Raw genomic sequence first — 144,179 nt, forward strand, 5'->3', positions numbered from 1 at the left:
GAACTCACCCTAATATGGGAGAGAAGGCGTCTCGCAAAATGAATACTGTATATCGGAAAAAGCTATCTGACGCATACATGTAGATTTCATTTGATTTTTACCCTCGGTGCCCTATTTGATATGGTAGTATGTAAAAGTTGAAACGACCCAAAATGAAACAAGCCAAACTAAATGAACCGAATGAACATTCCAAACATGAAATTGAAGATCAGGTTTAGATGTAATACGGATTGCAAGCGTTAGGTTGATATTTGAATGAAATGAAAATGCACTTTTATTTATTTAGGCCCACTTAATAATTTGGCTCGTTTCAACTTTTAAACAAGCCAAAATAAACGAGTAAATGAAACGTTCCATGGTGCACCATTTAAAAATGTCATAAACCTACTTGACCGAATCCTGCAATGAATATTACATGTAAACGTTATCTTTCATTACAGATCTAAAACGATCATTTGGCTTGTTCCGATACTTACATACTACCATTTGATAAGGCCTTGCCGACGGCCATAAGGCACCATCCCAAAATAGGCCGAAGCCAAACGAAACAATATTTTAGATTTCTATGTTGACTCTCCTCCCGGCTTCAAAAAGTTGACAGCCATTACCAGTATTTGACAGTGCATTGCTCCGCTCAGCAGATGCATGCTAAAAGTAAAATCAACCAGAAGACTCTGTGCGTTGGTTTACCAAGAACACGAAATGTCCACATCGAAAACAAAATTCCTTCCCCCCAAACAAAAGAAATTAATTTCTGCTTGCTTCAATCTATTTTGAAATGATCCTTGAAATGCTTGGACACATTCGATCAAGTGGTGTTTGTAGTTGGCTGATCTATATCTGACAATGCTGACCTGCCGGATAATCTATGTCACACCATGATCCACCCAAAAGATACAATCATAGGAACATAATTACAAGCTGACCACAATGGGGATTAATGTTATCATTGAGGGAATGACAAGCTTACACTTTTACAAGATGATGTTCATATCCGACCGATCTACCAATCTCACGCAAAGCTACTTAGAAGGCTAAGGATCCTCCGAAAGCTTACTGGGGCTCACACCACTCAGCGTTACTTGATGGCCCTTCTTTGGGCGGCCATTTAAAAGACGAATTCAGGTTTCGATCAAGGCATCGCCGCAAACATAGTTTGCTGGAGCTACTTCACATCATATGAAGTACGTTTTCGTCCAATACCTGTGGAAGAAATAGCATAGTGCTGAGACACACGAGTGGGCGCGCAACGCGTCGCAAAGTTCCTTAATAGCGCGCTCTTGCTGTAAGTATGGTCGGGTTTGGTCTTATTTGAGTAAATGAAGACCTCTCTGCCAATAATGTTTAAATCTGCTCGTAAGAGCTAGGACAATTCCCTCGTGAAGTATGCCGGCTGTGTATAAGTGGGCAAAACCGAATAAAAGGCTACCAACTTTACCATGTCATTCGATGTCCTTTTCCGGCCCTTGAAGAGACCTGTTGGCCAAATCACACTCTAATCCCGCTTGATGACCCTTCGAAGGATTCAATTAAGATGTTCACCACGACAAGGGTTCACTATTTCAACTGGACATGATACAAAGATGATGCGAGTGCTGGAAGTTGGTGGTAAAATTAAGCAAGACACGGATTCCTTTAACTGTATCAACGACATAATAAAATAAAAACAACATTTTTCACTAGGCCTGATAGGAAAGATCTTTCATTTTGTTGAATGCGGATAAGTTGTGCGTAGATAGTAAACGGATAACTCTGGTGAAATGAAGCAAATATGACCCAGATTTGTAAACCAAGCCATTTCATTACTGGCCTGCAAAATCGTATTGGAACATGATATAATAAGACATCACTTTTAAGGCAAAAATCACCAAGTGTACAGCGGAAAAATTGCATTTACTCCGACCTACCAAATGCCCAGGCGTGGATTTATTGGCTTGTATCTGAACTCTACTTAACCATCATCGCTGTTTTGCTGTTTTGATGACTGGTGGGACGACACAGACGAAACGAAAAAGAAACATAGAGTAAAAAAGCAAGATAGAGATTGCCATTTGACACAGAGGGAAGTTATCTTATGCATAAAAAGCTGGGAGATATTTCATATTTCTTTGTAATGCATTCAACAAAATATTTTTTCTGCGAATCTGAATGCCTATGTATTCAGATTAGTGTTAAATACATTATTATCAAGAACTTGCAGAGGCATTGTTGTGCCCAAAAATACCTTTTTTGCATATGGCCGCAGAAGTTATCTAACCAAACACTAAACAAGCACAGAACCTAACCTTTTTGGTCGCGCTTCCTTTCACAATAAGGATGCACCCACAGACAGACAACAAATCAGATAGTCATACATGGCTTCTTTCGAGCAATTCCCTGGCCGCCTTCGCACCTGAAAGATCTTTCAAGAGCCTCATCTCTGGTGCCTCAATTTTCGCCTCAGTCCCTAAGGGCGCTTTTTGCCAGACTCAAGTGGCCGACTGGCGTCTCTTTTCCAAATACTTAACGAGATGTTGTTAGATCTAAACGTTTATTTGATTACTGCTGTTGGAAGGGTGCGATGCCAAAACGATTGCTTCATTACTAAAAAAATTGGGACGTAGGTCACATCGAATTTTCTTTTCTCAATCAATGCGGCATTGCTGACAATGTGGCAAAAAGGCACTGCCACATTCCTACTAAAACTTTAAGGAATCGAACCAAGGAATCGAACCAAAGACTAAGTAAACAACTATACGATGTTCCGACCCGTTCATTGTTTTCGTTTGTCGGGGGCTTGAATATAAAATATTCTTATTTTTGATAGTATTTATCGGACAAAAACAAGATAAAATTGCATAAAGATATTTTCTTCCAAAAAATAAAAAAAACAATTGAAAAATTGTAATACTCTATATTTGTGTATAAATTTGTTTAAACCGCACTGAAAATTTATATTTCAAATTCATTGTACACTGTAGATATTCTCACTGTTTCTAGGCTGTTTCTGCCCGGTTTTCGCAGATTCTGCAGTTTCCGTGGATTTCGCTTAATCGCCATGGCAAATAATATGGTGGACGTATGCTCATCTCAAGAAACATGAGAAAGAAAACATAAAAAAAAGATATGTGTCATTTTGATCTTATGTAATGCATCTGTTGTCTATTGTGACAGATTCTCTCAATGGAACCTCATGCATGACTTTTATGAAAATCCTAATATCTAATAATTCATTCATCGGACTCCTGGTACGCGTTTCAAAACCAGAGTCTTTATTGAAAGAACCCTGACGATACAAATTTAGTAAGCCGGATATACACCGAGACGATTCAGTCAAACCAGAGATGTGTGGATAATTCAACCTATCATTCGTCAGTCCTCCGGCACTTCTGTAACCTAACAAATAAAGCTACAGCGAATTGATACGATTTAAACTGCTACGTGGTACACAACAAAGGTTCCAACTGTATTAGCTTGGGATAATTCACGCTCATTTAAAACCTTCTTGAGTTAACTGTAGCAGTTTGATTGTTCGTATGCCGGGGTTCAAAAGGCGGTGTTCAAATGCCCACATCGCTCGTCGAGACGGAAAGCCCATGACCCAAACAACAATTCGAGTCTGAGGGACGACGTCAATAACTTAAGCATGCCTCGTTTACGATTCAGTATCAAGGCAGTCCTGTGTCGTTTTCATTGCCCGAGTTCAAAGCTGTTTGTTTTTAAATGCCTTTCGGGTCATGGATAATTTAAATAGGGATCAAATAGCATGATTTTAATTTGTTCCGTGAAATTGCCTGGGTTTCAAGGGGTGACGGTTTAAGGAGTTTCAATAAGCTCATGGCAAGCGATGGGCACCTACTCATAGTAAATTTACACCCACTGCTCGAGGGTTCATGACAGACATTACAGATTTGAGCAATGCAAAATGGGCTTTCAAAGATCTTAGCGGCTCGCACAGTAACCAAATAGGTCGTTTTTGGGGTAAAGATAATGTTTGGAAATAACTATATGAACTCATTGATGTTTCTGAGACAATATTTTTGCTCCTTGAATTAAGTGTTACTATACAGCATTAAGCCAGAATTGACGGCCTCTTTTGTGTTGCAAGGTTCGGTCCCCCTGTGACCAAGTCGCGAATCAGATTGGACCAAAATTCGGCGTCAGGACGGCGATATCTTACTTGAGGCGGTGGTGGTTGTGGTATGGGGTCGTGGTCCTGTGTAAAGTTTCAAGTCCATAGCCCTAGCAACCTTGCACACCAGGGTCAGTTGCATCCTCCTCCCTTCGTTCGCATTACTTAGGCTCATTTAAAGGCTTCACTCCAGCAATTTTGCCATTTTCTGCTGTAAGACGATTTCAAAAGTGTACCTAACACTTTATACAATACAGAAAACCCAATGCAATTAGCTCCATCCATTTTGAAGATATAGCAATTTATGTGTTTGACAACTTGATTACCTAATCAGGCTAGCAACTGGCTTGTTAGAGCCAGGCGGCGGGTTCAGCAAAAGTTGTGATGTAGATCAGGCTATTGCCCTACTTGGGAGGACAAATATCAATGAATGCTCTTAAAATTGATATATGAAGTCTGTTAGTCTGTATTTCTAATTCTAACCTTCGATATACCCTATAATAAGGTAATACAGACAAATTTATACCATTATAGTAAGAAATCAAACATCAGTCTGATCTATGTCAGTATACTTGCCGCCTGACTTCACTTAGAAACCTAACCAAGGCTGTTACATAACATGTAAACAAAACAGTTAATCTTGCTTTGTCTCTGGACTGGGTGCTTCAATTTTGATCAAACTTGATTTAATGCGGAGCTTTAAGTCTACTCTTTGAGGATCTGTACATGTCATGCAATCATAAAAGCAGGAGTCGTGGCCTTTAAGCGCCGAAAGGAAGGCCATTCACCTCAGGTTATAGTCCTAGTGGTTATGAAACGAGCCCATGTTTCGGCCCCACATGGCCATTGAGCCCCCGTTGGGCCAAAATGACATATTCAGACGAGTTCGTATGCAACTTCGCATCTAAATGGCGATCGGGGGCATAAAGTGCACTATCTTTATGACTGCTGAATGACAAAATGTTACCGTTTTACAAGTCGAATATCAGCTATCGAATATCAGCAATATAAGGAAGTGACAGCAGGTACCCTTTGAGAGTTTTATAAGAGAAAATCTCAAAGTTCCATTCTGATTGACAAGTCGTATTGTCCGGAGTCGGACATGGACAGTTTCTTTACAATGTAACAGAACGTGGAGGCATACAATGCGTGAAGCGTTTGGGGAAAAAAACGTTCTATGGTTAGCATTCATGCAGTCGAAGTTGCTTTTGTGCTTAAAGAAAATATCATTCAGGTACAACTCCACGGGATGCGGAGGAAGCTGTAAATGACATTCAGACTATTGGGATGACGCCTTTTACCCAGCGTCAGCTGGTTAACAGTTTTGAGAACTCACAATATATCACACCCAGTAAATGAAAAAAGTATTTCTCAATCATTTGTTCTGTGAGATAACTGCAATGTGACACAGATTTCTCCTGTCTTCTTTCAGTTCGTGAAACAAAACAATCATGTACCGCCACACGGGGTGGGGTGCCTTGACTATGTCTTTCGACCGTGTCTTACAGTCTTCTAAGAAAAAATGCCAAATGTAGCTTAATTGTCAGAAAAATCATTATTTAACCCAACATTTTAAAGTTGAGTCAAATTGAATAAGTTGCGTATTATGTTCAAAGTAAACTGACTCTTTAATATAAATTAAACTGGTTCTTAAATAGATTGACGATCCTATTTCAGTTATTCAGTCATTTTGCACTCGTTAAATATATGTTTCTTGAGATGTGCTGTCAAATGATAACAGACGTGGCAATTGATCCAGCTGAGCTATCTTAAATACAACCTTGCCAGCCCATGAGATGTGTCGACGAGAGCTGTTTGGAACACCAAAGTACGTGTCGTTTCATCCGTAGGCTTGCCATAGCCTCAAGTGATCAAACAAAAATACGATCGCAACTCACTGAGTGGAGGCCAGGCCCGTCATTGATTTGCTCGTCGAGATATATAGCGGGATGACGAAATGCCGTCCTCGGGTGTACTCGCGGGCGGTGCAAAATGTTTCTCGTACCAGGATCCCGTTGTGCGCTTTCTACTATCAAAAATATTTGAAAAACGTCAAACAATTTCTTAAAAAACTAGTTTACTAAATAAATGAAACTAGAAAAGACCAAACATATTGAGGTTCTAGTTCATCTACTCCTTGTAAAATATTAGTTCTGAATCGAATGGGCACAACGAACTTGTATCAAGTAACCATCTACAGCTGCAGCCATGGCAGTGTGGCATGGCGATTGTTTCTACTCATCTCTCATTGGAGTACACCGCTGGTCACTTGAGACAACTCCGTTTAATTCAGCGTTGTGAACCTCAATAGTTTAATCAATCTTTCCTTGAACGGGGCGTGCTCATGCTCAGCCATGTGATACTTTAACTTCCAAATGCTTTGTCATAACTGCATCCACTAATGAAATAGTCTTCTAACAATTGACGAATTCACTCACTTGATCCATTAAGAGAATGGTCGGTTAACATAGACATTTCCTTTCCGGGTGTTTCTTTCAAACTTTCATTTTTACTAATGGAGGACGTTTTACGCTGATGGTTTTATTGTGATAGATACCCAGATGGGTAGATCTGAATAGAAAACCATCTGAAAAAAAGATATACTGTGTATTAGAAGTGATGAAAGCACTTTCAAAACGTTATCAACAACCAAGCTGGCCAATCTATCAGGATATGGAATCTGAACACCTTGGCGTTTTCGACTCCGCGGGTCGACGAATGGTATAATTGATCTGGGGACTTAGTATTCAGAGGAATAAAAGTGCATGACCCCTCAAATAAACTCTGACACTCTCTCGTTAATCCTTATCAATTTTTGGTTCACGTAATGGTAGAATACGTTTACTGGACGAACTGACATACGTTTTACAGCGATCAGCCGGTGCAAATCCCAGAAGTTCGATGTATTCGTAACAATGCAATCCAGTTAGCGTTTCATGAGATAATGAATACAGGCAGGAAGATACCTAGAATAATGCTGCCACAGTTATCTCGTCTTTGTCATCAAAGCACTAAACCCGCGGCAGATATCAGCCCAAAAGGCATAGGAGATGACAATTCCACGTATATTAGTTCCAGTTGACGGCCTTGCCCAGCTAAATAAAGCGACGCTGGCCGCTGCCCGAGGAGCGGCGGTCCTGGAGTACCTACTTGGAGGGGATTATACTCGAATCCTTTGAAATTCACCAATATTTACGGAAATCAGCTAAAATGTTCCCGCGGAGTAGGATCGAGAATTGCTGAATTTCTAACAAATCTTCAAGAGTCGTGGATTGTGAATCAAACATGAGCCTCATTTCGATCAAATATTAAGATTACAATGTACTGATCGGATATACGTAGCCAGTAACATTTTGATCGTCGGATAATTCGTTTGGAAATTGTCGCCGTTGTCGCCGCTCAGCGGGGAGGGGCGCAGCAAACCACTTCTGTCCGTTTTTTGGCGAAATATGCAATAAACCTTCAATAAATATACATTTCGCAATCACAATTGTTGTTTTGTTACCGAAATTATCCAGCCTATAAGTGCCGTTCAAAATTTGTTTCGGCATAATTTCGGCAAAACTGCATAATGTGATACTAGTATTGGGAGTAGTTAAGATTATGTCATATTTCAATCACTGAATAAGTACATTATACGATTGTATGTATACATACACATATTACTGGCATTTACCTAACAAAGGAGCTAGACTACTTGATGAAGTGAACCTCATTTCGCTTTTGACTTTAAAATAGCACAGTTAGAGGTAAAAAGTGCAGGTGTTCGTAATCATATACATGTGTTGCACTAGTATTGAACAGAGACAAAAAAATCTTGATATATTTTCGCCAATCGCCTTTTGTTAATCGGTCAACAAGCTTAACTTTATCTCGTCAACTGTTTCGGCCACTGGACCCTAGTTCGTAACTTTTGAAACGGATACATCTCAATTCGTGTTCCATCCGTATCAATTTCCTTTTCGAAGTTATGAATGGGCGGCATAATTCAGCTACATTCATGGTGGAATGTGCAGCGTCTAATCCATCCGGATTAAGTCCGCTATCTGCGGAATAGATAGCGGGTTCCCGTATCACCATCGCTTGTGTACCGCGATTCCCTTGGGAAACAGTGGTGACAAAGGTATAGGGAGAGAACTTCAAGAATATCCAAGCAATCATTATGAAATATCAACTATGAACAAAAATAGGACTCAATAATTAGTAAATAAATTGATGAATTAACTAGTGATCGACCAACGGTAACTCCTTAACTACCAATTTTGAAACCACAGTCTAGTTTTGTCTCCAATTTAAAGAACAAAATATTATAATATTCAGTTCATATGCCAATTCCCTTGTATTTCGTAATTACCTAACTAATGACATTGCTATCCACTTTTCTTTTGCCTTTATGAACTTATGCAACAGCTTGTTACTTAAGATGTGTATTCAGATGTCGAAATACTCAACTCAGTAAATGCCTACTCAATACGTGAACGCTAAAACATCTCATTGGTCATGGGGGACGCCTTGTGTACTATTGCGAAACGTTTACGTAAATCCAACCCTAAAGCAGAACGTGAGTAATTAAACTGTGCAGCTAGGTCTTAACGAGTTTGACCAAACCAGGCCAGTTTCTCCAGTGTTGAGGTCAGTTTTGCATGGTGGATAAATGGGGATCAAGTGATACTTTAGTAGTACCTGTAACCTAGGGTCGTCGTGTTATCGTCGTGAGGTCAGCGGGCTGAGAACATGTCCTCGGACCTTCAATCAGGACAGCATAAAATAAACTAGAGACTTAAATCTGTTTCCCGGCATAAGATGCCAGCGGGGAAACTCGTGAAAACAGTCCCTCGCTTTTCCCAAGCGAATCGCTTCAACTACCATACAATTCTTAAATCACGGCTCCATAAAACTTTTGTATCGGCTTTCATAGTGTCCGCAAACTAGCGATTTTTGTTGCTGCGACCTGCGATCATGATTGCACGCAACATTATTCTCCCGTTTGCGATATAACTGCAGGTGGCTGTGACAAGAATCGGTAATTGCTGAGTCCAGCGATCACCATCAAAGCCAGTTTTAACTACAGATGAGCGATCTTTTCACCGCTCATCGCAGCGTCAATTGTCGCGTGTCGCAGCGACAAATATCGCTCGTTTGTGGGACGCTCTATCCCCGGGAAATTCGCCAAATCCAAGTCCATGCGTTCCCTGGGACAGGTTCTTAATCGAAGGAGTTAACTGATGCGGATCATGAGTTCCGAGATCAACATCCATCCAGTTCAACTGCCGATTAAAACACCAAATATTAATTGGATGTCGATTTGGCAGCGGATTTGTCACCCTTGGGACCAAGTTTGAAGATTTTATCATGAAAATGACATCCATCTCTATACACCATTCATTATTCTAACGTGGCTTTATGACCGGTAATTAATTAATGCGGCACTGAACAAGCACAACCATATGGCAGGCAAACCGTGCCGGAAATAGGTCTCATCATTAAATTTAATGTCGTAAATCCAACATGGATGCCGGGATTATGAAATTTGAATTAATCCACTTATTGCAATCAAAGCGTAGCCAAAATGAACTGCAGTACACTTCGATAATGATGCTGCAGTCTGCAAATAGCTTGATTTAATTTTTTTGTCGAATCATTACACGTAGTTTCAACAGGAAATTAAACACTTTTAGAATGAGAGCTCATTTCGCGGGAAACAAATTAATTATGAATCATGTAGTATTCCGTGAAAATGGGTTATGAATCAATCGATTGATCAAGTATTAGCCTTTTTGGGATTTTGCCGGTGAGTTTCGAGTCTGCTATATTATGCATTTGCAAAAATTTCTTCTGATTTCAAAAAATCCCTAAATATATTTTTTTAACACAATTCTCGATAAGAAACCTGCAGACGAATGAGGCGGTCCACTATACATTCTTTTCTCCTCCAGACACATGAATGTTCACACGGTTATGTTATCTCAAAATACACTTCTGCAAAATAACAACCATATTCTTGTATTCACTGACCAATTTATATGTTCGTGAGTCCCCTGGCCTGTCACATACAACCGTCCACCTACATTGGCTTTTAAAGATATTAAGGTTCTTGAGCTTTTGAAGAAAAAAATCTGCTAGCCTTCTTTTTTTTCGACCAACACAAATACTATGCTCACCGAAGAGCAGGTTTCAGGGAAATGTGTTTATAGGTTTTTTTTTAACTCATTGACAAACCTCTAGGGGTACATATTTGTGCTGGCTAAAAAATCCTAAAAACTTTCCAAAACCTCAATAATATTTGTTGATGAGTTTAACATGACTATCTCAGCATGTTGTGATTAACATCATTTCCTGCGAGAGGTTGGCGAGACCAGCATTGAAATACGCCCAGCACGACCCTTCTTCTTCCCCACTTGAGTGGAAGCGATTCACTTCTCTCGGTTTTCAAGTTAGTTGCGTATCGCTACATTGAACAACTTATGATGGCTGGAGGGTGTGTACTATAGCTTGCCGCCCATGCAAAGATGGAACTGCCCTTAGGGTGGGACGTGTTTTGTCAAAGTGAAATAGGGTATTATTCGGGTGCTGTTACCTTTTTTTATTTGACTACTGCATAGTTTATATCAAAGTTTTGATTAATGTTCGATGGCGTCATATGTGTTGGCGATGGCGATGTACTGTTGCTTTCATTTTGTTTTATATTCAATCAGACTGGATCAACATTAAGGCAATTTGGCTGGTTTTATATGAAACAACAACTTCCTGGCATGTCAGCACTGATTTCAGGGGTCCAGATAAAAAAACAAGACTAAACTTATTCCAACCAGACATACAATTGTAATTTGTAGACCTATATAGATATAGATGCTTTGAAATATATAAGGGTTGACAAGGACATGTTACGTTTTTTGTCTCTCAACTCGCAGTTAAAAGAATTCAGGTCTTGCAGATTACACGGTTTATTGTCTTTAAACAAAACCCGCTCGCACCGAGGCCTAAATTCCCTTTGTTCTACTGACTTTTTAAAGAGTTATCAGAAAAAAATCTTAATAAAATCGACCACCACGAAACAGATTTTATGGGGGTCAAAACCGGCAAGGTTAATTAAGCGTAATGCAGAGCAAATTACCATTTGACTCCGAAGCGAGCAGAACATGATGAAGCCTCCGTCACCTATTTCACAAGGATCAAAAATGATCATCGACCAATGCTTTTGCACCATGAGAACAGACTGGAAATGTATGTGGGACACTCAGCATGCAGGATCAACTGACTTCCGGACGATGACCGAGTACAACATCCGACGAACAGAGCTGACTCTCTAAGGAGCGAACGCGAAAAAGAACGCAAATATCAGGCTACAGCTTCTTTTTTTCCTCTAAATTTTTGCTCAGAAAATCCTCCATAACTGTTTCGTGAGACCATGAGTTCATTGCTCCATGCATGGGACCATTGCGCGTACTACTCACGTACAGGTAAAGTCAGTCCGTTCATTTCCGGATCAAATTTTGTATAATACAAACGCAAGTTCCCGAGCCAGACACGGCAGGTCTATAAGCGTCACTATTGTCAGATTTCGTTTTTTTGGAACTACGTGTAGTTTGCTGGGGAGGGGGCGCTTTATGGCTTTCGATTACTTGGGCATGAATAGATAACTCAAGATATGGATTATTTTTTCAGCGATTTTGTTCTCTCGTTGTCGTATGCACGTTCGTCTGTTTAATTTCGCGCAAATTATTTCCGCCATTGACTATGATATAATCTGCACGTACGCCCTGATTTAGGCTTTACAAGTGGCACCATATTGCGATCCAATCGTTCTTAAAGAAACCTTATTGCGCGATCTATCATGGATCTTTAAACCTTAAGTGTTGGATGAAATGCAGATTATGGTGCACGGAAGGGCCCGGGTTCGAAATAATCAATTAATCCAAAAGTGTCGTGTTGGGATTTTCTCGCAACCGGCCAACATCCAGTGTGTGAAAATCATTGAAATCGACTCCGTGATTCTTGTGTCGTTAGGAGATTAAGTTAGGAGTTGCGGGTCGGTGCTGAACAATGCCAGGTCGACCATGAATGGGCTCGGCACCCAGTCTCCATATGGTCTCGATTGGAAACCCGAGGGCTGGGCGGGGTAATTACTAAAATTATGGAGAAATGATCCTGGACACTGATCAAGAGCAGATGGATGGAGATCAACGTAACAAAAGGCCAACCAAAGAGGAAACGGCGTCATCCAAGTGATTTTTAGCCGTCGATAAACATTTGGTGACAGCGGGCACGAAGCGGTGGCTATTGTCACGCGGCGCGCTCTACCATGTCAAGGCTGTCGTGTGGCAATCTTTATGATTAAGAATAAACATGTCGCTCATTTAAGCAAAGCTTTCCTATCTGCTAATGGCCGACTACAAACACGAGCCGGATATTACTTCCCGATTCCAGGAGAGTTATTAATCAAATTGACCACTTTTTTATTTGCCTCCAAATCCCTATGGACCCGCTTTACTGCGATACCTCTATTTACATACGATGTTCACACCATAAATACTACAGATCGGCCTGATGTCCCACTAATAAACGATCTGATACTCAACAATCAAACCGATGACAGTTTCCCTATGTCCTAATTGCAACATATTAATTTGGTCTTCTCAGTGATGATTTCGACTTAATCCTCTCCATCTGGTTCGGTCTTGTGCAGTGGTCAATGCAGATCATGTACCCCCCCCCCTCCCCCGACAAATTCAGGTGATCCACTATTAGCTTCTTTCAGGATTGCATACTTAATACTCTTCCTGGACTTGAAATGAGATTGTAAGATATTTAAGATTGTAAGATCTCATCCAATTTAATTCCGTGTATTTGTACTTGACAATATTTTAGTTGGGTAGGATTCTTACAAGATTGTATTTGATCAAGTATGTACAAAACTGATAACGATATTAAGTTCTTACATGTATACAACGCTTTATTATGTACAACATTCTCAAACAAACGCTTTCATTTATTCTCCAGTCTAAGATGAAACCTTTTAGTAGAACTCAGATGTGCTGCTCACCAATCCTCAGCGCTACAACCTGAGCATTTCGGACTGCTACCCATTCAAAGACGTTCGATTCCCACTGACTGTCGGTGTGAAACTCTCATAAGAGACATTAGTCTGGTTTAGCACCATCCTGACTCCCACTCCGACTGAAATCCCGAATAGTAGCTGCCTGTGAGTACTGAGTAATTTATTAAGTGATGTTATGGGCGCTTGCCACTGATGAAACACTGTCATATGCGAGAGAATGATTTGGCGCCACAAATCAAGTGCACGCATACATCGTGAATATATTGAAGTCGTGTTCCTATTCTTTACAACTTGAAATACAATTTCAATATTCACGATAGGTAAGCACAATATATTAAAAGGACGCCGAATCTGTCTACCAAGTTTCACGAGTGAAAGTGTCCATCAAATTATTGAATCATGGTTGCCCAGATGCGCCTATAACGTTACTATTCGGTCTCGAAGTTTCAGTCGGAGTGGGAGTCGGAATGGTGCTAAACCGCGCTAATAATTATCTTTTAAGAACTTTAGAGTATCTGGATTTTCGACCCGGGTTCGGTAATCACACCTTATTTACCCAACATTGTTCACTGACTAAGTAACCTTCTAGTAAAATAACAAAGCGGTCGGCAGCTATTCGACAATACATGTACCTAATTTTCGTATGAATAGGGATTCCTCGTCTAGAAAAAGATGTTCGCCAACGGAGTGAGACCATCCCCCATCCATTTGACGTCGACGCCGGAGTAGCAGGGGAAGTGGTTTTCATTGACTGCTGCATTGTCCATATGACTCCAGAAATCACGAACCCCATGTTCATTTCCTGATTAATTCCCCTTTATGATTTTATCGCAAATTTATCATGTTTGCTGAGGCTTCGGGCCGAATCGTCTAATACCGTTTAGCGCAGTAATTATGGTATAAGGTCGAGACATTTGATCTATCTAACAAATTGCATTCGGAATCATCGGTCTTTGATCTAAGCCAAAAAGTGCCTTTTGTTTTTTTGCGGAATAAACAAACGGAAGCTTTGATCATTTAATTAATACTATCAAGGCATCAATATTTTTCCAGCCATCTGTACATGCACGAAGTGAGCACATAGATTTTCTTTAATAACAACTGCCTCATTCAAAAAACAGTCATCGTGATATCTGTTGCTGTGATCATACCAGGAAAAGGCTTCAGAATCAAACAAAAATATGTATCTAAGCATGTTTCTAGAGTCATATTAGTTGGTGTAAATAAAGAAAAGTAAATGCTTCTGTTGCACACAATGTTTGGGCTTTTTCTGTTATGTTTCCAAATCGATGAGATGTACCGAGTAAAACTGACATTGCTGGCCATGTGTCTCGAAGTATCATAAACATGGAGAACATTTGACGTGTGGCTGGTTGGAATAGATGATACGTCATTGTCATGTCTTCCTTTGTTGCTTTTTACCAGGCAAGGGCAGGCAGATTAAGGAATATATCTCAATCCATGCTGTTTTCAATTAAACTTTTCATCACTTAATTATAGTGAATTCAGCTTATTTTATGTTTTTTATTATCAAAGGACATATTGGTTAAGTGAAAGTTCATGATCTAGGCGGTGCTGGCTAGCAATGTATGTTTGACTGGAGGCTTTTTCCGACATTGAATATTTGGCCTGATTAATATTATTTTTGACTTAATGACTTTGTTGTTTAGGTTACATATAATTTACACCATCAACAGACAATATACTTTTCTGTATTATAGAGTATGTTTAAGTCAAGAAGAGTTCACTCTCTTTGAGAATGCTGTTTAAACTTTGGATGGTCTTTTTTATCCACCCTATGTAAACATTATAATATTACACCCAAATTAAAAGAAGTTACAAGTCTTCTCCTCCCAATCTCATCGGGAAGTAACTAAAACGTGAAGTATTTAAATATGAGTGGTTATGAAAAAAAGGAAATTTTTGAGCTGCCAGTTATCTCTAATTTAACCTTGTCCATAGTCATGATAGTAACGCAATGAATTGGCTAGTTGTAACAGGCCTTCACAAATTTCATAAAATAACCCCTCATTTCGAGCAGGAGTGGTTAAGGGGTACAATAATTCACCAATTATTAGATAATTTCCCACACTTTATTCTCAGTTCTCAAGGCTGCGAGGTTCATTAAATTTGAAGGATCAAATTCCTCCAAACGACATGTAGGGTTCTTTTGAGTGTATTCAACGTTGCCCTTTTGGATAACAAGTCTTTGATAACTTCGCACGAAATCATTTATAATCAAGGAATTTTGATAATATACTCCACAATAGAATTCGTGCGGTAAAAGGTGTTGAGCACTTGGTTGGTGAAAGATTATTCGACTGTGATGCAGGGGTCCTCGCAATAATAACCTAGCGATGATTTGAAGGGCATCCTTTTTATGCTGGATAAAGAACATGATGGCTCTTTCCGATACATAATGATAACTCATTCTTGCGAGACAAATGATTTGACAGCAACATGGTAGTTGAGGGAGGTACTCGAAGAGACTTCGTTATGTGTTTTGTGCATGCAGTACCAGTACCAGCATAAAATGAGTCAGGAACCAAGTTATTTTAAGCCTGTGATTTTTGATAGGCCTGCGTCACAAACTGAGATAACCAGGGTGACCTTGTGTGTTTTAGTCTTAAGTGTTTCAAATTCAGATTGACGTTAGGCCAAAATGTGCAAAATGTCTATACCGCATACATGTACGAGCACTAAAACCCCCTTGTAGGGGTATTGCGGTGTTACTTGTTGTTGTTAGTGTAACTCATACATATGCATGATTCAAAGATGAGAATAGTTGTAAAAGTAGGACTGAACGCCTCAAAAGTTGCGAGAGATTAACGGATGGTTTCGCTAACTGGTTTTATTTTCTTTCGGTTCGCGGACGATGTTTCCTTGAAATATTGCATTTCTAAGACTGAATAAATTTGGCCCAGTACTAGTACTACAGAAATACGAGTTACACCGTCAAAGAGTTTCTTGGCGCAGTGCCAACGAAGCTCCCGCCTTGAAAATGCGCTTTAATTTCCACTCATGTCAGTCATGACAGGGGCGATACAGTCATGTATTGCGCTCCGACGCGCCATGACGTCGATGTTGTCAAAGACACGCCACAGTCCAATCAGCTTTGAGAATGCAGGGGGAGCCTGCAGGTACGAGGGGGGGGGGGGGGGGGCTGGACGCTACGTACGGGTCAAAAGCTCTCCTATGAGCGTGTTATGTTGACAAAAAAGACGTTGCCGCAATGTCTCGAGCGTTCGTACCAATAAGTTAATGACTTATGATGGTTGTGCATATTCAACTGTATTGCAGAAATATTTTAAGTATAACAAAATAAGTGATTTTCAAAGTCTTCTAAAGAGGACATTTTACTCTCATGCTAAAAAGGCCATATCGACATTCTGAATTGACACCAGCCTTAATGTCTCTATTCAACCCGTTTAAAGCGTAGACATATCAGAGTAGTTTACAATATTCAATGTGCACGATGTTGTCCAATGAAAACTGCCTGAAACAAGTAGCTTCGACTTGATCTCATGGATCCCCATCTCTGTCTCAACTTGTTGACCTTCTCCCGTCCTTTCGTGACAGCTTCAACAACGGATTGTATAGTTTTCGCTTCCCCTACCGACACGGAGAGTTCATGCCTTGAGATCCGTCCCACAGTCAGCGGGAGGCCGGCCAATATAAGAGGGTCGAATTTCTTGAACCCTTGTCGAATATGACACTGTGCGAACTATCACATTGTGTCAAGGACGCAGTTATGCACCGGTTGAACTCGTAGACAACTGAAGCTGACCTTATGCATCGGTCAATGTAAACCCTGTCACGCCATTACCACCCTGGTCAGAGGGAACCACTAATTTAGTGTCGATAGTGTCTTAATGAATACTTTTTTCCACCAGACAACTTTTTGTCGAATAGTGAGGTTTCGAAACCACCCGGTTAGGCCCTACGACGACGTTTATCTATTGTTCGGGTGAACTCACACAATAGATAAACGTCGTCGAAAGGCCTAACCGGGTGGTTGCGAAACCTCACTAATGTTGAATACCTGTCGACTACATGTAGGCCTACTTCATCATTCTCAATAGAACGTTACTCAAAATCAGTGAAAAAATGTGTGGGAGATGTGATAAACTACTGACGACTTTTCAAGTCTTGGGTGAAATATTGTAAGGACTTTTCGTGAAACGCCAACGTAAATGCCTATACCATTGTTCAACTTCCTGATTACGATGCCGAACCGTGCGATAGGCGTTCGCGTTGGCGTTTCGGGGGCTTTGCGAAAACTAGCTATTTTCAAATCAGGACACGAGAGATCTTTAGAAGCATGCCAATTATCGACTAAAGTGTCGGCCACCTTACAGAGGTGGAATTTCAGGGTTTACATTGACAATTGCATTAGGGCTTAAGCCAGATTCATTACGGTAGTTGATAAAGCTTGGAATCAGTGAAACCATGTAACCAGTGATAAACATTGGAATAGTCAGTACCAAACCGTGGAATCACTGTGCAAGTACCGCGTGAAATCGGGCGCGTTCCTTCCACGATTTATACCCTCCCAACTGCCAATCTCGTCCCAGCTGACTTTATTGATAGCAATTTGCCAGTAGTTCCAGAATCAACCTTTTTGTGGAGGATGACGTCATCATTGAATGCATTGGAAATGTGTTGTTGTCGTTAAAAAATAAACTTATATTCATGACGGGCCGCCATTTGCATATATCTAATTATTGCTCTTCGATGAAAGCAAAAGTAAGCTTTTGTGATTGTTTTGTATTCCATATACTAAAATAAAACGTTTTTATTAGAAGAATCATTTGTATAATGCTCTGATAAAGCTCAGTAGATATGACAAACATGCACACGGGAATCACTAAAAAATGTGTCCGCTTAGAACTGGTTACATCACGAAAATATCTCTACATCCCTTGATGTGTACATGAATATGTACAAAATCCCTCACAGCGAAGGAATTTATTCACATTTTTCATCTCCAAACCCGGCTAAAACCTTCGGTAATAAACCTTCATCTACGTTTCTACGGATAAGTGCCAGCCGGTACTTCATGATGTAGTCAATCTCTGTGTCACCCTGTATGATCACACCGCTCCGTAGTTCAAATAGGCCCCGTGTGGTGGCGTAGTAAGCGGAGCGCTGATTGGTCCATATTATGGGTGTGTGGTGGGCGTGTCGTGACGTGCATGCCTATATTTGGGAGATCAGTTATGTACACTGAAGGCGAGGTATGACTGGGTTGTGCTAAAAAAGATTATTGACTGAATCGGATATGCGACTGATTTCTAAACTACCGTCAAATTCCGACCTGATCATGTAAAAATAAGCTCCAAATATTGATTCGTAACCACCTTAGGTTCAAATGGCATTATTTCATGTTTTTATGCATTTTTAGGACTGATTCCAAGGTTTATCACTGGTTTCAAGGTTTCACTGGTTCCAAGCTTTATAACCTACCGATTCATTACACCTTGTCATGGTTGTGATCACGTAATAAGCTGTTTCCCGTTCTATTTCCCTGATTAGTCTACATACATGTAGTTATTAGTTATGCAAGAGCAAAATTGTCTACGAATTAAAAACAATCTTGAATGGGGACCGTGTCTAGTGTCAACCAAATTTGAGAAACAGACAGCTTACTCAATCTCTAATATAATATCAATGAAAAGACCCACTGGTTTTTAGAATCTATGACCGTGTCTTAATCAGTGTTATTTATTACGGCAGTGGTGGTTCAATGCTATTCAGAAATGACACGCTATGGATAGGCGACATCATGGTGTCCGATGGTCATGATACCGCCATGCTCCGATAGAGCCTTGCGAGATCGGTGAGACCTTATTGTCTTAGATCGGTGAGATTACGTTATGCCTTCCTTTAATAACGACACTTCTGACACTAAGTTCTGTAGTATCTTTTCGAATGGATATTGTAAAATTGCCCAAAATTCTTACCGCATACTGCAGCCAGTCTGATTGTTTTACTTCGATCGAGGACTGGCAAGCCAATGTTTGATTCCACGATAGATTCTAACTCCTGTTGTCTCACCACTGCACTGTTTTTAAATAGCTACATTTGTATACCTGAGATTTTGGTGAAGTAGCCCAAATGTAAAAAGTTTTAGAATATTCTGTTTTATCACTCAGTTGATTTTTTGTTGATGTGGTTTGAAATGAAAGGGGTTTTGTAGGGTTTCAAATGACCGATAACATATATAAAGAAACAACATTATTTCACATACTGCCATGTTTGTTTGTCAAACAACAAAATGTATGATGATATTCTGAAAGCGACATTGAATTTAGTACAATTGTGAGATATCGAATGAAGTAAGTGTTGATAATAATATGCGCTATCCAGATTGTACATCATACCAGTGCATCCTGATGTTTTTGAGAAATCCGGATAAAACATTCAAGCACCGTGAAGCAGATGATTGAGGTGCCATATTTTAAGGCACGAAAAGCACTCGAAACTGTCTGGTCTGACGAATAATTATTCAATGTGACAACCATAAACTGAGCATGCCAAATTCTCAAAATACCTAATTGACACACATTAGAATGAGTTTAATTGTATCTCTTTTTTGGTTACAATAGGGGTAGAAGTGTGGTAAAGATTCGATGATTGACAGGCCACAGTGACAGGTAACACAGCGGGATAGTCCAGGCTGTCATCAATGACATGTGTTGACAGAATGGGCCAAGAGAGGGGCGCATTCACGCCGGAGTTGTCCGTGAAAGAAAACTGTACCCAACAACACGGAACCAAGTTGGTATCGGATTCTTTAGACAATCCGTTGGAGATAATACTAAACGATTTATCAAGGGGGTTTTATGTATGGCCACGACTGTCAAAAGAGGTAACAAATGCTATGCTTCATTACGAGGACAATCACAAATGACACGGGAGAATGATGTACAATAATTCACAATAATTTTATTCTGAGGGTCGTACTATGCTCCTGCATTATCTTTATGGTCAATCGCCATGTTGTGACAGTTTACTCGCGTTAAAAGGCTTCGCGCTGAGCAGGCCAGGACGGCAGTGTCATTGCATCGATGCGAGGCAAAAGGCCCACACAGTAGACACAGTTGCCTTGCATGTCTGTGAGAAAATGGCAAGCATGCTACGGGTTCGTCGGGTACAGTTTTCCTCAAATGGCTTTATGTCCTTTTGTCGTTTAGCTCAGCAAGACTTCTATGTTGGTTGACAGAACTTTGTTACTGGCCCATAAACGAACAAATTTGAACTGTGAAAGAAGTGCACAGTCCTGGTATGCAAGTCGCCTAATTGGCATTTTGAGAATTGAGCATTTTCAATGAAGTCTTTTGCGCATCTTCAGAGAGAAAATATCGTCTGGATCTGAAAGGTGAACATCACCTGCATGATGTTTAAGCGCCAATACTATATTTTGTTACGGAATTGGTATAGCCAGGGGCGAAGCTAGCTTTTTTTGTCGGAGGGGGAGGGCAAAGGGCTCTCGGGGGAAATCTTATTAACTTTTTCGTCGAAAATCATACTATTCAAAAACATCTTCTTTGTGGCTTCTGGGGTGCGTTTGCCCCCTGGCTTCCCCCCCCCCGCGCTAGCTACACCACTGAAAGAGTCGCGCAAACGAGGTATTCAGGCGCTACGAGCTGCGACGGAGCCATGCCAACAACAAATACGATGTTGCCGATTAATCAATTCCAATCAGCGTGAAAGTTTAAGGAATAGCAGCAAGCAAACTGATTTTTTCCATTATATTTGTTATTTGTTGGTACAGTCTAAAAAATGATGTCACCACACGGCCCATAACAGAGCATAGTAAGTAATGCACACGGTTAGTGCTGTAGGAGGTTTTCTGTTACAAGTTTTAGTTAGAATGATAGTTGGAAAAAAAGGAGGTAGAGCAACCTTAGTTGTAAACCATAGTATGCTGTCGACTTCTAAAGTGTAGGCACAGCATGTAAAGATTAATTATCTTTTGCGGGTGAGGTCGCGGGCGTGGGTGAGGGTGAGGGTGATTTTGTTTGCTGGCAAGAAATAACTCTAATATTTTTTTCTAACTTCTGATTGGTATTGGGCCTTCGGCGAAAGCTTCATGTTCCCTTCCCTTGTGGTGAAATTCACACAAAATGCTTTGCCGAATGGGCCCAAGATGAACATGTCGACCATAGATGCGATACGTGTAAGGTAAATGGGGTAATTGTAGCCCTTTTTTCACCTATAACTTTGGTTACACAAGAGATTTCCAGGCAGATTCACCAAAACTGGCCAGCATCTTGCAGTGGCACCTCTTCCAATTTTACAGCCTGCAATTTAGGGCACTTTATCTAAAACAATGCCTCTGAGAGACAATACAAGACCCGTGGTTAGGGGCTACAAATACCCCGTGGCCTTCCCTGACTAAAATTTGAAATTGCATATCTTTTTATGTATGAGAACATTTTTTTTCACGGGTTTATGGTCTTTATTAGTAGTAAAGCTCTCAATATTATGCCAATCTCGGTTGACGACGAGATTTTGCTGGTATCCAACGATATTTATTGAACACATTAAGGGATGTTCGATGCAATCACTCACCAACAATTTAAACAATATCGTCGTAAATCAGACTGATTTTAAACTGGTGTAAAAAAACAAAGTTCTATTTATCATCTCTGTTGTACATTACACCTTGTGTCAGACAAAATCTTGTGACATTCTGAATTGACTGATGGTCTTGTCGTGCGCCATTAAAAACTGTATTTTCAGTTATGCGTCATGTATCAACCCCAACTATATGCTGGCACCACTTAATGGTAATGCAATGTACCATGAGAAATGCGAGTGTGGAAAATTCAGACCTGTAAAATGTTCGATCCCAGCTTTTTTGAGCATTTGTCTTATTTGTTTACTTCTTATAGCCAAAGCTCTTACATAACATTTTGCATAATCCAAACTATTTATTTTGTGATACTCAAGAGTCACCTCTTTCATATCCATGCTTGGGTAGGCTGAATAATTCAATGGTTACCGGAATATGAATCAAAAACATTGCCTGGGGCTACATTTAGACCGGGGCTACAAATACCCCATTTTACCTTACATGGTGTTAATTGTGTACTGTAGATGTCCAAAACACGCTGAATAGTCACAAATGCAGTGCTGCCCTCTAGCCAAAGATGTTTCAACCAGTAAACAGGTTTGCCTGTGTGTGATGCTCATAAGCTTAGTAGTGCCCTCTGGTCATAGCTTTAAACCAGTAAATTTAATGGGTTTTGTTTATGCGTGATACCCCTATAAAAGGCCAATCCAAAATTATCGCATAGGGTCACTGCGACCCAAGATTTTCGCCGGAAACGAGCGATTTGTGTATCAAACTAATTTGATATATTCAACGCACGTCGCTGCGACGACCGATTTTCGTTTCAGGTGTCTGTAACGTAAGGTAAGATAAGACTGTACAAAATAATTTATTCAATCCAAATATGCAACGATTTAAATTAAAGACACGCATTGGAAATGATACAATTGAATACAACCATAGAAATTGAAACGGGGACACTAAAACTAATTCCTCAAGCATCCCTAAATTTAACGCCGCTTTGTGAATATACATAGCCACATACATGCATATTGAAATATAGCTTTCTTCAAGTTAAGTTCAACCAAATGAATTAGTTTTTGAAAGATAATTTAGTGTGCGAGGTTGGAATATGAGTGTCTGGGAAAAGAAAAAAAAGATGAAATACCGAAAATTGTGGAGCCTGACACACATCAACACGAAATGAGCTTCATCTTCGATACCTTCTGATGAGTGATCGCCGGCCACAATGATACAAATTTCTCGTTTGTGGTGCGCCTAACCTTCTCTCGCCATTGGGAACAAAAGGACATGCATTGTAACATTTGAATATATATATTTTTTGCCAGAGTATGTGTCGATCAAAATGGTAAGTAAGTGAGTAAGTAAGTTATGAAAACATTTCAGCACTGCCACCTGGCTAAAGCTTTATGAACCATCGCAAGTCAGTTATTGTCCCATTCGGATTTATAATTATTAGGGAGGTTTCGCAAGTCCCCCGAAACGTCCACGTGAACGCCTATCCCATTTTTCGCCTTCGTTATCGGGAGGTCAAACAATGACATAAAGGCATTCAATGCGGATGGATAATATACACAAATTTTGAAATTAGAGTTTACCGTCGTTAAATCGAATCTCGACTGAAGTGACATAATGAAGACTCATTAAATATTACTGAATGGTGCTCCATAACTAATAGCAAGCTCCTCCAAAGAAGTTCCTGTATCTACACTGCAGTTACCTCTGAGAGAGTTTGTCTGAACTATTTTCAAAGGTGTCTGGAAGGGGTTGATTTCCAGCTGGCTTACCTAGTTACTGTGTTTTCGCTTGACTCTGTCATTATATTTCTATTCCACTTTTCTGTCCATAAAGGAGATGAGATGAGCGAAATTAGCATTGTTATGGATATGTGAATCCTTATCTTGATATTTAGTTGCAGACTCAGCCGTCCCTTTCGTGTACATCAAAGCACGATACGCAATCCAGGGGGAGCCCCCCCCCCCCCCCACCATCCTTATATCATCCTATCTTTTGATACATGTACTATTATATTGCCAAGACCCTCCTGCAAAAATTGCACTAACACAGGAAAAAGGCAATATTCTTCGGTGACCATCTATATATCTTACCAAAAGTGCACGGAGTTATGCCTGTAGCTACTGGATGGGCTTGGATGCTTAAAGGGGGACTATAGGCAGGAGCTGAGGGGTTAATTTGGCTATCTTCAGGTGACTTATGTACACAGTGAGGGCCCTGGGTCATGTCAGATTCAGCACGAAATATATTCCTCGTACAAGTGTGAATCATTTCGACCTACTGTGAGATGTGAGAAACCCCTATTGGCGACTTTGTGGAACTTTATTTTTCCGGCCTAGCTGCTGCCTATATTGTTCCTTTAAAATGGGACCTTTTTGCTCACCCGTTACACATTATGCCCTTTACGTGCCGTACTTCCAAAGCGTGGCTGCCTTTCCCACTCCGCTGTAATTACTTGACCCACAATGTCACCCAACCCTCGCACAAACCGCATTATGGTGGCCTTTAACCACCAGCAACGTTGCTAACACGCAAAATGTTCGTCAAAGCAACTGTCAAGTCTGCCCTCGGGGATCTACTGGGAACATGAATGATCATTTGGAATCAGGTTTGCAATAGATAATTTCCCATAGGTGGGCCTTTTAGAGCAATGTCGTCTTATCAAGTAATTATTTGCTGGTGGCTGATTATACCTGGGTGACTCAAGGACCCGTTAACACAAATGGCACGGATTTCGACATGTACCAAGTAATCTGCTTTTTCTTCGAGATTTTAAATTGCTCGGCATAATGGTGTCAAATCAAACAGAATTGGCAACTAAATATCTGGTTATTTAGGAAAAAAACCGTCTCATCCTTAAACTTGTATATCCTGCAACCCCGCTCCACTCTCTGTCTGTTGTTATTGTTGTTGAGATAGAGAACCATGCTGATCGGTTCCCGGCCGTGACTGATATTTTCACAGAGCCAAGGCACTTTGACGACTTTTGATCCTATCCAGTGTTGTGAACATGCGCATATCCATCGACACTTTTACTAGTGGTATACACTAAATAAACTTTGATCAAGCTATTTCAAGGTAGGTTTTAAATCATAATCACATTCTATGTACATGTATATAAAACAAAGTGCTGTTAAAAAAGTGCATGTTGGTGAACCTTCGAAATTAAGTCAACTCTCCACATGGCCGGGTCTATGGTAGTAGAGCGCCTCAAAATCGGCTCGATTTAAATCCTTTGGCGGATTAGTTACCAGGATCAGGTACTCTCCCAAAAATAAAAATAACTATCTTCTAATTTTACCTGCAAGATATCCTTGGAAAAAATTCCATGATCGGACTGGTGTTCTCTGCCCCGCCCCCACCCCCCGCCCCCCACCCCAAACACAAACCCTTCCTAATCTTAACCTTGATCCTCCACTGATGTCAACGTTTGAAATCAACAGCATGTCGCTTTCAGCACCCGATGACATGTTGAAAACACTTCGCAAAATCAGGCTTAAAGTTTTGTAAATCGATTGCATGCCTTGCGCTGTGTCGTTTAGGCGCCAGATGCTCGACGCCAACAAGAGCATCGGATCGGCTGAAATGTTCATAGAGTTGGCATAAGTGGGTTTATTGCGGTTACTGCATAAACTGTGTGAAATTATATTGAGTGTTGATTGATCAGTTTTGCTGCTTTTGTTTATTTATTTAGTCAAAGGATTCTTGCACATTGGGACTATTCATTGGGATGGCCTATTCATTGGGATTACCTTGACCATTCTAACTTTTGTACAAGCTAATCTGGCGTACAGGTAGAGCGAACTGCATACGAGCAATACTATACCCTTACCGCGCCTAAGTCGGTATCAAACTAATTGATTCATCATCAAGTCATGCGTGAGTTTCTGAATGGAACCCTATAGGCCCTATCGTCCACAGGTTCATGAGGCAGCTAACTGATCTCCGCCGGAGTTACGAGACGGTTCATTTTCACTGCTGGAGAAAGTGAAAAGAGGGGCCGATACATTGGTCGTGCGAAATCCCATCCGAAGAAGGCAACTTGTCCCTTCTTGACATTTGAAAATGGAATTACTGCGGTGCGGCGTTAAAGTAGGCCTGACCTAATTCCAGTGTTGGCCGTCAGTGCGGGACCGCAAAATGAAACCCGGTTTCGAACCTGGCGCGATGTAGTGCTCGACTTTTACTCTCGACAACCGAGTCATGCCTAAGTCCCCTCCCTACGATGTAGGCCTACATCATCTACAATGTATATGACATCCGACACCAACAGCTTGGTGCTTATCACCATCACGTGAAGTGTTGGAATATTTCCATTTTCACAACCAAACCGATCATAAAGTTGGGTGTTTTGTAGTCTAAATTTGATCTGGTAAAGCCACATACAATATTCAATGATAGTATTATACAGACACCATGGCAAAAAATCGGACGGAAGATATCGTGATTTCTGATTGCCGACCAGCGCCGTGGCAACATTTTCTTAACCTCGAACTTAAGGAAGTTCCAATTATCCGGAACCTTTTTCCATTGCAGTGCCTAGTTTCATTCCATACCAAAATGTGTCGCTAGAAGTTGTAAACAGTCCAGTGTTGCAAACAATTCGGCGAGTCGATAAAACAGAAAACATGTTGCGCAAAAGTCCAGTGCGCATTCCCAGTCCAATCGTTTGGTTGTAAATTGCTCTCATTCTCTTCAGTCAACATTTACGCTATTCGCTGGAAAGCCAATGGAAAGGCAAGAACGCCAGACGGCTCATTGTACTACAAAATCGAACAATGGGATTCGAAGTAGTAATTGAGGTACTCGACGCGCGTCGACAGCTCCTCTGAAGCCACTCTATGGCGCCAGAGAGTACTCGAAAAGGGAAACATAAACTCTGCCAGACAGCGGTATCGAAGCTATGTGTTGTATTCAAATCGTGTGTACGTTCCACATTTCCCTGATTTTAAGTGCTGTTCATTTAAAGCGATTCAAGTCCATGAACAAATAAAAATGTCTAACTGCAAACGATTACATGTTATACATGTATATGTATATGTGGGGGGTACGGCATCGATCCTGTATTAAAACGCGGGATTTTGAAACGTCCTGTTGATAGTTTGAATTTTATTTGTTTATGTGAACGCTAAAACATGATTTGTAGGATTCATTTTGTCATCTTCGCATCAAAACCATTGAAAATTTAGCCGCAAAGCGGGCAATTTTCCTAATGGAACGAATAATGAATATCGTACTATTGCAAAATGGGGGAATATAGTCCAGGGTACATATCATGTAGGAATGCGAGCAGTTAGTTTACCTTACAGCATCATCATAAGGCTGTCACTGGCGAGTTGTGACCTGCGAGCGCCCCGATGATCTTTGAGCTCCCCTCCGCCTGAAACGAACTTATTGATATCAACGTCATTAATTTCTATTGGCATATGCCACTACCACTTCAATGCCTACTCTCTCTATTCAAAAATTATTCATTATACTTATTTTTGAAAAAATCCACTTGTGTATATCCGTACTGAATATAAATTGAAACAATGGCCCTCAACGCTTTTCAACACATACAACCATGTACTATTAATCCCAAATGAAAGCGAATTTGCGTGCATAATAACTGGACCACCGCAATGATTAGTATATCAACAAGAGTCAGTGGAAAATACATTCAAAAAATGACGGACGTGGTTCGCCCGTAATAGAACCAAAAGGTAGATTTATCACCAGTGACGAATGACGAACGACAAAAGTCCAAGTCGTTATACGTACTTCTTGGTACAGACAGGTTTCGCAATCCCTACGAAAGACGAGTTCTCACAGCAGATGGCACAACCAATGGCAAGCATGGATGAAAAAGTGATATCGAAACGCACCAATATTCAGACTGGTATTTCTCTTATTTCCCGCACAGTGTTTTACTCCCGTTATGATAAAAAAACACACGGTATTAGCTTTGAAAGGTACTTAAAATGCAGAAATTTTGGCCATTGACGGATATAAATGAATTCGTCATGTTGTGTTTTTCAAGAACCCCTCACTTCGATTTTCGAACATCGAACGACGAGCCTGGCGTAATCAAATTTGCGCTCAAATCGACGACATGGTTCGCAATTCGCCGCTCGCTCGATCGCCACCTAATACTAACGTATTATGGTACGCGAAAGAGGAGTCTGAATGATCTAACATCTTTTCACGAGAGGGAGTCAGTGTTCATTACTGCTCCGCCGGTAATGGTTGGGACAACTAAGGATTGAGCTATTTTAACCGTTATCACACATTAAGTCAATAATCTTGATTTTATCTCTAAATCACATAAAAATTTCATGTGAATTGCCAATATAATATAAACACTTAATTTCATGCAAGTTTCAATGACATACATTCGCCAAGACTTTCTTCAGCAGTTACATACATCATTACTTTAAATCTCAATTTGATTATCGTCTCGCCATAGTTTCAAGTTTTGGCAAAGTACAAGGTGATCACCTGTTTTTCGCTCTTAATCGTTTTTTGAAATCATTTCTTCCATTTCTGTTGATATTTGGAAAATGAAATGCCACTCTTCGGTGCTGATTTTGTAAATGAAGTTTGAATCGTACCATCTCTCTCTGCATGCTTTTACTCGGGAAAAACGTTATGTAATTTCTGTGAAAACTACTGATTCCAACGAATTTGCTAAAGCAGGAATATCTTTTTTACGTTAAAGATACTACTTCCTAACAATTTGCGAACATCAATGAATCAAATTTGGCATGGTTTCGAATGGTTAATAATGAAGCTTTTTACATAGCGCTGTCCATGGTCTCCATGAATGCGCTTCACAAGCAAATGTCACCATCAGATTTTCACAGAGGTGCTCTTGGGTGTCAAGTGACTGCCGTCATTTGAACGGTTACTTTTGATTCTGCTAGGACTTATTAAAATTGATGGATGATACTCTCTAATTTCAAACAATTTCGCCGCACCAGATACATCACATGGATACTACACATTTGGATGATGAATTTATTTCGTTCTAACAGAATCGTCCAATATAGTCATTTGTTCTAAAAATGTATCAAGTATTCAACTCAGTTTTGTAGCTAAATTCAGGGCTTCAACTCATTGGCTCCACTAATTTCCCGAGACAGCTGTGGGATCAATTGAAACTTGCCGGTGTATGAGAGTCTGTCTTGATTGAAAGATTATATTTAAACGCAATAAATTAAGAAACGTTTTGACAACACCTTTCAATCAGAGCAAATGCAATGACGTGTGAGTATTCAGAACAGGTGACGTTAAGTCGTTAGTAGCAATTAATAGACATGACGGGCTTATTATTAACCACGAGATGTGGAATGCGAAATCGCGAGATGCCAAACTCGGTGAGAGTACCATGCGCCACAGGATGTATTGCAAATATGGAACCTGAAAAGGCGAACATTCATGAGACCGAGGCTATAGTAGGGAGTTATCGTTGTTTTGGTTGGCCCTTGAAATAGACTCCGCTGTGCGATGTGTGGAATTTAACCTAATTTATAGCCTAGTTTCGATTGTCAGACTATCCCGCGCTATTTCTAGGGATGAACAGACGTTCACCAGGTGCATGCTCTGTGTTATCGGTCAATCTTGTGTATGGTGTCTAGTGCCGCCAGTCGTAACGTGAAAATAATCATGATACATGCAGCATCCTGAACCTCGTTGTATTATACTCACAGTATATCTTGATAAGTTGCAAAAGCCTTTGTGGTTAAGATGAACATGCAGTTGCATGTAACCTTTGTCTTGTCTTCGACCCTAATATCATTGAATGGAGAAGTGGACAGCAGCGTTAGAAATGGTGATTGCCATAGTCCAGGGAAGTAGAAAATAATGTGGCGGAAAATAATGATTTCTCATCTCGTGATTTCGCGGTTTACAATAAGCCAACACGACGCTATTGGTTGATTAAACCTGACATTTGCTTGATAGGCCATAAGGACCCCGAACCTCTTTGCATAAAAGGAAGAAACGTTTCAAGCCTGTTAAGGTCTCTAATGAACTGATGCTAATAAGGTAGGAGCATATGTTTTACATAATCGTTCACGAGTATTCTGATCTTCGGCATTTACAAGAAACCCACAAGTATCGTTGACTCATACAATTTAACTCCGGTGAATTTTATCGGCGGTAAAGGAGGATACTCTACGACTGCGAACCATAGAGCCAATAAATCGGCACGAGTTGTTGGCTGAATCGTGCCCAATGAAAGTAAAGTTCCTTCCGGGGACTAGGGATAAGTATGGAGTTTTCGCAAAGCCCCCGAAACATCAACGCGAACACAGTTATCAATAGGTCGAACAATGGGATAGGTGTTGGCTTTCGAGGGCTTCGCGAAAACTCCCTAAAACTCCTTAATGTTTTGGGGGATTTGCGAAAACTCCCTAGTTTTTAGCGTGTACGTATGTCATTGCCAATTACAGGACGAATGAACAGTCATTGATGGTGGTCTGGATTTACCCTCATGAGACTTCAGGGAAAGAACATTTTAAAAGAAATAATGCACCTTTTTTATCAGCTCAATCACAACATTCTACAGGGTGGCCTAGAAAGGTTTTCCCTTGCACAATAGAATTTTATTGTGTATCCATTGTGTGAGGGAAAATAATTCTAGGCCACCCTGTATATTCATCACAATAAAATGGTTACGTGCATTTCGACGACGCGTAGATCTGATAATAAATATGGCATACAAATTCCAATTTCAAATATGAAATGTATGTGCACATTCTATTGTAAATTATGTTACAGAATCTAACACATTCCATGAAATCATTTGTTTTAATGACATTATGTATATCAGGAACGGAATATCCCAGTTCATAGAGTGGATGTCTTTTCACCACCAGGCAGCGAAGGGTGGGTTTCCTCATTAATGTCGTCACTCTATAGTGCCGTGTGGAAGGTTCTGTAAGCAGATCCATTAACTAATAATCGTGTCCGACCAGGAAGATGTGGTAAAGGGGCAATTTTTGGCCGTGGGTCTATGCATGATTGAAGGATATCAACCCGGATCGCATCCATGTGCTGGCACAGGTACCGTCATACTGAGCTGATCAATAGATGATTTTCGCTTTGGTCTTCAGGGTAATTTCAGGTAGGCCAGTGGGTACATTCCGTGATATGGTGCACTTGTTATTGCAGCTTGGTGAGTTTCCAAATCATGTTTTGAGAAGTCACGGTCCTTTTATTTTTAGCAGCCATTTATCATGAAAAACCAAAGTATCATACGCCCTATTTTTCACTTGAAATCTTCCTGGTGCGATAACACGATGAAACAAGTCATGATTGAACAAGAGTGCCCGGCACTACATGTAAGTATTCTGACGCATTATGCCATGTTTATATGTCTTTAAAGAGGCAATGGCCGTCAATAGCTCAGAGATTTTATCACTGAGCTATTGACGCCCATGGCCTCTATAGAGGCATAAAGAATGATTAATTGCCCGGGCATTCTACCCTTCGGCACATTTCAAACTGCTACATTGGCTAGGGCCACACAAGGATGGGTTGCAGAAGCTAACTCTTAACACCAAAACAAAACAAGAATATAAAAAAGTTAAGTTTTCAGATAAAGGTAACACATTATACTATCATGAAGGTCTGCTGATCTGAGATATTATCAAGTTCGTTTATAGATGTTGTTTCTTGATCACCGATTGAATTCGTTCAATTTCTTCCCACGCCGAGTCATTGTACATGTTGTACAAGGACTCATATACTCGAGTTTGGCTTACTGGACTTTGCGCAATATTTCGCCAAAAAAGCATTCTACGCCACGGTCCTTAGGTGACTTTTCCTATTCATAATACACAGCCTGTCCATCCTCGATCGTGGTTACATGGGGAGTAATCGTTGTAAAATCAGGCCAAACGCAAAGACAGTTAACCCGGGTACCACTATGTTTACGATGCGAACAAGCCGTGTAAGTCATTATCAGCATTTTGTTCATTGAACATTTGCGGGTACAGCGTCACAGGGAGCAGCGTTGAACGGTAAACAGGTTCACATCATATTCAGACAACGGCTTGTAACGGCCATACAGGAAATGATTCGTATCATAAACCGACGATCAAAACCATTCGCTTGCTGAGAGTATACATTACGCGCATACATTACATTCTGACATTTGAGCTTCCAAGCTTTGAGAAATAACAGGTCATGTGCGAATTTGGCATGTAATTTTGGTGATTTACGTGTGTACATTTTCAACCCCGAAAAGTGTGAAGTGAAGTTATGCTTTTATTTAGTAAAAATCGGTAGGCATGTCCAACAAGGCATGTGTCTCAGCTGCCTGGGTGGATGTGGGTCATCACTCACTGGTGACTGACACCATGTATCGAACTTGACGTACCGGGGTAAAACATAATGGTCGCTCCCCCATTTCGCTCGTTTCGTTTCGTTGCGCAAAGTCCAGTAAGCCCTCGAGTTTCGCACGCCTAACGTCCACTACAGTAAGGCAGTGTTTGTACGTATACATTGTGGTAGGTCAACGACGGGAGTAAGTTTCTTTCATGATTGACCAGCAGCGCCAATGGCAATAGTCACTTGAATAGAAGACCTAACATTTCCCCATTTATGGACCTAGAAATGTTCACTATGCAAAGATCTGGCTGGACGTTAGACGTGAGAAAGTAGAGTTATATGTCATGATTATCAAAAGAATGTCAACTTGATTTGGCATGTGCGTCAATGGAATTGTCACACTTTAACAAGTATTTTGAGTGGCGTGTGTACCGCGCCAATACGGACCGGATTTCAATACTACCGACCGGATATACGCCAATACTACGCGCGGCCAAGGCATGTGTGAAACCTATTCAAGAATGTCTAACTAAAATCCTTCTCATACGCTTTTTTTCTCATCTTAGAAGAACAGTTTGATTTGAGTTAGTTTTTAGACATTCTATACTCTCCAAACAAAATAAATTGATAAATAGTTCCCGCGCACGACCCTGTTTCAATTTTAGGGTTAATTGTGAAATGAGGTATTGTAAAACTGATGGTCGTTGAAGTCTTAGAGTGCTGTCTGTTGTGATGATTTACAGCTAGGGTTTTCTATACATCTATAATCAATCTCTTTCATGTGGAATCTGTTTCTTAAAGACAATAGACTGTGTATTCGGCGAGGCCTGAATTTGAATAACTGCGAGTTAAGGGGGAAAATACGTGACGGGTGTTATCAACGAGTTGCACCATGTTATTTATATTTTTATTTCTCATCCGGCCTTTTACAAGAGAACGCGTTTTCGAAATGACGATAGTTCTCAATATAACAGTGTTTGATTGGGGGATGATTGAATGGTTTATGCCTGTTTCGCCTATTCCTGTTTCGCCTATTCCTGTTTCGCCTACAAAATTCCTGTTTCGCCTATTCCTGATTCGCCTATTCCTGTTCCGCCTATTCCTGTTCCGCCTATTCCTTTTTCGCCTATTTCCTGTTTGGCCTATTTCCTGTTTGGCCTATTTCCTGTTTGGCCTATTTCCTGTTTGGCCTATTCCTGTTTCGCCTACTTTCCAGTACCCCTACAATAAATCGACTCTCCCACGGGGAACCTTAGGGATGCATGTCCATTTTATGGGGAAAATGTGAGGGGACAATTGGATGATGTTAACGATGTGGTGACAATTTGACTAATCAAATGCCATCAACTTTGTTAACAAACCATGCCATGACCGTTTTGAAAGAGTCACCTTGAAAGCGGGGACAGTCCGGGACTTATTTGACCATAGGACCATAGGACCATACTGACACACAGTAAAAACTAATATATTAAGTAGAGTAAAGCAGTCGTTTATTTAATGAAAACTGAATTCATGAGTTTTTGATAAAAATACATAATATTGTACATTCTCATAATTATTTGATCAAAATCAGCTGTAAAACCCATGTCATAATATACATGTAGGTACAGCACATATAAAGTCAAACAAGGTGGAAAATACATATCATGATATTATGTCAGACAAGGTAACTGATGGCGTCAACGTAACTCATTATGTCCCTCACTCCATTGACGTATTGTTCTTTGAGGCGTAACATGCGTTCGACAATGCGTACATATGTGGCTCTCCTCGGGTTTGGTCGGTCAGTAAGGGACGGTTCATATTCCTACGTCTGTGGGGAGGTTAGCAATACATTTGAATAGGCGAAACAGGAATAGGCTAAACAGGAATTAGGCGAAACAGGAATAGGCGAAACAGGAATTAGGCGAAACAGGAATAGGCGAAACAGGAATTAGGCGAAACATGAATTAGGCGAAACAGGAATAGGCGAAACAGGAATAGGCGGAACAGGAATAGGCGAAACAGGAATACACCGATTGAATGATGATGATACGAGATACACGGTATGGGATAAGATTGAATAATGATGATACGGAAGATACCGAAATTAACACTTCTGATTAGGTCATACGACAGGAAGTTTCCCATCGATTGTTTCTGGAAATCTCATTCTCCTGAGCATATCCGTAACAAGAATTATTCATGATGTGACTCACAAGATGGAAAACCTTACCTTTGCAAAACTTTTCGACATAAATAAAATTTAAGTCTTCTTTGTCATATTGACAGGAAGAAAATTTATGTTTTTGTGTGAGGATTTTTCGATTCATTCCACTAAAGAGGCAAGCAACACCAACATCGAGCTTGTACCAGTCAACAGCCAGACTGAGGCATTGGTCTAATTTGTTCCCGCCAACTCGTCTGCGCTGTTTGTCCAAATTAACATAAAACTCAACGGAACGGCATTTAAAGCGCCTATGATGTCGACGACGAAGATAAAGTATGTTGTTACGACACATTTGTAGACAGTACTTTAAACTCTCATCATGAATTTTGTAATCGTTGTAACCTGATATTCCGGCACCTTTAACACATCGGAATCGAATGTCTCTTTTAGGACACCCAAGAGCTGTAAATAGAGTCCCAAGTACATTCAGAATGAGTGTATAAATGTTGAGATCGTTTCCTCTGTGAGGGGGTTCCTGGGAACCTAACTAAAGCGGCTATCACGGCTGTGATTTGACCATTAAGACATATTGTGGTATTGCGCAATCAGTCAACCATCCATGACACCTGCAGTTGCTTTTTCACGCAGCTGACATTACAAAACTCGTAGTCCGCTCCTTAATAAGAAAGACCGGACGTCGTATTGACGGGCGATCCTCGAGATCGCATCGATCGCATATCGCATCGAAATGTTATGAAACGATTTCTAGCCGCCGGGCGGGGGGGGGGGGGGGAAAATGCTACGACTCTAGCCATCTCTCAAAAAAAGCTTTTAGTGTACATAGAGAGTTTGGATCAAATGTGATTTTTGAGCCTGACAATCTCTTCAGGGGCCAAAACTTGCTTTAAATCACCATCTACACGAACACACCGAACCACACTGCCATTTTCCACACTCTTCAAAAATAGTGCGTATAAAAACACCAAAAAAACTCATTCTTTTAGGACAAGGATTACACTTTGACCACCTTTTTCAAATTTATGCAATAAAAAAGCCCAATGTGTCCATGGCCAGGAGTCCGTTGATGAGCGACCTTAGCACATTCGGATTCAATGGTGGCCAATTCAAGCAGTTACTGCATAGGACTGCCTCATCACGTTATGTGCCGGAGTATGAGGCACATTGCTTAATTTGATTAGTAAATGCAATTTTGTGAAACGTGGCAGATCAACCAAATAACATGTTGACGCTGGTGTATCTGCCAACGTCCACACCCTTACAAATTTCATGACAGGTAGTAAACAGACCAGTTGACGTGGTCCACTTGACTACGGATTTATACATCCGTGACTTGACTAAGAATATTTAAGGTTGGTCATGTGACCAATCGACTAGGTCAACGTAACGCTCCAATTTGTGCATACCCGCGCCACTGACCAATTGGCGTGGGTTCATGGATTGCAATATTTCAAATATAGGGGTTTACACTGTCACATACTTATACCTATACGCATACAAAACGGTTTTTTTCCCTTCGGAGATTTTAACATCTGATTCGTCGCAAACTTAAGCAACAGCGGTGCCACCTGCACGTCTCCCGGTCGCTCTGATATCACCTGCGGAAAGGGCTAGCCGTAATCACAATAATCTTGTGATTGACTCCTAGCGCTTCTCTTGGGTGGCCTTGACCAATGTTCGAACCCACGGATGATCCCGTGACCTTTGAAATCACTTGATCCAAAATGAGAGCGCCTCACGTCATGCGGTGCTGCTTTGCCCGAGTCAATCAAAAATGTCCATTGCAGAAATGTCAATCAAGTCGGCTCGAAATGGAGGATCGTATTTTGTGTTGTCATCACAATTAATGAATAACTCAAAGTATGTACCTGTACTGTGAATAATCCGTACGACGAGTACTCAATACATTTAATTTGATTCACAGATGTGGAGGAGAGGATGGGGATGTAAACATTCACTTCCATTGTGACTGGACGAGAAACGCGATGATATATTTTCGAGCGGGACGCGGAAGGCCTGAAGTGCTTGTGTTTGATTCAGCAACCCGGTATACATGTATAATCCGCCACAACCCAGCTGCTTACCTTTGTCTATTTCCAGCAGGTAGTGAGGGGAGAGGAAGAGCACCAGCTCCACGAGATAGTAGAAATAGTTTCGCCAATCCATCACTGGTTATCGAATTCTCAACCGGATCATTTGAAGGACTTAAATCAGTGAAGCATTTGCTTTTATTCCGTAAATAACGTGATTGATCATCTCCCGAAAGATTCCAGGGGCCTGGATCCACAGCTTACGCCTATACTTTCTTTGAAAGAGCACTATGTATATGTTTATAAAGGATTCTACAAATACGCTCATTAGAATGGGTCATAAGCATGCACGTCCCGGTAAAGAACGAATCATCCACGTTTGCACAAAATATACTGTTGTTGAGAATACGTACAGGAAAGTTGTATTAAAGATGGCGTTTTCCCTGTGTGTGCATCTTCATTTGAACCGTGTCATGATGAATGTGCTACAGAACCTCTCTAATATGGACACCCTAGCTATTCTGTGTTGATTAGAAAGGTGTCTTTATTATCAAAGATTTCTTTTCCGCTCTCAATGATAAGCTTCGCCTGTTGGGATTTTGTTCCACAGGGCGCCTCCCGGTACTCGTAAGAATTGTACGGTAAATCGTCTAGGATACTTATCCAACAAAAGTTCCAAGAAAGAGCACCAGCTCCACGAGATAGTAGACATAGTTTCGCCAATCCATCACTGGTTATCGAATTCTCAGCAGGATCATTTGAAGGACTTAAATCAGTGAAGCATTTGCTTTTATGGCGTAAATAACGTGATTGATCATCTCCCGAAAGATACCAGGGGCCTGGATCCACAGCTAACGCCTATCCTTTCTTTGAAAGAGCACTATGTACATGTTTATAAAGGATTCTACAAATACGCTCATTAGAAGTCATAAGCATGCACGTCCCGGCGAAGAACGAATCATCCACTTTTGCACAAAATATCTGTTGTTGAGAATACGTACAGGAAAGTTGTATTGAAGATGGCGTTTACCCTGTGTGTGCATCTTCATTTGAACCGTGTCATGATGAATGTGCTACAGAACCTCTCTAATATTGACACCCCAGCTATTCTGTGTTGATTAGAAAGGTGTCTTTATTATCAAAGATTTCTTTTCCGCTCTCAATGATAAGCTTCGCCTGTTGGGATTTTGTTCCACAGGGCGCCTCCCGGTACTCGTAAGAATTGTACGGTAAATCGTCGAGGATACTAATCCAACAAAAGTTCCGAGAGGGCACCAGTTTCGTGCATTCAAGGACAAACTGTAGAAATATATTAGCAAGTTACTATATAAATTCAGTTGATATAGTATGAACAAAATAGCCCGGCTTGTTCTGAATCACGCCCTGATTTTCCAGTATCATGTCCTGATCACACTGATCAGGCCAATTTTGTTCTTTCATCAGCCACTGATATTTTTGTATCGAATAAACTTGCCTGTGCTGTCGTTAGAATGGGCGATATGGATAGCGTGTTTGGACACTAAATATATTCCTCATATATACAAGTGTGAATAGTTTTGTCTATTATGGGATTGAAGAGACTCCTATTGGCAACTTTGTGCAATTTTAACTAGCCTACCTGGCTGCTGCCTATAATGTCCCTTTAGAAAGAAATGTGCCATGCAAATAAAAATTTTCTCCGATAAAGCTGACATTTTCGGAATACATTTCCAAGAGTACTATCAACGAGGTCTGAAGTCGGAAAGTCATATCAAAAAGGCAGTTTCAGGGCTATCACGGCTAGAAAAGCCCGTAAAACGCGATTTCCCAAGAATTAGGCCCGGCTGTGCCAACCGTGGGGACTAATGATTTAAGGCCATACATAAGCCATACGATTTATCAAATTCCCGATGCTGTCGATGATACTAATCATTGGGAATTACCAGAGTAGCCCCACAGGTCCACGTTCAGGCCGCTGATATTTAGCGTTTTAACAATTTTACAGGCCTGATCGAGGCGCATTCGTCGCCTTATACAGGGAATTCTAAGACAATTCGCTCTCCGGCCTGCCAACTTGGGGACTTACGCGGGATTAAGAACCTGATCGAAATAGATTTATATGGCTCAAAATTAACAAGATCAAACTCAGAAGAAGAACTGAGGAGGAAAGGATATTCCTTACAAAATGTAATCTCGGTACGAGATCCCAGGCGCGTCAATTTTCTGATGAAGGATTTGAATCAAAATTAAAACTAAATTGCGATTCAGATGGATATTTAATGCAAGTAATGAATTAAAATTTTAAAATTACCTCGGCCAATATCAAGATTAGGAAAAATCGGAGAGTGCAAAGCATACAATATGGACCTTTCACGTCGTATAATAAAGTCACCCGAATGTTTGTGCACTTGTCAGTTTTTTTCGCGTAGATTTTTATTCTCCGCTCCTGTTAGTGCATATTTTGTCTGATTCTAATGCAACACAAAATATAGAAGATTTTAACGGTAAAATAGACGCACGCACAACTAAATACGTAGTTGCTTCATCACTACAACATTCAATTCATATAGGAAAATGACAATTTATTGTAGCTATTTTAAAGACTGAAATCAATCAATTAATAAACCATTATATCGACATGACAACCATTCATGAATATCATGATATTGTCAACACCTTAATCAATAAATCTGATTTGCGTATTTCTGGTTTTAGATAGAGAAATAATGTACTCGAGCTTGACGCACATAATTATTGTTAGTGGACAGGGCATGAACTAGTGAACAAATTCCTTTCCGTTGCAAACAAAATCAAAATCCTGTGTCAAATCCACGTTGTTCAGGGTTATCTCGTATTCCTCAATTCCGAGGCTTTCTAAAAATCAGCGCTGCGCTTGCCTTGCTGGTCACAATAGAGTTCAAATCTAACTTGCGCATTCGGATCTGTGGATCTTAATTAGGGAACAAGATGATTGAAGTTTAACATGAAATGGGAAGACACGTTCACAAACAATAACTTTAATGATGGCTATATTAATTAGACCTCCCTGACCTTCAAATAAGCTCCAATTAATTGCTTTTTGAAAAGTCGCCCACTTAATCCTTTCGTCTCATATCACCCGCTAGGCGCCGAACTATTTTTGCCCATAACTACCTTAAATGGTGAACGACTCGAAAAATTTGCTGCATACGGATTTTTGCCCCCTTTATTTCCAGGCCGTGGCACCAATATCTCCCTAGCCGGTCTCATTCGAGGACCATTATGATCACTACGGCTCTTCAACGTAGGGTCTGACTCGGCGTTCCGTTTTGGAAAATGATTGCAACTTTTAAGTTCTATAACGCAAAAAATATTATATCCATTTCATACGTCTATAAAAAAAATCCTTTTCATACTTTTTGTTGTCTTCGCTGTTTACTGGTGTAAAGTTTGCCGCATCAGGACGTCAGGCTTTGTCGAAAAGATGAACTCCGCAACATTGGCGGCTTTCATTCCCCGAAATGCTTGCTCATCCATCAGTCCATTTGTTATTCCAATCAATAAATCAGTCAGGATAAGCCAGGGCTTACTAGCAAAGGTAACCATCTGGAGAGCCTCACCTGCCAAAACACCTACTTGGCTCGCTGAACACCTTCTTCGCTTCTGTTCTAAACTTCTTGCCCCCACCGAGGACATAAAGAAAGAAGTTTACTGCGTGGTTTGCTTGGGTGAAAAAGGATGTCAAAATGAATATAGAGCCTTCTCGTAGCGTCCAATAAGGCTGATCGACCATTCCGATAAATTTCTTTAACCATTCGTATTTTAAACACAATTTCAGATTACGCATGTGGCGCACACAATATGATAAAAGCAAGCGAAACCAACATTAACATTCGCGTCAGGTTCTTACCGTCCGCCTCTTCGGATTGTTCAGCACTACGACGTTTGCGCCGTTCTTTTGCCGCTTGCCTAAGGCTCTGTAGAATCAGAACGTTTGATATGAGAACAACTGAGAAAGGAATGACAGTGGTTACTGCTGACTGATAAACCAAAATCATGGCTTCCACCCATGGGTACTCGTTAACGCTGATATAGATACTAAAGAAACTTTCACCGAGTAGTTGAACTTCGTATGTAAAGAAAATTTTGGTGTTAATGATTATAGGAATAGTTATTAAAGAAATCACGACCTTCCACGCCTTTGATACTGTGACTGCCAGAGCTTCAGATCTTTACTTCAAAACGCAAATGCCAAGGTCAGGAAACGAGGACATGACAACGCAACTTCTACATAACATATGGCTCTTATTATTTCTTTTTAATTCTCACGGACACAAATGCAGATGCTACGCGTAAAATCTGGAAAGATACAATGAACAAATAGACATAAGTTCACTTACTTTTGAATAGTATACAATATAGTGGCGCCATCTATCGTTTTGAGACAACAACACAAATGCATGCAGGCTACTGCACAACCACATGGCCGCAAATGACAGCTCAGAACAACCGCACTAAAAACGACCTTTTACTTAGTTATGGGCAAGTGATGTCATATTAAGACAATCTGAGATAGGGAGGGTGTTCTTATACATCGTTTTATCCTTGTTTTAGGATATTTACCTCTTTGGTTTCCCTTAATTTTGCTTTTTGTAAACATTTGAAATATGACATTTGTCTTTTTACGCAAAGAAACTCTTAACAGTCCTGAGCATGCGCAGATGACTTTCTATTTCCGTATCCGGAATAAAGGCGCGAAAATTAATAACAATTATTATAAACTAATTTGACTGAACTTCATGCGCATTTACAGATACTCTGCACAGTGTTTTGGCCTTCATCGGAAACATCACAACGTATGCGCGATCTACAGCCATTGCGGCCAGAGACAGCCTTGACGCATTTGTTTCATTACAGTAAAATGAAAAGGTCACAGCTCTGGAGGAGAAAAGGTAAACAATCAATTAGCTATTGTAGAGCTTCCCTATTGAATGCCCAGTCACCAATTAGATTGCATTTAGTGCGCGGGGCAATCAACACGGTGGCTCCTCGGAGCGCAGTTTGTCGATCCCCAATGAGGGGTAAAGCTTCGCTCCTCAAACGTGATGCCTATAACCGAGACTGTTCTAGGCAGAAATAGCGAAACATACGACAGTTCAGAACTTTGGTCCCGGACAGAACCAGCCAATGATGTAAATCTTGCATGATCAGGTGTGCAACGCCATTTGCTGGCTCTATTAGCTATTTGGTCAGTTATGCGCAAACCGCACCATCGTCTTATCCCGGACCGTATTTAGGAAGTGTCGTATCGTGTGATAAAAAACAAAGTGCATGAAAAGATGGCTTGTCTATTTTCAATCTATGTCTGGAACAAAGTATAGATGTAAGAACCTATAGACTACGCTCTATTGTAAGGCTATATTCTACTCCCTTTTTAGAGCTTCTCTAATTAAATGAGTCGAACACATGTAATCGCAGGGCTGTTCTTCCTCCGAAATCTCGCACCACCTCTGCGGTCCGTGGTGTGAAAAGAACAGACTGGGAACAAACATGACGAACAAGTGTAACTTCTTTGACATTTCTAAATGATCCTAGTTTCAAAGAATGCCGTACGCATTTTGACGAAACCTTTTGCAAAAAAAACGAAGAGAAAGTTTTCAGAAAATTCAACATTTGCAGGTAAAAAGTGGCCTTCAAATTCCCCGCCATGGCGTATCTCGGCCTGCCCAACCAGTAACAGAGAACACTGCCTTTGCGTTCGAGACTGAAGATCGCGTTCATGTATACATGATATTTGGAAACGAGGAGTCAAATACAGTGACAGCGTGATGTTCGACACTCGGAAGGTCTGGTTAAGAGCATTTGAGCCGAAAAGTGATTCCCGCTCTGCATTTTCCGAATAGGGCAGAACCTGGCTGGATGCCGTTATAATCTCAACTCGCCGAATGCGCATGAATATGCATGAATACGCATGAATAGTATGAATTTCACGAGGTTTGGTGAAATATCTCTGCAAGTTACCCATACTTGAATGCCAGTCCAAAAGCTAGACATCACACGTATATATGGCTGCCTGCGTGGAAGCATTCAATTCAAAGTTTTAATGAAAGGGTGTGCATTTTCCCGAAATTTAGGCCTTGGACTATTCGTACAATAGAATTCCTTGTTTTATCTTGGCACTTTGTCTTCGATATTTATTGCTGTCATGGTAAACCCCTCTGTTCTCCCGCCCCTTCCATCATTCCCATTGTTTGCTTAAAACACAAGTCTGGTTAGTAGTCGCCAGGCCTCAAATAAACTGAAGATGGCGATCTGGTAGCGATAACATCCACTCTAATGTGTGTTGACAATAAATGGACATGTTTGATGATACATTTGCATTTTTTATGACCGTGACACCACGTGGTTACTGCAACAAAATGCCCTTCTTACCTTATTACTTCTTCATAATGCGGGATTGTCAAGCCGAAGAAAAACGGGACATAGGCCCAATACCCAAGCAGAAACATCGTGTCCAACGCTACCAGTGCATACATATACGTGCATGTACTGGTGTGTCGACACTCTTTCTTGGTCGTTATGACAAATGATACGACATTTCCGAAAATTCCAATGGACGACAGAACTATAGGAGCGTACATGCCACTAATTCGAAGGGCCAATAACAAATGTGGATAAGAGGCTTTTGTCTGTTATTATGTCTGTAAGCTTGGTTGGCGATGCCCGCAGCTGGTTATCATCATCACTGAAGTTCATCATTCTGTTTCTCCGAGTAAAGGCGGACACAGACTACACACTGTTTAAAGTTCTAGGTCACCAACTATTCAAGGCAGATGTGGCCAAGTTGCTCAAATAGCTAAACAGTGCACAGACAGACTAACTCTCTAACATCTAACTCTCTATTTTAATTGAATCCATGCATCTGCGGTGGGCTACCCAAGAATAAAATCCCCTTGACCTTGATGATTCTGGAGGGAAAATACAAAGATAGCTACTGTTGATATGCTGACAGTGCTTGTCCAGAGGTAGAGAAGGGCAATTTCGATTTTTATTTAGAGATTTAATATGCCTGTTCTTGTATTCTTTTGACGTGACATCCCATATCCCTGGTCAATCCTGTATCAGCTCTATGAATTTGAAGGTTTCCGCCGTAGATATGTTACAAGTATCTGCCAGAGCTCCTCTTCTATTCAGTATACAGGATGCTACTGACCAAATGCCCACTACACAGATCTCAAGCATCTTCAGACACAGGAATGCAATCTGGTATCACTCAAAACACCAGAAATAGACCTATTTTGAGGTCATTACCATTGACCAACTCAGTCAACAACAGGGCAAGATAAACAAATTGCTTGGCAAGAATAGAGCAATCTCCCTCAGCGGCCAACACTTGGCAGAGTACCTCCCCGGTATCAAATTACTTTGCAAAGAAAAGTTTGTGGACCAGACACACTGCCATGGAAGTTACCTGAAGGGATGGTATCAATTAAAACACTTTAGATAGATGGTAGTCTGTGTCCGCCTTAACGAAGTTTCTGTAGGGAGAGATATTATGCAGAGTGTGGCAATAAAAACGTTAATCAGCAATAACAATCATAGCTTTGGCAATATTATTATAGTTGCTGGAGTTGGGTGCCCAACCACCCACACCCCCACACGCACTCAAAATCCAATTCTCTACATACTCCATCTTTTTTTGCTAAACATTATTTCCACTGTTATTGACTGTACAGCAGATCCCCAACTGCAGATCCTTACAGCCTTCCTCTATCACTGCAAACTATCACTGCAAACTTTACCATAGTGGAAAAGCCCATAGCACACTAGCTGCCAACTTCGGCGTTCACAAGCGTTTTTTGCCGTAAGAGTCCTGAACGCCTGAAAAATCCCTAGTCTGCTACGAACGGCGTCGGCGAACGCGACTTGCCGCCACTTGCCGCAACTAAACGCCAAATATCTAACATGTTTAATTTTTGACGCCTGTCGCTGCGTTTGAACGCAAGAAGAAGCCAGGTGTGCTACGGATTACCGCGCAGTATGCGTCTTGATGTCACATGATTTCAAAATGGCAGCCTAAAGTGGCGGAAAAGACGCTACTGGACGCCGATTCTGGGCAGGTGTGCTCTGACCGGGATCCACTGGCCGCCAACTTCGGCGTCGAGATGCGTCAGCTGAACGCTTCTTGTCGCCAAAGTTGGCGGCTAGTGTGCTGCGGGCTAAAGAGCCGACAGCACCCAGGAAATTCACTTGCTGCTCGTTATGCAAAGTTATGCAAACAAGTTGCCTTATATGGAACTAGTGACGTCACACAGTAGTTGATAATTTCGCTTCAAATGTCACTACTGGTTAGATATCTTTAACATGGCATAGTTTTTGGCCCCCTTGACGAACCCTAGGACCCTTAAGGAAGGGTCGTCAACTTAAGTGCAGTTGCATCTCACAACAGGCATACATGTGTTTATGCAGACCGAGTGGGTCAAAGTGAAGTCTGGAGTCGGTCAGGGGATATCGCCGATCCTTTTCTTCGTTCTTATCGACTGGAATATGCAACAAACTACATCTGAACGGACCTAGAGATATCCATCCAGTGGACATCCTTCTTGAAAACCTCGACTCTGTCATCTCACTTGTGCTCTTATCTATAGATCTCAGAATAACCACTTAACAACTGAGACTGTTGTTCGGTATTTTATTATGAGAATGTAATGTGCAGAGCGACAAAAAGGTATCTCGTCTGCGGGTAAAACCAATTGTTGTGGCCATCGCATAAGATTGATCATACCCGCTGGTCGCAGCAATTTAGGATATAATGCTCGTTCGCGGGGGCGGGGTGCTTCAGCATCCAAAGGACCGATCGGCGATTTTTTCTTGTTGGGAAAGTATCGGGAACGTGACGACCTTGTAGGCCGGGACATGATCGAATAGAATTGAATTGAATTGAATTGAATTGAATAATTTATTGAATTGTAAGCCCCTCGGGGCAAATTACATTTTTTCAATTCGTTATCAGTTCATGATTCTGATTGGAATGATACAGAGAAAAAATGATTAGATATATCACCTACATGATATATATTGCTCTGTCAGACAAACCTTTGATTTCTACCTGCCTCTTCATTATTAGATCACGATATTCAAACATCACTATATACATTTTGACAGTAATATATAGCTTACACAAATAATACACAAATCTCATGCAAATCTCAGATGCTTTGTCAGTTGTCTGGCCGAGATGCAGAAGAGACGGCAATAGTGTATAACTCGTTTATTTGGCCATTATCCCCTTGTCTGTCACGTGCAGACTCAACAGTGGCAGCTTTAGCGCCACCAGGTGGGGCCTAATGGTATACAGCTAATTGTTATCACCAAGAAATCCCCCCCCCCCAACTATCATTCGTGCGCCCGATGTAACAGACTTCCAGGCTGTACTGATAAAACATTACCAAGAATCCATGTGCCAGCATCCTGACCTTCCGGCGACTTCAAAATTGGAAGTAACCAAAGACCTTTATGAGCATATACACACCGTAAGACCCTGTAGCAAACTCATCAAGCAAAGTCGCCGAGGTGGTAATTAAGGACACCAACTATAAAGTATTGACAAACGGCACCTGCCCGACAAGCCTTTGCAATGAGTTCACCAGGACGTCAAAAAGACCGAAATTCAAACCCACGTGGAGGCAGTTAAGAGAGGACATTGGGATGACTTTTCGATTTTAAAACACATGGCAGTTGTGGTCGCAATGATAGGGCGCCCTGAAGAGATCTAATTTCAGACATGCGCAATCTCAACACCTGATGGAATGCAAAACCGGGTACAAAAGACTGGAACTTGTTCTAACCTCTCCCGATCGTGATCTTTCTCCTCTTTGGGAACGGAGAACGATTTTAGGGTCCAAGTGGTTGCGTCAGAATTATTAAGATGTGTTCCGCTGAATCGGAACTAAGGGGATGGATTTGATACGTACTCTGTGATGTGTATGTTCACATTGTTAACAAAGGCCTATGATGCGTGCAGCCATGTGGAATACGGATTCACGACCAGATGGACTCATAGGTCTTGTACACAGATAAAAGAAATCGTAACCACTGGAATGCACAATGTGCGTTTCACGAGGTAAGTTGTCCATGTTACAAACACTGTCGTCGACAAAAATGTTACGATTGTCGCACACAACTCGGCGGCTCATAGAGGCAGTTCCATGAATTGTTTGAACAGTCCATCGATATCTTTGTTCAAGTTTCGAACTTTTTCAACTGCTTGCTGGATTTCAATGTCATTCATCTTGCCCTGGTCCTTCTCGTTGCGGAGGAAGCGGGCTGCGAAGTAAAACTTCCAAATCTCATCTACAAATCTGTACTCCTTCTTCCCCAGTCCATCTACGTATATCGTGATTGGTTCGAGAACACCGATATTCACAAGTACCTCTGCGCCCCCATCTAACTCGGTGCACTGAAGGTTCTCTGCAGGAATTGACGACCTGTTGTCAATAATCAGTTGCCACCCCAGCCTGCCAAGGACAAGTACCTCTGTCGCAAAGGTGTTGCCCATGGTTTGGTTGATACGGGATGAAAACCCTTCTTCGTGACATTCATACTTCTTGAAAATGTTCTTCAACACCATCTGGTAAATGTCTGACAGATCCAGACAGAACCTTTTTTTCTTACTTTCATTATTTTCTTCCCAAAGATCCTGCCACACATTGACAACGATTACAAGCATGAATGGAGTAGTGAGCCAGGACAGTTTTACAGTATTACCATCATGAAATGCCTCGCCCTCAATATTGCCAAGACCTAAGTTTTGAACTAGGGCTTTGCCCATTTCCCCCATACGTTTGCATTCAAAGTAATCAATAATATGTCCCTGGATTGTGCGGGGATGGTGCCTCGCAATCCGAAGGGAAGTGTACAAGTTGGAATTATCGAGAATTTTTGTGGGGACTTGGTTCGTTCTGCAGGTTAGGATAACCGTGCTGTCTGGCATGGTTTTTCGGAGGAATAGTTTGTTTAAACTATGTGGCAACGAGTTCTTATAGTTGTTGTCAATGATGAAGAGAACCTTGTCTTGCTTGTCTTCAATTTGGGACCAAAGGTCGTCAGGATGACTGCAACTCTTCATGCTCTGCTCGCTAAAAAAATGAGAGTTCTTTGTGACGTAGTCACTAATCAGGAGGTGTTCATTTGGTGTTTCTTCTTTCTTTTCGAAATCTATGAAGTCATCGGTGTTGATCAAGAACACAAACTCGAAGACACTCAGATTTTCATGATCTGTCGCCCACATGTACGCTAATTTCTTCGAGAATGATGTCTTCCCATATCCTGCTGGTGCCTCTAAGACATACCTGAAAGAAAAAGTATACAATCAACTATTAAATTTGTTTTTCTAAATACTGCTTGGTACAGCACATCGTAAATGAAAAAGCCAAGGCCCACTGTGTTCACCGTATAGATATTTGGTGGTTAGGAATTCATACTGGTTAATGCTATAGTATATCCAAATGGAAATGTTATGCAATCTAACCTAGTCTGCTATAGTATATCCAAATGGAAATGTTATGCAATCTAACCTAGTCTGTGACCTCAAAATGTTGGTAAAGTCAAAAACCCATGGGTCACAAATTGGTGACAATCGGGCAAGTAGTAATAATTAAGCAATTATCATATTTTTAAGGTTTTCAGATTTGGCCCCTGGTCTGACCAGGAAGCGAATCAGTTCGAACCGTTTTTCGGTCCCTGGGATCACCTGAATATAGGGTACCGTACATGTTTACCAAATGTGAGATCAATGGCCAATGCAGTTCTAAGAAATGTGGCCTAGTTAAAGCCCATCAACTCAAAAATGCCATTTGACCTCTGTGACCTTGAAAGGTAGGTCAAATCGAAATCGATATAACATGTTACGTATCCTTGCTTGGAGTAGCTACCATAACATACTATCGAAAACAAGTCACTGATAAGCGATAATATTGCACGTTTTACCTTTTCAGTTTTAGCCTCTTGGTGGCCAAGACGAGAATCAGATTGGGCCAATATTCGGTATCAGATGTTAACTGACCTAGAGAGTCATACATACCAAGTTTCAAACTTGGTGTCCGAGGTTATCTGGTGTAGGGGGTCGTGTGTACAAAGTTCCTAGTTAACCGCTTTAGCGGTCAAGAAACGTGCCATAGTTATAATCAAACGGCAAATTTACGACAATTGTCCTCGGTGACCTAGAAAAGTAGGTTACATCAAAAACCTACAGATGCTAGGAGTACCCACCATTAAAATACTGAAAACAAGTCCCTTAAATAAGCGAGATATTACACTTTTTACTTTTCAGTTTTGGCCCCTTGTTGCCCAGTCGAGAATGTGATAGGACCAACATTCGGCATCAGTGATTATCATACGTCGGGGGTCACGCGTACCACGTTTCAAGCTCATAGCGGAACGAAATTTGATGTCGGAGGTCACCTGGAGGTCAAAGCCCAAGTGGTTAAGAAACTTGCCACAGTTTTTGAAATGGGACAGAGACGACGACGACGACAACAACGACGGACACGGCAGTATTATATAGACTCCCCTACAGTGAGCAAAAGCCTAGAAATGCCGGTCAACCAAGCAATCTCACGGCCGCTTTTTCTTCTTGCCGAAGATTTTGGTATAGTGTGTCACAACGGTGGGGAGCTAATGTGTTTGTTGATGGTTGGGATGGGCGGAGCTGTGTGTGCGTGTATGTGCATTGTGTGTCTGTCTGGATTCGGTGCCACACATTATAACTCTGCCCCTGTGGCAGTCACAGACTTCAAAGGCGACCTACATGTACCCGTAGTGATGTTTTTTGGAAGCAAACCAATATCTAAATAAAATAATTCTCTTCAGACGATCATTCTTACATGAAACTCATGGCCTGGAAACAAAATCTGGATAGGTTATATGAAGAGGTCTCTTTCAGATTATGTAATGACATTGAAAAGGGCCAATGTCAAGGTCAATGCTTCACAACTTTAAACTATTAAATTCAGAAACAATCGACATCGTAGCGATGTCATCTTCATGTTGGCCTTGTCACTGGATTCGACTTCAACAAAATTTCACCGTAGCGGTTTATAGCGACCAATATGTACGGTTCAGCGAACTTCCATTTTGCTAAGATTTTCAAGGTAGCACCCATTTTAAAAAGTTTTCGGTAAGTTCCTGTGGTTTAATTAAGTTCTGCTTATTATGCATCCATCATCTGCGGTGGCCCATCAATATAATAGAAAATTTTTCTTTTTACAATGCGTTTTTTTTCTCTCGAATTACAACTGCCGTCGGATTTATTTCTCACCGCCGAAAAAATAATTTCCACCGCCGGGTAAAAAATAATAATTCCCACCACCGCCAAAGAAAATAATATCGACCGCGGTGGAAATTAATATCGACCGCGGTGGAAATTAATATCGACCGCGGTGGAAATTAATATCGACCGCGGTGGAAATAATATCCACCGCGGTGGAAATAATATCCACCCGGTGTCAATAACGAATTAGCTCCCGCGGTGGATATTATTTCCACCGCGGTGGATATTAATTTAATTTCCACCGCGGTGGATATTAATTTCCACCGCGGTCGATATTATTTTCTTTGGCAGTGGTGGGAATTATTATTTTTTCCCCGGCAGTGGAAATTATTTTTTTCGGCGGTGAGAAATAAATCCGACGGCGGTTGTAATTCGAGAGAAAAAAAACGCATTGTAAAAAGAAAAATTTTCTATTATATTGAAAATAAACGCATGTCCTCTATGGGCAACCGTAATCATCAGTCCTTGTAGTTCACATCAGTATGCCCATGTGGTTCTGACTTTGAGAAAAAGAGCTAATATTCACGTTGAAAGTTGGAAATTTTATGATCTTCAAAAACATCATTTTTTTGGTGAAGCCTCTGAAACTGACGCCATTTTTTCAGCGCTGTCATGTACTACAATGCTATCAGTAAAGAGTGAAGAGAATATTGTAGCGTGTGGAAATAGATTTGATCTCCGGCGACGTAATATTATAGTTTGTTTAGTTAAATTTCGCTGTTTGTTTACATTGAATATTTTCTAGTGACGAAAAAACAAGTAATATGTAATGTAATGTAATGTAATGTAAAATTTATATAGAGCGCCTTACCACCGTGAAAAAACGTGTTCAAGGCGCTACTCCTCAAAATGCTCCACGGAATAGCCATGCCTTCAGCTGACGCTTAAAGGAGAAAATATTGGTACTTTGGATTGATTTGATTACAGGGGGGAGCTGGTTCCATAGGAAGGGGGCACATGCAGAAAAGGCTCTGTCGCCATACGAGGTCCTGGTGCGTTTTGCTAGCAACCTGACACTAGATGAGGACCTCGTATGACGAACAGTTTCTGCGAGAGGTAGATGAAGATAACCAGGGGCCAGTCCGTGGAGCACCTTGAAACAGTGAAGTAGCACCTTGAACTGAACCCGTGCCTCAATCGGAAGCCAGTGCAGTTATTTTAGCACGGGTGTGATATGCTCACGCTTCCGTTTTCTACTGACCAGCCTCGCAGCTCGATTCTGTAACAGTTGGAGAGGAACAAGGGATTTTTTAGGCAATCCGTATAGTAGCCCATTATTGTAATCAAGTTTTGACGTGACAAGGGCATGAACAAGCCGCTCAGTACAAGGCTGATTAAGATACTTTCTGATCCTACCTATCTTATATAAGCTAAAATTGGCGGCCTTGCAAACATTTTTTATCTGAGCTTGCATGCTCATGCCCTCATCCAGCCAAACACCAAGATCCTTCAAACTGCTTGACTTAGGGACCCAGACTCCATTTACAGTGATACCTTGAACTGAACCTGTCCTTCTTGGCGATACAATGTTCAGCATATCCGTCTTTGGAGCATTTAAAGCAAGTTTGTTTGCAACAAGCCAATCCCCAACCCCCGATATGCAATCCTCAGTGCGGGAAACAACCACACCACTCTCCTCAACATCACCACACCTCATGAAATTTATAAGTTGGTTGTCGTCAGCGTACAATTGAAAAGGAATGGTCCAGTTCCGCATGACATCACCAAGTGGCAAGGTGTAGATGGTGAAGAGAATGGGTCCCAACACAGAGCCCTGAGGCACACCGAAGTGAAGGGAGATCGGCTCAGAGCAACAACCACCAACAGCAACCGACAGTGTCCTGCCATGGAGATAGGATGAAAACCACCTCAACACAGTGTCTTTTAGACCAAGTCTCTGCTGCAACCTGTCAATGAGAATACTGTGGTCGACAGTATCGAATGCGGCAGCGAGATCAAGAAGGACAAGAATTGCCTCATTTCCATTGTCCATGCCTGTAAGAATGTCATTCGTAATCTTCAGTAGAACTGTCTCGGTGCTATGGCATTTACGGTATGCATGCCCCTTTGCTGAGACTGATACAGCGCAAAATATATTGACTTCATAAAAGTGTACGGTGTTGAGCGATATTACTGTACACTGGTTTAGCAATGTAACGCACTGGCATGAACGTGTGCGGGTTGTATGGCCCAACGATTAAAAATTATTCATCGCATTTCACTCGAATATGGCCCAGACAGTCATAATTCCCAATCTAAAATGTAACTTTACTACCAATAGTTGATCGTTCTTGCCTTCAAGGCGCGAGAATTGTCTTCAATTAGCCAAATATTTTACTGTATTTCAGGAGCAATGTTTCTTCACAACTTTTGTGGGAAAACGTCGACGAAAATGGACGGTTTCGTCGAACAGTATCTAATACACCATCCCGGAGAGTGCACTTTGCTTGTAGGTCTTGTCGCACACCGCACACTTGTAAAGGTTCTCACCAGTGCTATCTTTGACGTGTCTTGTGCTGATTGAGCGTCCATTTTACACACGTCGCACACCAGTGCTTCGAACCTTACGAGCTTATTACGAACCGTTTGTTTGGAGAACAACTTGTTTGTTGAAAGTTTAAGTAATATTCTATCAGTCAAATTGTTGTTTGCTGAGACCTTTTTGTTAGGTTTTATATGAACCTTGATGACTATTGATAGGACGTTCATGGAGACGAGAAGAACTGGGATCACCATGCCGGTGTAGAAGTTTAAAATGTCCTAGGATAAAATGTCCGGAAACAAAGGATTCTATTATGCGCTTCAATCTCTGAGCTATTGACTGTCAGGGTCTCTATAGAACCATATTGCAGAATACAATAGGGCCGGACACTTTTTCCAGGGGGACACTTTTTACTTTTACACCGGTACCGTACCATCGAGTGCTACAGTATACGTCAGAAACTGAATTTCGACGTTCAGGATTGCCTTTGTTAAATTAAATGTTAACACAGCTCGTCCTCAACCCTACTCATAAGCATGGAAACATACTCGACTTAATCCTGACAAATCAACCAGAGCAATTCAGTGACACGGAAACATGGCCAGGAATGTACGATTCTGATCATTTTCCCGTAGTGTCGAATTTCCGTACTAGAATGCCCCGTCGTGTTGGAATTTCGCGCGTTGTTTTTGACTTTACGCGTGCGGACTACACAGGTCTAAGGTCATTCCTTTGTGACGAGCTTGGTCCCAACTCTGATTTCTGTTTGCAAAATGGCCAGGACGGCATTGACAATTTGTGGTCAGAGTGGCTAGGTGTGTATAACACTGGATTAGACCGCTTTATTCCGCGGAAAACTATTCGTGACAAAAGCTATCCGCCATGGATTGACCGCGAAGTGAGACGCATGTCAACAAAAGTGAATGCTGCCCGCCGCTGCGCAAAAAACAGGAACAGTGACTCTAGTTGGAGGAAATACCGGCGCCTGCGCAATGAACTCAGAAATTTGACCCGTGACAAATACAAAGCGAATGTAAACAATCTTGGATCAGAAGTGCGTAGCAACCCAAAACGTTTTTGGAACTTCTATCACGCAAAAACCAAATCAAACTCTGTACCAGAGACAGCGAAGCTGGGCAATGAGTCTTTTGTGACTCCTCTGCGCAAGGCAAATGCCTTCAATGGTTATTTTTATTCCAATTTTTCTCATCACAACGACTTGAGAAAACCTGATGTTACTATGTATGATAATTATAACCTTGATTCTGTTAACTTTACAGCAGTTGAGGTGAAATCGGTATTAAACAGGCTGGACAAGACTAAGGCCTGTGGGCCTGACAGGGTCTCTAATCGTGTTCTGAGGGAGTGTGCCTCTAAACTGTGTTCTTCACTCGCATTTTTATTCAACGTTTCAATGCAGACATGTGTTTTACCAAACGATTGGAAAATCGCTAACGTTGTGCCAGTGTACAAGAAGGGAGACAAGCATTTGATTTCAAATTATAGACCCGTGTCTCTCCTATCTGTGGTTTCTAAAGTAATGGAACGTTGCATTTATAACAGTATCTATCCAGTCTTAAGTCCGTCAGTCTATAAAGGCCAGCATGGCTTCTGTAACAGGCGGTCAACGGCCACTCAGCTTGTTCAGTTCCAGTATAGACTGGGCCAGGTCTTAGATAGTGGGGGTCAAACTGATGTTATATATTTGGATTTTGCTAAAGCTTTCGATTCCGTTCCCCATTGCCTCTTATTACATAAGATTCGTTCCTTTGGAATCTGTGGACGTCTTCTGAGTTGGTTAACGTCGTATCTTACAAATAGGAAGCAGAGAGTTGTGATTATTGGCTCGGAGTCATCACTTTTAGATGTACTGTCTGGTGTGCCGCAAGGGTCAATTTTAGGCCCTCTTTTATTCTTATTGTACGTAAATGATATTGCTGAGGTCGTTAGTGACGGTACTGCCATGGATCTTTTTGCTGATGATTCCAAAATGTGTAGGGAGATAGAGTCTGTAACCGACTGTCTGCTACTTCAGACCGACCTTGATAAATTGTACGCTTGGAGTAAACGGTGGGGCATGACATTTAGCCCAAGCAAATGCATGGTCATGAGTGTTACTAGGAAGTTAAATCCGACACACTTCTTTTACAATATCAATGGTTTTGCATTGTCTCGGGTTGATAAATTCAAGGATCTTGGTATTGTCTTTTCTTCGGACCTGTCATGGTCATCTCATGTCAATGGTATTGCAAGCAGTGCAAGTAGAATGTGGGGTATGATCAGGCGTGTATGCGGGCGTACTGCAGACGTTAATTTGAATATCATGTTGTATAAATCACTTGTGCGTAGTCGCCTTGAATATGGTACGGTGGTATTCGACACACATGTGCGACGTGATCTTGAAACTTTAGAGCGTGTCCAGCGGAGGGTGACTCGTCACATTTTAGGCCCTGATATGCCATATGTGGAGCGTCTGCGAGCGTTGTCTCTGCTGCCCCTGTCGTACCGTCGGGAAATCAAGGATCTAGTTTTTATGCACGATTCTTATTATAATGTCCTGGATTTTAATGCACGTTTTTATATAACCCCGGCTGTAAGGGGCGACGGTTTACGACTGGCGCAGCCGAGATTCCACTCGGAGACGTTCGGTGCCTCATACTGGGTGAGGACACCGAAGCTGTGGAACAGCCTCCCGGTCCAATTACATAATTTGAAAAAAATGCATTTTAAATCGTCCCTTAATGCTTATTATTTTGACAGGTTGGGTCGTTTGGATGTCGACGACATGTGCACTTTCGTCACTTTCTGCCGTTGTGCAAACTGTCGGCCCACTTAGTGCGCATGTCGCCGGCACCCCGACGACACAACCCATATTATCTGGTGCCATATAATAGGTCTCGACCTACATGGTTACCAGTGTAATGCATGTACGTTTTATTTTGTTCATAATCCAATGTCTTGTCATGTTATATCAAATATTGTACATGTATTTTACACGAATAAATAAATTAAATCGTACAAGGTGAAGTCGCTGAACCGTACTCCAGGGTTTGCTAAATATGTACGGTCATTGCAGAAATCGGTCAAAATCACAAAAAAAAAATAAGAAGAGGGCAGAGTTTCGAATGAAATACAATGGAACACATACCCAGAAATTGACTCCATAGCTTCGAAGGGAATGTGACGGCCTACCGTTGACCAGACAGCGATTACATGGTACCCTACTAAACTATTGTTTAAAATTGTAATAAAATAGCCTTATAAACGAAAAAACCATCGCGTCATGATCTGAAGGACAGTAAATTGCATCTAGCAAGAGCCCAGGTCGCTACATCGCAAAAATGTATTCATATCTTCCATATTTTATTTCATAAACTGATTTTCAGCTCACGTCATCTGCTAGAGTGCATAACCGGCAGTTCGTTGAACCGTACATTTGGTCGCTAAACCGCTACGGTTATCCACCGTGAGAACCAGGCCAGCGGTGTTCTGCTGCACACCCGTCATATAGGGAGTTTTTGCAAATTCCACGAAACGCCAATGTGAACGCCTCGATGTCGAACAACATGAACAATGGGACAGGCGTTCACGTGGACGTATCGGGGATTTTCGAAAACTCCCTATTAAAGAAAACGCGCATTTGTATCATCATATCATTATCTTATTTGACCAAACTTAAAAGATAAAAACTCACCTGTTAAGGTTGTCGTCTTTACCGGCTCCCTCAAATAATGTTTCGAGCGTAACGTCTTCATATCCACCATGAGTTTTCTTCTCGAAGTTCCGGCGTATTTGGTCGATATGAATCTTTCGATCGGGTCGATATGGCATCAACATGATATGTTGGAAATCTCTGTTGTAGCGTTTCTTCTGATCAGTCGTCCAGTTACTTGTATCAACTGAAATTGATGCAACTGGTAACTCAGTATATCAAGAGGTCTATCTGATAAAATTGAATAGCGTGTAAAACATGTATACTGAATGATTTAACTTAAATGAAATGGCACGCCAAGATTGCATTACTAGGTACCAACTCATTTCACAATTAAGTTAAAAACTGTAACACTAAAACCGCTCCTTGTTTTTCTTCTGAATATTACAAATAGACTATCAGGTAGGCCTATAGATACATGTATAAGGCATAATCAGATTTGCTGGATGTTGTCATTTATAATCGCCTAATTTCTTCACAAACTCATGCACCAGTCCATGTGTTTGGTAAAGACAGAATTTCAAATAAAATTTGAGCTTGGCTTGCACTCAATTGTATGTCAATGACAATCACTATTTTAAAGTATCTTATTTTGTAGGCCAACCGATACTAGCCACTAATCAGTTTTGAGGTAATGTTAATGTTAATGTTATTTTATCAAATAAATAAATAATTATAGAAAGACTCTGATGATACCCATTGTTTTGTGATTGGCTTGGCTTGGCTTGGCCTCTATAGTGTTGGGAAACTAATTAACAAGTTCAGAAAAGGTCTAGATTTTCTTTATACATGGTCAGGCCACTCGATCAAAAAATGTCAAACTCATCGATTTCATTAGAATGGTGATGGATAATATGTAGTCCGTGAGACCATGGAGATTTGTTTAGCATTGTAAGTACAAACTGCTCCAGCCTGGGAATGGTGGTGGTGGTGGTGGTTGGACCCACAAACAGCCATTAAATCCTCTACTTAATCCACTTAATCCACTTAAGATACCCCAATTAGTGCTAGTGCCCTTAGTGGTTAGGAATCAAGATCCACCATTTTTGAACCACAAGTTATGTACCTTATCCTCTGAAGAACGCCCGTAGTTAATGCTAATGAGCACTTTCATTAGCATAATTCAATAAACCAATGGAAAAAACCCTATGCCAAAATTTGTATCAGGGTGGCTTGACTAAGGAATATTCATTCTTACGTGTCAAATCGTGTACTGAGTCCACTTAAGAACGGGTCAAGGTCTAGGTCAGCAACACATGCTTGACATAGGGTACGATCGAGTACAAAACTGAAACAAATGTTTAAATGTTCCTTTTGAGGCATTTGGAATCAAGATCCACCATTCTTTAGTTTCAACTTGCGTTCTTAATACACTTTCAACACTGCCATGTATAATGTGAGCACTTTAATTAGTATGATTGAGTGTATCAATAATGAAACTTTGCCCAAAATATCTCCCTGTAAGGGTACCCTAACTAAGGATCAGTCAACTCATGTACCGAGTACACTTAAGAATGGATCAAAGGTGATCTTTCTACCAAAACTATTGAAAAGTTTTTCAAAAACTCCATGCAAAATACAGTATTCAAAATCGAAGTAAAACTTCAATTTTGGGTACTGGCCCTGGCCCTACCTCAGACTGGTACAGATGATGCATGTAACATTAGAATGGCTATTTGTGAGTCCAACAGCCCCCCCCCCCCCCCACCCCTCAATAATGAAACTTTGCCCAAAATATCTCCCTGTAAGGGTACCCTAACTAAGGATCAGTCAACTCATGTACCGAGTACACTTAAGAATGGATCAAAGGTGATCTTTCTACCAAAACTATTGAAAAGTTTTTCAAAAACTCCATGCAAAATACAGTATTCAAAATCGAAGTAAAACTTCAATTTTGGGTACTGGCCCTGGCCCTACCTCAGACTGGTACAGATGATGCATGTAACATTAGAATGGCTATTTGTGAGTCGCACAGCCCCCCCCCCCCCACCCCCCGGCCCACCCTCACCCCCCCCCCCCCCCCCACCACCACCACGATATTCCCAGCCTCGAATATTTTGTACTCACATTCCTAAACAATTCTCCATGGGCTCCCGGCTTAATAATGAGTATTTATAATACATACGTGAAAACGATTGGGAACTTGACCAAAAAAAGCCGACTTCGTTACTTTCTGGATCTGTAAAGTTAATGATTGTGAAATCAGATACACATGTACATTCTTTCAACGTTATCGAACGCTTTTGAGAAGTCAATAAAGAAGAAGTGGGTGGACTTTTCTATTTCTTACAACTGTAGTAAAACTGTATGGTCCTCACAACATCATTTTCGCCAAGCATTTTAAATTCATTACATATAGCATTCGAAAAAGGAATCGGGGATCAAAGAGGCGAAAAGCTGTCTATTCGTCCATTGAACCAGGAATACCGCACATAGTACAGCCGCATCACGAAATCATTGCGCCAAACACATTTTGGTTGATTGGAGGCATATCTCTGTTGCTCTACCTCACTTAAGCCTTTCTGCATACATGTATTAAGCTAATTCGATTGGTAGACTTGGCACGGACATAGGAACACATCTTTTTAATAAGATCTACCTTTGGCCGATTTTGAAACTTTAGAGTGAGACCTAAGTCCTCTTTATCAAGAAAAGTTTTTTTAAACATAGGACGTGATATTTTGTTTCGAGTTTATTTTATTCTTTATGCACTCCGGGGTATTGAATTAAAACTCCCGAAATCAGGACCAATTTGCCTCCGTGTTGGTCCCTTTCGGTCCATTTCGGTCCTTTTCATTGAATCATTGCGCCCTGGATTCCTCATCAGCAAAGTCCGAAATGGGAATATTTTTGGAATTTGATTAGCAACTTTCTACAATTTACTGCAATTTTTATAGCATGACAAAATAATACCCCTTCTTCTAAAAAGCCCAAAGCAAATTAGTGGTGTTGTACTATATTGTGTACATTTGAGGCTTGCAGTTTTCTGATAGCGTATACATAGGGAGAGAAAATAGGAGCAGTTTGTGACGTACATGTATTCGACGGTCACCAGCCTACTCATATGATATCCATGTTACCGCATAACAAAGGTATATCTCGAGGTTAGACAGTTAACGTCGTCCGGCATCCGTACTTGAAGGAATTCGAGTCATCTCATTGTCGAAATAGAACAGGAAAAAAAAGTTAGGGTTAAACAGCACTGCAATCAAAGAGCTCTTTAAATGATAGGAATGGCGAACACTTGCCATTGGGTCTTCTTTGCTAAATTTACCTGTTGAAGATTTAAATCCAGCCAACTCGGACGCCATGTTTGGGGATGTGGAAATGTTCTCGGATGTGTTTTCTAAAACTGCTCTCTTTTCTCTGGTTGACTGTTCTGTTTGAGTAAGACGAAAATAGTATTAGCAAAGCGATTTACATTATTCCCCAGTCTAAGCTAAAGCAATTCTGGTGGAACCCAGACGAGCTTCAACCTGATCTTTTCCGACTCGGTTGAGTTGGGCATGTAAGGCAACGAGACATGCCTAAAGTCTCTCGCTGACAGTGGGGATCGACCCCAGGGACCTCTTGACCGCGTGTTAGAGACCCGAGGCACTACACCACCGCGGTAATAGTTCATATATTGTAGAGTGCAAAGGTTTTATATTATCACGCGCCTGGAGTCACGTGTACGTCAGTTTGTTAGGTTCATGTGCAGGGGGTTTATTCAAGATGAAAGTTTATACACCTGAATGAATGAATGTAAATTAAAAACATTAAAACAATGTTTCGGAATGACCCGTGACTCGGTAACTGGATCAGCCAACAACGCGCTACCACTCAGCCATCGGGTTTACCACGATGGGCGCCTTATATTAAAACATAACATTCAAGCATATTCTTCTCAGATAACAATGGCCTCCATTGCACGTGTATTGTATTATGTTGTGTATTTCAGAACTTTTTCACAATGCATAGTATTTTGTACAACTTCTAACAAATTTCTCTTTAAATCCTTGTCGAGGTAAATAATTCATTTTATCATACAACTGTGTTTACAATGCTGCTTTCACTATTCGAGTAACAATCGTTTTGTCAACGGTCACCAAAGCGTCTAAACGTTCTTATGATAATCGCATTACTTTATGTAATGACGAACTGGACACACCAGGATTTTCGACTCTCGTTGTGAGTACGATTTGGACTTACATCGCCAGGTATCAATCAATTCTTTTGTCACAATAGTGATAATCAAATACAACCTGTTAGAACAGAACAGGACCATGACGTCCTCTCATTTGTCAAAATAGACAAATGGCACGTGCGCGGATAAACAATATTACGTTGCTAGCAAAACATCAACTTGCAACAATTCATCATGCTTGATTTTAACTTGACAAGTGAAGTCACGGGAGCAAGATGTCAAGGGTGGTTTTGAGCATTTTGATTGGCTTCGGGCATCACCCAGGCCTGCTTTATATCGGCTTGACTTGGATTGAATCGTCCAATTATGCTAAGGAGACTAATCAAAAGAGCTTTCATTTTAACCACAAATAACATTCTTCTCTCCTTCACTTCAGGTAAGCAAACATTTCATTACGATTTTTGATAATTTATAACACCAGCCCTTTCTGTCTAATTGAACTACACGTATACACCTTTCCAGAAATTGGGCGCTGAGTGTCCGAAATAGTGATGTCATAAGGGGAAACTAGGCCTTATGGTGGAGGGACAAAGGAGATAGTCATGGTTGACCAACACACTTGAATGCCTTTAATGACGGACAAGGGGGGAAAAGTTAGTTCCAATGCAAGCCACCAATTTCGGGAAGCATGTATAAAGCATGGATTTTGGTAGTTTATTTAATTTTCATGAAACGTCACATTTAAGACTTGAAATAACATTTCTGCCAATATTTATTGTGGCTATACATGCATGCATGATAGGTAACTACCCGGTAGCTTGTATGATATTTACATAGACAATGAGTAAACATCTTGTAAGACGTAAACTTATAAATTCTACTCTATGTAATCAGAGTATTTCAAGACTCTGATGTAATTTCAATGACTGTATTGCTTTGTGTTTTTTCTGTACATTTATGTTGTAGTTTGAGATTATGCTGGGGATCGAGACTAATCAAAATAGCCTTCCGTTTAACTGCACATGACAATCTTGTCTCCTTTACTTCAGATTAAAACATAGTAAAGTCCACTATATAAGATACTTGTATCACGAACACGACGAAGGGAGTTTCAGTCTATTCATATATAGGTAATGTCACCCGCAGCACAATACATGTAGTTCTTAATAAATCGTTGCTCCTCAATTTTTGCCGGAGTTGAATTAGCAATTGTTTTGATTTAGACTTGATCGAGTGTTACTGGGAGTTTCTGAAACCTGGGGCGCTGCTCAATAGACTGATAGTATACCTCAACAACTGTATGGATTATTGTTTAATATTTTTAGAGAGTTATAGGATATACACCACTTAAAAATTTAGCCGAGAACGTGCGAAAATGACCTTTCACACAGGTTCAGCCAGGACGAAAATATCAGTTATCTAAAGGGATGAAGGCCAAAACGAAAACGAAGGTCCGTTATTGGGACCGACAAACTCATAAATGACAGAAAAATGAAATTAATGGCCGGTTTTGATAGGAACCAATAAACAGTGGTAACTTGAATACAGTGAATTTTGTGATGTTAATATACCCAGTCACGTCGATCAGTTCGCATACTTTTACTCCAAAAGTTTGGAGATTGATGCTATGATGGAATAAAAACATGCTTCATTTTGTTCTGATTTAATTTTTCGGACTTAATTGGTATTTATGGACGCTTAAATGGACTCAAGTTGCCAGATGAAAATTGAATTTGATCTTGCAGAAATTGTGCAATATTCTAAGCAGTTTGTATTAACTATAATTTGATTGGGTAAGTACTGTAGAAAAGAAATTTTTGTCGCGTTGAGTTAGTACCAATATTGACGAAGTTATTGCAGTTTTTGAAACCGAGCCGCAAAACGTAACATTAACTGATGATCAAAACCCCTTCCAAACTACCGTGGTGACGTCATATTTGTAGACGTTTCACGAGTAATCCCCGTGATATGCCTCCCCTTTGCCGGCATTGATCGCTTATGGATAAGTGGTCCCCCTTGCCGAATTCATACTCTTACTTAATCGGCGCGAAAATTAATCAAACGCAGATCCCCTGCAATCACCAATGATCGCGCATCGGAGTAGGAATTCGGCTTTAGGCTCTCGAAAGGGAGCCCAATAATCAGTAGCATTGCAATGTAGGTCCTACCTTCTGTAACTCCTCCAGAAAGTATGGTTGCTTTTGCTGACGAGCTTGGTACGCTTCGACTTCCAATTGAAGCTGTTTTTTTCTTACTTATGTGCCCTGGCACTGGTCCTGGATAGTAATCAAGACAGCACAATTACATGTACATCAATAACAAAATGATAGCATAATACTTCAGATAGCGTCAAAAATTGATTGTCGATCAGTGGCGCTTTACAAGAGATACAATTAAACATGCGCAAGCACATAAATAAATGAAATGGCCAGGGCCAAGGAGGATACCGCGGTGACGTCATATCACTTGATCACATCCCATATTAGTGATCGCTATGGCCAATCAGATTCAGTCTACTGACAGCACAAGCACTGAACACATTTCCACGTCCCACTGTCTGGTGCGCTCCTGTACACAAAAACACCAAAATACATGAAATATTGCAATACCTAGTATGGATTCTTCCTGTGTAAAATAAAATTTACAGAGCAGATTAACTTCCACGAATAAAAAAGACGTTTGGCGTGGCCAAAGTGCGGAAATAATGTCTCCGCTAAAATATACTACGAAATACACTAGATTTCGTTCTAGTGTCCGAAAATGCATGATCTTACAGGGGCGCTAACTCGACAATTAGAGGGGATCTATGGGGATCTATGCGAGTTTTAGGTCCTACAGGTCTCGAACTTGTAAAATCTGTAAACATGCCTCCAAATCCCATTATGATAATGAAGAGATTGCCCCATAGCTGGGAGACTGTTTTGAAACCATCGCTAATTTTGGAAGATCGGTGCCCGGCTATTTGGTTTTAAAAACCCTATTTTTCCCCATCAAAACAGCACTTTTCATTATTCAAATAATAACTTATTGTCTGAAGACTTATTTCATAGCAGAAAAGTACTAATAACTCTGATTTGATGCGAAAAATCTAACTTTGTTTGATGACTTGATTTTCCCTTGGCCGTGGATCGAGTTTGTTTACAATATTCAGCGCAATCTTGGAAAAGCCGTGACGTCACCGCGGTATCCTCCTTGGGCCAGCGCCAGCCAAATTAGTCGATATACATGTAGGCAGATTAAAAATTAGGTCACTGCGTCAAAATCCAAGATGGAAAACGCCTTGCATGTTGAAATCTCGGGAGTGCGAGTTTTCACGGCTTTTTCAGAAACCAGGAATATGTGTGATGTATCCTTGCTAGACGTAGCTACCATAAAAATTTGAAAAAATTCAAACTAGTATTAAATGAGTTATTGCATTTTTTCACTCTATGCTTGGCTCCCTGATGGCCAAAGCATGCATCATGAGGCCACGATTCGGTGTGAGTAGTGGTACCAATTGGTGCTTGTGTACCAAGTTACTGTTCAGTATTTTCAGCGGTTACAAAAGGTGCCACCCATGTCTAACGCCGATGGACGTCGACGGACGCTGCGCTATGACAAAGGCGCACCGTACAGGTGAGCCAAAAAAAACAACTGTATCCCCATCAGCTTGTAACATATCCAGCGACATGGATACAGTAAATTCGAACACCCTGGTACATTGGATATAGTTTTATAGAATGCAGACAATATGGAAAATAATGGAAAACGAACGGGATAGAAACACACCTGTTGGAGACCAGGAATGGGGGGTGACTTGTAATTGTCTGGGACTGAGACCGCTTTTTGCATACGTCGCCCACGCTTCAGGTTTTTTTCTAGAGGTGGGTACTTCTAGAGGTTGACTCGGTTGATGACTTGAGGCAGCTGCGAAGAATAAAGAAACGATCAGGCATGTTATTGCTGTCAAAAATCATGAAATAAATAACCCCTTGATGAATATGTGAGAGGGTTGTGTTTGATACTCTATCATCATTAGGTTATTGTTTCAGTGTATCCAAAGAGCCACTGCCACCCTTTTGGAATTAGCTGACTTGGAGAGGCAAGAGGTGTTCGGAGATGTTGTAGTTTCTTCCACGGGGTGACCGCAGAAAAAGTGAACACACAAAACCAAACTCTTGTACTAAGATGAACACAACGAAGTCTGCTTTGTTTTTGTTGGCATAAAACGGGTGGTCCTGAGCATAAATCACTGAGCGGTGAATGGCTTGAAGATTATGCCGCGGAGATCATGTCTTTAAAATCACATAATAATAGAAAACTCGCCAATTAACCTACAAATCGTCCTTCAAAGTAGCAACGTGACTTGTTGATTTCGCGGTTAGAAATTTAAGGCACTTTGATGATCACATTTCCTCTCGCAGATACGTTGAGCATTCTGACTCGGTGACAGAAAATGCCCTTCAATGTATAGTTTCGTTAAAACAGAGGCTTTCAAATAAAAAAGTCTGGACTCAGCAAGTTTCTTTTTATCCCACAGCTCTCTCAGGAAATTTACTGGAAGCCGTGATGAAGCCCATCAAGCTACAAACTGAGTTCGAGCGTTTTTTTAGAACGACCAATAATTCGATGAACACTCTGCAAGTACATGCAGCATACCTAACATTTGACGGGTAACAAATAAATTGTTGAATTATTTTGATGTGAACGATCGTGCAGAACAGTTCAGTCAGTTGTGTTAGTAAATTTTGATGAGCTGCTAATTACCAAACAAAACTATAATCAAGCTGCAATTGAGCAGCGTGCACTCACTGATCGGTTTCTCCCTACTCTTTCTTGCACCTTGCGCTTCATCATACGATTCTTCTAGGTCTTCAATGAGATGTTCGTTTTTAGTGTCTTCCAAACATTCTTTGAACTTGGTCCAATCCTTCTTTGGGCGCTTCATGATTTTATCAATAAGACACCGTATCTTATCATCTTCGTGTTGAAGTTCCTGAAACGCAATGGCAGAATGGGAGAATGGTGAAGTCAGTGTACGTTGGTTTCGATTGAATGTGATATTGCTTGAATCGCACACAGTGCATACCATTATATTTCAAAAGCTTTTGTTGGCTCCGTTTGGGTGAAGTGAAGAATAAAATAACAAAGCCTTGACGCCACTCTACAGGGTGGCCCACAGATATTTTCCCTCACACAATGGGTACACAATAGAATTCTACTGTCCAAAGGAAAAAAATTCTGGGCCACCCTGTAGTCTTACCCAAACTAAACGACGGTAGCACCTCTACAGGGTGGCCCACAGATATGTTCCCTCACACAATGGGTACACAATAGAATTCTACTGTCCAAAGGAAAAAAATTCTGGGCCAGCCTGTAGTCTTATCCAAACTAAACGACGGTAGCACCTCCAGCTCATTTTAGGGCCATTACAGCTATTTACAAAGGAATAGGACCAATTGTAAATAACCATGTATTTCAATCAATAGCCTTGCATAACGTTGCCTGGCTGAATGATTACAGGCCATGGCGATTTAGCGGATCCTGCGGATTCTGCGGATTCTGCGGAATCTGGTCTGCAGTGGATTGGTATCCGGTCGTTTCGCTCCCTGACGTTTTCGCCCCCAGCATTTTCGCCCCCAAACTTAGCCTAATACTATTAGGCCCCACGTGGTGGCGCTGAAGGTGGCCGCTGCTGTGATGTAATGTAATCAAGCCAAATCAAGAGAGTGTCTGAGAGTCACTCTACCCAAAAATTAGTCGTTTCGCCTCCTGGGACTTGGGGTGGTTTAAAGATCGTTGCCAGGATCTCGAGCTTGTCACCTAGTCATCGCATGATCTTGCTGGCTGTTTGGTCATCAAGAGTGGGATGATTGACTCGGGTGGACGTTTTAGAAAAATCTTTTATTTATTATCATGAGAGTGGGAAATTCTCTGTTTAAACTGATTTGTCATCTGGGAGTCCTGGACATCATCAGTCATCATGTGACTTGAATATCTTAATGATGGATCATCAAGGCAATCGTTGCTCGTGCACAATTTTGCAATTGTAAAATAAAGAGAGACGTGTCAACCAGGCCAGTGTAGAAGTTTAAAATGTCCCCTGGAAAAAGTGTCCGTCGCTATTGTATTCTGCACGATATTAACAAATTAACGAATGAGCGAAAATGACGTGTGTTTTTCGGGTGCGTAACGACTTACACGATTACGGGCCAACTCGGCCTGGGTTATAGATCACGGTCAATGGTCTCATTAGGGAGGTTTTTTTTGTTATTCATGCGCGGCCAAGCCCTAACCGTAGTTCCTAAAATCATTGATTTCTCGGTCCTTACAGTATGTCAGTGTTGATTCAGCAGTTGTTTTGGCAAATACATGTTTTTTTTGGAGTTTCTGAAACCTAGATCGCTACTCAATAGGCGGCTAACAAGAAACTACGCATTTATACTGTTGTTGCCGACGTATGTGTACACTGAACTTGGGATGTGCGTCGGCCCCGTGTTGAAATGCCGTCCAGTGCCAGTTGGGACGTTTTTCGCTGATTTGTGCGAAATTCAACATATCTCAACAGTTCAATGGTTGACCCTCGATTTTTTTTGGATTTTTGTGTAGCGTAAGCAACTGTCTTTCATGGGAGAATGGTCACTGTAAGAATTATTCGGGAAGAAATGTATAATATTTAGGGTTTTTCGTGATTGTCCGGCCCAATTGGCAATATTGCCATTTGGGATGGTGAACAGAGCTAGAAGCAAATGTGACGCTTATGATTTATTTAAAGAAATAAAATGCCCGATTTAACATCCCGCAGAATCATGGGAATCGGGCGTTTCCAGTGATATAGGACACAAATGGGTTGTCCTCATGCATTCACTTTGGAAACGCATTTTAAAATAGATGTTACGTCCTGTTAATGGGGCACGTCATCATCGCGTACATTTGGGAAAAACTCCCTCACGAGACCAATGTGGAAATCGTCTGATAATAGAATGCAGACATTTTTTTCATGCATGTTGGGGTTTTTCCGAAATGCTTGATAATCTTAGCGGTTTAGACAATTTAACAGTTATGAAATATTACAAATATTTATTATAAGGATAATTTATCATAATATCGATATTCTCGAGCTGTTTTTATGCTGATTCCGCCCAGATTCCGCAGGTTCCGCAGAATCCGCAGGATCCGCTAAATCGCCATGGCCATGATTACATGACACTGGTATTACAAGGATCTATGACATCTGACCAGAGCAAAGAACCAATTTGACTGTTATCTCTGCTGCAGGCTTGTTATCTGTTGAATTATTTCTGAAATCCATCATGAGCAGAAAACCACATCTGACATCAGTTCAAAGGGCCCAAATTGTCACATTGCGTAATGAGGGATACTCAGAATGGCAAATTAGTGCCAACTCTATTGCCAAATTTGATAATGATGCCTCATATTCGGACAATAAGAATAATTCTTTCATTTGAAGTTTAGTTTTTAGCTCGCTACAGGTGATTTTTTTTTCAGACAGCTGGTGACCTTTGAGATCACCCCTCATAGTAAGCAATACAGTCAATCAGGGTCTTTATGGCCAACTCAGCTCATACACGAAGGATTGGCGGTCTTTATCAAAGGTTATGGAATGGATAAAAAAAATAACGTAAAAATCCTAAGCAAAAATGTGCATTTGTCATGACAATCGAACACACTCTATGGAATTGCAAGTGCCAAAAAATGATGGTCATAAAGCACAGTTCATGGGCTCATTTGAATTTTTGAAAAGGCGCATGAAATAAAGGTTTATAACATGGTCTTGGGGATTAAAGTATCACCATCCCTTGGGTGGTTCCTGCCCCTCAGGCAAACTGGCATGACAAGTGCTAACAAGATATTCCAATGGATAAACTAAAGAGCAAATGTTGAACGTTAATTGAAAATTAAAAACAAATTGTTTTAATAACTTGGTTTTAATTTCATTGTTCAGCAAATTAGTGCATTTTGCATGAGTGGTTTTCTTTTGCAAATAGCTGTACATTTAAAAAGCGTTCCGAGCACATTAGATTGTTATATAACTCTTCGGCGTTTGGTATCAACCCATTCAATCGCTTCACCACTGGTTGACCTTTGTAACACAATAGAAAATAAACGAGGCCCTCCCATTACAGTGATGGAGGGGTACACTCGATCGGATAAAAATAAGAAATGTGGGCCTTACACCCCTAAAATGAACTAATCTTTTGTCTGTTTCTTTTGAGTCGTCATTTCCTCTCTCCAGATTAGCACGTAATTTTCTTACTTTACCCACCGTGTTTTAATACGAGAGTGATTAATTGTCAAACTGGTGCTGCCGCTTGTTGAACTATTTCGATCCCGGGGAATTGTGCGACGTGACTCTCAGATCCCGGCGATTCACCCTAAATTACAGGTTTTCAAAAGATCAAGAAGCAAAGACCAACTCATCATGCCCCAGAGGGTGCTTGAATTAGCTTCAAGATGATGATAGAAAGTCATTTGTGAGGAAAAACGCCAAACGATGATACTGGAATGTGCCAGAAAAAACTCCCCAGATTCAATACGATTCTTGATCGAGGGCAAGCTATCAGAAACTCTGCCCTGATGATGGTAGTTACATTCAGGACCGTTCAGATACGCAATCGTTTTTATGTTGATAGAATGTTTGGTACTCTTAATGAAAATATCCACGCCACAGCTACTGAATCTAAAAGCTGTGCTAATAGCTCTTATAGGCTTAAGGCCAGAGTCCTCTATTAAAACATGTGTACATTACGTGTACATTGTTGTGCATAGGTTTTGGTAAAAAAAGTACTCATTGGACCAATCAATCTGCACAAAATTTTATATGTGTCAAGAAGAACCCTTTGCCAATAGCATAATAAAGTTTTAAAAAATTCCAATACCGATTGCCTGAGAAAAAAAGATTTCCGTACACCATATCCATCAAAACGTCACTGGCGCATTGATATGGCCCTGTCAAAGTACAAGTTCTAAACTGACCAGTGAAACCACATTTTCTTAAATATATTATCAAAAAGCATACATTGTATTTCTGTGATGGCCTGACTCTGTAGATTAAGAATCAACCACAGATTGAGAATTAATTCCACTTTGGTCCATCCCAGCCATGTATTTACCACAACTTGACATTTTGATAAGCTCTATGTGACTTCCGGTCGTGGATGAATACAGGTCTCTGCCCTTAAGGTACATAGGAACGCCGACCTTAGTTATCTGAAAGACGTTAAAAAGTTCTGGTGGAGACTGTGGTCTCACAAGTCAGTGGGGAGAATGTCTCCAGCTGAGCGAACTAGGAGTCAAGGCGTGTTCCGGAACCCTCCTGAGGTCAATTCTTTGTCCATAAATACCACAACCCATCAATTTTTAGATTTGTAGGGACACAGGGGAGACGTTTAGAGCACATTCGATGGATTTTATTTGGTGCATACCACTAGGTTGCGCCACCTTTTGAACCACACATGTGTGAAGTTCGCCTGGTCATAGATTGGTGGAATAAAATGTATTTCTTCGTATGGCAACCACGATGTGATAGCTAGGGGAATACTATTCTTTAAACAAATCAAAAAACATAGGGGTGCTGCGGCTTTCCATTGATCAAATTGAACTTGAAGTGAAACTACTGGAATTGACTCTCCCACCACTTTTGCCATGTTTGTTATTGTCTTCCCATGTTGTAACAAATACATTAGGCATATGTAATGTGATTAAACTATAGCAAAAATTAATAAAACTACTATTAATAGTTGGTCAACACACTATACTCACTCGTATGTTTTTGATTGCTCCCTCTTCTAAAATGTGTCTCGACAAACAAAGATCAAGCAATTGATCCAATTGATCGAGATTTTTTACGAGTCGGGGAATCCGTTCCATCAATTTTACCTTCCATGATTCTTCCGTCCTTTCTTGTGGACGACGTGCTTCATGTATACGCAGTTCGGGCTCTGAAGACAGAGGTGAACGCGGTTAGGTGAATCATGGACGCAGTATATACAACTGAGCTAATTATCATGTTAATTAGTTCATGGATGAATATGAATAACTAGTTTTAACATAATTCTCATTGGGTGCTGATCAGGGCTCGGTCCTTCAGTATTTTTCAATGTTCCCAACATCTTAGCCATGTCTCAGTGTTTCTACAATTAACAGTCTACTAGCAAATACACGTGCTCTGCACTGAGCTGCGAGCTATATGCCGTACGCTTGCCAGAAAGTGTGTCATGGCCGGTGGTAATGTGGTTAGAATGAAAGTGACAATATTGAGTTATGGCTGGGAGAAAGGTAACGTACAGTTGGCCATGTGAAAAAATCAGTGACCGGCAGGTAAATGCAGAGTGAATCAAATGTTAAATTGTATTGCATGTGTTCTTGCATCGATGGCCAATCAATTTCGGTAGTCATATGGCACATTTTAATTTTGATTCAACTCCTCGTTCTTGTTATTTCTTGTTATTTCTTGTCTTTTCTTATTTCTTAAAAATTGAAAATCTTGAGTGAAGTCAAGCAAACAAGTAATATCTATTTTTGCCAGTGTCTCGGGAAAAGATAACGTACAGTTGGCCATGTGAAAAAATAGGAACCGGCAGGTAAATGCAAGAACGCGTCTCGAAGGCTATGGCCTAACACAATTTAAAATTTGAGTCACTCGGCATTTACCTTCCGGTCCCTGTTTTTTTCACATAGCCAACTGTACATTACCTTTTCCCGAGAGACTGGCAAAAATAGATGTTACCTGTTTGCTTAACTTCACCCAAGATTTTCACATGTTATATTTAAAAGGATAAAATGTTATAATTAAAAGTATCGCGGACTTCATGTACGATGAAATGCCTTTCTTATGATGAAATGACGAGTTCGAAATATTGGATAAAATGTTCTTGATGGTTTATTTCTCTTCTTCAAATGATTCCATGCGATGCCAATCTTGACACTAGAGGCGCTGATTTCGTTCCTTACAACGCCTCTAGAACTAGTAAGCCAGCCAATCATAAATCATAATGATATGTAGAGTCTCAAGGACAGGTCCCAGTAATATCTTAGTAATGGCCGGAGAAACCTTGTGCTAACAGGTGGTCAACTAGAGAGACTGGCAAAAATTGATGCTACTGGTTTGCTTCATTTTTTTCTAAATCACAAGAAATAACAAGAACGAGAAGTTGAATATATTGTTCGTATATCCATCACTGCCAGTAAGTGGCATGCAAATGATCGAGCGCCTTGGCTATTCTAGGACGCACCTGAATGTATCTCCGAAGATGATTCTACTTTGGCTTTGCCTTTGTCGACTTTGCTTTTATTGTTTCCCATTTTCTTTACTGGCTCAGCGGTGTTCGAATACCTCTATTTTTCAATGTCTGCAATGAAATAGTCAGCCATCAGTCAGTGGTAGAATAAATCGTGATGGTGGCATGTCCTGATGGGGAGCTCTAGATCTAGCCCGCTCCTCTTAGGAGATAGATATTTTCTTTTTTCCGCAGTCTAAATACAGTATCGCCACAAGTTTTGTCCAAAAAAACCCTTTTTTCGAAATATACATTCGAAATCGGGTTCGAAATACACCTGCAAAACGAAATGCTTTGTCACAGAAATGCGGTTAACTGTTTATTGTCATAAAATGTTATGCAACATTGCCGACCCGCTGTTTCTCAAGAACTTCAGTTTACCCTTTTCATTAGTTCCATGTATGGCCAGGTGTAGCAGTTAAAAATACTCGCATGAAAAGAAGTATCCTGGCCTCGGCTTCCGATCCATTCTGGTGACGGATTAAAGAGACTTACGACCTTCAATACTTCATAACTTAAAAGGTAGCCGACATTTAGACAGTCGGAAAACCTATTTATCACTATCACTCTCTCACATCTTCCTACCGAAGCATTCTTGTGACGAAGCATCAGTGGTTAACATTTGACGAATGTATCTACTGTTTTGGAAACAAAGCAAATAAAATCCGTCTTTGGCGCTATTCAACACTTTTGACGCTGTTTAAACATGCCATAACGCTCTAAAAATAATAAAACGTGCCAAGAGGTTTTTGGCTCAAGACAACCGCACTACTCACGTGATATTTTCACTTGAAAAACCCACAAGATTCGTTTTCTGTTTATCACCGACCACAAGATTATTTTGGGAGATTTGTAGCTCGAATTATTGATCCTATCATATCTGCGACCTCGAAAAAGACCAGGTCATTTCTGTCATTCGCCACTTCTCTCAAATAGATATGACTTTCTCTCAGGTTACAGGTTTTGACCAATCGAAAACCCCATATTATTATTATTGGCGTGCAGTCTGTGCCAAACAACGATAGCTCTCTCGTGACGAGTCAATGCCTTTCGGGAAGTCCCAAACATGCCGAATTGCAGCTTTAGGGAAGTGGTTGATACGCTATTTAGCCTACTGCGTAGCTTCTGCGCAGACATACATGACATAGGCCCCAGCTCTGTCATGTCTTTTAGGTCACAAACTGGAAATAAAGTCTCAGCCATGGCACAATCCACACGCTTATCACTTTTTCCCAGACTTATAGTAAGCGAGGAACGCTTTGACAGCCAGATAGATTCATCCAAGCTGGTCAAACCATGAAATTTACGTTGCACGTTATGTGTGCTAACTTCAGAGTTTGGGGATTCTGAAGTAAGGGGGGATTTTTGATGGCTTTTGACCCGCGAATCAGCTTTTTGACCACAATGGGTTAATTTGAGCCCCAAACACCACATGAGCAAGCCAATAGAACTGAAAAAATTAAAGAATAACTACATTTGAAATGGAAAATACCATTCGACTGATATGGTACGCATTGATTTCAAACTGAACTATTTTCGTCCGCGAGCAGGTTGGTTTAATACTGGTGAGTGACCTGCAGTATACTATTTACCTTATAACGCCCGTGAGCGGGGCCTTTTTTTTCGAGATAGGTGTTTTGGCGATTTGTGACGTTAGGCGTCACACGGAAATAATGTGACAAAGTTGTTTACTTTCGGCCTGGCGAATGAACACTGTGAAAAATGAACTTTTTCATGCGGTGAAATGGCATGGTCCCTTCTTGCAAAAGGTGATCATGAACAAACGTACCTTTCGGGTTGGTTCAATACCTGGCACTGGCACTCTGTTACCATGGTTACTGGTACTGGCACTGGCACTGACATATTTTTTGGCCAGAAAATGCAAGTACAGTGTTTCAGGGACATACATAAGATTGTTCTCCAATTTAAAGTAAATCTGCTGGTCAGCATTTGATTGAATCAATTCGAAGTTTAAAAAATAAAAATATAAAAACATATTTATTATACACAGCCTCACCACAGCCTATTGGCTGCAACCAACACCTCATGTTGGTCAGTTTCAGACTGTTGAACCGACTTCTATTCTATCATGTTAATTACACGCCTACACATAGGCTACAATATGCAGTAAGTGAGTCAAGGCATTGGCTAAGCTATACACCTTTCCAGAAATGGGGCGCTGAGTGTCCGAAGTAGTGATGTCATAAGGGGAAACTGGGCCTTATGGTGGAGGGACAAATGAGATAGTCATGGTCGACCAACACACTTGAATGCCTTTAATGACGGACAAGGGGGAAAACGTTAGTTCCAATGCAAGCCACCAATTTCGGGAAGCATGTATAGAGGCTATTTATGTTTGCCCAACATGCAAGAAGAATGCCGACCTGAACAACTTTTCCATCATAGCAACTGCTAACACCGACTTCGAATTAAGAAACAAAGACTCATTATTTATTAAGAGCAACAGACCACCGTTCAATAGACAATTAGCACAGCAATGGTCTGCATTCTTCTGAATGTTTAATAAAACATGTACATATACTATGGTTTAATTATTCTATTATTCTGCTTTTACACATCTGACCACACAATCCTATTATTATGTTTGTTTGTAAACTTGCAGTATAAATATCTGTATTGTACACTTTATATTTCATTCTGACCTGAAGAAAGCTAGAGGTCTAGTCGAAAACGTTGTCGTGTTATTAAAAAAAATGTGAAAATGAGAACTCTGGTTCTATTAATTTGTTCGGCCAAGGGCCCAAGAACCCTCACCTCACATTGATAATAGGCCTACAAGCAGTCTGATCACATAATAATGAATTGCAGTGGACCATTTGGAGACTCGTCCTTGGGTCAGTGCCAGTGCCAAATATAACTTTCCTTTGTTCAAACATAATCGTATCTTATCATGTCAATAATGTTAACATTTCCTTTGTTCAACTTTTTCATCAATTGTTTCGCTGGAACCACAAAATAAACCAGTAGGTCATTTGGTCAAGAATGCATTGACGTATTCCTTGTCAGAAAAAAATATTTTTGTTTGATCGACCTACTTCAAAAGGCTATATATGTAATTAGTATTACCACTGGTTGACATCAAATATGTTGTAAATGAATTGAATGTAATGTAAAATAGATGGGTGGACAGTGTCAAATGACTATATGAAAGAGAAACTTTTTCAGATTGTGAAATCTCGTTTAGGGCCATCATGGCCACAGGCGATTTATATGATGAATGTGGGCGGAAAACAAACACTCCTGTCAGACAAAGGGCAGAACAGAATACATCCAGAAATCAGGCTTTTTTAATCCATCGTCATATAAAACCCTGAGAAAAAGCAATACAATCCACTGCGAAGAGCGGCTGTTCTCCCACCCAGTCATTTATGTTTCTTTACCATTTAGAGGCAGTCTTTGGTCGGGGAAAGTAGAGTTTGTGGAATGCACGTATGCCGTGCCTACATGCTGAAGGCTTAATTTGTGGGTAGGGCCATAAAATGCTCTGAGTCGCGGGTTCAGCTTAGTCCAAAGTAGACATTTTGCCTATTAATTCAGATCGTCAAGCAGTACACCAATTCGCTAGGTTTTATTTCTGTCTTCTACCATCAACAGCATAACCAGGTCAGTCATCAACAGAGACAGCCATCTCAAGTCATTTTTCTATACGTTCCATTAGTTGTGGATGTTTATAAGAAGAAGTTTGGCCATACGTTGCGGATCTCAAACTCTCTAATACATAACGCATGGAACGTAAATCAAGAAGCAAAAAAAAGGCAAACCAATACTTACCTGATTCCTTTCAAGGATGTTCAACCCGTCGAGTTCGTCTGATGAAATAATAGTTAACATATCTACATTTATCAGCATGTGACCGGGTCAGGTTGGGATAATTTCGTTTTCAATATTCGGTCCCATGACATTTCGTAATATATGAAATGGAACCTGAATCGAGGATGGTCTGGTGACTGATTGTGATAAACACAATGTTTCAATGTAGAGATATGGAAGAATTTATCACATGTGACTCGCTCTACCAAAACTAGGCGCTTGTCGCATCTGAACTTGACAGGTTGATACGGACTTGTTGTTCATTTCCCTATTGTAGACCTTTTGTTGAATGTGACCAAATCAGTTTGTAATAGATTTCACAAAAGGTCAACAATAGGGAAATGAACGACAAGTCCGTATCAACCTGTCAAGTTCAGATGCGACAAGCGCCTAGTTTTGGTAGAGCGAGTCACACGTCATCAGGTCACTCGCCACTTTGACGTTATTCCTGATGAGAATCGACTCGACCTTTAGACCAAATCGACCATTGTTGACGTATCTATATATATATAGGGCCAAAACTATTACTTTTGATCTCGATTCGAAAAACTTTTTCAAAAATGTTACTCAAACGATAAGATCAGCTACAAACATTCTTTATCATACAGGATTGAGCTAACTGAATTACATGTGGACATGCAGTGATAGCCAGGAAAAAAACTATATCGAATTTTCGATCAAATGCTACCAGTTAACTTCACCACACCCCCCAAAATAGTAAGCAGCTTTACCGAACACTCCATGTGTCCATGCCCAAAACTCCGTGCGGAGCACGGGTAATTGCTAGTGATCCTTTATAACATCAACAAGAGTCAGAGGAAAATACAATCAAATGACGGGTGTGTTTCACCCTTAATAGAACAAAAGTTAGATTTATCACCAGTGACGAATGACGACGAACGACAAAAATTCAATTCGTCATTCGTCCTTCGTGGTTCACAATTTCTGATTTCTTTGACATACAAGGCAATCGACAAAGAACGAATGAGTTCTCACAGCAGATGGCACAACAAATCACAGTCATGCATGAAACAGTGATCGAAATGCACCAATATTCAGACTGGTATATATGTCTCCTATTTCCCGCAGTTTACTCCCCGAATGTACCCTTATGATAAAAAAAACATGGTATTATAGTTTACAAAAGCTACTGAAATTTCGGAAATTTTGGCCATTGGTGGATATAAATGAATTTGTAATACAATGTAGTATTTTTTAAGAACTCCTTACGCCGATTTTCAAACCGAACACCCAACGACGAGCCTCGCGTCATCAAATTTGCGCTGGAATTTAGGACATGATTGGCAATTCGCCGCTCGATCGCTACATAATACTAACGCATCGCAGGAGCCTGAATTTTCTCACATCTTTTCTCGAGAGGGAGTCAATGTTCATTACTGCTCCGCCGGTATGGTTGGGACAACTGGGGATTGAGCTATTTTAACCGTTATCATACATTGAGTCAAATAATGTGAACATTTAATAATCTTGATTTATTCTCAAAATCACATATAAATTTCATGCGAATTGCCATTATAATATGTACAATTAATTTCATGCAAGCATCAATGACATACATTCGCCAAGACTTTCTTCAGCAGTTCCATACGTTCATTGCTTTAAATCTCAATTTGTTTATCGTCTCGCCATAGTTTCACGTTTTGGCAAAGTACAAACGGATCACCTGTTTTTCGCTCCTAATCTCTTAAAAAATTGTTTCTTCTATTTCTGTTGATATTTTGGAAAATGAAATGACACTCTTTGGTGGTGATTTTGTCAATGAAGTTTGAATCGTACTATCTCTCTCTGCATGCTTTTACTCGGGAAAAACGTTATGTATTTTCTGTAAAAACTACTGATTCCGACGAATTTGCTAAAGCAGGAATATCTTTTTACGTAAGAAACACAAATACTACTTCCTAACACTATGCGAACATCAATGAATCAAATTTGGTACGGTTAATAATGAAGCTTTTTACATAGCGCTGTCCATGGTCTCCACGAATGCGCTTCACAAGCAAATGCCACCATAAGATTTTCACAGAGGCGTCTTGGGTGTCATGTGTCTGCATTCATTTAACGCTTGCTTTAGCTCGACCCATGATGAGACACGAAACCGTGATCAGACGTGGTTCCAATCTATACCTGTGGACTGACACTCGGACAAGCGCTCCTAATGCTGGTAGCAGCAGACGCTGATAGATTGCGATGGCTAGAACTGTTTCGAACGTTGACGTTAGTCCGGTTTAAAATTGGAAGAGCTACCAGTGGCAACCTTTTCTATCTATATTAGAGGCTTAACCTGAGCCACGACGCCTTATTTGATGATGGCAAAGTTGTTGTTTTCTTCTTGAGTTCTTAAACTTGTCGTTTTTTCGCACTGCAGTGTTGTCATCGAAACACGTGGAATCTGCCGTCCAAGCGTTCAGCTGGTGAGTAATACTAGATTTTGAACAAATGTTTGGAGTAAAACATTTATGTATGGTACCGAAAAATCTCAATGTAGATACAACACAATGTTTTATTGCGACCTTTCGTTTAACTTATCACAAATTTTCCAATCTGATTACAAAATCTGAATTTTTTAATTGAATTGCACATATCATGCCAAAATGAAACTTGTTTTTCCAAAACAGTTTTCATTCAGAGCCCTAATGCCGGTCCGTACCTGATCTTTAGCTCGACATTCGAACTTGGAATGTTCTTGTGATTCTATGAGGGCAGTCCAAAATTGCATTCATATAAGCCCTATGAACGAACCGGACCCGCTGATGAGTTGTTTTCCTCGGGTGATGCGCAGGTAGAGAGCTGACTTGTGATACCTGCAGTGTATAGGTACCTTGGTTTGGACTTCGAAAATATTTTGGTATCTACAAGCAATGAGATTCTTTAGAAAAATTTCAAGGAACTTCAATGGACTCCGAAGAATTGACAATTCAGAATAGAGACCTATAGGGACTGTAGCAAAAACATATTGCGCCAACAAAACCGAAATGATTTAGTTTCTCTCTTTTGAGAAACATATTGATAAACAGACTGAAAAATATCCGAGGCAGCTCCGCCGCTTGTTTCAGTCTCAAGAAGTTGATATTTGAATATGCTTGAATCACCTTAAATTGTTTTAATTGAAACAAAAGAATCATTTGATCTTTTCCCAAACGAAAATGAAACAGTTCATTTTTGCATGTATTAGTTTTACTACCGTCCCTGAAGCCCGCAGCACACTAGCCGCCAACTTTGGCGACAAGAAGCGTTCAGCTGACGCCTCTCGACGCCGAAGTTGGCGGCCAGTGGATCCCGGTCAGAGCACACCTGCCCAGAATCGGCGTCCAGTAGCGTCCTTTCCGCCACTTTAGGCTGCCATTTTGAAATCATGTGACATCAAGACGCATACTGATTGGCCATAGCCTCGCCGCCGACGCCAATTCAGGCGGCAATCCGTAGCACACCTGGCTTCTTCTTGCGTTCAAACGCGGCGACAGGCGTCAAAAATCAAACATGTTAGATATTTGGCGTTTAGTTGCGGCAAGTGGCGGCAAGTCACGTTCGCCGACGCCGTTCGTAGCAGACTAGGGATATTTCAGGCGTTCAGGACTCTTGCGGCAAAAAACGCTTGTGAACACCGAAGTTGGCGGCTAGTGTGCTACGTGCTTTAGGCCTGCCACATGTAAACATGATAAGGAACGCATGGTCAGTGGCGATGTCTTGAAAGTTGCTTGCTAAACCTACAAGTTCACTTGATATGGTGGCAGGGAATTGGCAACACAAACAAATCCTAACTCTTTCTGACTTTTCTGTTTACCCGTAGTTTTTTTTTGGGGGGGGGGGGGTGTTTCTATAACCTATGATTATTCACGACTTTTCAAGCTTTAATGAGATTTCGTTCGTATATTTGACGGAAGTTCCCGCAGATTTTATAAGATTTGGAAAACGAAGCCACCATCATCTTGATAGGTATTTACATGTACATCTCGAAGCAATAATAAGCACATTCTTCATCTAAATATATGTACAGCTACTTTTTTCATATTTACATATGATTTTCATATAACAGTCAGATTATTTCAGTTTAACATTTATACATAAATTCAGCTTACTGGTAACATTTATCCATCCATATACCCATGTACATGTACGCATGACTTTTTTATCTTACTCGATAATCGTGTCTATAAGATCACTTGCTAAAACCTTTAGGATATCTGTATCCCAAATACCGCAGACTCTGATCCCTTCCAATTATCAAGTTTAGATTAGCGAGAATCTATAATACTTGCAATTACTTTTAAAACATTTCCTCACACACTGGTACTGCGGTCTTCAAGTCTGCGAGAATCTAACGCATTTACGGTTTGAGTTCTTAATAGTGATTGCATGGTCTTACAGAGGCGATGACAGAGTTTTTATGTTGTTAACATTCCAGCGACAAGCTATAAGCCAACACGGTATATCATATTTTTCATCTTCTGTGTGTATTACTGCAGTGGATCCATGTACTCGTCTGGTTCCTGTAATGAAAACAGAATTACATCAGTGTGAGAATTCACTTGACAGATGGGACTACGCATTGGAACGTATTCCGCTTCTTCTTATTTTGCAGTGGAATATTCTTGGAACACGTACAGTGGAATTGGGGAATGCTCGTTACAATAACAGGGATGAGGTGAATGCCTGAATACATTGTTATTATCAAAGAAAATATGGATAGCATTGTGTTTCATAGAAGAGGAATAACTTACATCGAACAGTCTGTCAGGAAAATTACCACACCATGTCCCGAGATTATTATTACCAGTGTACAAACGAGCATGCAATATCTCCCGGAAGTAGAGTCCATTGGTCACATTCTATTTTTACGAAGGGTGGGGTATTTTAATGCGAATCAGCTATTTTTCAACGGGCTATATCCCGTCGGCATTAATATGTGCACTTGTCCACCCTACACAACAACGAATTGGGCCATTGGAATGTACGTCCTGTTAGTATACATGTATAGCAGGCTCTGCTTATGACGAACTCGTACACAGTGATTAAGTTATTATTATCCGAGCACCAGTTGTTTGATAATGTAGAGATAAGTTAAGTTAACGTCAACATTAGTGACCTACTACTTTGGACAACTTGGCCGGGATGCGAATTTTTTTTTTCCAAACACGATATCCATTAGACTTATTTAAAGCTCTCTAATTGGTTGATATCATAGTGCGTCATCACTCCTTATATGGAACAACTTGGAGCGAAGATGCTCTGTACAATTTGCAATGATGGTGACTTTGAACAATCAATGGATTTTAGGCTTTAGATCTATTGAAGATCTGCATCAGGTAAGTGAAATTTAATGTCTTAGGTTTAGTAGAAGCGCCTAATCGAAGAAATCGATTGGCAATTTGTAAACGCTGGAGCCAATTTTAAAGCCTGTAGGCCCTAGGCCTAGGCCAAGCCTCATCACAGGCAGCTACCGTATGCTTCTAGCTAGGCCTACCCATTGCAATAATATGGCCTAACGTTAGACTTAGACTTAGAGACTTCGGCTAAACAAACAGCACAGACATACATGATGATGATGGGAGGGGGTATACCCTAGGCCTACACCCATATGGGGGGGGGGGGCTTTTATGCTGGCCTTGGACTATTTAGGTCCATCTCAGCTATGTATCGCTATGGAATTCTGTAATCACAATGATCAGTATGTAAAATGACTCGGCCCATAAATGGCTTTAAAAATCAATATGTTTGTCACGTGATTGTCTGGAGTGGTAGGTAATGGTTACACATTAGTAGTATTACTTCCTTCCCCTCGTGTAAGGTTTTTCCTGTGTTTAAATATGCACCACTTTCTGCTTTCAGAAATTACTACCTCCAGATTATGAATACAAGCAAGGAGGATACCGCGGTGACGTCATATCACGTGAGCACATCCCATATTGGTGATCGCTATGGCCAATCAGATTCAGTCTACTGACAGCACCAGCACTGAACACATCTCCACGTCCCACTGTCTGGTGCGCTCCTGTACACAAAAACACCAATAGACATGAAATATTGCAATACCTAGTATGGATTCTTCCTGTGTAAAATAAAATTTACAGAGCAGATTAACTTCCACGAATAAAAAAGACGTTTGGCGTGGCCAAAGTGCGGAAATAATGTCTCCGCTAAAATACACCACGAAATACACTAGGTAATGCACTACGCGATACACGGTAGAGATGCAGTTGAGTTTGTTATTGTTTTGACTTAGAAGCCCGCCCATATCATAATATATTCATGTATTCATGAAGTATGAACTCATTTCTGTCCCATACAACTCTAAGAACAGTCAATTTCTCCTTTAATCATCACCGAAACCGCGATATCGCAGGAAGATTTCGTTCTAGTGTCCGAAAATGCATGATCTATACAGGGGCGCTAACTCGACAAATAGAGGGGATCTATGGGGATCTATGCGAGTTTTAGGTCCTACATGTCTCGAACTTGTAAAATCTGTAAACATGCCTCCAAATCCCATTATGATAATGAAGAGATTGCCCCATATCTGGGAGAGTGTTTTGAAACCATCGCTAATTTTGGAAGATCGGTGCCCGGTTATTTGGCTTTAAAAACCCTATTTTTCCCCATCAAAACAGCACTCTTCATTATTCAAATGATAACTTGTTGTCTGAAGACTTATTTCATAGCAGAAAAGTACTAATAACTCTGATTTGATGCGAAAAATCTAACTTTGTTTGATGACTTGATTTTCCCTTGGCCGTGGATCGAGTTTGTTTACAACATGCAGCGCCATCTTGGAAAAGCAGTGACGTCACCGCGGTATCCTCCTTGGAATACAAGATCTGCTCCTTGCAGATTAGCAGTCCGACGCGCTAACCATTAGGCCACACTAGTTGTTCCATATAAGGAGTGGTGACGCACTATGATATCAGCCAATCAGAGAGCTTTAAATAAGTTTAATGGATATCACGTTTGGAAAAACATTTCGCGGCCGGGATTGTAGACAGCCCCCATTCCGTCCATTACTGGTGATTGGTGCCATCTATACTATTGCGTCAAACTCCAAATAGCGCAACTCCTGAATGAATGCGTCTTACTAAGTGACAGCAACAATGTTAGCAGCTATCAACAACTCGATGGAAATCCAGCTTATCATGACATGTCGAACATTTCAAGCATGTCGACATCAAGCATTTGAATGTTCATACTGTTAACAATCTGTCGCCTTCAAGTTATTTACCGTATTATTCATTGCTTCACCAACCAAGCCTACTTAGTCTCACTTGCACTGCAGTTAAGCTCCTCCTACTTAAAAAATATTCCTGTTTCAATCCTTACTATTCAGCCAATAATATAATTTCTTCATCCCTTGTATGTAATGTTGTTGTCATTGATAATTAAACAGAGTTAGTTAAGATGTAGCACTGTACACATCAAATGTTCTGTTGGTCACTCCTCTACAGTACCCCGGCTTAATACTTATATCGAATGTACGCAGTCACACAATGTACCCAATACAGTAGAACCTCTCTATTAAGGACACCATCGTGACTGACAAGTGATGTCCTTAGTAGAGAGGTGTACTGATTAGAGCGGTCAAATGGAATAGAAACTACCAATTTGAGACCAAAACTAGTGTTCGTAAAAGAGACGTTATCCTTAATAGAGGGGTGTCCGCGGTAAGTATGTACGGATGGGGGGTACTGGAATGGAGCCGCAAAATCAGAACCTCCACGCCCCTCAAAAAACGTAGATTTACCTGATCGCAGTTGACGTCACTTCCGTCCGAGAAATCACCCGACCCGGGACCACCAACGCAGCTCTTTGTCTTTGTCTTCTCTGATGGATTCTCACCTGAAGGGTTAAGAAGTTTTATGACTGTGACCAAAGTTTGTACGATTGCATTAGCATATAAATGTGCCGCTTATTCCACACTCATCCCAAACCTCCCGAGAATCAAACAGGTTATCAAACTTACCGAGCTGTCTTGAACTTTGAAAGGAGTATATTTTTCAATAATTTTGGAAAATATTTTAACAAATTAAGTTTCATCCAAATTTTTTTCCAACCTGTTCAATTTAGTATGATCTACTTCATATCTGAGGAAAAACATGTCACTAATTAATCGCCTACAGTTGTAATTGGTCTTATATTTGGTCAAGACATGCAAGAGAAAACAAACACACTTGTTGAGAAAACATGAAAAAAACTATTCCTGTAATTTCAATTGAGATTTTGTGATTTTAAATATGTATCTTGCTCTCACCTGACGCAAATCCCATCGGAATAACACATCATACTAATAAATGCATAGATTGTCAATGCAGTCATTACATATTTGTCGCTGGGATTTGATCGGACATAGGCCTACCCCAAAACAATCGCCAAAACAGAATTTGATCCTCAAAATAAATGATATGCTCATAAGCGAGTTGCAGGGCTCCTCCAAAACGTATTTGAGTGGAGACAGGCCACTTTCTGATGATGAACAGGAGAACCACCCCATTGCATTTCGTTCATGTATTTAATGAATCCGACGGCATCCCAACCATTCGTCTCATCTTGATATAAGTTACAATTGTCATGCTTCACCGAGCCCGGACATCCTAAAAGGACTCTATATGGAACACGGTTTTCAACTTTCGGTTAAATTTTCAGGGTCAAAGTTGTTTCAGTTAATAGTATCTAATCAGCATTTTGGTACGAGTAGGTATTGTTCTTTTGAAGCGGCCAAAAAAACAGCAAAGTTATAAACAATATAAAATACAAATGTTTTTTCTGTTGGTTATTCCTTCCACCAAATCCCGCATGCCCCTGACAGCAGCTTTATCGAACGCTCCATGTGTCCATGCCTGAACTCCGTGCGGAAAACGGGTAATTGCTAGTTAAATTTAAATTGTTTAACAATGCTTAATGATAGTTGCATCAAAAAGATAATTGCTGATATATAACCTGTCAGGAATATTAATTAAATGTAACGTTTGCATGACACGCATAACATCTATCAATTGAGACAATAATTGAAAGTACAAAATAATAAAACTAGATAAAAAAACCGCTAATTTCAAATACATAACCGGTCTGAAATATTATTCAAATTTTACATCATTAACTTCTAATACATACACGTTACAACGTAACCTCTTCGAATTGAAAACATCATTAAATTTTAACTCTTTCAGTATGTTTACACTTTTCGTGACAGATTCATGACACCCTCCCCCTCCCCCCCCCCCTCTTATCAATATACAAAATACTCCACCTATACTGGTCGATAATCATGATAATGGGGTAATCACAAGATTAGGAACATCACTCTATCAAAGACCAGTGTCGAGTACTTTAGATGTCCGCACTCTAGGGCGTACTGTACCTGGCATCGCAGTGACATCAGTTTGAGGGTTCCTCACACATAGTAAACATTACCCCATAAATATTTGTACATGCCTCTTGGTGATATGTGCTTATGTAGCGTTAGTTCAAGCAGAGTCTTTCAACTAAAGAATCGGGTCACGACAGGGTTCCTTGATCCCACAGCTCTATCGGGCAATTAACTGGAAGCCGCGATGAAGCCCATTTTAATCAGCTACAAACTAGGCTGCCGGTTCAAGATGTTTTGATACAATCTATCAATTAATATTCTCCGTGTTTTTCGACAATCAGATGCACCCAGTTTGTTTCCAATTCGTTCTAGTACATTCTTCAGTAGTCTACTTTTCCTTTGACATAAATGTTATTTCTTCTTCTTCTATAATCTGTTCCTTCGAAACAATTCGATATTACATACTCTAGTTTATTGTTCAGGGGTATTTCACGATGCTTCAGTTGATCGATCTTGACAACGACACATCGATAATATCATTTTTAGTTTTGGGCACCATTCACAGCCAGGTTGTTTTGGCTCTTTGCATGTTTGTTGACTTCCATTTGTCAAATTTCAATATCTTTTGCTGACCAAACAATATTTCTGGCATTATGCACGAGACTGTAAATTTATTTCGTATTCTTCATATAACACCAACTCCTCAACAGGTGAACGATGTCCGCCGAAGGGCTTGTACCTATCATTTCGTTCCATAGTATAATCAACAGTCAATGACTGCATTGTGAACGCGTGTATATATATCGAAGAACTACGGTGGCTGGGTAAGGATATCGAAAAAAAAAAATTCTCGGCGGGACGACTTATTATCTCGGGGGGGGGGGGGGGCGACTTATTATGTCGGGGGGACGACTTATTATCTCGGGGGGACGACTTAGTAAGTCGGGGGGACGACTTAACCATGTTGACAACTTAATAATAATATTGCCCTACTGCCTTTTTCATGAATCAATTTTGAGCATTATGTTTACAACGTAGTTGACAATAATTATAGTGAGAGAGATGAGACAGTCACAGCCAGGCCAAATCAGTCTTGGCTGCTCTGCCAAGTTGTCGACATGGTGAGAGAGATGAGACAGTCACAGCCAGGCCTCGCCCTCGCTTTCATAAGTCGTCCCCCCGACTTAATAAGTCGTCCCCCCGAGATAATAAGTCGTCCCCCCGAGATAATAAGTCGTCCCCCCGACTTACTAAGTCGTCCCCCCGACTTACTAAGTTGTCCCGCCGGGATAATAAGTCGTCCCCCCGACATAATAAGTCGTCCCCCCCGACTTAATAAGTCGTCCCCCCCGAGATAATAAGTCGTCCCCCGACATAATAAGTCTTCCCCCGACTTACTAAGTCGTCCCCCCGAGATAATAAGTCGTCCCCCTGACATAATAAGTCGTCCCCCCGAGATAATAAGTCGTCCCGCCGAGAATATTTTTTTTTCGATGTCCTTTCTCAGCCACCGTAGGTAAGACTGATTTTACAAATTTTTTTTCTTTCATATTTAGACGAAAAATATTTGGGATTAATTTATCATTATTATCATCATTCACTTGAATGTATGGGCTTTGACGACGTAGTTCCACTGTTGTTGTTTTTAACTTGTGACTACATCTACGGCTTCTCTTTTCTTTTGATTCTTTCTGAAGTATTTTGCAATATGATGAATTTGTATATCTTCATATCCAACAAGCAACTGTGATTTTGAACACCTTTTTTTCGACCTCCCGAGAAAGGCTCTAATTATCGCGATCGATCCAGAATAAGTACATGTACTTCATAAATCGAGAAATTTCATGGGAACAAAACATGTTCATGTTTAAAAAAATCATGTGATGATGTCCTTTCCCAGCCACCGTAGACACGTTAACTATAAAGCTGCTTCAGTTTTAACTCACGTATATCTTTTCATGTTTAACTATAAAAGAAAATACAGCGATTTTCATCACTAGGACTGGCATATCATGTGTAACTGGTCAGTGTCAGTAGTATCCCTGAGCCTTTACATATAGCTATACAGAAGGCCACTTTATTTTTTCTTTCAAAGAGTAGAGAATCATTTCACTTTATATACATGAAACGAAGACCGCTCGATTTGTTACATCAGTTAGTATAGTGGGTATCGCATCACCATTATGGGCCAAGTGGCTAAGGCATCCGCCTCGAGAACAGAACCTCTTTTTGATGCGGACAGTTGGTTAGCCGCCAGTGCTGGGCGCCTGGCATTAGAGATAGTAGTTAGGAAGTAAAGAGTGTCTCATTAGCCAAAGCTGGCAGACCCTTTCATTAGGGCTGACACTACACAATAAACAAAATTTTACTATTTCATACAATGTACATTGTATAGCTGGAATGAAGATCGCCGCTTTTTTTTTCAGTTCGCATCGTACCGCATCACCTTACAAAGCTATAATGCAGACCGCTGTGTTTCTAGTTGGTTTGCTCTTCTTGGGACTCGTCTTCGCTGGTAAGTCTCCACATAAGCCTTCTTTGTAAAAGGTGCATGTACATGAATATTCAGGGATTGCCATGAAGGATGCAATATATCGGGAGGCACAGAAAAAAGCATGCCGCTAGTAAAAGTTTGCTAATAGCCAACGACAAATCGACTAAAAGTACTAAACATGAATGTGAAAATACTAAAATTTGGGTACTATGTTGTACACAAACGAATACGTTTGCAAAGGTATACCTTGCATACATTTTGTACAGTAACGAAGTTTAACGCTTTGTAGAGATTACGGCATGATGAGTTCGATATCTTATTGATAATCTTTTCGGTCGCGTGATGACTCCTTAATTAATCTGAAGTAATACATTTTGGTGTGAAGATTAATGGTAAGATGTGTTCATTAATTACTTTCAACCACTTTGAACAGATATCAACGCCGAAACCTGATTTTTTTGTAGTTTAGATGACGTCAACAACTCAAAATATCTTCGAGACTGCAAGGGAGATGCCTGTTATTCAAATTTGTTATATTCTATACTCATATTCAGTTAATTGCAAAATATATAGGACTGTTTCAATCATCGTCGCTAACATAAGATTTATTAAGGCCAACACATGTTTCATCTTTCATTTTAGATGAGGGGGCTGTCGATGAGAGCTTTGGAAAAAAATCGAGGGTGAGTACACTAAGCCGATATAATCAAAATAACAAATTTCAGACATTATATACTTTTCATGTCAATATAAACAGACGTAAGTGTCGCCATTTATCAATTAGAGCTATAGCACATTTGCAAACATGTCTGGCGCCGTGTCGCGTAATATTCGTGTTCCATTCATATTTCGCGCCAATTGCCTAATCACCAAATTCAGAGCCGCCGACAACTCCAATACCGTACCAACACTTTTCACTGTCAGCTATCAGCATGTACTTTTAAATTTCAGTGTTTAATTTTGTATCTATGACTACCAGTCTCATGCACACTGTTTGTGTTTTTGGTGCGTTTATAAAAAAATACACTGCAACATCGGTATGTACCACGTAAGTCCCCTTTTCCTTAAAGGCGCTGTAAACGTTGATATCCCGACAAAACTACATGTATTTGCAAGAAGTTCACTTGTACTGCACTTCTTGTATGACCTGGCTATGTCAGAATGCCATGTGAATGTTAGAATTCCATCCGACTCAAATTCTTCTTTATTTTCAGATGCATACCTACTGGTTCATTTTGTTTGGGCAAAACGCGATGCTGTAGTGATGTTGACTGCGGGTGGAGTCTCAGATGCGAAAAATCAAACCAGAAATAGAGTCTTCATCGACTTAAATGTAGAGCCGGAATTAGATGCATAAATGAACAAAACTTGTTGTCTTTATTTTGTCAACTCCGTTCTGAATTTGCCTTTCTCAGCGGGTAGACGCTTTGTGGCAAACACAAGATTATTGGATTCACCTGGGTGCCTATCTATATTACCCAGGTTCCTATATTTCCATTATAATCAATTGGGAAGAGGTCAGTGGCTTCGTGGTTGGAGCGCCATGCTCATAATCGCTCTTTCCTCTTTGTGTCATTGAGCTTGCCCTCAGCCCAACTAACACCTCTTCACACTGGATTAAATGACTATTAGACTGAGAGAGATGGCAAAATGCTATAGTGCATGTCCAGAAAGTTGAAACCTATAGCTAGGACTCATGAAAAGAATGTATAGAAGAACTGTTGCCTCTGCTCAAAAGCGCTGTGAATGTTTCCCTGCAAAAGGGAGAGGTTCGTGTGCGCTTACTGGCTCATATCACTCCTCTCTTGAAAAAGGTCGGACTTGACCAAAAGAAAGAAAAAAGAGCTATCGACCAGTATCCAATTTGAGCTTCCTATTAAAACTGCTCGATAGGGTCGTAAGTAGCAGATTCGACAGTACTTTACTTCAAACTCGGTTCTAGAACCGAATTAGAGTGCATTCACAAAGTTTCGATCAACAGAAACTGCGCTTATACGGATCCAGTCATCAGACATTCAAGACGCTATAGACAAGATAGACAAGCCGGGGCGAGGCTGATTTAGCGATACTTGACCTCACATTCTATCATCCCGCTCACATCAGCCGACTTTAACATTCTAATGGCATCAAAGGCACCACCTTGAACTAGTTTGTTTTATATTTGGATACTAAGTAATCGTGATCAGTCTGTTGTAATTTCTGGTAAATGCGTCAGACAACTGCCGGTTACAATTCAGTGTTCAACAGGGCTCGGTTCTTGGACCGAATTCGAAACTATACATGATGTTTACGAAACCCCTCTGGATCTCATTCGGAGTCGCGGACTGTAGTGTAGTACGCAGATAGATGACACAGAGCTGTACATTTTTTTCTAGGAAAAATGACGCCATATTGGGTCAAAATGAAACCCTTGATTGGCTTACCGACTAGGACCTGTTTCATAAAGCCTAATAAAGTGCCTTTAGCCCTAATGCTAGGATAAAGTCACTCCTTAAAGGAAGAACGCGTTTCATAAACGTGTCTTTAAAATATATAGGTTAATGTTACCATCAAGAGTGTTTCAGGTAGTGGTTTTATCCTGTCTTTATTTTTTTCGGTTCCTTTAAAACTGAAGGTAGTCTAGGGTTCCTTTAGCCGCGAAGAACATATGTTTCGATTTTTGTCGTCAGCTGTCGGAGGAGTTGGAGCATCCTACTCAGAGAAATGACGCCCTCCCAGTATCATTGCAAGTGTGTATAGCATTACGACATTTCGCAACCGGGCATGAACAATCTAGTATCGGTGATATTAACCATGTGAGCATTGCGACAACATCGAGGTGTATTGGCGCTGTGTCATCCGCGTTTGCAGCACGCATTGACCAACACGTTCACTTCGAGAGGGACCTCCAGAAGGTCAAAACCAAATTTTTTGATAACACGGTTTTCCAAGAGTAATTGGATCGATCGATGGGACCCATTGTCGTATACGCAATCCTCACATCAACGAAAACGTGTATATCAATCGGAAATGATACCACGGCATAAATGTCATGCTAGTTTGTGATTGGGATATGATCATAAATAACTGTGTGGCACGTTTTCCAGGAGGGTCTCATGACGCCTTCGTTCTCCACAGTTCAGCCCTTGGCCAGGCATTTGAAAACAATCCACCGAATGGATAATGGGAGACTCGGGGTATCCTTGCAAGAGGTGGCTTTTGATACCTCTTGCCAATGTCCAAACCAGACAGGAAGGGGCATTCCAGCGGATGCAAATAAGAGCCAGATGCATCATAGAACGTTGCAACGGTTCAGATGCCTCCGCAAGGAGATTCAATACACACCACAAAAGGCAAGCATTATTATTCAGTCCTGCTGCCTGCTCCACAACATTGCTGTCCGGGATAGATTGCCCTTAGTGGAGGATTCAGATGACGATGACGATGATGACGAGACCTCTGATGATGACGCAGGGGATGATGACTTTCCTCCTCGAGACACAGAGTTAATGCATGGAAAGGAAGTTTCGTATGTCGAAAGGGCATTCATATAGTGTATAGGAACCAAAGACACTGAAATTGACACATTTTGCCACGGCCCGATCATATATTACGAATCTCAACACAATAAATCACTCTGCGTTCGAGTTTGTTTTTTTTTCACCAATGAGGTACACCATACAATCATTTATTAATGGCAGGCCTGTTAAATTTAATGTAATGGCAGAGTAAAAACGAGTTATGAAACGCTTTTAATACGCAGCTTTAAATAGACGTTACATCCTTCCTTTATGGTACCTTGAAGGAAGTCTGTTAAAAAGTTTTATGAAACATGCGCCTGCATTGTTTGCCGTTGAGGATCAGAATTCTATAAAAGCCTTTTGTACCCTTAATATCACAGCTCCACCCTGCATCTCGGAACCGATCGACCTTCACAGCCTTGGCAGAGATCTGTGATCAGCCAATCAGATGATACTGACAGTACCTCAAACGGCGGTGTTTTAAGGGAGATCATTAGTGTTTCTGCCCCTAAACCGTTTACAGATACAAAGTACAAATGTATATGCAGCATATACAGACATAAAAAATATCGCGCAACATCGATTTAAAGCATACAAAGCGAACAGAGTTTTGACAAGTATATCTTCCGCTCAGCAACGGCTAAAAGATTAAATCTGCTATTTGAATCTAGTGACTGATTTTCAATAACTGAAGGATTCGAAATATAACGGATATCTAAATCCATGGAAATATGCATCTTAAATAAATCTTTGTCAATCTCCGTCTTCCCATACCCGAGAAAAAAACTTTTCCTGTAATTTCAATTGAGATTTTGTGATTTTAAATTAATGCTTGAGGTGGGACACGTCAATGCCCTGGGCCGATTAACCCTCCTGCATATTGCTCTCACCTGACGCTTCAACAATGAGTGCTTCTGTAACTGTCTCCACTGGCACAGGGGGTTTCTTCTCGCATGGCGCGATTTCACAGTCTTCGTTTTGGAAGTGCTCCCCTGAAAGTAATTATGAAAACTGGTTTCTTCTTCTTCTTCTTCTAGATCTGCGTCCTAAGTACGGGTTCAAAGCAATGACAAATTATCGCAAGAACAACTTGTGAATATTTCGTCATTTCACAAAGGAGCTCCTCAAAAACATGGAGGGGAGCCATCATCATCCGGAGGTGGTGACCGGCGATTACGGCACGAATCTAGGATTTGTTTCCGCCCCGGGTACGCTACTTAGGTCTCAACATCCAGTTGTGATCAGATCCGGATTGTAGCCTCCACCCGCCCACCCACCCCAAAAAAGCTAGTTCTTCGATCTTGGGTGATTACCATGGATACAGGTGGGCCTACTCACTCCCTATTGCTACTTTTTCAAATGTAAATGTCCGAGGTATTTTGTGAAGGGGTAGCTCTGACGATTATTCGAGCAAAGTAACAGCTTCTTCTGTGCACTTACACGGTGAGCAGGCCCCGCATGCTATTAATAGCTCAACAGGAAGTTGACATAGACTGGTTCCTGTGAGATTGCACATGTTCTCAAGGTAAATTTTCGAGGGCAGAAAACTCATACAAAAGCCGCAACACCACCCTTTATTTATATAAAAGATTGAAATAGTTGTCGTTTGGCTTTCTCAAGGTGATGAGTAGATGTGCATGAAATTGTTTTTTCACCATCCTTGTTAATCTTGAAGTTCTAAGGCATGAAGGTGAAATCTTTCAAATTTGCGTTGACATACAGGGTGTCTCATGCGTTGTGCTGCATCAGTCTATGCATGACTGTACGTCGAGACGTATGGAATGCCAAAGCAGAATAAACTCAACACAAGAAAATATCTCAAGATATTCTAAATTCTCTTCCAACAATCATGAATTTCAACCAAAACTTTAAAGAAACACCCTCAAAACAAAAAAAAAGACGCCAGAAAGAGGAAACACCTCAAGATAAAAAAGAACCTCCCTCAAAGAAAAATAATTCGCCTCAACATTAAAAAAGTCCCTCAAGGCAAAAAATTCCCTCAAGATATAAAAAACTCCCTCAAGAAAAAGAATTCGCCTCAACATTAAAAAAATTCCCTCAAGATATAAAATTTCCCTCGAGATATAAAAAACTCCCTCAAGAAAAAGAATTCGCCTCAACATTAAAAAGGTCCCTCAAGGCAAAAAATTCCCTCAAGATATAAAAACTCTCTCAAGATATAAAAACTTCCTCAAGAAAAAGAATTCGCCTCAACATTAAAAAAGTCCCTCAAGACAAAAAATTCCCTCAAGATATAAAAACTCCCCCAAGACTCACGTGACCAGGATCAAGAATCACGTGACCAGGATCCGTTACCCATGTCATGGTGTCCCGGCATGATGTCCGGGCATGATGTATAATGGTGTAGCCTATACATGTAGGCCTAGCCTTTAGCATAGCCTATCACCTGCATGACCTGAATCGCTGGCGCTGCTGCTGCTGCTGTTGTCGTTGACCCCGCTGGTAGTGGTAGCTGGCGCCCTATCCCTGCCATGTACGGATGATCGAGCAGCTGCCGGACGATGCCACGTACGCCTTCGGGAGCATCGGTCGTATTACGACGGAGATCTTTTAACAGATCCTCCATTTGAGAGTCCTCGAAGAGTCGATCAAGCTCAGCCTGCTGCATGTGCTGCCTCGCCATCCTCAAAATGTCAAAGCTGACAGCTCGCGCGCCGACGTCTGACGTCAGGGATTTATGCGTGTCACGTGATTCTTGATCCTGGTCACGTGAGTCTTGGGGGAGTTTTTATATCTTGAGGGAATTTTTTGTCTTGAGGGACTTTTTTAATGTTGAGGCGAATTCTTTTTCTTGAGGGAGTTTTTATATCTTGAGAGTGTTTTTATATCTTGAGGGAATTTTTTGCCTTGAGGGACCTTTTTAATGTTGAGGCGAATTCTTTTTCTTGAGGGAGTTTTTTATATCTTGAGGGAAATTTTATATCTTGAGGGAATTTTTTAATGTTGAGGCGAATTCTTTTTCTTGAGGGAGTTTTTTATATCTTGAGGGAATTTTTTGCCTTGAGGGACTTTTTTAATGTTGAGGCGAATTATTTTTCTTTGAGGGAGGTTTTTTTATCTTGAGGTGTTTCCTCTTTCTTGCGTCTTTTTTTTGTTTCTTTAAAGTTTTGGTTGAAGTTCATGATTGTTGGTAGAGAATTTAGAATATCTTGAGATATTTTCTTGTGTTGAGTTTATTCCGCTTTGGCATTCCATAGAGACGACATTGAAACTTTGCCAGATGTATTCTACAACTGACAAGCTATTCAGAAATGTATAGGTTTGTGTGGGAGTGAGAAACTGCCAGGTCCACAGCCGCTGGAACAGGGGTATGCATGAAATGACGTCGCGTCATTTTTGGAGGCAGGTAGGCCTGGCCTCCGCACTGGCTAGTGAGACCTGCTCGATCGAGTATGTACACATGTAACGTATTACAGAAACACTAGAAGTTGGAGGAGACACGATGACTTGTTTTTGCTGTAATCACATAGTCTACTCAGCACTCTAACTCTATCTCGTATTTACTGTATTGTCGTGACAATGATATAATCGCAGCTAACTTACCGCTGCAGTCTTTCCCACCGTTCTTGGGTGCTGGACAATTGCACTCCCTTGTGTGCGTCCTATAGCTTATGTCGAGGCTGTCGCCACATGTAAGTGTGCATGGAGACCACTGGGTGAACTCGCACCAACCGCCATCCACTGGAAGATTGAAACGCTTTAGGACTTCGTGCGTGTCAAGAAAATCATGCAGAGCTTTTGATACGCAATTCTTTCCTTGCTTTCAGATGACTGGTTAGTGCACTTGGTGATGCCCATTTCATGGATGGTCCGCGTATATCGCTGATTGTTCTTTCTGCATGTGTTGCTGATTTGTTGCTGATTTCAGTGTTGCCATATCATTGAGAGCCAGAGAGACCATGACTTTTCAAGATGGGGAAATTGAGGAAAGCAGGTCAATCTGTTTTTTCAGCATTGTCAAGCAATGAGGGGTAACACTAAGCGGGTACCTTCAAAACCATAACATCGGCACATGGACCATTTTGACTGAGAAGAAAGAAAACGACTTTCATATAACAACTCAGTGGTTTGAAAATAACTTTTAGTTATATATTACCTTTGTGGCAGTCTTCGTGGTTAGTGCACTCCTGCTTTTCAATCGTCCTCCCTAGGCAATATCGTCCACCATGTTGCGGCCGCGGTTCCGAGCAACTTCGAGAACGTAACTGAAAGCCTCGCTCACACGGCGGTGCATTGCACTGGCCAAAGGCGGTCCATTCGGTCCAACCACCGTCAACTGAAAAATATCATTACAACTGGCTGATGAACTGAGTAGCCCCAAACTTGCATAACATCGATATCATGTCAATACACCCACGTCCAGACCAATGCCTTCTCCATTGGGCTGGACTTTTTGAGACTAACGTTCATTGGCCCTGTCGTGTCCGGAGAGAGAACCAACAACAACAAATTAAACCTTGGTCCCTCGAGTTGGAGACACATAGGGCTCTCACAACTGAGCTACTTGACCGCATCTGTTCAGCCTAATGCAATCAGCCACTTACTTGGGCACTGTCGACCCATGAACCCATTTGCATCCAAACTGGGAAACGGGACTGCCAACGCCCCCCCCCCCCGCTTCTTTTTACAATGATATGCTGTACATCTCTCACTTGACATTGTCGCCTGTGTTACTATCTGTACCTCCTCTGAGGCACCCTGTCACCCATTGCCTCCAAATGGTGCACGGGACTGCACAACTACGGTTCCGATTTCGTTTCACAATAATATAATTTTTATATCCCCTACTTGGACACTTCCTCCTGTGTTGGTATTTCTTCACTTCCACTGCGGCACCCTGGCATCCATTGCCTCCAAATTGGGGCACGGGACTGTCACAACTACGGGTCCGTTTCTGTTCACCTTCGCCGCATGAAATGGTTGGATGAGTCCATGAACCCCAAAGTGACCAGCCACCATCAACTGAAATTGAAAATCATTTAAAATGTTCAAACCAACACCAACAGAAACTCTTGCAATAACAGTTTCCACAACTCGATCCCTGCTTTTGGTTTTCGCGATCCTCTTCAGCAATTCTAAAGCTTTTTTGTTTATCACAGAGCATTTATACGGGGTCAAATTGCAAAGAACCATGCTTGACAAAAAAGTTTTTTCGTGTACAGTTTGTATAGTTTGGCAAATGGGTCGCCTGTTGCATCGAGTCAGAATTGAAGGCCACCTTCAGACTTTTTGTGTATAAAGAGATATAGTGAAGTGGTACAATTAAAGACACAGTACAATTAAGCATCTTACCGTGTAGACAGATCTGGCTGTGCATATTATTGCACCCATACGCCATATGATATTGTTACTAGGGCTTTAATTGCACCACCTTACCTTACCTGGTAATTTTTTCCATTCACTACGTGACATATATCTCACATAAGGCTATCCAGTACGTTATTATGTACCATTCGCAGTGGATGGTAAAACTGGAAAAATAGCTTACGACGTAAAAGAACTAGTGGCCCTCAGAGGGGTATGCTTTCAATTTCAACCCGCGGGAGAGGAGTCCGAGCTTTCAATGTTGTTTTGATATTTGTAATTGTACCAAATCGCTGTAGCAGACAGGACTGACTTACTTGGACACATCTTAAGATGACACTTCTTCTGCTGTATGGATCTACCGCGGCACCATCTGCCTCCGTAGGTAGGTGCAGGGGAGTTACATTCGCGCATGCGGACCTTCACACCCTTCCCACACGTCACGCTGCACTCCGAGAACTCTGACCAGTCAGACCATTCTCCATGGACTGAAAAGATGGAAACCAGGCTTTAAAAATATGAATAACAATGGATCCTCTATGGATCCGAAGTGCAAATGTGGGCTTCTATTTTGTGATGCACACATTTTCCCAGGCACTATTAGGGGGCAGGCCCCTCGGTAATAACTTGGAAGGCTTGTTTTGAATGCACAATATCAGATATGATTCTCGGTCAGCTTGGCAAATGACTATTCAAGGTGCATTCGTATAGTATACACACTACCCTCTAATTCATGTTCATGCACTGTATCCACGCCGTCATAGCTAGAAACGAGTAGTGCGTCCCGGGTTTTATATGACTCCGGTTCGATACCCACAGCATGACCAGGGTTACACAAACTTTTTGATTGAGGCACACAGAGAACCTTGGATATAGGGTTGATCCAGATTTTAAGAGGAGAAGTTCGATGATTACTCTGTGTTGCAAGGTGTGTTCTCGCAGCAAGTCGGTGCCATGCACTATGAGTAAAAAACTTCTGAACCACAGGATGTAGAATGTAGCCACTGCTCTGGCTAAAAATGTTACCTGGACATATCTTGTTTCCGCAGTCTCTGGTGTCAGTGCTGTTGCCCTCACAGTCCACTCCTCCGTGCACTGGTGGTGGGTTGTTGCACTGCCTCTTGCGGATCTGCACACCACCTCCACATGTCTCCGAGCACTCGTCCCAGGGATACCAAGGGCCCCAGTTGCCATCCACTGCAAAAAAAACACGATATGTTGGTAGGCATAAGAACACTCGGATAGGCATAAAAACATTCAGAACTTTAATGGAATCGGCCAAAGACATATTATGTTGACCATTCACATGTAACATGTTTAGTAAAAGTATCATTGGGAAGATATAGACGATTTTATTTTCGCTGATTATTTCTCACAGCTGGTAACAAAGAAATGTTCACTTTTTTCATCTTGACCATCAAGGTTTTTGCAACGATTGAGTGGTCACCACTTATTTAGGGTGTATTGGCTTATGCACAAACAGCTTTCTCTACCTTCGAAACTCGATAGGAACAATAAGAAGTGCCGATTACCTATCGATGCCGTCATTCATGAAGTCCTTACAATCAGTGAACACTCTCTTTGAAATAAAAGCTGTTGAGCTTTGAAAAACCGTTTCGGCCAACACAAAATATACACCCCACACAGCGGGGTTTTTTTCTCGTTAAAATGAAAAAAGAATATTATGGTACTTTTTTCACATCGCTGTAAAATTTCAATTGGGTGCATATCTCAATCTGTTGGCTGAAAAACCTAAAAAAATATTTCGAAATCCTCTATTTCCAAGAGAGCACATTGTGGTTGTTATAAATGTGTTGAACACCTGACGATTTCATTTCCAGCGTTGGGTAGGCCTGTGTCTCCTGAGAAGGGAGGTGCTACCATTTAAATTGACTGCTGCGTTAGTAAGCTTCATACCTGGACAGTAAGCCCGTAAACTGCAGGGTTTCGCCTGCTTGTGCTCGCCAACACAGTTACCAGAGGGACATAGGCGGATCCTCTCTTGGACCCCGGCCAAACATGTAACACTGCACTTGGACCAATCACTCCATTTCGTCCAGCCTGAAACGAACGAGGGCCTAACGTCAGAGTGATCAATAACGCTATTGATTTAGACTCATGTAAAACGAGCAGAAAAGTTGTGATATGTTCGAAAAAGCGTTCTAAATAACGTTTTCAAAAGTCGAAAAATTCAATACTTGAATTACATGTACTTGGCTAAATATTGTGTTACAATTACAAGCGTAAAATGTTGTGTAGAAAACGCGGTCCTTTATTTCGCCACCACCCTGATAACAATTTACCATTTTGTGAGAGATCACTTACCTGCATAGCGCAATAAGCATTGCATTTTCATTTTTCGACTCTTCCGCACTGAAGCAAGTTTCAGTGGGCGTCACTGATCACCAATCAAACACTCAGACAGCAGTGATATTATGAGAAGAAAAAGGAAGCAAATTTCCTTGTAACATCAACCTCAACATAAAACAAATCATGCGTGGATTATTGCTGCGTTCTGACAGGTTGATTGGTGACTAATGAAAGCCAATGAAAACTGGTTGGGTGCATGCAGGAGTGCCAAATAAACGTTACTGCCTCTGTCTATAGCTATCCAGAACAATTCATCACAACCCAGTGCACTTGCATATACTGTTGCACCTGATCACATGGCGTAGCGATACATATGATAATATGTAAAGTCAAGGACTTAGTGAGCCCCCCTTTAGGTCGGGGGAGCACCCCCGAACCCCCCTACGATAGCGTCACGTTTTTACCCAGTACAATGGAGGGGAAACCCCCCCCAAACCCCCCATGTTGGGACCATCCATAGTTCCTTCCGACACATTTTTGTTTTGGTAATACATTGTAGTTCCTAAAATCATTGATTTCTCGGTCCTCACAGTACGTCAGTGTTGATTTAGCAGTTGTTTTGGCAAAGACATGTTTTTTGGGAGTTTCTGAAACCTAGAGGCGCTACTCAATAGGCGGCTAGCAAGAAACTACGCATTTACTGTTGCCGAGGTATGTGTACACTGAACTTGGGATGTGTGTCGGCCCCGTTTTGAAAAGCCGTCCAGTGCCAGTTGGTGCGTTTTTTCGCTGATTTGTGCAAAATTCAACATATCTCAAAAGTTGACCCTCGATTTTTTTGATTGTTGTGTAGCGTGAGCAACTGTCTTTCATGGGGGCATGGTCACTGTAAGAATTATTCAGGAAGAAATGTATAATATTTGAGGGGTTTCGTGATTGTCCGGCCCAATTGCCAATATTGCCATAATTGGTGAACAGAGCTAGGTCTAGGAGCAAATGCGACGCTTATGGTTTATTTAAAGAAATAAAATGCCCGATTTAACATCCTGCAGAATCAGGGGAATCGGGCGTTTCCAGTGATATAGGACACAAATGGGTTGTCCTCATGCATTCACTTTGGAAACGCATTTAAAATAGCTGTTAATGGGGCACGTCATCATTGCGTACATTTGGGAAAAACTCCCTAACGAGACCGGAGCAGACGGATGAAAGTAGTTTAATTATTGGCCGCTAGGGTGCAGAATGTCGCTCAACCGAATTTTTCACGCAACTATAGCTAAATAGAGCTAGTTCTAGTTTGTGATTCATTTTGCTACTTCAGATTCGGGCAGTAGACCAATATAACTTAGTCGTCAGTGTGTTTTTAAGCTGGAAAAACGTATTTGTTTTACTTAAAGTGCCTTCTTTGGACGGGTGTGTGCGATTGTTTTGCTTATGTCACGTGACCTCGACCATGTCGACACAAAATTGAAATAAACCACCCTTTTCTTTTATTTAGGACGGATATTTCCCTAATAAAAATATAAATATAACTGGCCAATTTCTTAGGCATATGTAGCGAATTCCCATGAAGATTTAAATTAATTTCAACCAATGGGATAGCAACCACCACCGGAAGATCGCGGAGAAATCGTAAACTAAACGGAGTTAATTAAGCGCCATTTTGAAAAACCAAAAAAAATTGATTGTAGCCTATACAAGTTACTCTCGTTATTTCTCGTCATTATACTCCCGCACACGCGTGTATCTTAAGAGCCCCTCCTCAGAAGGGGGGCTTATAAATTCGTCAAATACCTATGTAGTTAAAGTGGCTCGATGAAAATCAGTTTTAATGCAAAGATCCACAGAAATGTGCTTTAGATGGTAATTTCAATTTATTGTGATCTCCACGCCCACTTCTACTGCGCGCGCTACTATCTCTGCCACAGGATCTTCTCTCGTAGTGACTGATCATGTGAACTCGCCATATATTTACGGCAAAACCAGACAGGATATTTACTGCTTCGAGAGACCACCATTGAATATTCATAGATTGGAGCGTACAGACTTATCAACTAGACGCGAGTACATGTTAACTATCGAGTCTATATTAGGAAATGTATTCAAAAGATGTTTGCTGTGGCAAGTCTACAGATATAATGAAATAATTTTATGAAAAATATATTATTTTGATATTCGCTAAAAAGGCATTTTGAGCATGTTTCTGCAACTTGGCTGAAACGGGTAGAAATATCAACGTCTCTCAAACTTGTCATTTTCTTTTAAATCCGTGGACATCTAGTACCAGCTCAAGTTTCGTCCGTTACTCGCCCGACTGTCATGAATATCATATGAAATCAAAACATCAGATTCAAAACCATGAGCCATTGAGTAACTAAGACATTGAGGTAACAAGATCCAACAATCTATAGAAACAAAACAAAAATTTCCTGATCAGCAACCTTGGAAATTTGCGAAATTTTGAAAATACCGGAGTGACTAAAAAAGAAAAATAGGCGGTTTATTCTGTCCACCTAATAGTCTACGCTCGCCTTTTAGAGCAGCCTAACATAGACCAATACATCGTCCCCGAAAATGATTGGTTGACGAAACAATGGCCTGATTGGTTCGCTAGCCTTGTGACGTTTTTACACCGATCGCGAGGGGTTTTCCTGTTTTTCATCATGGTTTAAGCTTAAATGCGTTATGGCTGGAATTTATGGCGTTTTTCGAGCTCACACAAAGACTCGATGTACAGCTTAGAGACTATATAAATATGGGCTAAGCCTCACCTGACATGACCAGCGCCTCGACCTTGTTTTCTGCGGTGGTGTGGGACTTGGATGGCTTCTGTGGTACTGCATGTATAGTTGTGTTGATGCCTTTCGCATCTTGCTTTAGTTCTTCACACGAAACACACTTGTAGTATTTCTTGCCACGTCTACCTTCAACATATTCCTGGAGATAAGAGAACAGGAGATGCTCTGTACCACGTTCATTTTCACATGTTGACACATATTGTTTACAGTGGAACGGTTCACGGGCCCTCCTACTATAGTGTTAGGGATACATTGGCATAAAGGTAAACCCACCCTGACGAGCATGACGCTTCAAAAAATCAATAGTCGTTTTTCTGCTGATATGGTGTCAACATCTATGAATTTTGAATCATGCGCAGTTGATATGACCTAACAAACCATGCCGCACATCGCCACTGTAAAGTGTAAATATGTCCAAACATCAAGACGGGATTGCATATTGAAGTCATAACAGTCCATCAACCACACGTGTCTCTAGCATACTTTCATTTCTTCCATTTCTGCGAAATAACAAACTTTGGACAAGGTGTGAGTGATTTTCTCACGTAATATCCGAATCCAAGTCATCGTCTGGGTATCGTCTGCCATGTTTTGACCAACTGGTGTCAAAGAGAAGAATCAGATCGGACCGAAAGTCGATGTCATCGATCAATGGGCATCTGAACTAGAGAGTACAAAGTGTTGAGCTATATCTCCATATTTTCTTCTACCACGGACTATGGACAGTGTAACATATCCTATCCTTTCAGATCGAAAACCCGGATATTATCATAATGTGTAAGATGTATTCAAATGATTCAAATGAGCCGAACAGAGGGCATTTTTATGTTTTCGGTTTTAGCCCAATTACGAGGGGGGGGGGGGTCATAAATAACAAGAACACGATTAGACCCTATTGTATATGGTCGATTTCCCTAAAGAAATCTTATATTCAGCTTTGTGTGCATCAGAAATCATCAAAAATATAAAAACCTCACCTCTACTTGAGCATATCCTGCTGCCGATTTTTTCTTACAGCATGACTCAGCATTTCGGAATCTTTTCCGCATCAGACCTCGACATCCTCCAACTTTTTGTCGGAACTTTCTGTAACACAGATCAGCATCTGAAACTATATTCAATGAAAAGATAATTAGACAATGGACATTCCTTTATACTTTTAAAGTATTAATATTAAATTTATGAAAATAAGTTTTCGCGATTTTATTTTTAGCGACTTTTCCGCCATGTTCATTTTCGCGCATCATGGTTCTTCGCCAAGTTTTGCAAAAAAGCACCGGCAAAATTTAGTGCTTTACAGTAGTAATAATTTTCTGAAACATCTTTTTTCATGGTCGTCGTGTTATATTTGAGGCTAGCTTATGACCTATACAAGGTCTTCTTCAGGTCTGGTGAAAAACATAGGATAAAAGGCAAAAGAACATTGACAAAAATACAATGCAAATACGTACACGTAATGCTACTCACAGTAAATGGCTGAGAGCATTATAAAGAACAGAGGGAAAGATCAAAGTCTAACCTCAATAAAAAGGTAGTGGGGATAACGATATTGAGAAATAGGAATACGCGATGAAAGGCTGTCTGTTTAAGCATCAGAAAGGAATCTGACAAGTGGAAGTCATTTTATATCTTTTGGTTGCGTGATGGTGATCACGAGTAGGACTAATTACCTACCTACTCTCGCAAAGCCAAAGGGTTTAGTTCAGAGTGGGGTAGCAACACTGTCGAAAGTGGATTGTGTGAATACCGGCAAGCTTTGTAAATACTGAGCTGGTTTATTTTTAATTTGGATCGGACCGGATAATCGCTTAGTGAGGGATGTATCAGTTCCATTTTTATGCAGCGTTATGAAATATTCTACACTGTAAAAAATATTTGATTTTAGGCGCCAGTCAAAGGAGTTTCTCCATATTGTGACATCGTTTTTGCGCTAATGTTCATCTTAAAAAAGTTTGATTTAAGGAATTGAACCCGAGGCGGAGGACCTTGGTTGAGTTACCAAGACACTCGAGGGTGGAGCTAAAATACAGTCCAAACCCGAGCCGACAGGCGAGGGTTTGGAAGAAATTTTAGCTCCACCCGAGAGTGTCTTGGTAACTCAACCAAGGTCCGAAGCCGAGGGTTCAATTTCTATTCTAAAATACCTCAAACTTAAAAAGATAGGCCACGAAAATAACTTGAATATGTGCGAATTTGGCAAATTCCATCCATCGCCGGCCCGGCCGGAGCGCCGGTAGCGCCATTGTTTACATTATGTTACGGCAACGTTACAGAAAATGAGACATGTACATTTTGTACAGCGCGCATAGGAAGTCCGCATTGGCTCGCTCAAGTGATGCTAAAATCCGCGCAAATGGGCTATTTGGAGCGTTTTTCTCGGCAAATATGTGTAGTGCTCATTAAAAAACTTAGGGTGGTTGATGCTTCCTTGACTGATTTGTGTTTGAAGCAGTGTTTTGAGCGCCTCAAACTTCTGAAGTGAGCCGAAATTCCATTGACGTGACGTGTGCATGGTTTCCACATTTTAGTGCAACCCGAGGGAACTTTGGTAGAGCATCTTGGTTGCGTGTCCAAAACACTCCGCTCTCAGAACGAGGCTTATGCATTTTCCATTTAAAAGTTGACTTTACGGTACCAAGGTATTTTAGAATTGAAAACTAAACCTTAAGGTTGGGGTTCACAGACAGCCAGGATTTTTGACAAGCGGCGATCCTCTGTACTAATGCTTAATTCACACCATTTACATGCAGATTTAATTCCCTAATTCGTCGCGGAGATATTTTATTTCATTGCAGTTTTCGGCTTTCATGGTCAGTCAGTCAGGTTTAGACACATTGACCTCGTTACAATTGACCACAAGTGATCCAAGTGGATGGATTATTTGAAAACTTATTTTTGTACAATATAGCCATATATGCATTCTAGATCTCACCGATCGCTTATTTTTATATTTGGACGGAAATAGGGAGGATTCAGAAAATTGTCAACCGAGGCCTTTCAGGGCATTAATTTGTTTATACCAATCAAATTAAATGTATTTTAGAAAAAAACGGATCGTTAGCACATTCACGCACTATGCCTCGATGTGCGAGTTCAAATTTGAAACAGATATGACGCATCGTATAGTCTGCTGGATTGTTGAAGTCTCAAATTATGACTTCTATTTAAAACTTAATTAACTCTATTTTAATCGGTCAAAATTGATATTTTTCAGCTTATATTCGAATATTCATAAGATGTCTTTTGTAGCCATGATAATTTAAACATTGAAATGAAAGACTATTGGCAGTCTTCCATAGGAATAAATCGAAGATCTTAACGCTATATTCTGTCGGTAGCTCCCGTTGCTAAGAGATATCAAGATATCACCTAATTGATTTTTTTTTTCTTTAGAGTAGCTGTTAAGTTTGCATGAAATCCGGCATTTTCAAATTTAGGTGTCACTAGCCAGTGCACCTGACCCCTAGGACGTGTCCTCAAACTTGTTCCTCGCGCGTGATGCATGACATATCCCGGATTTCTGATGAGACCAAACTGTTGAGAACCCATTAGCATTTCGAAAAGGATAGGTCCATTCATTACCAAGAAAACGGCCCGCGTCAAGAGAACTACATGGTGTTAAAAATACTTTTACTTTATAAAACCTCAATAAAGGCTATTTTAAACAATTATATGGGATCCTTCGGATATGGAACATAGAGGCTTTGAGAATTTCGTTAGAAAAATACCTGCATGAAACGGTCCAATAGTTATTACGTAATAAGCCATCCAATTTGCATGTCATTTTATTCAACCAGGGCAGGATTGTTAGTAAACAACAAATGGACAGTGGCATGCAATATAAAGGGTAGATATTGCATAAGTCACCTATTAATGCATGACTCCACCCAAAAGTCTTGCAACACGGCAAAGGACATAATCTCTTTGGCATTCACACTGACAAGATGCCATATTCTGCTTAACAACGAATTTTTGTAGTGATTTCATTTTTTTCAAATAACCGGAGTCTTTTTTAAACACAGCATTTTCTAAAGAATATGGGCTACATGATCGCATTTCAAGACAAATGGCGGAATTATGTCAACAAATTCAGTACTAATGGAACAATCCTCGATCGGAGATAGGGCAATAGTGGCTGCACAGAGGAAAACAAGGGGATTCTAAACTGTGAGTTGAAAATCTGTTGTTTCAGAAATTGCCAATTTTTTTCAGGGATCCCATTGCGTAACAGCCACTTATGACAGCAATACACATTATATCCCAAAGAAATTCGCATAGCCTCTACTTTCCATGTCTGAAATTGTTTTCTTCATACAATAATTGGTAAAAGAGTTATTAAGATTCTAAAAAGTAAAAGTATTTTTAACACCCTGTAGTATATTCATGCTCCAGAAACCCAGAATGACAAAGACAAACGTCTTATAAGATGGGATGTAAACCAGGAAATCAGATAAGAGGCAGAAAAGAACTTCCTCAATTCCTCGTACGATGAAGTACATGATTTACGATTGTCGGGTAAATGCATTAAGACAGGTCTTGGTGGCAAGATGTGACAGACCATCGTATTTTGCTGTTTGTAGGGGTTGCGAAACTTGCCTATTGTTCACGGTCAGTCAGAGCTAACATCCAACCGCGGAGCGAATGACGCCAGTTATTCCATAAGTAATCTCCTCATGATTAACATGCCGACATTACAATATCATACTGACATAATTCATTATTGTAACCAAGTGCACTATCGATTTGTTTCAAGTCTGTAATGTATTGTAATCGGATATTGCCGTGGACAGTGCTTCTCAGGCGTAAACCCCATCACAAACCTATCGTGCCAGTATTGTCGGCTTCCGCTGAGTTATCGGAACATGCAATTTGTAGTTACAGTCAACTGTGCATGACCGATCTTACCCAGTTTCTGGTGTCTATCTTCGTAGGTTCCCGTCATTTTGTGTAAAATGATCGTAGATGTGTAATACAAGCTGCGCAGAATGACAGACCTGTCACCGTGTAGGACAACCGGGATGCGAACATTCATTATGCCAAGAAGAAACTATTCGCATTTTGGGTAATTTTTGGAAATATCACCCAACCTCGGAGGCCTAGAACTTAATTCGGGTGGGTATAAAATGAGCAAAAAAGATGTGTATCTTCTTAATCTCTGCTCTCCGAAAGTGAAACACGCGAGTTTTTAGTGAAAAAAGGCCCCTGGCAGATTCTAGTTGAAATCTGTCGGATTTCTTTCTTGGCGTTTTCCTCTTTTACCAAACATGTTCATTTTTGACGCAGTCAGCCTCGACATTTGGGTACCATTATAAGTGAAAGTTGGATACAATAATAATTGAATAAAATGAAAGTGTTTTGGAATTTCCAGACAATATTCTATTTTCTGCATGATTTATTAAGAAAAATTGAATATTATATGGTACACTAATGGACACATGATTTGTAGGCGCAGACAAGTCACGAAGAGTGATGACAATGATCAGATGATATCAGCTCGATTGCACAACAATACAATATCTGGGTCATCATGACAAGCCAGGATAGAGTGATTTAAACTTGTGTTGGCAGCGCTGATAACTAGTAAAATTCTCTAAAGCGATGTTTCTGTTGAGGTTTCTTGGAATGAATACACCAGCATCAAGATAGTTTTGTATAGGTAAATCAACATTATTGAACCGTAATCAGCCTTGCACCTAAATAGGGTTAAAATTGGTGTTGGTTCATGTAATACCTGGCACTGGCACTTGCACTGGCTCTGACATGTTTTTCTTGCTAGAAAATGCAAATACAGTGTTTCAGGGACTTAATACATTTTTCAAAAGTAAATCTGATGGTCAGCATTAAGTTGAATCCAGTCAAAGTTTAAAAACAAAATTTAAAAAATACAATATACAGCCTCACCGCAGCCAGTGGGCTGCAGACTTCAGCTGGTCAGTTCTAGTCTGTCGCACTTAATAAGTTATAATCTATCATGTCAATTACATGCCCACGTAAAGGTTACAGTATGCAGTAAGCAGGTCAAGACATAGGCCAGACTACAAACCTACAAGTAGTCTGATTTCCTATGAATTTCAGTGGACTGCAAACCATTTTGGGATGGATCAGTGCTTGTGCCAGTGCCAGTGCCAGTGCCAGTGCCAGTGTCAGTGTGCCAGTGCCAGGTATTGAACCAACCCTAAAAATTGCATGAATTGTGAAAGGAATTTATGCAAACCACGCGTTAGCTGACATGACTATATAACTGCGACGTTACACATACGCACCATATTGAAAAGATCAGGATTGTATGAGGCCACCTTTTCTCTGATTGTTGACAAATGTTGCTGCCTTTAAAAATAAAAATAGAGACAGGAGCCCCCCCCCCCCCCCCCCCCCCGTGATAGGGTTGTCTGACGAAATCACGGACGCCAATTAACCATCCTGAGGAAATCGGGCGGTTAATGTTTGCTTCTCCGGTCCTACACACAAACCCGTGAGACAATCGACCTTATTCGGTAAAGAACAGACGTACATCACCTTTAGGTCAGCATCCGAGATTTTACTGTCAACCTCGGTTCCAGTACCACAAGTCTCATGTTTTGAATGGGTATCCAAGGCGAGTGCGGAGAATACTGATACTCCCATGGCCAATAGCCACTAAAATGGATTTTGGATGGTTGCCATGGGGTGACAAAGGGTATGGCATCAAATAAGAAGTGATACCTTATAACGGAAATTTGTCCACTTAATCATTAATGCACAGATGATATCATTCAAGCCGCATGTTATCACAAATATAAAAACTAGAGGCAATTACAAGCACAGTGATATGTCACATCATGGGTTTACAACAATAAGTGGATATACGAACCATTTTAATGTTGTATGCATATTGCGCGATGATTCATGAACAGAGGTTATTTTCAGTCAAAACTGTCAAAAGTCAGATGTGGGCACATTGAGTTCCAGTGGCCCCACTGGCCCACTGATACTCCCAATTGCCATTAAAATGGATTTTAGATGGTTGCCATGGGCTGACTAAGGGTATGGAATCCAATAAGGAGTGATACCTTATGATAACGGAAATTCATCCACTTGATCATTAAGGTCTCACAAGCCATGGCGTTAAAGTAAATACAATTTGGAACACGATAGACCAACTCATATCCATGGAAACGACCAGCGTCTGAAGAACTTCTTTCTGGGGGGGGGGGGGGGTACAAAGTGGCGACCTTGTATCCACTGGCTAGTGAGACCATGAATCAAGTAGCGTTCAGAAAGCGTTTTTAGATTCCAGGTTGCAGTGCGCACCTCGGAGGCGACAGTGCTCTTTAGTCCGTCAGCATGACAAAACAACCAGTGAAAATGCGACTTTAGAAATCGTTCCTGCTACGTATCTTGAACTTCCTAGACTAAATTACTTCAGGATGCAAAAAAAACACTGGCACCACAAATAGAATGGCCGAGGGGTGGATATGGCACCGTGCAAAAGACACCGCGAAGCGCATCACCGTTTCAAAGGGCTATATGCCGTTCGTTATAAATTTGTTATTTGTAATTGAATTTGAATTTTTTAGTAGCATTGATACGTCCAGAACATTGTTTTTGAGCATACAGATATAAAAGTTGCAGCAAAGTGGCATGGATGATAACTTCACTCCGGCATTGTGTATACTGCATTTCTATTTTCCTTACCCATGATCGACTGATACTAACAACGTACACCCCGTTGAAGCGGATGAGAAGGGAACTGCAATACGGAAATTAGACCGCATTTGATTTACTAGCACTTGCCACTTAAGGCCTAGCTATCGACCCCAAGGTGGATGTTATAAAGATTTGCCCTGGTAACCCTTTGACAACACGGTATACATGATATAATCAACGGGAAGGCTTTAAGGTGAGAGTAAGCACTGTATACAAAATGGACCGCGTATTGGGCTAGGCCTTCATTTTTTCAAATGTGAGGTACAATGCAAAGGGGCAACAAAAACTTAATGCGGAAAAAAATGATTCCCAGAAAGGACACCTAACTAGGCACTTTCAAGGAATTTAGACGGTGTTTTCCCTCCGTTGTCATAAGACAATGAGCAGAGACTACCAGGCGACACAGAAAAGAGAATACGAGTGGCACGCACACACAAAAAACCAAGACATTACAAAACACATAATTGTACAAATAGATTAAGGGCAGTGCCGCATTCAGTGACGCTGTGCCGCATTCAGTGACACAATTGTGTAAAAAAACCTGCAGATTAATTGCAGCTTTGAGAGATTTCTGGCGAGACAATAACATCGCCAAATACAAGTGTATATTCTAATGATCCAGTTTGGAGAGGTCCCGGTCCTTCTCGAAACCTTGTTTCCGTGATAAACCAACATTCCCTACTTGCCCCTTTAAATAGCGTTACCAGTTTTATGGTTAAAGTAGTCTAAGATGTTACAAGACGGTACATAAGGGTAATAAATCGTTGGTATGTCTCGTCTATTGGTCTCTTGCCATAAGCCACTACAAGTAGATCGGCCAATCGATCAAACAGCAATGATGTTTGCTGGCCATGTCCCCCACACACAAATCGAGTCTTTTGAACTGCGCACCAGTCGGGTTACCCTGGCAACAGTACCTGGTATGAATGTTATAAGAATCAATGGCGGGCAAGAAGTGCGGGATGTGGATTCGTGTCTTGGGGAAATAACTACCAATGAAGAAGAAAATAACAACATAATCTTATAACCTCGACATAGGCATTATCAGCAGTGTATGATCGTTAATTTCGACCATAGGAAATACTTACATAACAACGCCTGTAATAGCAGTGCATGAACGAACCTTAACACATACATGAATGTGATTGAGACATTGGTGCTCACAGAAGTAGTACACGTACCTCAGCTGCAACCGTCATGACGCAGGGACATATTCTCACTTTCTTATAATGGGGTGGGGTTAGGAAGGGGGCTAGTATCATCATTGGGGTTATTTCATGCCAGTTCCGGGGCCGTAAATGTACGCCTGCTTTTTCGAGTCCCCAGCGTGAAAAACTATTATTATGCCTGAGATGCTTTTTCATCCAGACGACACATCAATCGAAATCGTTAGTCGATGTATGCAGAGGTTAAGCAGGAAGATGCAGTTTGTTCCACGAAAATAGTCCTGTCACAGCAAGGACGTCTAGCGTATACGTCATGTGGTACACTCCCATCAGTTTAATCATGACATTGAAAGGAGACAGGAACAAGATGGGCTGGATTAAGTTTGCTCGAAGTCGCCGATGGATGTCTCCATATTAGAGTATATATGTCGGCATGATTCACGCTTGCACTCACAAAATTTAAGTTTTCAGTTAGAGGCAATCCCAGTTTCCGTACTGGGCATATTAGTCACCTGGGGACCACCAACGAATCCCACGCTCCTGTGAGTACCTCTTAAGCAATTGCCTCAGGGAGTCACATCGCATCCTACGTATGCTACTTGATTATTTTGTAATCAAAGTATGGGATGCATCTTCGGGCTTCGCCAGTAAGAAGACAGTGTTACAACGCTTCTTGCGTCTACATGACGAAATCTGGTTAACCCTTTCATCCCCTGTCAATTGGTAAACGGTAGATGGGTCCATACCGGTTTGACCGTTCTGGTTGTCTATGTTTGCCAATGTACCTTACTCAATATCTATATTTGTGAAATTTACCTTAAACTGCGAGAAAATGAAACATAAAAACATTTCACATAAAGTGGGCATAGGTTTTTCATGCGCCTGGCCCGTCTATTTTTTTTCACGCTCCCACGACTCTAGTGTTAGCGACTATCAGCTCTTCGTCATCCAACCACCTTACTTGATTACTATAAAACCAATACCTACATAGTATATCTAACATTCTCATCAGTAAATTTTCTACTGGCAGGAGCATTTTTATGAGAGAATAACCCCCTCCGCAAGCATTGTGTGAATAAATCTAAATTTGTACTCTTGCACGCTAGGGTAGCTACTTTTGTTCCCTCCTTGATGTAATATAAACACATGATACCTTTTACATGATACGGCATAAAAATCGTACTATTGCCTTGCAGGGCTCAGCAGATGCAAGCAAAAATACAAACGCAAAAGCCAAAAAGGAACGCCAAGTTTCGAAATGGCAGAAGTGTACTGCTGGCAAAGGTTAAAACTGCTGCAATCAGCACGCATGATGAGAGGAGATGATGCTGGGATTATAATCAGCCGGCGCCCTGTGAGAAGTAGAGAAACGGTACTTAGTTCAAATGGATTGCTGCAGCGTCATGCAATATCACCTTGTTTTAGCAAATGCCAGACATACCTTCAACAATGGCATTCTAAACATCTAACAGTTACTCCATCAGTGGTGAAACTGAATGCTGGCAAAACAACCAAGGTAGCTAATAAAGCTGAATCAAACCAGAGTCATTCAATCTGATCAAACCTAACAAACTGTATTCAGCTTTTATATTTCGATCGACATATAAAAACCTACAAGTAATTAAAGATCCCGTTCAATCGCAACTTCACCACATGGTGTAGAAAATGAATGTTCTTTTTCGTCATTCTAACACGCAGGCATGATGGTGATCTAGCTGAGGTGTAACAAAAGCATAAGCATATGTCTAATATATACGTCTGTCTAATACATTGTATATAAATTCCAGTCAGCCCGGGAGTTCTTTAAGTCCGTGCAGCCTGCGACCGGGGCAAAAGAAATTACAGAAAGTACTTCCGAATTCTTACGGTTTTACCCTGGATAATCGATTCTCCAACTTACCGATAATCTTATCTTAATCTGGTGTACTCGAGGCAGGCTTTCCCCCTTTCCGAGCAGCCTATCTTGATAGTGCCTGCCGGGAAAATTGCGCGCATCACAAATTCAATTCATGATACACGGTCCCTGTAAACGTCGAGTAGAAATCTACTGTCCTCAACAAGTCACAAACCGGGACAGGTTTTAGGTTCAAAGTCGTAGGAAAGATTAAATGTCATATATTCTAGACGGGTATGTGTGGCACGCCTTTGATTGTCAGCCAACAATCATACCCCTGAAAATGTTAACACACATCTTCTTCAAAGTTTTTTCATTCGAAAATATTGAGCGGGATCGGGAGGGATCCGGGCGCAGGTACGCATTGAAGAAAACACGTTGGTTTCTCAATATCCCTATCGATCTTACGTGCGCTGATATAATTAGTATCGACTGAGCAAGACTTCCCAGTAACACAAATTGTGAGAGTCGATGTTTGCCTTTTTTTCTAAATATCATTTTTAAACATCAGTTTGTTGTCTTAACTTAGGCAAATATACTTGCTGGCCGAGCCAATGTTCGACTATGTTTGCCGAATCAATATGGCCAAAACTGGTAATTAATGCAGCCTTCAATGCAAGCCCTGTACTCCCTTGCGTAGGGATCGACGCGAGGTCGACGTTGATGATGACGATGCACGAGAAGTTCCACAGCCGACTATTCCCAAACGAGCAGTTAAAAAATATGACGAAAAACACGTCGAAATCGTGGACTTATGGAAGTTGCTTATTATCGACGAGCTTTGGACGATGGTATTCGTGAAATGTCGATTTTCTGGCAATCAAGATGGATGTGGTTAAATATATTCGGTCCTATATTGCCCGACTCTACCTGAGACAGTTCTAAGTAAGATGTTAAGCATGGCTTCGCAAAATTCGAAAGTGGGTGCGGTCGGTATATGGCATACTGATGGGCGACTTTCATTGGTTTCTCCGTGTAATCAAGTTTTTAACTGGTGTTGTCACTGATGATGACAGTGATCTGCTGACGTTCAGCACATTTGCGTGGGTGATCCAGAGACGTATCCTGCCCCAAAGGATTGGTGAATGTGAATGCCATTCTGGGTGATGATATTTATGTCAAATCCTGAACGAAGAAGATAATCAATTGTCTACCAAGTGAACTTGGGGGTTGACCGGTGCATAACGGAGTTTGACATCATCACGGCTGTAAATTTTCTTATAGCCGGGTCAACTCCGCTAGGGTTGTCAAGGAAATCGACTCGAGCCAAGTTTACCCGGAGGTTTCGATTTTCCCAAAGATAAAATCGCCTTATGAATCAGGACGGAATAACACGGCCGATTTGCTTACGAACATCGCTACTAAATAATCACACCATCATTAAGCGATATTGTAAAGCAATATGTACATGTAGGTGGGGAATTGCCTTACGTAATAAAGGTTTACTTGTATTATATCGGATGCTATCCCATAGCTGTTGCGCCATATTACAAGAAAGCAATACCCTAATTAGACAACCCAGTAATAGTGTTACATAATGGTCTCGAATAATTTATGCTGCTTTGTTTGGTAACGGGCGCGTTATTGCAGCAGTCTAATGGGCGTTACATAATCCATGGCTAATCTTGGTCAAAGAGCATTATGGTTTGTCCTCCTCCGGGTGGTGTGTGCTTGTTCAGACTGAATTTATTTATTTATTCTGTATGATTTTTAAAGCATCTACTTCTAAGTAGAATGTCGTAGTGTACTTGAAATGTCCGATCAACAGACCAAATTAGTCAAATATGCAACGAACGCATGACTATCGTCATCATCAGATGGTGAAAACGGGCGATTTGAGAAAAAAAGGTTATTCCCTTTGACACTTTTTTACGATTCAATGAATAGCTGCAAGAGATCTGTTTACAAATGAAATATTTGAACATCATGGTAGATATTGAGGAGTGCCACGACGTGCCTTACAACAGAAAGAGTATTAATTTGTCGGACTAATTTGCCGAAAGCTTACAATCTTCAGATATAGTTCATAGTCCATAGTTCTCACAAGAGCAATGCACAACATCTCCATATATAGGCATGCGGTGTCAATAATGCATACATTAGTTTATATTTATTGTTATTGTAAATATGTCACATTTCTTTAAAATTAGCATGGCCAAATTCAGTCCATGTCATATTAAGAGAAACCTATAGCGAAACGCCTCTCCGCATGCAATAGTGTACGAAATCTACAACTTGATAAAATGATATGTCCTGGGGACATTGTGCTCACCTGGGAATCATTTAGTTACAGATGAAATGACATATGGAGTTTAAATTGACTTTTAGATATGACAAAATGTGGCACGGTCAATGACACTTTTATAGTTTGACCTCTGTGAACTTGATAAACTAGGTCACAATTGACCTAAATTGAGTCAACTTGTACAGATGCCCAATAGGTGTCTCCCTATAAAATTTGAAGAATCTCAGACAATTAGTAGTGAAATATATCAACTTCAGTGGAAATTTAGAGTTTGACCTTTCTGAACTTGCCCCTGTTGTTGACGGACGACGGACGGACCGACCGACGCAGGACGACGGACAAGACGTGATGAGATAAGCTCACCCATGTAGCTAAAAACCAACACTATTCATATTTTATTGCGGCAACTATTTGTTCGTTCATCCACTTCACTCTCGTCTCATTCTAATTGATATTCGTGTCTTCATAAATATCCGAGTGTACTCTATCACTCCAGAAAACAAATACAGAGCGAGTCATTTATATTCGACTTCCTTCACGGCTACTGTACTGCGCAGCAACTTTTAAGATCAATAAGTGGTTTGGAAGTTCAGAATATAGCTTCCATTCTTCAAGAAGATCGAAGGAAATCATCTCTCTTTACACAGACATTTCCATTACACCATGAGGTCCCGGCTGTGTCGCAGGCATGCGAGTGATGATATTAGAATAAACAGATCACTCAGTGATCAGTGATGTTCACACCACCACAAAACCTACAGAAACAGAATGCATAAACCCTTGGAGCGATACTTGTACGTGGATTTTTTTGGTGATAATTGTGTTGATCGCCTGATATGACTTTGGTATCTTCACGCACCTGTGATCCACTCCAGGAAATCGTGGCGGAACAATCTGAAGTGGCGGCTTGTGTAGGCAATCAAGTAATGACGTAGTTGCGCGACTCGGCAAATGTCCTCTTCTTCCCTAGCGTTCGCTGCTGATATTCTCCAGGGAGTATTCCTCCTCCAAGGCGGGATGAACGTTTTTGCAAGCCACAAAGGTTTAGGCGCCAATTGGATATTTGTTATCTCGCAGGCTACTCAGGTTTCTCACTTGGTGGGATCTTTAACCTGCCCTGGCATAGACGATCCCGGGTTCTCCGCGGGATCGAATTCGAGTCATTTTGCGTGGTAGCGAGCGGCATTAACCACTAGGCTAGATGAGGCTCGACTGATAGTCTAACATTTCAAATATATGTGTAGCTAGATTTTGAGGGAAAAATCTTATTTCCAATTTAGAATGTAACGACCTGTTTTCCATATATGACGCGCGGTTAGCACTATAGCAACGGATTAGAATATGTTATCCATGGAGACAACCCTAGGCGGCCGAGCAAGAAAACACGATCGACCAAATACCCTGTAACTGCTGAGAAAAACATGATGCATGTATGAGTTCCATGACAGGCACCAGAACCGCTCTGAGGAAATGAAAAAAAAGGAACTGTATATTCCCAGCGAATTCTTACTCGAGACCATCGGCGCCGAAAAACTACTGTCTTGCCAACTAAGCAACTGTTCATTTCTTCAAAGCACTTATCTTCAGAGTTTACAAAGAACAAAATGAGAAAACGATGTAAATCTGACAGTAACATCGATTGCTTACAACAAGTGATTTGTAGCATATTGTGGAAGACTGCAGGCTCTAGTAGTAGTAGTAGAGAACCGTGCCCACCCCCTCCCCCTCCCACCTCCACCAAACACAAACACACCATATATGGTATTACTGTGACTGTCACCAGCTTTGGAACTGCTCTCGGAGATTCAAGCCATATACAGACAATACTGGCTTGAAAATCGATGCATCCATACCGTAACCTCGACCCGTTGCTCTCAATCACAATCCATATTTTTAGATTTCTTCACTTTTGGCATATTGGGTAAGTGCCATGGATGCCGTAGTTAAAGTAGTGCATAAGAGTATAAATTCGTTTTCAATTCAGCCATTAGAAAATTCGGTCCTTTGGCAAGCTGTTAATACTGTCCGGACTAACTGGTGTGAATTAACAGCTGTGCCAAGGAAGTTGCTTTGAAGTGACCCACATACATTTTAAGAAACATATCAAGGTTGATGATGACCTAACCTAAATTAGAAAAAAGTCCCGAATTGGCCATTGTTCCTGGCTCTTATATTCCAACGAGTGCGCTCGGCGAATATTGTTTTCCACGAAGTTATGCATTGTCAATAAAACTGATTTTGCCACACGCTTCCTCAACTTTTGCCAACACTTATTCTTGCTATGTTCCCTTACTAACCGGTGTAGAAGTAGAAAATATCCCCGTGGAAAAAGTGTCAGGCCCTTGTATTCGAGCGACTATGGTATATTAATATAAGGTTGACCACCAATAGCGAAGAGATTGAAGTGTATAATAGAATCCTTTGTTCCCAGGCATTCTCTTCTATGTCATTTCAAACTTTTATCCTTACCATGCATAGCTACCCATTTCTTTAAAGGGACATCCAAGGCATGAGATGTGTTCGTTTTTTATTCATAAAACGGCTTCAAGCTGAACCGTGACCTCGGCCGGGACCATGACTTTTGGTACCTTGGATCGTGCCAACCAAGTTCATTGAAATATCATTAAACTGTAATTACAGTGCGCTTTAACGGAATGTAAGCAGGCAGCCACGTGGAATTTGCATGCCATGCCAAAAAAAATACTCCGCAACAAGTACTGGTATTGCGAAAGCAACCGCAACTTCGAATCGACCAGAACGTTAGTGCTAGTTCGCTATTAATGACGTCACTGGCACCAAAACTACTTCAGTTCAGATGTTGTCCTACAAACTTCCGTCAATTGCAAACATTCTTTATGAAATTACTTAGTTCAATTCATACGATACAGCGCAAAAAAAACCCGCTCAAATATGAAATTGTTCAATTATATTCATCGCGGATTACTACATTAGCCTATAATTCACATCGACACCATCATTGCCTGGTGGCGCCACGGGTTGAATTATTCAATATGGCGACGACGAATTACAATAACGGGACTATGACCTCTCGCTCAAGTCACGTAAATTCTCGTCAATCCCCATACATTAGAGTGTAGTGAAAGTCATTACCGGTGCATAGATAATCATATGTTATGACGCTATATATGAGCTGGCGCGTGGTGGTGAGCAAGAGTATAATCCGCCTGGCCACACAAATCCCACGCCCAAGTTGTCCTTTGGAAATAAGTAAGCTTGTCTGTCTGAAATCAACGCCCCAACACACTCCGCGTCGTTTTCCAAACCAGGTTTTCAACCGTAAAATATAGGGATTGCCCATCTTTGACGGCCTCGCCGCGTCGCCTTTCTTGGCTTTTTAAAGACATATTATTATTTCTACGACACGTCATAACGGGTTAACGATATCAATGAATACTAAATATTCAGTATTAAGGCAATCGGCTTCCTAACACGCGAAGTATTCACAAATTTACATGTGGCAGACATCTTCCTGGCTTGCCCGAGCATCTATACCCCACTAGTAAATCGATGGAAAAAGAAGATAGCAATCTTCATCTTGTTCCAGCGGCTATATCGCATTCCCGAGTGTTTTTGATTGCTATATAACCGGTTATACGAGTATTACAAGACTACGATATGTATAAGCAAAGAAGACAACCATCTTACCCGTTAACACCACAGCAATCAGAACAATCGTCAGATATAATCCACTGCATAGATGCATCTTTACTCGTTTGGTTGTTTCTCAAATCCTCAAAGAACGCTATTTACATCCTGTGTGCAAGCCGATATGACAGTGATTGCGTTGTTGCAGTGTGGCCTTCAGTAATTACAGCTAGTCATATGTCCCCTAATGGCGGCCTAATTACAAATACACCACAATTCCATGGAATTCAGACAGTCAGCCGGCGCTGTCAGATGACGACAATATAACGTATATATTATGCTTTACCAGCCGGTTTACCAGGCGATATTAACGAGAGCCAGTTAGCTGCTATACGCAGTGCGCAGTATAGCCTAGACGCCGCAGACAAACAAGCAATCAGGCGCAGGGGCGCTCCCCGGGGGCCAGCGATTGTTGGCATTGAAATCATGACGAACTCACTAGGATGTCTAGGCCAATGGTCGTAGCGATGGCGCAGACGCAGAAGCTAACATACTCTTCGACCTGCGATGAATACTACATGAAATACATTCCTGCGACCGACTCATACCGCCTGGCTTGTCAGCTACTGTGAGTCGGTTTCAATGAATTGTATCCGTAGCAGGTAACGAAATTCGTAGGACGCGAAACAAATCACTGTTTAAATGTGTTTGTTTTCTTTAAAATCTGCCACTCATAGAATAAAACAAACAAAAAGTGGGCGTGAACTTCAAAAGTATATAATTATATCTGGCTATCTTATGGATGTCAGCTAATTATGTGCCTGAAAAATCTCCTTTACAATGAATAAGAGCCCGCTCCTTGGTCTCCAGTCCGGCAATTATGGTACGATTTTGACCGTTTGTAGGATCTGGGTGGTGTCAAAGGTGCATGGCGCCCTGCCCTCTTTTGGTCACAATACCAATCTTCCTCGAATGTGCCACAGAGACTTTCTCTCGGTCTCTATCTACACAATGTGTAGGTTCCTGAATTCAGTGCCAACTAATTGGTCTCGGGAGCAACCCGGGACATGCCATGCATCCCACGTCAGGGGCATATTTTCGCGAATATGACGAATAGACGATAGACAATAAAGCAAAGACGGCTCACCAAAACTTTAAACGGATTTTAAAGAGCGAGTCACGTGGTGATCAATGACGTTGCATAAACCCAAAGAACCGGGCGTCCTAACATCGCGGGCGCCATCTATATACACATCGGTTGCTTCATCACCAGCGTCGATCATCAAAAACACCGTCCGTCCAGCGAACATCTATCATCAAATCTCCTGGTTGGGTGTAGCAACAAACACCAGAAACTATGCTCTGGTCTTTGACCTAAAGCCCCAGCCTCAACTGCATTAAATACACACCGTGTAATAAAACAAGTATTTTTGGGTTTAGATCAAAGTCTCTACGCTGTATGCAACATTGTATGTGATTATAGAGGATGCACTATGAGAGACGTCATCAGTGCATTGAACCTATAATAGTTTAGTAAACCCCATCTAAAAACTAACTTCAAAACTGGGCCAAGTGGACGGAATGTATTTACGCGATCCTGATAATCGATCAACAAAATGAATGGCCAAAGACGGCAAATGGTGATGAAAACAAAAATGGCTGACCGGCAGCCCGCACCGGCTCAACTTTTAAGGTCAGGCACCTCTATTAAACCAATCAGCTCGCGGTTTTACACGATAATAGTCCAGTTTGAGATCAATGCGTCTCACCATACCAGTTGAACGGTATTTTCCATTCCAAAAATATATTTTTCTTATATATTGATAATTAGATGTATCTAAGAATAAAGAAAATGATGAAGTTTCAGTCCAATTGGCTTACTTGTGTGGTTTGGGGCCTCAAATTAACCCGTTGTGGTCAAAAAGCTGTTTCGCGGGTAAAAAGCCGTCAGAAATTACCCCCCCCCCCCCAACTTCGGACCCCCAAACTCTGAAATTATCACACACAACGTACAACGAAAATTTCATGGCTTGACAGGCTTGGACGAGTCTATTTGGCTGTGAAAGCGTTCCTCGCTGAGTTCCCCTTTAGCTCCTAGACGCCCGGAACCGCCCTGCCCGTTTCTCCCGCAACCGCCCGACGGCATAAATCATAAATGGAAAATTACATGGAACTGTGGAGTGAGACCAACCTCGTTTTCAGGTACCAAGAAGTATACTGCATTGAATGCATGCAAGTTTTTATCATGTTGCTGTGTATCGATAGTGTGTAATTTTCAGTTCAAGTTTGGGACCAAGGTTTGTTGACATTTTGCAAATCACGCCATTGTGGAGCTATTGTGTGGCAGGACAATGGCTTATTTTGGAGTCGACGATGTGTTACAGCAGCTGGATTTAGACAGCGACAATTCAGATAGTTGTGTTGATGACTTTGGAAGTTCAGACTTAGATATTGGAGGAGGAATTGAGGTAGGAGGGTGTGTGGAAAAGGGCCTATAAGGGTCACTTGCAAAACCACTAAGCACTACATGCATTGCAGCACTGCTACGTGCATTGGTCATTGGTTTATGTGTTGAAGTGCTGCTATGATGTACATGGGCCATGCTGTGATTATCTTAGCGCCATTTTGTCGTCTGCGTGGGAGTACACGTGGTCGGGCGGATCTGGGCGTCCAGGAGACATGAGTAAATGTTCTTACCTGACCCCTTTTTTCCACAAAAAAACCCTCCGATGTGTAGAGACTTCCATAGAACAAAATAAACACATCTTGTAGTACATTATCTTTTAGTTTTTCTATCTCTTTTTCCAAAAGACGAATACTTGTCTTTTTTTGTGAAAATGTGAAAATGCTTTAGGGAACTACGGTATCTAAAAAATGAAATCTCTAGGAGCTAAAGGGTTAACTCTGGTAAATGGTTATGAGTGTGTGGATTGTGCCAATTTAACTGAAAAATGGCTTAGCCGTTTATTACAGGTACACCCCTGTCGGAAAGTTTAAGGACACGAGTTCTTTTTACAATTTTCTCAAAAACTACCGGGCCAACTGGAACTAAAGTTTTATCGTATCTGGATAAACTTCTTGGGTATCGTTTACAATAAGTTTGGCTTTTATAGTCGATTAGGTAAAAACGTTATGGCCCTTTTTTCAGAGGTATGTTATTTTACTTTTTTGTCTGCAGATTTTTTCTGCCGTTTTTTTGCAACATCACCTGGTAATATATTAAATAAAAGCAATTTCTAGCAAAAATTGGTAAGTTTAGTCAAAGGTTTTGGGAAAAAATATAGTTTTTTGCCATTTTCTCAATGATATTTTGCTGGCCAAGGTGACATCTTTTGACACTGTCCCATTGATCATTACAGTGGTTATTGGTCACAATGATGATGTGCACTCCAGCCAAATCCTCACCCCATGTCAGATTACCAGACTACATATAACAATAAGATGTGCACTTGGGCCAGGGCCTCAACCCATGTCAGATTATCTGACCACAGGCAACAGACCAAACCAATTGCAGTGCTGTTTCTTTCTACTGTAAACATTCTTTTAAGCCATCCACCATAGGCAAGATAAGGCACAGCAATAAGGGGCATCAGGGTTTAGTGACCTAGCTTGTTGCAAAAATACACAGGACATGAGTTCACTTGCGATTGAATTGGGTGTGGCTGCCAAAACTTCTTCAGTATGACAAGAACTCAATCATGTAAAACATTTTTTGAATCGTTCCAATTGCCTTGTTCTGACTTGTTCAGCCTATATACTGTAGAAAGTTAGCAATTGGGAGTATTTTTTTGGCAAAAACCTCAAAAAGTGATGCCTTCCAACAATTTATTAACAACAAATCTGTGCTTAAAGTTGCTTTCGTTATTGTGTCCAGATGATGTTGCAAAAAACGGCAGAAAAATCTGCAGAGAAAAAAGTAAAAAAAACATACCTCTGGGCCATAACGTTTTTACCTAATTGACAAAAAAGCCAAACCTATTGTAAATGATACCCAAGAAGTTTATCCAAATATGATAAAACTTTGGTTCCAGTTGGCCCATGTATTGATTAATTGAGCTTAGGCCTACACGTATAACACCCAAGCAGAGCATTAATTAGGTAAAAGTCATTGAAGATTTTCATTGAATAGCATTCCGCGAAGATAAGGTCTCTGCAGCTGCTGCCATCTATTTCCCCATCGCTGAATTACAGACAATGTCGGATAAACATGCGGTTTCGTAATGGATTCAGGCTTTCTAACTAGGGCAGTAAGATTCAATCTGGCACATGTCCGAGTGTTGGAAATACTACATAATTGTTCTGAATATTTTTCTCTCTGACTCTATGGTATCATTCATGCTAAAAACAATGCAGGGTCAAAGATAATTGACTTTTAAATAAGCTCAAATGCGTAGAAATAAGTGTCGATGTCCGACTGTCACGTGACTAAAACGTCATCAATATCTTATGCAAATGACCTTGTGAGCTATAAATAGTAACTTCGCGCAATGCTATTTGTGTGTGGGAGAATGGGTTAATGTCTTTAATAGTTGTGCTGCCCATTCCAGATGGCAGCACAAGCTGGTCTTGCCTTTTTCAATACACTAGTTTTAATGCTCTTTTTAAAGAGCATTAAATACCTTTAATCATTACATAATATATATACTTATACCTATTTAAGTGAATGTTTGGTGTGGCCCAGTGCCATTCCTTGAGTTTATCACTCTACTATAACATTATTCCTTGCTTATCCTTAATTCTATGTGCTTGCAGGCATACAGGCACCTGCAAGCACATAGAATTAAGGATAAGCAAGGAATAATGTTATAGTAGAGTGATAAACTCAAGGAATGGCTTTTAATGACGGAATGACGGAATATATTTACAATTTACAGAACACGAATATGTACATACCTGCAAGCACATAGAATTAAGGATAAGCAAGGAATAATGTTATAGTAGAGTGATAAACTCAAGGAATGGCACTGGGCCACACCAAACATTCACTTAAATAGGTATAAGTATATATATTATGTAATGATTAAAGGTATTAAAGAGCATTAAAACTAGTGTATTGAAAAAGGCAAGACCAGCTTGTGCTGCCATCTGGAATGGGCAGCACAACTATTAAAGACATTAACCCATTCTCCCACATACACCCCCTACTTATAGAAATTTCTCCCGAAATTTAGTTTAATAAAGGTTCCGAAATTTAGTTTAATAAAGGTTGGCGTGAGTCAGGTCAGTGAATAAGATTGCAGGTAGTGCAATCTTTGTCAGGTGGAATTATGACACGTTCTTATTGCACATATGGAATGCCAAAGCGGAATAAACTCAACACAAGAAAATATCTCAAGATATTCTAAATTCTCTACCAACAATCATGAACTTCAACCAAAACTTTAAAGAAACACCCTCAAAACAAAAAAAAGACGCAAGAAAGAGGAAACAGCTCAAGATAAAAAAAGCCTCCCTCAAAGAAAAATAATTCGCCTCAACATTAAAAAAGTCCCTCAAGGCAAAAAATTCCCTCAAGATATAAAAAACTCCCTCAAGATAAAGAATTCGCCTCAACATTAAAAAATTCCCTCAAGATATAAAATTTTCCTCAAGATGTAAAAAACTCCCTCAAGAAAAATAATTCGCCTCAACATTAAAAAGGTCCCTCAAGCAAAAAATTCCCTCAAGATATAAAAACTCTCTCAAGATATAAAAACTTCTTCAAGACAAAGAATTCGCCTCAACATTAAAAAAGTCCCTCAAGACAAAGAATTTCCTCAAGATATAAAAATTCCCCCAAGACTCACGTGACCAGGATCAAGAATCACGTGACACGCATAAATCCCTGACGTCAGACGTCGGCGCGCAAGCTGTCAGCTTTGACATTTAGGCCATGGGACGAGTGGCAAAAATGTGTCTACAAAAAGGATTCCGTTTGACAAATTAGCGGGCAAATTGAAAACAGTCGTTTTTGGGTAATATGGGGGTGCTGATTTCAAAAATCAATTTTTCTCCCGCGTAAAGTTGCACATTAAGTCAGAAATGAGACCCTTAATAGGGCCTAATGGTCCCAAAGTAAGGGTCAAAAAGTTGATGTCATCGAAACATGTCAACATGGGTATCAAAATGAAGGTCTATGGGGGTACTTTAACATTGCATAGTTTTTGGCCCCCTTTACGAACCGTGGGACCCCCCAGGGAGGGTCAAAAAGGGCAAAAGTGGTAACTTTGACCCTGTCCCACGATCTTCATAGGGACTATAAATGGATAAAAAATGTTTTATTTGACAGTAATCGTATAGACCTTCAAAATGATACCCATGACAACACTCTCGGGGTAAGGGTTGCCGAGATAGTAAGTTTGACCCCTTTTTAGGCTCCAAATTTAAGATCTCGAAAACCTTTTGCCCAAGGGTGTCGTCATGGGTATCTATGAAAAGGTCTATGTGAGTACTGTTGAATAAAACAGTTTTTATCCACATGCGGTGCCCATGAAGCTCATGGGAGGCGGTCAAAGTTTCCACTTTTGCCCTTTTTGACCCTCCCTGGGGGGTCCCACGGTTCGTTAAGGGGGCCAAAAACTATGCAATGTTAAAGTACCCCCATAGACCTTCATTTTGATACCCATGTTGACATGTTTCGATGACATCAACTTTTTGACCCCTACTTTGGGACCATTAGGCCCTATTAAGGGTCTCATTTCTGACCTAATATGCAACTTTACGCGGGCGAAAAATTGATTTTTGAAATCAGCACCCCCATATTACCCAAAAACGACTGTTTTCAATTTGCCCGCTAATTTGTCAAACGGAACTTCACATTTTTCACACTCGTCCCATGGCCTAATTTTGAGGATGGCGAGGCAGCACATGCAGCAGGCTGAGCTTGATCGACTCTTCCAGGACTCTCAAATGGAGGATCTGTTAAAAGATCTCCGTCGTAATACGACCGATGCTCCCGAAGGCGTACGTGGCATCGTCCGGCAGCTGCTCGATCATCCGTACATGGCAGGGATAGGGCGCCAGCTACCACTACCAACGGGGTCAACGACAACAGCAGCAGCAGCAACAACAAGTGACATAACTTCCTGGTCACGTGATTCTTGATCCTGGTCACGTGAGTCTTGGGGGAGTTTTTATATCTTGAGGGAATTTTTTGTCTTGAGGGACTTTTTTAATGTTGAGGCGAATTCTTTTTCTTGAGGAAGTTTTTATATCTTGAGAGAGTTTTTATATCTTGAGGGATTTTTTTGCCTTGAGGGACCTTTTTAATGTTGAGGCGAATTCTTTTTCTTGAGGGAGTTTTTTATATCTTGAGAGAGTTTTTATATCTTGAGGGAATTTTTTCCTCTTTCTTGCGTCTTTTTTTTTTGTTTTGAGGGTGTTTCTTTAAAGTTTTGGTTGAAGTTCATGATTGTTGGTAGAGAATTTAGAATATCTTGAGATATTTTCTTGTGTTGAGTTTATTCCGCTTTGGCATTCCATATGCACATGCTATTCGCACTCTCTTATTAATCACCTCTTGATAATGGTTTAGTATGCTGACCGAGGTCGACATATTATACATGTAGGGGCTAGCTGGATGCAATACTTGTGAAAACATGGCAACAATGATATGGACTTCGTGCTGAAGAGCAATTAGCAACTAAGAATCTAATCTGTATTTTTGACCATGGTCATGAATGTTCACCATTTTGTTTAGATATGTCCAGATAACAAAGTTACATTTAAGCTGATGATCATAAGAGACACCAGAACAAATTGTTTTCCGAAATATCTAGAGTAACCACAAGCGCATGAAGCTACCTGAATGCATGGTAGAGATCGACCTGCCCCTTGATTAAGACACTTTACATAAAAAAACAATACACCTCACATTGCAGGGTTTCTGCCAGAGGGGGGGGGCAAGGGGGCACTAGCCCCCCTCAGCAAAATGAGGGGGGGGGGCTTTCCCCCTCAACTTTGCTGAGTAATGATTTCAAAATATCTCTTATTTAAAGGCCATATATCTAGGTTTTTTGCCATTTTCTGCTGTAAGACGATTTCAAAAGTGTACCTAACACGTTATACAATACAGAAATCCAAATGCAATTAGCTCCATCCATTTTGAAGATTTGGCCAATTATGTGTTTGACAATTTGATTACCTAATCAGGCTAGCAACTGGCTTGTTAGAGCCAGGCGGCGGGTTCGGCAAAAGTTGTGATGTAGATCAGGTTATCTGTACATGTCATGCAATCATAAAAGCAGGAGGGCCTTAATTAATTATGCACACCTGGAAGTAATGTGTATCATTCACTATGGTGTATTGTGTGGCTCCGAATTGTGTCAAGGCTAGCACAAAGAACAATCGAATGACGGATGGGACCCATTTTCATGAATTTCCAAAGCCAGTTGAACGAGAGAGGAGGAAGCTGTGGATTCGGAAGTGCAAACGTTTGGAGTGTTGGAAGCCTGGGCCTTCGGCCAAACTTTGCAGTGATCACTTTATCGATACGGATTATCACATGAAACCAGATATCTGCATCCAACTGAATATCAAATGCCACTTGTTAAAAACAGCTGTTCCAACCATGTCAATTGCATTTAATGCCCGAGGCTGCTGAGGTCGGTTGTTATACATAATGTGTAGGCCCTTTTGGGGCCTGTGATACCGCATAGTGTCTTCTTGTGTTCCAGCCATAGAAAGGTGACAGCGACACAGGTCAGTGTCAGTGACAGCCACTGTCAATGACAGATTATTGTCATCTGACATCTAGGCCTATCTAACGTTGCACGGCATTATATCGTCACGTGAAGATGATTGTGCATAATACCGTCACTTTTCAATAGTAGTTCAGCGTCATGACATAACTGGCGATACAACACAGACGAGGCGAAACAATATTGTGCAACATTAGTCTGTTCAAAAATCATACATGTTATGCATCTGCAACCGTCTATCAATGTCTTCTTTGCTATATCGGCAGGTCTGCCATGCAAATTGATTAACCACAAATTCTAATCACTTTCGTCCGAATGATCACTCTCATTATGATCTAGTGATATTAATGGCTCGAACATGTACGGCTCAACGTTTAAATATCCTTCTGTATCGACCAAAACATCCTCAAATTCACTGCTCTCACTCTCTGAACTGTATGCGGAAGCCATCTTGCTTTGTTCTGACTGGCCTGATCTACGTCATCAAAAAATCCCTAGCGGCCACATGTGGAACTAATCTAAAGTTGTGTGTGGTGGGAAATTCAAATAGTGTAAAATTGAAAATTGAAATAACTAAATAATGACTTTATTATTAGAATTTTTTTAATGTCTGGGATCTTGTTTTTTTAACCCTCAACATATTTCATGAGTATCAAGCATGTTTTCAAACCTTGATATATGGCCTTTAAGCTAAATGAAAGAGATAAGATAAGGTGTAAACCACTGGAATGTCCTTATCTTAACTGACAACATCAGGGATGTGTCAGACAGTATCAAACAGACAACTTGAGATGGAATTCATCAGCTGTATTTTCATAACATTTCAACGACATATATTTATCACTATCTATGTATTCTTTTGCCGATTTTCAAAAATTCATGTAGGAAAACCGGTGTTTTTGCACGTGAGTTTTTTGGCTCTGAAATGCTCGGAAAACGCATTCTCCGGGCATGTAGCCAAAAAAATGTTTTTTATCCGGATTATGACTACAATGCCGAAAAATGCTGTGTTATAGTTCTAGGGGAAACCGCTGCGCAATGGAAGCGAACAAAAAATGAAAGGAAATGGGCGCTAGGTAACCAGTCGGTCAATGAAAAATCCTCTCATGTTCGCCTCGGGATACTAGTTGATAAATACTTAAAGTCTACGCAGCGAACTATTGAAGCTGCTCAGAAATTGAAGAATACGCTCATGAGCAAAATTGGGCCAAACCAGCAGCCAAGTGGTTTCAGCCCAATAATAAGCCACAACTTGTACAGAACGATTTGCCTTCCCAGAGCTCTTTATGGAGCTGAAATTTGGTGTCAGGAAATTGTTCTCTCAGAGCTGTTAATTCTAGAAAGAGCCCACTGTTACTGTCTTAAAAGGATGCAAGGATTTAATCGGCTAACGAGCACAACCGTGTGCCAAACAATGATAGGCAGTCCTACGCTACAGTGTTACTTGGACAGAAGGTGTTTGCAATTTTTCAGGCAACTTGCAAAAATGTCTGAAAATTCCCTTCCTTTGAAAGTTCTAAAATGCCGATATGCCAATATGGTCGAACGTGCGGGTAAAGACAGTAATAAAAGTTTAGGCTATGTTCCAAACTTCGTAAAGCTTATGGACAAATATAATTGCCGTGAATATCTGACCGATTACTTTGAATCGGATACATGTAGCTTTCCAGATAAAGGAATCTGGAAAATTATAGTGAACGAAGCAACATTACTGTTTGAAAATAAACGATTTGTGTTAGACTGCCAAGAAAATGGCCATCAGAGAATACTGAACATTGAAAAGTCTCTAGACTTTCCGTCTATGCTCTGGATTTGTGCAAAGAACGATCCGAACTTAGCATCAAATTATGCCTTTCTGACAAAGTTGTGTACACTGCGTGTCGAACCAACCGAAAAATCCTGCGAACAATGTAACAGCGTCTACAGGGACCCTCAAGTTCACTTTTTTTGTCAATGCACTGCCTTTAGCAGTAACAGGGACCGGTTTTGGGACAGCATTGGGCAAAAATGCGACGTTAATGTTAGTAGCGAACTGTGGAATATGATGGACAGTGATTTGGTGGTCGAAACATTGCTGGGGAGGCAAACAGATAGCCTCGATTTTGACGAAATGTCACAAGTTTAGGGTGTTACTGCCGCCACCTGGCGGCCGTGAGGAAATGTTTAAGGCGAAATAGTTCAGAGACACCTTTACTTTAATTTCTTGATTTGTCTCGTGCAATTTTGTTTTGTTGCTTGTTGTAAATAACTATACATAACTGTTGTTCTGTAATCTTCTAACAAGGAGGAAATAAAGAAATATATATATATATCAGTCATCAGAGCGAAAGATAACTGAGTATGGTGATATCTTAGAAGTAGTAGAGATGGACACGTTTTTTTTCCACAATCGGTTCCACAAATTGACCCTCTTTGGTAAGGTGGAGCTGACGACAGCGTTCAATGCACCTGAGGACGAAAGGATGACAATCTTTCTTTAAAAATCGACCACTTCCATTGCTCTTTTGATAAACATACACGTATATTACTCGGAAAGAATGAGCTAAGCAAACCAATATAGACCCTTTATAGTAGTGAACTGAATTGACAAGCGCCCGAGAGCTAAGCTTCGGTAACTTATCCTCATACATTTTAATTGACTTGCTACCTTTGTCGAATTGTAGCATATGAACCCTAAGATATGTTCCATGCCTTATACGCACTTCATCACATAAAAGTAGACATTTTTCCACCACATCACTGAGGCTTAATCTAACAGGATTGTGTATCTGCAATTGGATGTACCCATTTTTCAAGCGTATAAAGTTATCTGTAATTTGCTGTTGATATAGCTTTATAAGGTAGTGTTTCCGGTGCATGCAATGCACTAGAACAAATCTTTCCATCATACTTATTCTCATTATTTTCCCTGAAGTAATGGTTGGTTTTGATTCTTTTCGTGATGACCAGAATTCGTCAGAGTTGGGAAATTCTAGAGTACGTCCGGAACCTCCCTTAAGAATATCGGTCACGTGAATTCTATGCTTTCGCCCGAGAAGGAATATGATATACTGCTTATATTCACCAAGCACGCTAATACAATAGGGTAGATGGACCACTTTTTGAACACATTCGAATTGCCCATTCTTCGGGTCAGCTTTGAATATAAAGCATAACTTTTTATATACACCGGCTTTACATCGAATTGGGGCTGCCAGGTAATTGTTATATGTCAACAGTTTTCGACTACTTCCATGAAAGGCACTCTCATATGCGTAGCAGTGCCTATATTTGAGCATCTTAACTGGACGAGATTCCTAAAAAAGCAAACGTTCAATTTGTGTGGCGCACTGAGTCGTAGAACATATTCGGTATTTTCTTTTCTTGTAGATAATCCTCGCCAATCTACAACTAAGGCTGGGAGCACAAGAAATAAATGTCCGCGAGATCATGTCACACAGTCATGTCTTTAAAATCCTGCATTAATCGACAAAAACGAACGGTTTGTTTTGTAAGCATAAGTAGAATGGTAGAAGGTTTTTTTGCTTGCATTTGTCCCTCATAATCATCTTAGAGAACGTTATTGACAAAACAGGCTCTTTCAAGCAGAGCATTTCTTATTGAGCTATATGATGATTCCAATAATGCTACCTATATACAACCCAGAAATCGAGAATTTCAATAGTATTGTTGGCCTCAAAAATTTATCTCCAGGGTATTCAAGTGTGACGAACAGCGAATCTAATTTATTTCTATTGGTCAAAATGATGACTTAGACGCGGTCTTTCCGAACTGTAAAGTTTAGCTCACTCAGTAGCACTGCTGGCATGGCATGTTATTTTGCAGAGTACATCCTGGATGAGTTAGACGCGGACTTTCCGAACTGTCAAGTTAGCTCACTCAGTAGCACTGCTGGCATGGCATGTTATTTTGCAGAGTACATCGTGGGTTCGACTCCATTTGGAATCCTTTTTTCAATTAATTTTTTTCGCATATTATTATTTTACCTATTTTTACTTTAAATTGTTCAAGTCTTTTGCTATGATTTTGAAAATGGAAATGTTAACCAACTGGAGCTTGTCCGTATAAACGTGGATTTGGGGTTTTTCAAATAGATTTCCGGGAAATTTCCGAAACAGATCAATGAAGTGGAGAAAAAAGCTCTACTTTGTTAATTATATGCATAATTATAATTTTTTAATTATTGGTGGTTATACGGACATGCGCTAGGAATGCCTGCGTCCTTTCCAACGGAGTCTGCTTCGATGCGACATAGCATGTTGAAATAAAATTGCTCAAGGTGATTTTTTTACCCTCCAAACAAGTCATTCTGGGTAATCCAGAAATAGGATCCAGTTATCAAGGGGAAAGTTCACTTAGATGCTTCATACATAACGTACCATAATTTAGTTTTGAATCAATGTTACCGTTGAATTAGCACGAGTTGAAGTTCGGCAGTTTTGCGCCCCGCATGGGTATACTTCGACCTTAATGCACGGATATTCTAAAGCTGCAAGCCAGATGAGTTAAAAATAGTCAAATGATTTATCAATTTTGAAAGTTCTGTTAAGTCAATTTTTTCTACAGTCTTCTGTGAAAGCAATGTTCTCGTGATTGGGAATGGATAACTTAATCAATGATTTAAGCGCCTGGCCAGGCGGCAATCCACCGACAGATAAACAAAATGTTCCACTGCTTAAATGAAACTTTCAAGAGTGTGACAGATACCATATCTATCTAATGTAGCGCATAAGTAAGGAATGAAACCAAGTTGAGCATTGTTTTCCCCTTGACACAGTGAGTTATAGCGAAATGCAAATGCTTTGAGCGGCAGTGATTGCTCGGACATTGTAGAGAATTGTTTGAAGAATAGAATACATTTTTCGTCCAAGAGTCCTCTCATGCTGCATTGTCCTATCATAGATTGCGTTATCACAGTTCTGGTGTGTCTGCTGAAGCCCTGCATACTTGTTAAACAGAAGCGATGGGCTCGTTCGAGAATTAGACGGTTCGAATCGGTAGGCTCTGACCAAAGTTCACATCCATAAAGTGCTCTAGGAATGCAAACTAGACGATAAAGTTTTAAGCCGCAAATCGGGTTGAAACGAGTTGGCTTGGATACCTGGCTCTAAGATTGACATGAGCGTGCCTTTCAGCTTTTGAGAGGCAGATATTGCAATGTTGGTCGCTTTCGGATACTTATTCAGTGTTATTCCCAGGTGCACACTGGACGTGCTCTCAGTGATAAACTTAGGTCCCAGCTTCCACGTACGAAGTTGTTTCAATCGGGCCTATTGTTGCAGGGATTCGTCAAAAACTAGTATTGCACATCATGGTGATAGTCATATCTGCATTTTATCGAATACAGTACTATTGTTGGAAATAATCAACAAACTGTGAAATAGAACCCATCAGTCACAGACCTTTTTTGCAAATGCTTCAACTTTGTCTCTCTTTTCGACGAGAAATGAATTGCTTCTTTTTCTGAATAATTGCTACGTTTGCTGTTTGCAGATTTGCGTTCGTTGACCAAGTTAGGCCTACTCCATTTGCAGTATAAGCATGTGTCATCTGCTTCTGTTGCTCACTCAGATTCTAAAGGTGCAACAATCGAATTTTGTGGATATCGGTACACTCCATCATGGGACCGATTTTTCGACCTCGCTTGTCCTGTGGATATCGGTACACTCTATCTTTGGACAGATTTTCCGACCTCGCCAGGCCTTTGGATATCGATACACTCTATCATATGACAGATTTACATACCATGCCAGTCTTGTGGGTATCGGTATACTCTATCATAGAACAGATTTACCTATCACGCCAGCCTTGTGGATATCGGTACACTGCTGATGTATCATAGGATAGACTTTCCGACCTCGCCAATCCTGTAGATATCGGTACACTCTATCACATGACAGATTTTCCAACCTCTCCAGGCCTTTGTAATTCGGAACACTACATTATAGGACAGATTGACCTACCACGCCAGCTTTGTGGATATTGGTACACTGTTGATTTATCAGAGGACCGACTTACCTACCACACCAGCCCTGTGGATAGCCCAAACGTACCTTCTCCATGTAACGTTGGTACATTCTGTACTGTCCTCCACGCGACACTTTTCCATAGGAAAAACATTTGGACTCCGCCGGCCTATAATTAGAGCTACACTGGCAGGTTTTGCTTCGTTTCCCGAAATTGTACTCTACTAAGGTGAGGTCAAGTGCTATCAGGCAACTTTTGGCGCATTCTAGGAGCGATCTATCCTGATCTCGCTGAGCAAAATCAGGAAATGGGATCTTATTTTGCCCGACTAGAATAAATTTGAAGTTGGTAGCTTTCGCCAGCGTTGTAATTAACAGAGCAATTAAGAACACATAATTTTGCAAGTTGTCCATATTAAAAGAATACTTCTGTGACCAGGCCTCAGGTCTTTTTTACGCATTCGTGGTGAAAATTCTATTCAGCATCGTATACGATGATTATACATGAATAATGTCAACAATATTCCTGAAAAATTCGCAGTGAAAATCTTAACTCAAACAAAGTGTTTTCTGAATTGTTTACGAAGTTGTATGGGCCCGTCTTTAACTTGTATCTGGATTTTAGACTATAGATGGCATACTCTCCGACATGATCTTGTCATTTTGGTTGAAGTCTCTTACACTAGCACTGCCTTGGCCATGATGTCCCTGGTGAAATTAGAATGGTCATAGCGATGGCGCACATGCAGAAGCTAACATACTCTTTGACCTGCTTCACCGCGATGACAACTACATGAAATACAATACTGGGACCGACTCGTACCGCCTGGCTTGTCAGCTAAAGTGAGTTGATATCAATTATTTTTGATTTCGAATAAAAAAACTGATTGAATTCAGTTGCGTAGGCCTATGTCATTCAAAAGTCTTGTTTAACTAGCAAAGCGTATTTTGAAAACGGTATAGATCTATCGAAACACGTAAGTGTATGATACATTATTTTATCAGTATGCTTTCATGATTTAGTTTCCCTAAAATCTTTTCATTTTTTTCAATTTTCTTTTTCTGATCCTCAATAAATGTACACCAAAACTATTGCCAACAAGTCAATATGGCCTATAAAGTTATTATTACATCACGATATCATCATATTCCCATTCTATTGCATTCTGCTAAATGAAAGAGATAAGATAAGGTGTAAACCACTGGAATGTCCTTATCAGTTACTGACAACATCAGGGATGTGTCAGACAGTATCAAACAGACAGTGTGTTATAAACTGACTACGATGACCTGCACTGCAACAATATCCACTCTGATGTTGCAGCCATATATCCATTCTCTAAAGCAGCGATAATATACTATACACGCATATTATATCTGCCAGTAATGGTTTCCATTGCACGTGTATTCAATGTATGATGTACGCGGAAAGATTGCTTGAACAAAATGGCGCAAACATGGCGATTTGCTGAAGGCTTTCGAGTCTGCTATAATGTACCCCTGTTTGATATTACTGAAGTGAATATCCATTCCCATTTTGAGCCAATTAAACATGTTATAGGCCAAAAACGTATCCTGATCACACAGTTATTTTCTATACGCTACCAAATTAGTGAGTCTTTGCCAAGTTGAAGGTCAAGCTTAGTTCAAGGTTGTTATTCGGTGAAATTACGGGAAGGTTTGATTTCATGGTTCATATATCAAACTGGAAAGGCGAATGAAGATGATATATTGTCAATTATAAAAATAAAAATTGACTGTCATCCTTAATGACTTATTAAGAATGGCTTAGGTATTTAAATTCGTAGGACGCATAACAAATCTCTGTATATATCAGTGATTAACCTTGGTTTTTTCAAAGTTGCCACACTCGGACAAAAGCTTCGGGATTACAAAATAAAACAAACGAAATGTTCGGAATTAAGCCATGAGAATATATCAGTCTCTATCAGATATACATAGAAACGTTATCCGATATACATGATTGGCTGCCATTGATGTGATGCTAATGATATGTCTGTGAGCTAACGTTTTGCAGGATGTTACTCGTACTATATATAGGCGTTAGCTTGGTGAATGGCCTTAGAAAATGAACTGCACTTATGTCGGTATTATATGATATTCGCATCCATCTAAACCGCAATAAGATACACAAAAACATCAAAATCAGTCATTTGGTGAAAAGGTTCCGATTTCGATATGACAACGTGTAGAAAAATGAATTTCTAGCGCGCTATTTCCAGGATGTATTTGAAGTATCACAAAGGGAGGTAAGCAGGTAAACAACATCGCAAAAGGAGTAAAAGCAACCAATGCGCCTCCATCAGATCCGTCCTAAATTAGTCACTTGACGAACGGGTCAGGCATGCCAGGCACTATAATAAAACACTACCGTTTCATGAATGCACGCCTGCGATTTGAAGCACGAACACGCAAGTTCAACACATCAAGGAACTGTTGAAGTAATACAGATTTTTACAAGCATATCCGAATGAATCAGCGTGTATTTCGTGGATACAACATTCCCTGCACGTTGAGGTCCTAAAAAAGGGCCGGCAAAGGACAGGCAAATAACCTCACGTAGGGATATTAATGGTTAAAACTTCTGTATACTTGATTAGACGTATACACACTCAGAGAATTGTTATCATACAACGTGATAGCTAACCACTGTTTCGCCTAAAGTCAAACCACAACATGAAAAATGAAAATATCATTTATTGGACAATGATCGATAGCGTGAAATCGATACTGATCAATGTGGAAATTTAGTTGTGTGTCTGAATACACTAGAATCTTTAATTTTATAACCTGTAAGATCAAAGATTGCATGAATTTTGGCACATATAATTTTTGTGTTTTGGTTATGACTTGGAATTCGGTTTTATCATAGACTTCATTTTTGAAGTGTATATACCCGCATTTACAAATTATTTACCCAAAAATGACATACACCAATATCCATCAACATATAGTCGAGTCGGCAGTGTCATATTTAACTTTTGTGTTTATGAGAGTGGGGAGGGCGGTAGAACGCCAATTTTCGTCTCAAAAGGCTCCAGATAGGCATGAAAAACACGTTTTTGACGATGTCTCGGTCAGGGGCCGGCAGTCACTCATCTCTGACGAGTCAGGTTAAGAATCAAGTACCCTATATGTGTATAGTCTTGGTTGCTGCCTTCGCCAACTTCACGACGTCGGATAGCGTCACGACAACGAAGCCACCTCTAAATCAATAAATCAATATAAGCCACCTCGAAATATACGAAGACTGATATTCATGTATGTCCTTATTCTGGACTAATACTTGTTCGAAAACATCTCGAAATGGGTTTTATATGTCTGACTTATCTTAATAGTTAGCACAAAGTGACAAACATGAGCTTCTGCTGAAAGTGTCAGAAATGTGACAGCATTGCGAGTCAACTCTACGACAATGCTGGGTATAGCACATACCATCTGTCCAGATGCGCGGAATATAGCATTTGTATGTATATTGTGTTAGGTTATCGTATTCTCAAATATCAGCTAATTGTCCAAATTCAACTTGTTGACCTACATTGTCGTCAATTATTTCCAATTATCTCCAGCTCCAAAAGCAGTGCGCACAGCATCAACACTGATCCTCTCCCAAAACAAGCTGATCATTTTCACGACCTCTCAATGTTCGATTCTCGGTGTGACCGATTTTCCAGGCTTTCCAGATAGCACGTAGTTGGCATTTAAAAGCTTTCATGATGCCAGTATCCAGAGGGGTTCTAGTACGATTCCGATCCCCCCCCCAATTGCCCCAGTAAAAATGCCTGTTTGGAGCTGAACTCTTTCTTTAAAAAAGTGTTTTCTCCTCCGCTTATGGCAGCGGAGTGTCCAGTTATTAAATAAACCTAGATTTATTCAAAAAAACCTGGTTTTTTACCTAATAAACTAAGTTTATTTGGAAAAAATATAGGTTTTTTTAAAACAACCTTGTTTATTAGCTAATAAACCGAGTTTCTTTAATAAAACCAAGTTTTTTTACTTTCTTTCCTAATAAAGTAGGTTTTTTAACAGAAAGTAACATTTTATGCTAAAAAACCTGGTTTATTACCTAAAAAACTTGGTTTTTTACCACATAATCGTATAAAATGTAAGTTTCTAGACAGAAATGTCCATTTATTCAATAAAACAAGGTTTATTACCAAAACAACCTAGTTTATTTAAAAAAACTAAGTTTATTACTAATAAACCTAGTTTTTTTTTAAAAACCTGGTTTATTAGAAAACTTACATTTTTAGCTCAGCTGACAAAGTCAGCGGAGCTAGTAGTATAGCTGTTCAAATGGTGTCCGTCCTGCAATCCATCCATCTAGGGACCCATCTGTGGACAAAATTGGACATTTCTGACCGGGAAGGCCTAGCCACTTCGTTGACGGTGCTAAATTAGGAGTTGCCCAAGGTGAACTCAAAAAACGAAAAATCGGCGCGATCCGACCTGTATTAAGAGAATGAGGTCATTTCGCGTTTAGATTTTTTTTCTCTTTTTACCTCGGTCCACAGAGCAAATATTGTTTTCAAATGTGGCTGAATATTTTTAAATATTTTTTCATTTTTTACTTTTAATGGAATTAATATAGTTTTCACCGCCAGTTGGCGCTGCAGGCACATTGCCTGAATTTTGGCGATTTCAAATTTGGCGGTGGCTTAACTTTTTTGCAAGCAGTGCCGCTGATTGGCCGATCGATAGAAGAGATGCCACCATTTAAAAATGGCGGTAGTCGCTGCTTCAATGAAGGTGAGTGAACTTTCTCATGTTCAATCGGTTGATACTCTTTTAATCAACATGACCATGTACCTGAAATTTGTTTAGGTACTGAAAAGAGTCTATATAATTCAGATTTATCAATAGTTTTTTATAATATTCCGGAAATTTTGTGCACAAATCAGCGGAAGTTGGTGCTCGTCTCATGTCATTTTAGAGCGAAAAATTTGTTTCCGTCGATCTCTACCACTGAAAAATCGCTTGCATAGCTTCGAATTTTTGGGAAAATAAGTATCTGAACTTGGTTTCAAATAGTCTAGAGAGTTACCTTTGTGGTGATACATATGGTATGTGATAAATATTTGTGGAATTTGTGAAATTCGGTTTTCAAACGTACCGATGATGCAAGCGATCTCACGTGAATTTTGCAAGTCCTGATATGTCGACCGGGTGTCAAAAATCACTCGCCTAAATTCAATTCAAAGATCGAAAATGACATCTGAACTTAGTTTCAAATAGCCTACGCAATTATCATTTCGGTGATATATAATGCATGCATGTAATTATTGATTAATCTACCTAAAACGCGCAATTAAAACGGCGAAAGATCGTGATAAACACTCTGGTGGCGGTCGCACTAAATAACGACCGGTAGGGCCCGGCGTGTGGCGGAGAAAAAAAGGTAGCGCCCGGAGGTTGAAACGGGATTTTTATGCACTTTTAACTGTATATATATGTTTTTTAGATGTATTTCTAACAGTTCTGTAACTTTTATGACCAAGCTTGCACCCAAAGTTGGTAAAATTGATGCTTGTTTATGGACTGCGCTAGCGACCGGAGAATTCGCCGTCGGCCATTTTGGGACGGTCAACAAATCTCGCCATTTACGTTTGTTTACAATTATTTTGAAAGTCACATTAGGCCTATGACATCGTAGTATGAATTCCACTGCAGTTTCCTTACGCAGCAATGCTCATGTTTTTGGTTGGCAATCCTGTACTGTCTGTACACTGCGCTGTGCAGGCTTAGAGTATAACTCAACAGGCCCTCATGATTCATTTGATGGACACCTTATTTGATAGTACCTCATCATTAAGTCCACTAGATCCTGTTCTGTTACATGATAGACAATTTTCAAAATGTAGTACACCACTCGCTCACGGCTCACATCATGTGGGCACGGTTGGCTGTTGAGTGTTATGGTTCAGTCTGTGAGACTAATTCAAAGAGGTTACACTTTTATTTTGAATTGGAAAACAACCCCCAGGACTGACTTTTCACTGAGTGATAAGTGTGCCCTTCGAAGGTTAAGTCTCTTTCTGGATTTGCTTCCATAGATGCCTTGTTCAGGATATCATCTGACCGATGCCTGATCAAGCACAGACTGTATCCGGTGGTGTACATTTCCCCGTCTATGTCACCCTTTTTTATTCAGTCAGTGTTAATTTCTCTTCTCTTTTTTTACAGATTAACTGTTGTTGGTTATTGCAAGAGGAGTCGTTGGCACATTTCAAGTCCAGGAAAGCACTTGCTGTTCCCACATTCAGAGTAAGGTGTGCTTACTCGTTTTACTGCTTTCCATTCCTGGAGAGCGTTATCAAATATCTGCCGCAAGGCAACAAATATCTGCCGCAAGGCGCTTCAATATCTGCCGAAAGGCATCAAATATCTGCCGCACCAATAAAGTTCATTTTGTTAACCAACTCTTTATCTTCTTCGTTGCCTCATAATAACGGTACCGACACACACTTGACCCTTGCCTTCACCTATCCATTTCAGCTGAGCGCCAGGCCCTTGGGCCTCTTGTTAAACCTCGATCCTACCTACATTGAGTTGACTGGGATGAGGTTAGGGCCTCACTAACTAGTTTACAGAGTGCAGTGCAGTGCAGCATTAGTACCACGTGGTGCCGAGGTTGCCCATCCTCGTCCCGATAACATCGCAGATTTGTGTACATGGGGCGAGGTAGAAAATACAAGTTTCTCGATAGAAAGTAGGTTTGTGCACGCCGTTTGTCCAGTTATTCAAAACAACCTACATTTTTATAATAAAACCAGGTTTTATTGCAAAAAAATTAAGTTGTTTTGTATAAAACCAAGTTTTTTACGTAAAAAGGTAGGTTTATTGGCCATTTGTCCAGTTATTGTTAATAAACCAAGATTCTTTGCTATAAAACTAAGTTTATTACCACTGGATGAAAAACTTACATTTTAGGGAATAAAACCAAGTTTATTTGTTAAACTTGACATTTGTGGATAGAAACAAAGTTTATTAAGTAAAAAACTTGGTTTTATTAAAGAAACTCGGTTTATTAGCTAATAAACAAGGTTGTTTTAAAAAACCTATATTTTTTCCAAATAAACTTAGTTTATTAGGTAAAAAACAAGGTTTTTTGAATAAATCTAGGTTTTTTTAATTACTGGACACTCCGCTTGCCATATCCGCTTGCACTCCCCAGACTCCCTTCATCCAAACCCAGCTAAAGAGAAGCTTTCGACGTGACGTAGTGAACTCCATTTTTCACAGTTGTCTATGGTTATGACTACACGGGATCTTGAAACAATGTATGCCTTGAACCATTTTTGAGGAACTGATCTTTCACCACTATGATCCTGGCCCAATCTGTACCCTAACAAGGGTAAGAGATTGGGATTCACCCCATACGCACTTGCGGTTGAAGACATAACCTTATTTTAGAGGTACCATAGTAGTTACTCCGAATAGTGATGTATAGATTTCTGGATCTATGACTTGAACTTAGTCCAAATTTTTATCGCTTGTTCCATCTGTCAAAATGACTCGTCGGAAAGTTCTTGTTTTTGGTTCATTGGTTTTGAGCCACTGTTGTTGCTTGCCACCATGCTTGTCTATGGTAGCTGATGGTGATACTGAGGGTGATGAAGACTGCGAAGATGTCTGAATGCTTATTCGGTTGCCCAGAAGATTTGGTATCTGGATGACTACATCCAGGCCCACCTTTATTACACTGATCCACAGACACCTACAGCATTCCCGCGGAGATATCAAATTCATCGATGAACCTTTCGGGACTGGTTAGCGAATGAGGATGATATCAGAAATGTACATGTGCAACGGCTCAGGAACAGCAAATACTGAACAAAAGAGCGATAATTTCTTATTCACCAATACTTTACATGAAACAAGTTATCAAAATACTGATCGGACAAACGCTTCACACAGGTCTCAGTCACTTATCGGTACTATTGAGTCGTCATTATCCTACACTTGTGCGAGAATATTGACCAATTATGATCAAATTACGTCTATAATCCCAGTCGAAGGGTGATCAATGCCCCGTCTCGAACCCGCTATTGTTAGAGTAAAAATTGACAACTTCGCTGCACTTAGAAAAATTTTCAAATCAGGCCTTGGTCAGACGGCGAGCTATGCGAGGAAATACTGTATTTTTGGACTGCTCATTCATTACATTACGTTTATGAGCTCATTCGTGGAGGTTGCTGTTGACCATTTTTCCCGGATGACCATTTATTAAGACAGTAGAACAATGGAAATTAAGGCCTTGGTGTGCGTGGGCTTTGTTTAATAACAACAGACGATGATTGGGCCAGACCTGAATTCTTCTAACTGCCAGTTAAGTGCCAAGCCAATGTAATGTAGGTGGCGTTATGAATGAGATTTTCGGTTGGTCTTTTTTAACCATGTTTACTGAAAATCTCCTGCTCGTACCACACAAAGCGTCGGAGTATCTATTATCTAAAATCTTTCCACAGAACCTTATTGCATCACAACTGTTAGTGCCTCTGCTACACTTCCGTCGCTACGATTTGGTATTCACAGCTATCTAAACGCAATTTGGTGCACAAAAATATCAACATCTGTGTTTTGATAAAAAGGGTCGATTCTGATATAATAACTTTGGAGAAAAATATATTTCTAGCGTGATATTTCCAGGATCTCTTTGAAGTATTAAGCAGGTAAGTGAGTATGTGAACATCATTCTACATAAGGACTATATAAATATGGCCAATATGCCTCAGGTCTGTCCTAAATATCAGTGATTTGGCGAGTGGAGCTGAAGTCTTTATTGCTTGGGCTGAGCTGTTATGGACGTGTTCTATCTTACACAACCACAATTTAAAATTAAAATCCTCATTTAATTTCAGAGATTATTTCCAAGGGGTGTGTGTGTGTGGGGGGGGGGGGGGGTGGTTCCCTACCGCCCTTGCTGTTTATACAATAATGTACTTCGACGACTCAAACTTTTGGTATATCTTTTACTCTTTTGCACACTTTTGATTTCAAGAATGAAATGAAAATGAATTGAAAAATGAAGTAGAGCTGATTCAATACAGGTCACGATCGAGTGACATTGCGCAACGAGCATTCATCGTTGATCACTTGTTTGGTAGAAGCCGGGCTGGAACGACAGAGGGAGATGGTTCGGAATGATGGCGTATATAATATTCTTGGCATTAGGAACGTTTTTGCCGTAAGGGTTCCTTACTAGCCCGCCCGCCTGGGTCACATTTAACCAGGCACTTTTAAGAAGCCAATGTCGTTAATCCAGATAAGGTTCTTTCAAGACACTTAAATATGTTTAACTAAACGATCCGATCTTGGAATGTAAGAAAAAAGTCAAGATTACTCCTGTATAGACCTTACACATGCATATTACATTAAAAACATAAGATTTGCGCGGGCGATGGACATATTCGCGGCAGACTATTTTTCGCGACTCAAATTTCTTTTCCAATTATGAAATATAAGTCGTATATAGGATTTGATATACTCAAATCCAGTGTCAGCAAACTTCTATGAATTTAGTAATTGATCTGACATGTATAGCACACAAAGCAGACATTTGTGAGGCAAAAGTCTTTGAGAATATTTTCATGGAATTTGTGTTTGTCTGGTGTAATTTGATACGTACATGTACTGTAATTGCACAGGCTATTACAATCTCTTATCAATCACCCTTTATGCTGTCCGAGATCGACATATCATACATGTATGGACTAGCTAGATGTAATGCCTGTGAAAACATGGCAACAATCACATGGCATTTGTGCTGATGAACAAGAGATTTTCGAAGCAGAATGTTTTCGCGAGGATGATCCTTCTTGCGAAATTCGAGAAGTGAAAACATGGCAACAATGACATGGCATTTGTGCTGATGAGCAAGAGATTTTCGAAGCAGAATGTTTTCGCGAGGATGATCCTTCTTGGGAAATTCGAGAAAAATATCATGCACGCAATTTGTTTCTGTTCTACAGTAATATGAAAGTGAAGATCATAAGAATATAATCTGGATTTTTTACGATGTATGTTCATTTTGTTTAGACATGTCCAGATTCAACAAAGTTACTTTTTAGCTGATGACCAGGAGAGACACCAGAACAGATCAGAGGAATGGCAATCTGTGTTGTCGGCGAGAATCTCCTTTAATCTGCCTGGTGAATGTCGTGAGCGAAGTATAAGCAAGATCTTAGAAGTAGTAGAGACGGACACGTTTTTTTTTCACAATCGGTTCAACAAATTGACCTTCTTTGGTAATGTGAAGCTGACGACAGCGGTCAATGCACCTGATGACAAATGGATGACAATGTGTCTTTAACAATCGACCACCTCCATTCCTCTTTTGATAAACATACACGTATATTACTCGGGAAGAATGAGCTAAGCAAACCACTATAGACCCTTTATAGTAGTGAACTGAATTGACACGCGCCCGAGAGTTAGGCTTCGGTAACTTATCCTCAGACATTTTAATGGACTTGTTTTCTTCGTCGAATTGTAGCATATGAACCCTAAGATATGTTGCTTGCCTTTTACGCACTTCATCGCATAAAAGTAGACATTTGTCCACCACATCACTGAGGCTTAACTGAACAGGATTGTGTATCTGCAATTGAATATATGCATTGTTCAAGCGTATAAAGTTATCTGTAATTTGCTGTTGGTATATCTTGATAAGGTAGTGTTTCTGGTTCATGCAATGCACTAAAACAAATCTTTCCATCATACCTATTCTCATTATTTTCCCTGAAATAATGGTTGGTTTTGATTTTCTTCGTGACCTGGTGAATTTGTCAGAGTTGGGAAATTCTAGAATACGTCCAGAACCTCCCTTAAGAATATCGGTCACCTGAATTCTAGGCTTTCGCCCGTGAAGGAATATGATATACTGCTTATATTCACCAAGCATTTTAATACTAAAGAATAGATTGACCACTTTTTGAATAATTTGGAATTGCCCATTTTTCGGGTCAGCTTTAGATATAAAGCATATCTTTCTGTATGTATCGCATCTACATCGAATTGGGACTGCTAGGTAGTTGTTATATAATGTGAAGACTTTTCGACCACCCCATGGAAAGGCGTTATCCTCATATGCGTAGCAGTGTTTATATGTAAGCGGACGTGATTCCTGAAAGATCAAACGTTCAATAAATGTGGCGCGCTGAGTCGCAGAACAGGTTCGGTATTTTCGTTTTCCTTTAGAGAATCCTCGTCAATCTATAACTAAGGTTTGGGGCACACAGAGATAGATGTTCGCGAGGTCATGTCACACCTATATTGATCGAAAAAAAACGAACGGTTTGTTTTGTTGGTTTGAGTAGAATGTTCACCAAGTACACTGATACCACCTGATAAACGGACCATCAACAACATTTTATCCAATCTTTCGAACTCGTCATTTCATCATAATTAGAGTAATTTGGAATTTCCCATTTGTTCGGGTAGCTTTGAAAATGAAGCAGGTCTTTTTTTATATGTATCGATATGTTTGGTTAGTTTAGCTGGTATACGTAGAAATATGTACTCTCCGAGTGGTAGGCGGCCCGGTAGAAAAGAAAAGAACTCGATCAATTAACAACAACGTTTACGAAAATGACGTAATGTCGTTTATCGCAGAGATTTATGTGGCAGAGGTTAGTTGCCAAACAGCTAGAGCAGACTTTAAACTAGGGTTTTCATAAAGTGTTGGAGTGCATTAAAATGTTGAATAGAAAATACCAGGTCTCAGTCCTTAGCTGACATTATCAGTCAGTTCGGTCTTGAACTTTCGATGAGACAAACCTTGATAACATGCATTAGTATATTTATTGACAATATTTAGTTTATTATCCTCTGCATCTAAAGTTCATGGCCACTATGCTCTGCTTCGGCCCTGATTTAATGTAAATGTAATACCCATTTTGGTCGATGAAAAAGAAGTATATTATTTATTTCTTTTGAAAGGGGATGGGAGATTCGAACCGGTTAACCAGAAAATCTTTCAGGCCGAAATTAAACGACAAAGGACTAATCCACATGTAGAAATGTGAGACAATGCAAACTCGACGCATGGTGCCCAACGTAGTGGGCGATATATCGAACGTTAGCTCTATGACATTCGATGCGTGACGTCAGACGTACCCCTGCCACGGGACGCATGGCATGTACTGATTGACCCAGACGTAATTGTTGTCATTTTATGTC

The 144,179-nt window shown here is 40.6% G+C and overlaps 2 protein-coding genes and 1 long non-coding RNA gene across 3 annotated transcripts; 1 reads left to right on the forward strand and 2 right to left on the reverse strand.

Annotated features, from left to right (window-relative positions):
* Positions 1 to 45,237: 45,237 nt before the first annotated feature.
* Positions 45,238 to 75,375, reverse strand: LOC135490597 (uncharacterized). The gene is made up of 10 exons (XM_064775823.1): positions 74,959 to 75,375; positions 71,122 to 71,238; positions 69,650 to 69,828; positions 64,679 to 64,862; positions 63,656 to 63,793; positions 62,056 to 62,163; positions 59,036 to 59,140; positions 57,887 to 57,940; positions 55,744 to 55,948; positions 45,238 to 47,588 (listed from the first exon to the last, which is right to left on the reverse strand). Exons 2-10 carry the CDS (start codon positions 71,189 to 71,191, stop codon positions 46,430 to 46,432), a joined length of 2,202 nt encoding a protein of 733 aa, XP_064631893.1. The 5' UTR covers positions 71,192 to 71,238; positions 74,959 to 75,375; the 3' UTR covers positions 45,238 to 46,429.
* A 1,096-nt stretch (positions 75,376 to 76,471) lies between these two features.
* LOC135490598 (hemicentin-1-like) lies at positions 76,472 to 117,756 on the reverse strand. Its single transcript, XM_064775824.1, has 12 exons — positions 117,395 to 117,756; positions 101,715 to 101,848; positions 100,711 to 100,876; positions 97,547 to 97,690; positions 96,656 to 96,826; positions 95,947 to 96,117; positions 95,114 to 95,287; positions 94,422 to 94,601; positions 93,869 to 94,006; positions 91,195 to 91,296; positions 82,748 to 82,842; positions 76,472 to 79,505 (listed from the first exon to the last, which is right to left on the reverse strand). Exons 1-12 carry the CDS (start codon positions 117,450 to 117,452, stop codon positions 79,473 to 79,475), a joined length of 1,566 nt encoding a protein of 521 aa, XP_064631894.1. The 5' UTR covers positions 117,453 to 117,756; the 3' UTR covers positions 76,472 to 79,472.
* On the forward strand, positions 80,228 to 88,119 carry LOC135490599 (uncharacterized). Its single transcript, XR_010447740.1, has 5 exons — positions 80,228 to 80,321; positions 80,845 to 80,905; positions 86,737 to 86,825; positions 87,447 to 87,487; positions 88,019 to 88,119. It is a non-coding gene; the product is annotated as an uncharacterized LOC135490599 (long non-coding RNA).
* Positions 117,757 to 144,179: the final 26,423 nt, after the last annotated feature.

The sequence above is a fragment of the Lineus longissimus genome, chromosome 7, assembly GCF_910592395.1.
Source record: "Lineus longissimus chromosome 7, tnLinLong1.2, whole genome shotgun sequence".
In the NCBI taxonomy this organism is placed as follows: domain Eukaryota; kingdom Metazoa; phylum Nemertea; class Pilidiophora; order Heteronemertea; family Lineidae; genus Lineus; species Lineus longissimus.

Excerpts from the sequence above, each read along its gene's own strand:
- LOC135490598 (XM_064775824.1), bottom strand. The coding sequence starts at position 117,452 with ATGCATCTATGCAGTGGATTATATCTGACGATTGTTCTGATTGCTGTG. Across the intron at positions 101,849-117,394 it reads GATTGCTGTGGTGTTAACGG|TTTCAGATGCTGATCTGTGT; the intron begins GTAAGATGGTTG and ends CATTGAATATAG. Across the intron at positions 97,691-100,710 it reads CGAGGCGCTGGTCATGTCAG|GCTGGACGAAATGGAGTGAT; the intron begins GTGAGGCTTAGC and ends CGTTCGTTTCAG.
- LOC135490597 (XM_064775823.1), bottom strand. The coding sequence starts at position 71,191 with ATGGGAAACAATAAAAGCAAAGTCGACAAAGGCAAAGCCAAAGTAGAA. Across the intron at positions 55,949-57,886 it reads AAGTTCCCAATCGTTTTCAC|TTGATACAAGTAACTGGACG; the intron begins GTATGTATTATA and ends CATCAATTTCAG. Across the intron at positions 47,589-55,743 it reads AAAGACGACAACCTTAACAG|GTATGTCTTAGAGGCACCAG; the intron begins GTGAGTTTTTAT and ends TTTTTCTTTCAG.